Raw genomic sequence first — 103,624 nt, 5'->3', positions numbered from 1 at the left:
AGATGAAACCGGAGAGTATAATTGGTGAGAAAAACAAAGGACAATGTGCTGTAGTTTTGGCAGTCAGTTGTTGCTGTCAAACTCAAATCCAGTTATGTGCTCCTTATTTGTGGGAGAGAGAAAATGTGATTGCCTCAACAGGTTTTGAGATTCCACTGAAATAAAGCTGACCGCCATCGAAACCCTTTTGTACTAAACATGATCCTTCAGAGCAGGAACCAAAGCCGGAACTGCCAAACTGCACTTTCTGTCTTCATACTCACAGGAATCGCTGTGTCTCATACTACTGAGATGTGAGACGTGCCTATTCTAATATTTTGGACACATTTAGATAGACTAACATAGTGCTGTATTAATGGTTTCTGCTGCCTGTGTGAAAGGGTTAAGTGAAGGAACCAGAGTGTCACAAACAAATACAAACAGAAAGTAAAACAGGAAGTAAAGTCAGTCAAAGTCCAGAAGAAAAAACACATTAAATAAAACATATACTGTATCAGTACAGACCAAGGGATTAAGGCAAATAAACACCATGAACATGACAAAACAAAACCTTATAAAGCCAAACATCAGAACCTATAAACCATGAAAGTCACCAAAATCATTATTTGATGCATAAAGACTTTGTCTGGTATCCACAACATCAGTTTATGTGTTACACAATTTACTCAGTTAAGAGAAGAGCAGAAATGTTGATAATTCAGCACATGATGATGGAATGAGGAAACTCGTGTCTGAAAGAGGAACAATGATCATGGAAATATTAAAATACATATAGCTCACTGACACAACGTACCCTGAAGGACTGGAAACCTGTCCAGGATACATCCTGCCTCCTGCCGGATGAAAGATGGGAGAGATTATGGTCCTCACAGCCAGACATTACATGGAAAACTGATATAATAATATAAAAATTAATCAGAATCAGAAAGGGGTTTATTGCCAAGTTTGTTAACACACACAAGGAATTTGTTGTGGTGATTGGTGCAATATAGTAAAAATAAAAAATATAAAAACAAACAAATATATAGAGATAAAATAAGAGATAGAATAAAATAAAATGTATAAACAGAAATAAACAGAAATGTACAATATGAGTCTTTACAAAAAGTGACGTAGGATGACAGATGACAGATAAAATGTATAAACAGAAATGTACAATATGGGGTTCTTAAAGTGCAGGATGTAAGTCTGTACAAATGTCTGTACAAATGTTACGGGGTTGGAATATTTACGTTAATGTAACGTAGTTACATTATAAGGGGAAATGTAATAATCACCTTAATAAATAATGACCTAATAAAAATATTATGTGGCCAAACTAACATAAGTGCATTTTAACTTAAACCTATACAGAGTCACTGATCAATAAACCTTCAGAGGCACTTTAGGTCCACAAATGGGCCAGAATGCTAAAGGTAAGATCTTACGTGAAAGTGAATTATCTTTTAACTCTAAGATTTCGTGTATCAAGACATGTATTTTATGTGAATTTCAGGAAAACACATCTCTCAGCGACACAGGCATGTTGTAGTACTCTTTATTTATTATTTTGTGCATGGTAGTGCATAGTTTGACAATATTACAGTAGTCCATTTGAACACTTCAATCTACACACCCATGACCGAAAAGGAGCAGGATGAAGACAAGTCTTATTTTATCTGCCCCTTATTCAATACCAAAACAAAAAGAACAGTCAATGTAACCAATATTTACAATAAAATATACACTTAAATAGAAACCAACCACATATATCAATAGTACTGTTTAAGTCCCTGCCTATTCATGATCATATAACTTAAATATTTTATCTTCATACATTTTTTTGAACCTAAGTAAATTTGTACATTCCTTTAAATCATTCTGTAGAGAGTTCCACAGTTTTACTCCCACAACCGATATACACATCTGCTTGAGCGTGGTCCTTGCATACTGATGTTTGAAATTATATTTCCTTCTATGATCTATAACTTCTGGATTCGAAAAAACAAACAACTGCTGTAGATTACTTGGTTTTGGCTTTGCCATTATTAATCCAACTGATGCACAAGATAACACCACGTAGAAAGATTTTGAAGTTCATTTTTCAACAGTGCGAAAGGTTATTCTCAATTAGACAACATTCAAGATGCCAAACTTCCACGGATGTCCCAGCAAGTTCACCTCAAGGTCAATGTTCAGAGAAGCTGACACTGGAAACAAAAGAAGAAGAAGAAAAAGAAGAAGCAAGCAGGCAAGCATGACCCGATGACTTAGACTTCTTGCAAAGTTGCCTCTAAACAAAACCATATGACTTCAGGAAGAATGTTCTTTGGACCGACACGACCATAGCAGAAATATCTGGTCACAAAGCCAACCGCCATGTCTGGCTACAGCACGAGACTGAGACTGATATAATGCAGAGAGCAATTACTTAAAGTAACGTCTGCTAAAAGTGGTTCAACTTGCTACTGAATCCTGGTACTGATGGCTTAGTCGTCATGCATCCCAAAACACATTTAAAAACAGTACTCCAGTACCCAAAAAAGAATTTAAAGACGTGTACTTTTTTTAAGTTGTCATTAGCTCTCTGTTGCTTTTTACTCCAATGACATCATTCTTTTCTTCTTTCCCTGACTTGGTAGCACATGTTATCAAGTTCTGTAAATTTCACTGACTTTAAGCAAACGTGGCATTACGTTTTTCAAAAACAAACCAACCAGTTGTGCAACCCAGCGTTCTTGCCTAACCCCGATGGACTATGGCAACAACAAAGGACTGCAAACAAGCCCCCAGTTTTACGCAAATCTGTACTCTGTGAAAAAGGGAATTCCCGTTAATGGTGAGCACTGATGCAACCAGTCACAGATAAAAGCCCTGCCTCCAGAGAACTCTGCAGATTAACAGCACAGCTGGGGGGGAAGAAAGCTCGGAGAAGATGTGGACACTGCGCCTTCACATGGTTGCCATCTGTCTTGCTTTGCAGGTACGTAAGCGTGTTAAGTGTGGATTCAGCAGAGGTGTCAAAAGTATTCACATTCATTACTCAGGTAGAAGTATAGATACTAGAGTTTAAAATACTCCTGTAGAAGTTGAAGTATCAATTCAAGTTTTTTACTCAAGTAAAAGTATAAAAGTACTGGTTTCAAAACTACTTAAAGTATAAAAGTAAAAGTAATGTAAGGGGGAAAAAGCCATGAAGGACAAAAGCCATTGAAAATGAATGCATCTAGTTAGTATAATGATAATTTAGTATAATGTAAATATATTAAAGAACCATATATGTGTACTATTGAGCATTAACATGTGTTTCAGAGAGCAGGAGATATGATGACTAGTTGCCTATAAGTATTGTAATGGTGCAAAAAGTCAAACTTCAGAGGCATGTTATCATTTATCCTAACCTTTAATGTACATCCAAGTTTAGTTGCAGGAATCTGAGGGAACGGATATAAGAACAAAACTGGACAAGAACATCTGAAACAACCACAACCAAATTCACTCTATCCGGATGGAGCAATTTAACTGGATAGTTTTTTTAAAGGCCGAAATGAAATATAGTAACGAGGCTGTTTTTAAAATGTAAAGAGTAAAAAGTACAGATAATTGCGTGAAAATGTAAGGAGTAAAAGTAAAAAGTCGTCTGAAAAATAATTACTCCAGTGAAGTATAGATAACCAAAATTTCTACTTAAGTAAGGTAACAAAGTATTTGTACTTTGTTACTTGACACCTCTGGGATTCAGTTATTTTTATTAACGTGAAAGCAGAGCAGATTATGACACAACCCACTGAGTTATGAAACTTGTTTTTAATGACCATTCGCAGGTTACAGGCTGTTTCCCATCATGCCTCATTAAGGGCTCGGTGGCCCACTGTGCCCACAGGAAACTCCGATGGGTTCCTCCTCTCCCTCCCCACATCACCCGCCTGCACCTGGAGATGAACGACATCGGTGAGATCAACGCCACCTCCCTGTCAGGGCTGGGCCAGCTGCAGGAGCTGGACCTGGGCCTGCAGAAAGTGCCACTTGTGATCAGGAACAACGCCTTCAGCAGACAGAGTCGTCTGAGGAAGCTGGTGCTTCACTCAAACACCCGCCTTCAGCTCGAGCCGCTGGCTTTTGCCGGACTGTCAAGTTTGCAGAACCTCTACTTGGATTACTGCTTTCTCAACGAATCAATTCTCGAGGACAATTATCTGCAGCCGCTCTCGTCTTTGGAGACTCTGAACCTCTTTGGCAACCAGATAAGGAGACTTCAGCCCTCCATGTTCTTTGCAAACATGACCAAACTGACGGGGCTGAATCTAAAGCTCAATAAAATTGACAAAATCTGCGAGTCTGATGTTGTTGGTTTCGAAGGAAAACACTTCTCGGTCTTCAACCTGAACTCTGTCCCACTGAAAGCGATGTCCAGTAGCAACTTTGACTGGAAGAAATGTGGGAATCCTCTCAGAGGAATGTCCTTCCAGGTCCTCGACTTGTCCCACAACAGGCTCAGCGTGAACCACTTAAGGCTGTTTTTCAGAGCCATTGATGGAGCAAAGATCTCGCACCTTAAACTCTCAGGGCATATGGGGAGAGGGTTTTCATTCAGCAATCTCCCTGACCCGGACAACAGTACGTTTGAAGGATTGAAAAACAGTTCAGTCCTCTCCTTGGATCTGTCAAAAAACAGGATATTTGCATTGCAGCAGGGGCTTTTTAGTCCGCTGAAAGAAGTCACGGCTATTGATCTTTCACGAAACAGAGTGAATGAGATACACAGACAGGCCTTTCAAGGTCTTCAGAATAATCTACAAGTGCTCAACCTGTCGCACAACCTGCTGGGGGAAATCTACTCCCACACATTTGCCTCTCTGACAAGCCTGCGGTTGTTAGACTTGTCTCACAATCACATCGGGGGTCTAGGTTATGGCTCATTTAGCGCACTCCCCAACCTGAAAGTATTGTACCTAACAGGAAACTCTCTGAGAGACTTGGGTTTTCCTGCAGCTCTACCGAGTTTAGATTACCTGCTGTTAAATGACAACAAGCTGATACCCTCATCGGTGTACAGTCTCACCCAGTTTGCATCTAACGTCACATATTTGAGCATTGAAGACAACAAATTAACAAACCTGGAGGATGTTTCTACCTTTGTGAATCAGTTTAAGCACCTCCGGTCTTTACTCTACGGAGGGAACAGGGTCAGGTGGTGCAACACGTCCAGCTCGCAAGTTGGTCCAAATAATGTCACGGTTCTGGATCTTCACAGCGTCTCCTTACAGCATTTATGGACTCAGGGGAAATGCCTGAATCTGTTTGACAATTTTGGAAATGTGACCCTTCTCATCCTGAGCTTCAATGAGCTTCAGTCTCTTCCTGGAGGCGTCTTTAAAGGCCTCACCTCCGCGGTGGAGATGGACCTCTCGCACAACGCCTTGACGTATCTCCAGCCTGATGTATTACCCAAAACTCTGAGGAGACTGGACATCTCAAACAACTTCCTAGCTTCCCCTGACCCGGCAGCGCTCCGCTCTCTCAGCTACGTGGACCTGTCGGTGAACAGGTTTCATTGCAGCTCCAAGCTGGGCAGTTTCCTGACTTGGTTAAACCAGACCAACGTGACTTTTTCAACTCCTATTCAAGAGCTCAGGTGTGAATTTCCTTCCGCTTTTCACAATGTGCCACTATTAGATTACTTTGCTCAGGTAACACAACAGTGACCGCTTTTGAATGTGAATAAACACTGATTCTATTTCAAGATAAAAACCAAAAAAGGTTTAAAAATGATGCGTGGTGGGGTGTAAAGTGTAAAAAAAATGTGCCTTGTGTCTGGACAAATGCATTACTCTTCTGCAGAGACTAAAGGATGAGAATTTCTGGATTTAATCAGTGATCTCACTTGTATAAAGTCCTGCAGGAGTGAGACTTAGTATCAAAGTAAACTCAGTTCAGCTTGATGTGACATGGGCAGTCATGTCAAACAAATATACAACTGACTTCACCAGCATTTTCACAAACCTACGTCAGATTTACATATACGCGCAGTAGAAAAGACAGTTAAAATGCTCTTTAAACGTTTGAAAACCCAGTCTTTTTGTGGATAGACATGTTTAAAAAGCTTGAAAACGTAACTTTTAAGTAGAAAAACGTGGTGACCATCTGGACAAAGATTGTATGTGAATGCTAAAATGTTAGGGACATAATCTAAAACATGCTGCAGAAACAAATATTCATTGGCTCACTGGTAGAGCAGAACTGAGGACCATGTGAGGTCAGTGGTGCAGCGTTTGAGAGCATGTGTGTATGTCCGTCATATCACCAGCAGGTAGAGCTGCAGCACTGTTCGCTGCCTTCTGCTTACATATCTGACAGAAATCAGTGTGCATACTGGGAAAATACCCCAAATACACAGGAAATAAAAAAAGAACAAACTTTTAGTTACCCATAGTAGCTAAAAGCTGACAGAAAGGAGAAATGTGATAATTTTTGTTCCCAACATAAATATGAGGGGTCAACAGAAAATGAGAAGGATACATTGAATGAATGAATGAAAATGAATGAAAAACTTTACTTTATTTTTCGAACATGCTAAAAAAAAATTAATAAATAAATAAATATATATATATATATATACATATATATTTAAACCAAAGAACAGTAGTTAAATAATAATCATAATAAATACAGTATAATACAAATAATAACAATCATAAACAAAAACATGCCTCACCGGCTTTTTTTCTTTTTCCTTTTTTTGCATGCTCGAAATGGAGCAGGGAGAACTTATGTAGCATCGTACATAAGTAGCATATGTAACATTCAAAACAATGTTGTTCTATTTTGATTAAAAAAAAATGTAATAAAACAATTTCAGGAATAGTGGATGCACAATGATCATTTATATAATTTGCTTTTATCTTTATTTCCTTCCTCCGTCATTACTTCTTCTCTAGAGAAAAACTTCATAATGACTGAACCAGGCTTTGTTTTTATGGGCTAAAAAAGTTTAGGTTGCTGATCTCAAACGCTTTGTTGCTCTCATTAAGTGATTAAGTTAATGGAGTACTGACTTTATATTTAACTTGTGCAAAAGAAAAGAAAAAGAGGGCAAATGAATTCCGAGCATATAATCTTTCTGTCAAGCACTGCATCTGCCAAACCTGTGTACATCACATTGTGGGAGTTTGTTTGTTTGTTTTTATGGGAGAGGGTAAAGTAAAATGTAGAAAGCAAAAATGTCCAGTTTTACAGGGCTCTTTCTGAGCTCCCACTAAAGTAATGTGACAAAAGTGTTTATGAATTTTCCAAGTGTCTTTCATTAACAGAGGCCAAGAGCGGCCGGCCTGGCATTGCAGTGGTGGAACAATTTGATTTAAGAGTGCTAACGTGAAACGTCACTGGAATCACAAAAATTATAGGCGAGAGGTTGAGAGATGTATTTTATGTGTATTTTCTCAGCTTGAAAGCAGAATTGTGTATATTGCTCTTAACAATAAACTAGTACAAGAATCACTGTTGAAGGATCCGTTTTTAGGTCATCTGTAAAACAATATCAGCTAATACTTTATCCGATTACGAAAGTACAGCATTCTGATGGGCATTGTCTCACATTTTAGATGTTAACAGCAAACTTTCAGCAGGTTAAAATGATATATCACAGCAGTTCCTGGAATCCAGACTAATATAAGATCAGTTAAACTGGGTAAATAGGTCTGACCAGCAGGGACGAGCAGGGAGGGAGGGCGCCTCTGAAAAGCTCCGTTTGTTGTCAGTGTTTTGGGAAATAAAGACATTTCACACTGTACTACTACAGTCAGGATTCAATGTTTCAGTTTTATTTATTGCTTCTATTTTCTGTGGTTTAAGGTGTTATCATCCACTGATTTCTTTTAATCAGATGCTTCTGCAGTCCTCTGCAGCAGCACCATGTTCATTAAATATTAAAGATTGATAGGTGGGAGATGAGGAGGAGCTCTCTGTTATCCCTCCAAGTCGTCTGACTCAGATAACATCGCTGAGGTCATGCTCCTCACTTATTACTGAGTGTGTAACGCGTTACGAGACCTGATAATCTCGGAGTGTGTGACGTTGCTCATAGATCACTAACTTGGATCTGCAGCCCGGTGGTGTGAAGAGCGGCTTCAAACAGGCACTGCAAAAACTCAAAATCTTAACAAGAATATTTGTCTTATTTCTAGTTAAAATGTCTCATTTTTAGTTAAAAAAATCTCATTACACTTAAAACAAGACTCATCACTGGAAAAAACAACAATTTTCACCTGTTTCAAGTAGATTTTCACTTCATTTGCCAGTGGAACAAGATTTTTTTGCTTGTAATGAGAAGATAAATCTTGTCCCACTGGCAGATTTTTCTACTTATTTCAAGTGAAAATTTACTTGAAACAGGTGAATATTGTCAAATAACAAATTATTTTTCTGGTAATGACTCTTGTTTTAAGTGTAATGAGATTTTTTGACTAAAAATGAGACATTTTAACTAGAAATAAGACAAATATTCCTGGTAAGATTTTGAGTTTTTGCAGTGGACAAAAGATAAAAAACTGGAAGGGCAATTTTGATGAATGCTTGTGCTCGCTTAGTTGCGAATGTTGTCTAGGAGAGTCCTTGAACTGCTTTGAGTGTTGGATAGGTGAGGACCAAACCCAGGAGTCCACAGCGGAAATGAAGGAAGACCGAAAACAAGGATCAGGTTCCAGATAGCTCAGTTTAGTCGTGAGCGGTCGGCCGTGTCTGCCATGAAGCAGGTGGAAGTCTCCAACAGACAGAAAGCTGAGGGAAAGCAGGTGTGCCGAACCCAACATACATCACACAAACACACTCGACCAGACGTCAAGCATGAGAAGAAAGAAGAAGAAAGGCCAGATCACGTCCGTCTGTCTGTTTTAACCTTGATAAAGACACGTTGTGGTTTAAATGTGTTTTAACTAAACAGGTTTCCCTCCTCGGCCCACTCCAGGAGGCCCCGGGAATGCTTCTGTCCTCTTTAAGGGTTAATTAATGACATTGTTTGAGTCAGACTTTATTTATTATGACTTTAGAAATCTCTGTATTAAAGCTGGCAGATCGCACTATTTTTTAATAATTGTTTTGTTGTCACAACCTGGTTTGTAGCATCTGGATCCAAACGAATATCATCTGCTTTGTTTAGACGGGCAGGATCCAAATAAATCAGTTGAAATGAAACTATATTGCTCACACATGTCCAAATTGAACACACCCAGACACAAGAGGACCTGATAGGAACATCATCTCATTTATTGTTTATGAGGAGGGGGAAAGGAGCAGGACTGATCATCAGGAAACTGTTTCCAGCTCTTAATTAGATGCTTCAGCCTCCAGCCATTCGTGAGCTGAACCTGCCTGGCTCATCATGCCGCATACATGCATACTGACACACCAAACCCCCCATTAACCCAATCCATGTTTCAGCAATGGTCCGGTGGCAGGTTACCATGGCAACAGGCTCAGGCTCCAGCTCTCCTGCAGTCATTCCTCTCACTTCCTGACTGTCTCTGAATAAAGCGAGTCTGTACACCCCCCTCCCTCCCTCCCCCATCCATCAGCATCCCAGCCCCCACATCTGTGGAACAGCGTTCCACATCCCCGACACAGACGAGGAACGCACGTCGCCAAATGATTTGCAAATGAGCAGGTTTCGAATGCAAATGTTTAGATTCAGAACTGTTTTTCTCACTATGTGTTTGTCTCTAAATGATGCGACTGGGTCATGCTCCTCCTTCTACTGCCGCCTGCCCTGAAATGTAGATCATCATTTATGGATATGTTGAGGCAGAATACACGACTGATGCAGGAACAGGAAGGTTAAACATCAAAATGAATCGTATAATAAGCAATTTTCAGCACTGTAGATAACATTTTGTGTGATCTTTTCTTTTGAATCAAATGTAAATAGTTGTTATCTTGTCATCCCTAATTGAAGATTCATTAGTAAAACCTCCTTTTTCTACACTGATAAAATGCAAACACAGTAATAAGTATATGTGCTTGTGCTTTAATCACACTTATATGGCACAAATATGAACATTTTATGAGGCCTGGGAGCATTTCAAATCACAATTGTGCTTTTTTTTTCTTTTACTAACTGGGTTAATTATGCACCCAGATATGCACTAATGACTAAACACATCAAGTCCAGCAGGCGTGAGAAGTAGGTTAACACAGATTTGTGAAGTTTGCCGCATCTGGTGGTCTTTTTTTTTCTTCTTTATCATGGGATGTCCTTATTTTCTTTCTACCAAAACAATTTTTAAACCTTTTCATCTGCCACCTTCTCTAAGTCAAGGTTTAAAACCTTTATTTCTTGCATCTCTTTTGTTTTACTCTTTCCCAATGTATGTCTGCCTTGAATTTCTGCTTTAAGACTCTTACTTTCAAATGCATTTACAAATAGAATATTTTCATGTAAAGCACTTTAAATTGTCTTGTACAAGAAATGTACCATACAAATAAACTTGCCTTGCCTTCATTGGTTTACCTAAATCAGGGCTGATTTTAATGAGCTACATTTCTAAAAATTACCAAGAGTCCTTGCTGATTCATTAACGTAGTTTTTTCTTCGTTTCATTTTGTTCAATGCAACGATTTCTTTGCCTTATTAGGTTCCAGGAGATTTCCGGGTGACCGATGGCATAATGCACAAATACTACACGACTGTCTCTTGAAAACAGTTGAGTCCGTGGTTCTGGAAAACAGACAAACGCTTATGTACAATTACAATTGTGAAAGTAAGCAGCCTGCAGCATGCTGGTAAGACAGTGTGCTGTTTCACGCCGGTTAATGCCTGTCTTCCCCTCGGTGGGGGGTTGAGCTGCCACTGGATCTGCTGCATCAATAATACAGTGATGATTAGTCAGCATGACCTCCACAGTTTGCCCCCTAAAACCTCCTGGAGGTGAAGACTAAACTGTAACACACCTGCCGGCATGCTGGCACCTAAGCTTCAACCAGGGAGGCTTCAACAACAACTTGATGTTTTTGGTCATGTGAAGAGACATTTGCCCACCTCCTGTTGTGACACTACGCTACTTTGGTTGAATTTTAACGACAACAGATCCTCAAACCTCAAGCATTTGTCTTTGTCTTTTAGAAAAACAAACATCTGTCTCAGTTTCAGATTATTGTTTTGGACAAGACAAGGATATAGCCTTGTATTTGCTTCTCGTTGCCTAAAGACAAACATTCACTGCCTTGTAGTCGTCTCATGGTCCTCTGACTGAAATTAATATTGCATTATCATACTTATTTATTATAAGTTAATTCTTTTGAACATAGGAGACCACAGATTTTTCTTTAAAAAAAAAATAAAAAATTCTGTTTTGTTCTGTTTAGAAACCACTGATTATTGACTTTGCATTTATTTTACATACATATATTTCCTTATGCTGATATACCATTTTCCTATTAAAAAATTTGAAAACTTTCTAGGGAAAAATTAAGATTCAAAGTTAAATTTAAGGACAAAATTTGTGGGTTTTTTTTTCAAAAGGCCCTAGCACCATCAAATATAGTCCATTAAAAGTGTTAAATTATATAAGAGTGAGGGTATTATGACTAAAGAGCTGATGAATGATCAGCGTGGGGCAGCACCTTGACTGAAGAGAGGATGATTTTTCAACCTGTGCTTCAGTCTCTGAAGCAGAAACCCAATAACCTGTTCTCAAAGTAAAACTTTGACTTGCAAGCCAGAGAAAGGAGATTTGCATGCAGCAGACATCAAGAGAGTGTCCTTTTGATGCAAAGCCATAATGATTCCTTTGCTCGTAACAAGTACTACTTTCTAATGCCTAACCAAACAGCAACCAAAAGAAGTAGTAAACAACAGGAGAAAAGCCGTGTCTCAAAATAAATCCTGCTTTTGGGCACAAGACGACAGAGAAATTCAAGTCAATAGATAAAGTTGCCTAACAATTTCAAACAATTCTTGGAAACCGTGTTGAACTATGTTAAACTGGACTTTTGTTTCTCAACATTGTGTTTTTTGGGTAGAACTAAAGATTACGTGCTGTTGCTGATAATGTGAGTGGTGAATGTTGTAGAAAAGATGTCAATCAACTGATTATTAAAACAAAACAATTTCAAATAAAATATCAGTGAAGTTTTACCACTTTTTTTAAGTTCACGTATATTTTCATTACTTAGTTTTAAACCACAACTACTTACTTTAGACAGGCTAAGCCAGAGCCAGTGGTCTGTTAGTACATTTAACAGCATAACAAGTCATGTTATCTTTAAAATAAGAATTATTATACCACGGTCTGTGTGAATACTTGATTCTGATTGGCTGGCAGGTGTAGGTTAAAAGTGATAACCTACACCTAGAAAACAAGTTTGGTCAAATTGGTTGATAATTTTAATATCATTGTAATGGATCAACTGCCAGGTGGTAACCACGGCAACAGAGATTCAGAGAAGAAGAGCCGGCTACCGCAGGACGGCAACATGAGTGATTTTGTAATTTCTTTTAATTTATTTGGTGAATTTAACAATTTTGATGACTGGGATGCAGAAGAAGAGAGAAAAGAAAATAGCGGAGCTGAGCTGAGCGGACTAGAATATCTCCCGTTACCAAGGAAACTGAGTTATGGCTTGTTAAAAAACTTTGTAGTTTACCAGGTTACAACGGCTGCAGACGAGAGATTAAATAGTCCACTCAGCTGTGGCTTGTTATAAAACTAATGATTTCAACTGAAAACACATTAAAGCACGAATAACTGATTTAATATTTATGTTTTTTGGTAAGTGACCGTGGTATAAGCGGGATAATGCCCTTCGAGGTGTCGTCGGCCTCCGTCAGTCGTTTATCGACTATATACTTGCCAGTGCACTTCCTTGACCGTTTGTGGCTGTGTAGGCCTATTCGTGAAGCACAGATCCGTCCACACAGATCACACTTGTATTCTGCACTTTGACTTGGAGCGTGACGGTGTTGGCGCTTTGACGCTTGTTTCTGTGCAAGTCTGGTGTCATCCGCTACCATAGCCTCTTTCACTGTGTCTCTCCATGCCTCACGATTTACTGCCAGCCTCTGCCATTCACTGTGGTTCGGTACTACAGTCAGATCCTTCTTGCAGACATCTTTATACCGGAGATTTGGCCTACCCGACCTCCGCTTTCCGTTTTTTTTGGTAAGTGACCGTGGTATAAGCGGGATAATGCCCTTCGAGGTGTACATTAACATAAATATATGGATGACGAGGGGGCATATCACTTACCGGTACATATCACTACTGTTTAAATCAAATTACTTAACAATTTATTACTGTTTTCGTTAGTTAACCTCCATTTTAACAACCTTTAAGTTTTCAGTTCACCCACATCTTTATCATATGAGTTGGTTACTTCCAAATGATTAATAAATAATTGTTTAAGTCGGTAGACAAAACTGGGGAACACGTCAGCTATACCAGTAATGAAAATAAAATTTAAAAAAGACACAAAATAGGTACATTAAAAGAAGTGTGGTTTCCTGAAAATGTAATAATTCAGTGTATACTTTGTTTCCCTCTTGAATTGCAGTGCACGTCTGCAGATCACGAGGGTAAAAGAGGAGGGGAAGTGGTCGATCTGGTGATAACACATAATCTCCTGCATGTTTCCAATTACCAACGTATACACAAACAGCCCAGTAAATTAGTTTTAAAGTGGGACAAACTTCACATTGTTCATTTTATTGAGTTTATTTAAAGACATTGCAGTTAAATTAGATACGGTGAAAGGACAAGAAAGACGACTGGGGACAAACAGGTATGATAAAGGTCATCATTTAGGTTTTAAAGCACCTCATCTGACCAACATCTTCACACATCTTTTTCATTTTCTTTTTTAACTGTGCTCACATCCAAAAACCCAACACATCGGTAAACTCCTCCACTTTCTTTCTTTTACACAGAAAACTAACCGAACCTGACCTGAAAAAACCTGAACACATGGAATATTTACGCAGATATATTACACTTTTCAAGCCATTTGTGCGCTTTCAGATCTGTATTGGTCACTATTTGACACACAAACAGGGGTGTGATCACACACTCACACGCACACACACACACACACATAAAAACACATTAAGTCGGGGCAGTTCAGCACTGCAGTCAGTCCTTTAAAAGTACGATCTAAAGCTCTTGGTCTCAAACATGCAAGAGAGCAAAGGAAGGATGTGAGGTGGTTCTGTCCATCCGAACAACAGGAGGAAGTTATATTTTAGAGAGTTTTTGAGGTTTATGAGGTCATTTAGGGTCCACACAGCACTTCTTTCTCAGTGCTAGTATCTTTTATTTCCCCTTATTTGTTCCTGGTGAGGAGGGCACGTACAGGTATGTGCCCGCTTTGAGGAAAAGCACTCTTTCACTTCAGAGCACTCCGTCTCTCTTCAAGGTGTCGTTGCCTGTTGAAGAGCTGTCTGAAAGTTGCTCTTGTTGTCACTGTCCTTTATTTATTCTTTTATGGGTAACCAAGTAAAGTAAATAGAAGAGAAATGTTCTCTCTTCAGATCTGTCCCTCATGTGAGGAATGAGAGCAGCCAGACTCCTGATGATAATCATGATAATAACATTAATTATAATGATGTGGAAGCAAGAATGTAAAAGCACCGTGTTAAATTATAAACGACCCACATAGTCCGTCCCAGAGGTGACAGGTGCACACACGCTGGGGGTAATCATCTCCCTGGATGCTGTACTTTGAAGACGTCTGACTTAAAATAGTCCCATCGTTACCTAAGACAGGCGTGGAACAGGACTCCTTATAATAGCAGCTCTCGTACGAGATGATGATAGTCGGCATACCGGGGTCTCCAACGGGTTGAGGTGTGACGAGCTCATCCTTTGCCAGTTTGAAAGCAAGCACTCTCTGTTTGGTACTCATGGTGGAAAAACTATGTTAAATAAATAAAAGACGAAGAAATAAATAAAGTGGGTGATGCAGGCCAACGGAGAGTTCTCAGCAGGGTGGACCCACCGGCGGACACACACTCTCTGGTATCAGAATCAGAAGTGATGCGTTTGGGTTCTACCGGCAGACCTCAACGAAATGTCACGTAGAGGCTCACCGGCCAAACGGAAGCAGACGTGAAAGGATGAAATGAATTAAAATAATGATGAAAGAAAACAGTGGAACCAAAGCTTTACTGGGCCTGTGTGGCTGTTTCACCAGGATACGACCCCGGGGAATCATTAGAGGAGTAAGAGGTGCTGGATTTTTGCATCTGACACCTGCAAAAGAAAAACACAAAGTGGTAATTACTATTAAAAGCAGTAAAAGTATTGTTGCTGCACAATGACAACTTGTGAATAAGAGTAAAAGCATTTCCACGTATATTCCTTTTAAAAAGTGGCGGATTTTGGTTGATATTACTTTACATTACAGCATAGAAATACCACATCTTTAATGCAACATGAAAAATAAAGGTAATAAATTACACCCTATTATTTACTTAATCTTACATATTAGCTCTTGAGTGGGCAAAGCTAATAACTGTGGAGGTTAAGGATGAGTTTATTTAATTGTTTGGGTAGAAAAAAACATTCTTAGTTAATGAAGATTGTTCTTATTTACATTTTACACCAATTGTTTTGCAAACTTTACATTGATTTAAATGATATTATTAATAAAACAACACGATAAAAGAGATAATTTTATAATGTGGAAGTAATGGTTTGTAAAATGTAAATATTTATCTCATTCTAACTTTTAAATCAGAACAATTTAACAACAAAAATATATTAGTATTGAGCGCACGACAGAAAATCAGTCTGAAACATTATGTGCTATACGATTAAATGATGATAAGGGAAAAAATGTAAGAATATAATTAATAATACAAAAAACCCTCATCTGAATGGAAGCTTTACCGGGCCTCTGTGGGAGTGTCATCACGATACGACCCCAATGAATCACTTGAAGAGTAAAGCGTGCCGGACTTTTGCATCTGATACCTGCAAAGGAAAAAAAAAAGAAAGAAAAACACAAATTGGTAAGTAAGATAAAAACCAGTAAAATCTTTGTTTTACATAATGAACAACGCGATGCAACATCCCGGAGATAAGGATGTAGAAAAAAGAGCAAGAGATCCACCGCCAGATCCGGATGAGCGAGAGAACGTGTGGCTGATCCTGAATAATCAGATTCACTCATGCACTGACTCTAAACTGATTACATCTCCCTCTTCAGACGCAGGCTGAACACAGACCAGCATCTTATCTACACTCATCTTTCTACATTAGATAATGACTTTAAAGTATTGTTGCTGCACAATGACATTGGTATACAAGAAAACCTGAAAAGGTTAATGACAAGAAAAAAGTGAAAATATATATGTATATATTTCTAACATTTAGATTAAAACTATCTTATTAGAATTAAAATAAGTTGGATGTAAACTATTATTAATATTATTAGTGCTGTCAGGCGATTAAAACAATTAATCTAATTAATTACAGGATTTATAATCAATTAATCTAATTAATCACATTTTAATCTCATATGTGCTAAAGGTCCCCAAAAAGAATTTGAATTCTAGGACATTGCAAAATTGCAGTGCATGACTAATCAATTGAATATACTAAGAAGAGAAGATTTGAAATCCACATTTTTATTCAAAATTCAAAAGAAAAAGCTCAAGCACATCAGCAAACCCATTAGGCCAGGTGCATTATTCAAAAATGCAATGCAAATACAGTTAAATAAAATTCATAAAATAAGGCTGAGTCTCAAATCAAAAATAAAACTAAAGTTGACATAATACAGCGATTCAAGTACTAGTAGCTGTAACGTTTACAGTGGAACTTGTCCGGACATGTTTAGCGTTTAAATGATAATTCAGGCTGGAGCAGCTCCGGTGATAGGAACATTTTTTTTTTACAAAATGTACAAATCACTGCGTTCTTGTTGATAGTCCCGTCTTCTTTCTTTTTATACATAAACTTGCCGTTCAAAGGCCCTAGAAAAGATTTGCTGCCTCGCTCCCCTGAGTCGTCCAGGTCTGTCACTGCTTTGTTAGTTTGACCAGCAGCAGGAGGGAAGTGACCTGCCCAGTGGGCTACGGGTCCCTCAATGGGCCAAATTTAAAATGCGCCCGTATTTGGCCACTCATAATTAATTGCGTTCATTTTCATAACGCAGTGTAATTAATTAATCTAATTAACACGCTAAACTGACAGCCCTAATTATTATTGTTTTTAATATTAAGGCAAAATGTACATTTTGAAGTGAAAGCACATTTGAAAATGAGTCTGAAATTATTATTATTAAATTATATTATATATAAGTATATGTAATAATTATTCAGAGACATGTAAATCTGTGGAGCGTCACAGTGTGGTGTGTGTGTGAGGAAAGACGACGTTCCTGCTCACCAGGAGCGAGACTTGTGAATGTCCTTGGTGGGAGAGCTGTCCTGAGAGGGGCTTTGGTCCGGCTCCAGCGACGAGGCGTACGCAGGAGTCATCTCCAGGTTCAGCAGCATGATGTTTTCAGCCTGGACACAAAAAGTGGACAAAGTGAAGCTATGACTGGTGATTCTTCATTACACATCCATGTCACCAAATAAAACTGCCTTTCTCACATTTATACCTGTGTTTTTGACCATATTAACAAAGAAAACATAAGATGCCGAACCCTTAGGTCAGACAAAATGTCAACTGTAAGGTTACTAGATTTGATGCATTAAAGAGTCGTCCAGTCACAATTTGCCTGTGGTAATGAAATATTCTCACCATGGAGTCTTGGAAGTTGGTAAACCATTATTAATACATATTTGGTAAAAAATGTTTTAAAAAATCTGAAAAACCTTTCTAATTGTTCACAAAGGAAAAAAGAAATCCTGAATTAATCCTGTTTTAAATTATTACTTTTTACACATGCATGTAAATACATAAATAAATAAATAAATAACTAGCAGCTGATAATTATTGTCAGACATGTAAATTGTTGCAAAAAAATGAGAACATGACTACTGATTTTACAATTACTTATGAGAAGAAAAGCTACATTATGAAGACTTTTGATTGATTGCCGGGAAAGTTTAATGATGACATTTCCCTAAAGGTCAAGTCCCCACGACACGACTGCATGGAGAGAACATGATTCACATAAACACACACTCACCCTGTATCTGGAATGACATCCCTTTGCTAAGGCGTGATGGCTGATGGGCCGCTTGTATCCGACCGCAGATATTGGCCTTTTCTTCATCTGTGAGCTTTTACTGTAAAAACACAGAGGGATGATTCATAAGACGCACAGCAAATGATCAGAAAGGGGATAGGAGAAGATGATCCTGACCTCTCAGCAGGAACTAGAGGCTGGAACTTCCACTGATCCTCCTCCGGGTCGAACTTCAGCCTGTTCATGATCTTATTCTTCTCCTCTGGAGGGATAAAGTTCTCGATGATCAGGTACCTGCATGTAGACGACACACAGGTTAAGTGTGTTTTCAGCCTGTAAAACCGTGGCTAAAACCTTTTTTTTTAACTATTCATGATCATTTGGATGTTTTTACATGTTATTACGCAATCATATGGCAACAGGTATGTCCTGCTTCTTGGCATGTAGTACTGAATTTATTTTTATCAGATTTGAAAGGCAGGTGTAACAAGAGTTTTAAACGTTTGTATCCACTGCCACTGAGGCTGAGAAGTCTGTGCAATTGATGCTTTCGAGTTACTTGAATAAAACTAACTGCTGCTTTTCAAATTCTCCACCCCTATTACTAGTTTAATGTGTGTAAAACGTTTCGTTTGTCTCAAAAATATATCAATGCTGTTCAAAATGCTGCAGCAAGACTTCTAACAGGAGCCTCTAGAACAGCTCACATTACTCTGGTTTCATCTTAACGTCGCTAGTTAAACTCAGATTGTGAGTTTAAATCTTTTGTGTTAACATTTAGGGCGTTACATGGTCAGGCCCCTCAATAACGTACTGACCTTTGACCTCCTACTTATCTAGCTGCTCTCTACGGTCCTGAGGTCAAAACCTCTTCACGGTCCCTAAAACACATTTTAAAACTCAGAGGGGGGCACGATGTGATCATGGTTCCAGAGGTGGGTAGTAACGAGTTACATTTACTCTGTTACATTTACTTGAGTAAGTTTTGGGAAATGTTGTACTTTTAGGAGTAGTTTTGAATCACTATACTTTTTACTTTTACTTGAGTAGATTTGTGAAGAAGAAACTGTTCCTCTTACTCCGCTACATTAGGCTACGTTGAGCTATTACTTTTCTTTTATCCCTTTTATCCGCGTACCCATCAATCTCATGACATCACTGGGTGATTCTTTGGGAAAAAATTTTGTTTTTGCATTTTGTCACATTTACACAGACTCAAACATACATGAGTTCATGGGCTTGTTCTAGTTCTGCCTGGTTAAAACAGAAAAGTACAAAGGCTTGAAATGTTGTGCTACTTGTGCTTAATTAGTTTTTTTTATTCTGTTATTATTTTATTTATTGTATTATTTATTAAAGTACTTGAATTTACTTTAAGATTATTTTAATTTAAGCTATTTTTTATTATTTTTAATTTATTTTATTATTTTATTGATTTAATTTGCCTGAAGATGATTATTTTGTACTTTTGTCTGTTTGAATTGTTAAAATAAATCAGACGTTACTCAAAAGTTACTCAGTACTTACAGTAGTTTTTTCACCAAGTACTTTTTTACTCTTACTCAAGTAATTATTTGGATGACTACTTTTTACTTCTACTTGAGTCATATTATTCTGAAGTAACAGTACTTTTACTTGAGTACAATTTTTGGCTACTCTACCCACCTCTGCATGGTTCAACATGAAGTTTTCTTCTTTCTTCTTGACTTTTATTTGTACATTTCATCGATTATTTTAGCACTCTGTTGGATAACATTTCGATCCAGACCTATTTGCGTCTCCCGGTTTGCCCTTCGGGGGTGCTTTTGTGACTCACTTGAACTTGAGCTCCCTGGTGAGCTCATTCTGACTCTGCTCCAGCTCCTGCCGGGTCCTCACGTGCTCGTCGTTCATGTCCATGATGTCGCCCTTGATGCACTGGAGCTTGGCGAACAGCTACAGTGAGAGAGACACAGAGACGGACAAAAGAGGGTGAGACGAGGCTGAGGTTTCCCAGTGCTGTCTATTTTCTGATAAACTGGTCTCCAGATTTCTGCTGCTTGGTTGCCCATGGCAACAGCACTGGAGGCACTGGTTTCTGGCGACCAGGCCAGCCAATGGGAGCCCACCATCCATCAGGTCCCTCCTCCTCTAATTCCTCCGCTTTTCTCTGCTGCTTCAGAGCTTTCACACGGTTCAACCCTTTGATTTCAGCCTGCACTTTGAAAAAAGAGGCACATCCTTGACTTTACGACTAAACCACAACACTGCCGTGTGTTAAACTTACCTGCACATGTTTTCTGTTACAATTCTGTGATAAATATGGCTCGTCGTCTTTTTTATTTATTTTCTTTTAGAGTTTACATTAAAAAAAGGTCTATAACATGCAAAAAGATATTTCTTAAAGGCTCAAATCTTGTAATATATTCAGTTTCATCGTTTCTTCCGAATCATTTGCAGGCAAAGCAAATGCCTGAACAATGAAACCAAGGGACCTCGCTGAAAAGGCCTGTTTTTTTTTCTTGCATCAACAGCTCTTCTCACTGCATGTCAGAGCAGAAGCCAGACTTTTTGCCTGATTGAATTGTGACAAAACAGCGGACTCGAAACCCGACCATGAAATAAATTTCAGCTAAATTCCCAAATCACGCTTAAGCTGCTAAAAAAAATCTAAATTTGACAAATTTTTCCACCTTTCTTCCAATTTGGAAATGAAAACATTTGTAAAATGATCTATTTTTATGATATACCTGTAACTCGTAACTAATTAGTCCAAGTATACATCATAAGTCCTAATTGTACATCCAGTTTCATTTCCCGTTCAGTCATGTTTACGTTATGACTGTTTTTGAAAGACTGTGTTACTCTATGTTAAGTTCCTCAGTTGCTGTGTTATTTTGCATTATTTTACTCACTTTATAAAACAGTACAAGCGTAGGAAGTGCAATTTTCTTTCCTTCCTAAAAATAAGAGGAAAATAATGCATTTTCCTGGAAGTGCAAAGATATGATTGGTTATATATAGCTCCTTTTCTCTATAAAGGATAAAAAGACCATGTTTCACATCTACTAAACTGCCTGCAGTCTTGGAGTTGATTCCTCCCTATTTTCTGCAGCGTGATTGACAGTGGGAAAAGAGAAGATGGCATACGTCTGGGAATCAGGCCTGCAGAGATCAGCACTTAATCATTAGTCACATTGTCATCTGCACACACACACACACACACACACACACACACACACACACACACACACACACACACACACACACCGGGCTGTTTGATGTCAGTCCCGCTGCTTACGTCAGTGGAACGGACTGGGCAGCAAAAATCTGCACCGAAGGGTTTCAAGATCTGGTGAGTTTGCATTGGACAGGAAGGGAAAACATGCTAGTATGGAAAAAGCATTAAGGCAAAAGAAAGAGACGAAGGGAGGGAAAGGTCCCGGGACGGATGAGGGGAAGCTCGGGGTACTGAGATTTAAGTCCGATCGGATCATGTGTCCAAGGCAGGGGGCAGCGGGTCTCAGTCAATGTCAGGAGTCAAAGGGGAACGAGGGGTGAAGAGGGATATGCTCACATAAGTCCTTGAAGGTAAAAGCACATCATTTCACATTTCATGTGCTGATGGATAAATGCACATTTAAGTACATCTGTTTTAGATGAGGTACAGTCATGTTAAATAACATTAATTAACTAGTCTGAATCATTCGGGTTTGTGATCATAAAATGGCAAACAATAAAAGGCATCAGCAATGATCTGAATGAGGCAGCTGGTGCTGTCCATAAATCTGGAAAGAGCTATAAACCATCAAGTAAAAATAATAACACACAAGTGGAAAAACCTCCCCAGAAGTGGTAGGTTGCTCAGAGTGCTCAGAGAAATAACACAAAACCACAAGAGCACAAACTCAGACTTCTGTTAGATGTTCAAATTCATAAAAAAGGTTTTGTAAGTTTGAGTTGTGTGGAAGAATTGCAAGGATAAAGCCTCTTGGATCATGGTTCAGGTTTGCATCTGAAAAGAATCCCACGAGATTTCCCCCAAAAATGTCCTTTTAATAGAAGAGACAAAAGTAGAGATGTTTGGTCAGGACGTCCTCTGCCAGATATAAAAACAATAAACACGACATGTCAGTGAAAGCCCCTCATACCAACTGTGAGTGATCATTTCAGCTTATTCTGCAGCCTCAGGTCACCTTGAAGTCATTAAGTCGATCCCAAACTTCTCCGTACCAAAGTAGTCCAGAGCCAAACTGTCCGGTAGCTAAATCCCAGCTCAAACTGGGTCACGCAACAGGATAATGACCCCAAGCATCCCAGCAGGACGGTGCACATCATTCACCATGTCCTCATTTGTAAAGCCCCAGAACTGAAAGTACAGTAGATGTGCTTCCTTTTTAACTCACTACATCTGTGAACACGTTACCTTTTTGAGCTTTTTGGTCTTCGCTTCGACCTCTTGTTGCAGAGAAGAGAAAGTGTCCCTGAGCTCCACCGTCTCTTCGTCTTGGACCAGCATCTGCTGCTGCATCTCCCTCTCCGTACGCGTCTGACGGAACAAAGCAAACGTCACGCTCCTGTCTACTTCGTGCACAAGTGATGTGGCAACGAATTTTCTGCTTTTATACTCAGAACTTAAGTTTGAATGCAACCCAAACTCCCCAAAAAAATAATTGGAACATCATATATAGTGTAAATAGGAGCAAAAAGCAATGATTTACAAATCTCATAAAATTGTCACAAAAGAACATAGAAAGCAAAATGTATGCATAAACTGAGGAAATGTACCATTTTTAGAATATAAATATTCTTTTGAATATGATTGCAGTTACCCATCTTACAAAAAGCTGGGGCAGGGCGATGTTTGCCCGTGTGCAGCCTCCCTTCTTCTTTTAAAAACAGTCACTTTATATACACGTCTGGGAACTGAGGACACCAGCTGCTGGAGTTTTAGGAGAAGATTGTTGTCCCATTCTTGTTTGATGCAGGATATAAGCTGCTTAACGGTGCTGAGACACCTTTGTATTGTTTTATTTCACGATGGAGCAAATACTTTCAGCAGGTCTAAGATCTGGGCTACAGGCAGGCCAGAGTAGGGCAGGTACTCTACTAACATAAAGCATGGGTTTATAATGAAAACACCATGTTTTATAGAATAGCATTGTCTTGCTGAAATATTCAAAGCCTTCCCTGAAAGAGCTTGTCTGGACTGGAGCACATGTTGCTCTAAAACATGTATACACGTGCCCATACGCCCCCATACCATCAAAGATGCACTGATCACAACCTGGATGGCCCCTCTCTTCTTCAGTCTGACTTGTGGGCCTCTATGGTTCCCAAAATTATTTTTAACTTTTGATTCATCTAACCACGCAATCATTTTCCACTTTGTATCAGTGGATTTTAAGCAAACTTTGGCCAAGAGGAGCCAACAGCATTTCTGGTCCTGCTCACGTACGACTTCCTCTATGGATAATAGAGCTTTAAAGGGGACCTATTATGGCATCTACTGTAATACCTATTTGAAACAGGCCTTGAATGTCTTAAAAACAAGCTTTTGATTGTTTTTGCTAAATAAATTAGAAATTCAGCCTCTGAGCCATGTCTTTATCATCCCAGTCTCTAACCTCATTATCTATGCAGGATTCTGAGTGGGCGGGGCTATGATCATGAGGCTCTGTGCTGATTGGCTGCCTGAATGACACGATACACCGCTACGAAAAAATTATGGAAGCTCCGGCCGGCGGAGTTAGTTGTGGGCGTGGTTTCACGCAGCTGAGGCCAAACTATGTAAATCACTCCCGTCGTTACGTAACAACGGAAGCAGAATCTGAACGGCTTGTAGAAGTCACATCACACTGGACGGCTCATCCGGGCGGCTGTACAGACACTGCAGAATTTGGTTGCTTTCCTCCTTCTCTGAGTTGGCAGGCTGAGGGGAGACCACTTTATATATGTTAAAGCAAGAAAAAACCTGTTTTTCATAATAGGTCCCCTTTAAGCTCCGTTTGTAGATCCGTTTGGAGATGTTCTTAGTCAGTGATTTCCACAAGTGTCCCTGAGTCCATGCAATCCCCTCTATTACACAAATATGCCAGTTTTCAATGCAGTGCTGTGTTTTCTCCAGATTTAGTGAATCTTTTGATGACATAACATATTGTAGATGAAGATATAGTAAAATTATTAACACCTGTACCCTTAAAAACATTAGTCTTAAACTGTTTTTGGATTTGTATGCCGTCTTTTGAGGACTGGTGAACGTTTGCTGGTATTTTCTCCTGAGAGACTCAGCTTCCAGGGTGGTCTTTTTCTGCCCCGTCAGGCCACTGACTCGCTGCCAAATGATCTCATTAGTTGGAAGATGCTAACATGGTGTTACGTTTTAGTGCAACTGTTTTCAAGCTTTTTGTTTTGTTGGCAACATCCCAACACACTCAAAATGAGCTTATATTGTCATCAAGAGGTAAAACGTCCGGTTTTCAATATTTTAGATGTTTTCTATGATTTTTTGTGAGCAAAATATGGGTTTATGAGATTTGTATATCGCTGGCATTCTGTTTTGTAATTGGGGTTGTAAACACTTTTAATTGTGCACCATTTAGCTGATTAAGGAACTAAAGGTAAAGAAAAACAATAGAATCAAAGTCTTATCGCAAAATCAAACGTATTACAAAAGGTAACGACTGGTATACCTGATCAGCAATCTCCTGCTGTTTCATCTCGAGCATCTTCTGCTGCTCATTGGTGTGATCGATGATGTTCTTCCCCCCAACCAGCAGCTTGCTCTCCATCGCCTGAGGAAATGAAACATTTAGATTAATATTTATGAAGCCATCTTATTATGTTCTTATAGCCTCCTCACAAAAGCCAGATATGAACTAAATGGCCATCTCTCTGCAATTAATTTCACATCAGGAAGTCACTTTGCCCGTTCTCTTAACTATATCACCTAAACGTGATACAATACACGAGTTTAAGGTCAACTTTTTAATACATTTATTTCTACTGATTAAGAAATATAAAAGAGACAGAGATGGTGAGTTGATGACTGAGTTCGTGCAAAGCTGTGAAATGTAAGAAGACAGAGATTTTCAATTTAAAACAGGAATTACAGCTAAAAAACTCTGATATCCAGAGCGAAACAAAGAGCATAACAAAACTGAGGAAAACACATTTAACTGCAAGCTGTTGGTAATATTTTTCATTTGTTTATTATTTATTGCTCTTAAACTGCAAATTATCATTCAATGACAGAGTTACAGTCCATGCTGTTTATCCATGTCAACTGTCGGCCGTACGTTGTAAATCTGATTACTCCCGGTATTGCCAGGAGCATTAGAAAGTTTGTTTTGTGTCATCATTTAGGGGTCAATAATGCCAATAAACTCAGTGTAGCTGAAATCAAGCCCAAACACAAATTTGACAGATTTAAAAACCAAATTTGACTCTGAGATTGCCTTTGAAGCTGGTGGAGGTCAGACTAAGTTCTCGTGGACGTGAAACAGTTGAGTCTTTGTAAGTGTGGAAGCAGCAGCCCGGGCAGACTCCGTGCCGACGAGGCAGATGGGCGCCGCGAGCTGGCAGCTTGACATCCCCGTGATGACACCACACCACAACAAGCTGAGCTCTGCTCAAACTTTACAGCGCTTCAGGCACGAGTCAGGTTCAAAAGTAGGTCAGAAGCAAACAACACTTGTATTTTCATTTGGTAAAACATTATCGGGGCCGTTTGCAGAAACACATCTCATCATAAATTAGACTTTTTATTTCACACCACTAGTTTCAGCATCCTCCTGTTACCATGGAGACGGTTCATTGTGATGCAAAGTTGGAGTATTCAAGGTAAATCACACACATCCCGGGGCCAAAAATGTAAAAGAGTGAGAATTGAATAAAAGGACAGGCAGTGAGAGGCAAAAAACTGGAGTAGAAAAGAGAAAAGAGGGAGAAACTACAGGCCAAAGGCTGGTAAAACAGGGGGTGCTGACATTTTCTCCTGGCCGCATTCCAGGACTTTGTACAAAAAGACAGTGTGTGTTTGTCAACTGTGTGCAGCCTACACATGCTCTTACTTTTGCACATAAAATGCAGTCCAAATAAGAGCGAACACAGAAACCCAGATTTAAACTGCTGCAGAGTACAGTGGAGTCCTTCACAAAAGGATGCATCTGCAGAACAGAAAGCCTCTTTGTTTAAAGCTGTCTTTGTGTTCAGTGTGTATATGTGAGGATCTGTGTGTCTGTGTGTGTGTGAATCACTGTTTTGCTGCTCTTTATGTTTTGTCACATTGTTAAGCTTCATTAAAAGGCTGATTCATGTCAGGGGTTTTCCCTATCCTGAATCCCACATCCATCCTTAACCATTTGCTGGTTATGTGTCTTCAACGCAGACTTTTATGATGCAAGCCGTGATTGGGGAGGGTCCTAAGTGGGAGATCTGATGTGTTATAGTTAACTCGGTTCTTAAGAAGATACATTCTCATGATTTGACGTAATTTAAGGATGAAAGGAGCGAACGTGAGGTCAAACTGTGTCAAACATCCAGTTTAAGTGGAACAGTGATGCTGTATACTGAACATGCTGCATAGGTTGTAAGCTTTGAGGTTAAAGGAGGAAACAAGTGCTGAATTTTAGCATCACTAAATGTGAGAATAATGCTTTGATAAAAGACACTCTTCAATTGGTTCTGCATAAAATTCCCTCAAATGATAAACACATTAATACATTCCCTGAATTATTAATTATTAATATTGTTTAAAGCATTTAAGTCGGATTTTTTTTATTAGCACTGATACATTAGAAGCTTATACTACAGAAATCCTGCCAAAACAAGCAAACATGGACATGCACTAGTGAGTTGTACACATCTATACAGCTTTTACCTCTCCCCCAGCCCCCAACCCCCAATTCATCAGTCTGTTACAGGGGCGGGCAATTCCTGTCTTCAGGAACTGCTGTTATGTATGGATTAGATGTGGATTACATGTTTCCCTGTTTTAATACACCCTAATAAAAATGACTGCATCATTATCAGACTTGTGCAGACCTTGATGACGACCATTAGTTAGAAACATGTGGACAGGACAGCGGCCCTCAAGGACTGGAATTGTACGTCCCTCATCTGTAAGGTCCCAACTTAACAGGGCATGTATTAAAAAAACTAACAAAAAAGATAGAGGACTCTACGTCGAATCCTGCTGTCTTGTCGTAAGTCTGTACAAGTCATCTGTTGTGCTGTCAATAGATGCAAAAGGAGTAGATTTATGGCCTCTGTTGTGGGACAGAATAACTCTTCAAGGTGGACTTTAAGCTTTAACCACTTAGTTTTAACATGAGGAAAAATGTATGCAGCACACTAAGGAAAGAGCCCAAAAATACTGTACAAAAGTTAAATTAATTGAAAAGATCAATGCAACTCTGAAGTATCGTGATGACCAGCGTAGCTCATGCATTATGTCTTTTCTGTCTTTTCTGCCCTTTCACGTCTCACGCTCTCCTGGTTTTTCACGTCCCACCGTCGGTGATCTTAATCCTCTTTGGCAGAATTTCTGTTTTTTTTCCTTCTCCTTCTTCTTCTAGGGATCAATAAAATATGGCTAGACTGCCAAGAGGGCTGGTGAAGGAAACACACACACACACAAGACCCTCTGTTGCAAGATTAAAACGCATATATACGTTTATACATATGGCTTTTAGGTTTTGCAGACGAAAGGGGGAAAAAAATGCTTAGCTTATGCAAAAAGCCAAACAGAGCTACTGATCAAAAAATGCTGTTACTTATCAATGTGTATAATATGTGTTGCATATACACATAAATGTAGCTCCCTACAAAGACATCCATCCATTTTCTATACCCGCTTAATCCTATACCACAGGAGTCCGTCCTCATCAACACCCACCCATGTGTTTTTCCAAAGTGCTGACACATGTTAAGATCAAATGCCTGATGAGTAGGGTGATCAATAATGCTTTATCATCTGAATTAACTTATTTTAGTGCAGGCAAGGACACGTTATTGATTTCCAATCAGCATACGATTAAGAAGAATGGAAAGAAGGAATATGAGGAGGAGGGGAGACGATCATCCACTGTAGAGTCCAAATGACCTTCAGTCACATGGGAGACGACTGACCCGTCACCAGTGTCAATATCCGGTTTCCAGACGGATCAATCTACCGAAATGGTCGATGATGTACATGTATACGGCCAGTCAAAAGTTTGGACACACTTTCCCATTACTTTGAATGAACATGGGTGGAAAAAGCATCCATCACTGTTGTATTAACATCTCTATGTAATTTTGATTAAAGCATGCTACAGAGATTTCTTTAAGACCTCAGTAAATTGAGCGTCTTTAGACAAATTTCTTAAATAGTTTCTACACATTTAAAAGAAGACGGAAAAAGCCTCAGGGGTCTGGAGTCCTCAGGGGAAACGTTCTAAGAATCAAATTTGCACCCGTGCATATCACTTGGGGTTTTCCCCATAAGCACTTATTTTCTGTAGTTATGTTTAACTTGCAATAATAATAGAGCTCTGCAAGAAGTTTTAAAATTTCTGCAAAATGCTGTGCTCCTAACTACACAAAGCAATGAACTGAACCTCAGCTATAACAGGCTTGTCTGTTTTCAAAACAGCTTACTATACTCGAGTAAACACTGAATTAGCAAAAATTCAAAGACATCATCCACAGTAGATGTACAGAGTACAACAAAACATGTTAACAATCTGTAAGATGTGGAACAAATACCTGGATGGCATAATAGTTTGGGAAAATATGCAATTGATCAGTCTACCTCTACAGTGTCCCCTATGATGCATTCCACCACTATCAATGACAGCGACCGCTACAATGGTTAATGACGTCCCGATCCGATCACGGGATTTTAGATTGTTTGGGATCGGGGGGAAATGATCAGATTTTTATTTCACTAAATTAAATAATTTAATTAATAATTATACATCATTTATTTATTGTCTATCAATAAGTTTAACCTTTAACAATTACAGTTTATGTCAGGCATAATCTTAGGCCTAGAGTAGCAGTTGTAACGAGCGAGTTGACGTTAGTGTTGCCAATTGAAAGAATTTGTCGCTGTATTTAGCTAGTTTTCAGACCCCTTTAGCAACTTTTTTTTTTATAGAATGATTATAGACAATTCCGGGGGTCACTGAAAACGTTTGTAGACTCTAACTTGAAGGCTCGTATCGGTCTCACTCTTCTCCACCAGCAGCCTGTGCTGCTGTAGGCCCCTCCCCCATACCAAATAAAATAAAAGTATATAATAAATAAAAGTGCTCTCCGCTGCAGTCGCAGCAGGCGACGTTCACCTCTCTGCATACAAAAAAATACAACTTCCAGAATCCAACGCTGGCTGATCTTGCACTGGTCCAACAACATTGAATAATTATTAATAATTTGTATTTACGGTATATAAAGTTCTCATTAATGTAATAATGAGAATAAATATTCAGCGGGGCTGCACTGGCCTATAGTCAGGACAAAGTCCTTTTAATCTCTCTCCCAGCTTTATTATTCTTTCCTGCTGCATCCATTAAAGTTACACAAGTTACTGGCTGACATAAACGTAGAGACACGTTGGAATGGGATCCTCTGCATTTCAGAAATGTCTGCAATTTGGAAATATCTCAAATTGGACGGTACAGTAGATGCAGTGCTAGCAGCTTCTACTTCTTTCTTTCTTTCTTTCTTTCTTTCTTTCTTTCTTTCTTTCTTTCTTTCTTTCTTTCTTTCTTTCTCTCTCTCTCTTTCTTTCTTTCTCTTTCTTTCTTTCTTTCTTTAGATTGCCAAAGTATCGGATCAGGACTCGGTAATGGCTAATACTAAAAATCAACTTGGACTTGGGAGCAAAACAATGTGATCTGGACTCTGAACAATGGTCATGTTCAATGGTCAGTTCTCTCAGATGTTTGTAGTAAGTGAGTTAAGCGAGCTGCAACTATTTTCACCAATAAAGCAGGGCTGCCTGTTAAATACTGCACAAATTAAGAGTATGAGCATGACTGCAACTTCTCTCCTCTTCCACCCATTTTATTATTGCAACCACTTCCAATCTGTGATCTCAACACAAGTCAGTTAGTCCCAGCGAATAGCTGGATACTGAGCTGTTTACGGTACAGACACAAGATAAGTCCAGTGATGCATGTTTGTAACATGCGAGGACTGAGATGCTAAAAGAAAAAGGAAAAAAAAAACACTTTATCACAGTGCATTTACTGACACTGCATCAGCATGAGTGTACTTGTACAAGGACGTGTGAGCTGCCCATAAGCGCATGCTCAAATTCTTTCGGCCGTAACAGATCCATTTCCTAATGGGAAAGTGAAGAGAAGGGAGAGCGTTGCATACTGAGATGGCTCTTCTGAAGCAACCAGCCAATCACAGCAAGGCCAGAGCCTGCTGGGAGCAACTGTGCTATAAATATCACATGAGGACAACAGGTTTGGAGCATGCAGCACAGAGGCAGCAGGCTTGCTGTGGAGAGGCAGAGATGCTGAAGTAGAAATGCTATATGCATGAATGTACACATACATACATACTATATGAAAGTACAGGAAGGACATCTCAGAGCTCCCATTTCACCTTTGTCCGGATCGATGCAAAAAGCCACTTAAGCTGCCACAACTTGAAGCCTCAAATGTCATTATGGTTTACTCAGCGTCTACTGTACACCAGCTGACGAGCAAATACACAAAGGAAATCCAGTAAGTGAAATATAATCAGCAGAATCAGCCTCTTCCAGGGACACAAATGCTGCTCGGATTTGTGGCGGAAAATCTGTCCTCATTATGTTTTCAGATGAGTTTATGTGTCATGATAAAATGGACAGACCCATTTTCATCAATAGTTTAAGAGACATTAGATTTAACTAGCATAAAATTTCAAGATGTGAATATTCCTCAAATGCCAAAGTGAATTATTATATATTTTTGTATTGTTATTTTTTCACAACAGCTCTTTATTCTAGTCAGTGGACACATAATTATCATGTAAGTACTTGTTTTTCTGGCCTTTTCTTTTATAACTACAGACATGACATGATACTTGGTTGTAACTACTTAACTTCTTTGGTTTTACTTGCTTTTTAGTTACTTTGTGTGGGGCCACCGATGTCTGAGATCATGTTGCTCCCTGAAGCTCTGTTTATGCTTCAGCGTGCATCTCGAGTCGACTGGGACCACAACCAATGTGCTTGGTCTGCTGGGTACAGGTAGCAACTGTATTTCCTGCTACTGCTTATTAGGGCCCGAGCACTTACAGTGCGAAGGCCCTTTTTTTTCTCGTTTTTATTTTTACGACGAAATGAGGGCCTTTTTGCCCCCCTAAACGTGCCCCAAAATTCACCAAATTTTGCATGCAAGCCAGGCCTGGCGAAAAATGTGATATTTAATGGTTTGCATTAATTAATTAATTTATCAGCTCCAACTCACATAAGATAGGGTTTAGCTGCTTTGTTGCTATGTTTGAGTTACATATAGAAAATGAACAAAAGGAAACTCGGTGCTGAAAGCTACTGGGCCGCAGAAAAGCAGCCGCATTGCCACCTAGCATTTCATGATGTCATTACAGTGCGAAGAAGCTCCAACGCCGAAAACAAATCATGCTTGAGCCTCACAGACCCATATCAGTGTTGTATTTAGGGTCCCCAACTTTATTTACACCGTCTACTTTAAATCACACTACTTTCACTATAACTCAGAAATGGCAGCGCTAAGCTGTAGGAAAGAGCTAAAATAGTGCAAACCACAGAGGTGAGGGCGGTGTTGTAAAGAAACGGCTGAAGAAGGAGCTTTTGTTCTGTGTTTTTATGGTATTTGGATTTTTTTTTTAAATGTTAACTTTGGATAAAAAAAAGGTAGAATATACTGTACCCTCTTAATGAACATCTTAAAAGATGATACTTAAGAGGTAATATTCTTGACACAAGAAATTCATTGGGGATGTTTGCGGTAATATAAATCACTAAAAACTAGCCTAAGAAATGAAAAGAAGATGCTTTAAAATATTTTTCACTTCAAAAGTGTAAAAATGGTGACATTCATAATTCACATTTTGTAATTGATTTGTATTTTTTATGAGCTCTAAGATGACATCAGTAAAGCATGAAATCTGTCCCATGTAAGACATTTGTATCACATTTAGTTGTGCTGACATCCTTCTTTCCCTGTTTCTTTTCATTTATTATAAAAATATGTTTTTTTTTGTTTTTGTTTTTGTTTTTTAAGATGACCTTAAATTACGCACACGTAAAGTCCCCACAACACAGAAGGGCACACAGAGTTGATTCATCAATATTTTAGAGCTATGTGGCTCTGTACTGAAAGATGGAGGGCAGTGATGAGATCTGCACACACACATGCATGCATGCACTCGCACACACACACACACACGCCGAGGTCTCTCTCATTCTCTCCAGGCCATTTCCTCTTCTAATTTGACAGGAAGGCAGCCATATAAACAGGAAGCACCATTATTCTTTCTATACAGCTGCATGTACAGTAAGTGTGTGTGTGTGTGTGTGTGTGTGTGTGTGCGCGTGTGTGTGTGTGTGCGTGTGCGCATTTGTGCGTAATAACATTTTCATGCTTTTCATGCTTAAACAGACACGACGCTGATACATAGAGTGTAGTCATGTGTTATATGCTTATACGCTATTTCCCATGATTATTCTGGCTGGTTCTGCACTGATTCGCTTCGTTCACCAGGCAGGTTATAAGAAAGACCTTATCCACTCATCCATCCATCGACATGTACTTCCAACAGCAAAACAGACTGCAATATCCACCAAAGGCAAAAATCAGATGTCGATTTAGTTCATTTAGTTGCTTCAGGCCAAATTGCAAAACCCAACATCTACTTTAATTTACCAAGAAAAGGAATCAAACGAGCACAAACATTGGACAGGTCCCAGAGTTTATCTGGCTCATAAAACTCTTTTAGTGCTGAGAGCTATTTAGAAGACGGTACAAACGAAATCCCCATTAGCCATAAACTAAATCAAAATTCCACAATCTGCTCCAAATTTCCAAGCTGTGATATTTTTAAACCACAGCGTGACACATTTACTTGGAGACTCCAGAAGATCTTACTATATTTGCTCACCTGCTCTTCAGACTGATAACTAGCATGAATAAAAGAAGCTGCTGAAATAACTAAAGGAAGATCTTCCATTTTTTTAACTTCTGTAATAAAAAGGGGCTAAAGAGAAGATGCAAACTACATAAATAGATGACATAAAGAAAAGTGAGATTCTTGAAGTTACACCAGATGATGTTCATCAGAGATAACAAGAAAGAAAAAAAGAAAAGCTCCAAAGAATCTGCTAATGGCTTTGACTGTAATCTGAATGTGAATGACATTAAAATCTATCATAAAAGACATCTGCAGACATTTTAAGACTAAACATAAGGTAGAGAGATCCAGTGGTCTCTAAAGAGAGGTGCAGGAAGAAGCAGAGGGATGTTCTGGCCCTGAAAAGTGGGTCTAAGAATAGTCCACATTAGGATGGGACAGAAACAACATGAAGCTCTGAACGGCAGGGTTGGATGACGGAGGGGAAGTCACTGGTTCACAGCGAGGTAATAGGCGATTTTATTGTGAAGCGCTCTGTTAATTGTCTACAAAAATCTGTAAATGACCGCGTTCTACTTCCTGTTAACAACTAACGCACTAATTTGATGTGAAAGAAAAACATTTGTCCTCCTTTTCAGGAAACTAATGGACCAATGAAAAGGAGACGGGGCTTTTCATCCCACAACAAATGAAAGCAGAGGCTCTTCCGGGGGATGTCATGTCTGTGCCTGCTTCTGTGTGTTTTGTCCCGTCTCCGGCAGGACGGGCGTGTCCTTGGAGCTGGGCTGAGTACGCACACCTGTGGCTTTAAATACCAGGTCCACGCCGTTATCCTTCGCCAGCTGGTTCCGTCTGCTAAGAGGTTCAGTACCGGTGACCAACCGCGGTCGGTGAATGAGCTATTTTTGGTGATTAACTCTTTGTTTTTCTTCCCCCCTTTGTGTGGATTCAGTGGTCTCAACTGCTGGTCCTGCTGTCGCTAGACTCAGGCCACGTTTACACATAGCCGGGTATTTACAAAAACGGATATTTCCCCCCTCTACGTTTTGAAAAATACCATGATTTACACAAACCTGCATAAATACGCTGTTAAGGTGCTATGAGCTGCCAAACCTACAGGGGGCAGTGTAATGAGAAGCGTAAAGTCATGCTAGCCAATCAGAATCCTGGAAAAAAACATCAACAAATGACACGAGTAACTTCCAGCAAAGATCCTCTATACAGAAGATAGTGCATTACCGTTACTGCCAATGGTATGAAATGGTATACACTTCCTGTCTCCTAAGTGGGCGTGGTCGCCCACCCAGTACAAGATCATCGGATCAGTCTAATATTTTTTTTCCCTTCCAAAAAGACTTCAATAATAACAATAACAGTATTATTAAGCAAAGAAGCAAGTTTTATTTTAGTTTTGAAACTTCATTTTATCCGATGGGAAAACGACTTTGGCAGTTCTGCAGGGACCGACGACTCTGAGCAGAGCTATGTATTATTATTATATTATATTATTAGCTATGAGAGCCAAATCTCGCGAGAGTGTGTTGCTCAGACAGAGACAGGTCTCAAACAAAGTTCATTTTCTCCTAATCTGTCGGTCTGAAAATTGCCATTTTGGTGTCAGAATGTTCAGAAGGTTTGTGGCTTTTGAAAAATGGGTCCCATATTTACTTAGGTTACTATGGGGCGAAGGAATTGGTAATAATCTGTGCTCACGTTCACTTTTCCCATAGGACTCAATAGACTCAGGACCTACTTCCTGTCTCCTAAAGGGGCGGTGGGGAAACCCACGTGACACAGATACAGGAAACACAACCGTAGTGGGCTGTCTCGTTTATAGAACGTCTCTGCTTCCAGTTACTTCCAAGATGGAACGAGAGTCTTTCTTTGGAGTGACAGAGAAGTAGAGTTACTTTTAAGTGTGACGTTAGAATATAAAACAAGTTAAATACAAGAAAATATTGACGGTGGCCAAACAAATTGTAAACACAGGTCACACACATGACGCTGGTGACGTTTCTGATGAATAATGTGACGTTCTGAAGCCTAAATGTCCGTTTCTCTCCGTTTACAAGCAAACGTGAAGTCGGAGTTTTTGCAAATCTCCACTTTGGCCGAAGTTTTCAGAAATTATCGTTTTTGGTGACTTTGAGCTTCGTTTTCGCGTAAACGAACGGCCAAAACGCATGAAAACACCACCGTTTTTGCTACAGTACGTGTAAACGGGGCCTAACTCTTTGTTTTTCTTCCACCCTTTGTGTGGATTCAGTGGTCTCAACTGCCGGTCCTGCTGTCGCTAGACTCACTCTGTTTACCCAGCTCCTGGTTAAACACGGATGCCAGACATCAGGGTCACCGGGTCGGCCATCCAGGCCCTCCTCGTCCCGTTTTGCAGTCTGACCGACTACCCATCCTGCACCTCGGTGGATCGCTACTTAGATACCTACCCAGTGTTTGGATTCTGCTGCTTCAGTCCATCCTGCCACATCGGAAGACCTGCCAGCTCAAGTCTGCCTGTCGTCCAAGTACTTTTAAAACTGGAGTTCTCTCAGAAACATAGAAGGAACATCTTTCAGTCCAGAGGAAAATATTTGATAAGCTCACAGTACAGGAGGCGTTTTCTTGGCTCTCTGACCTGTGATAATGCAGCACATCTGTGCAGCTGTGCAGTCCAGCAGCTGCTGCCCCAAAGTCTTTTCATTTGACAAAGTGAAAGATGGCAACAGGACGAATAAATTAGATAATTTATTTCTGGAATAAGTCGGTTTATATATTTTCACACACTTTAAAGAGCTTTGGAGATGTACTCACAGAAAGCTGTATTCGGAAAAATGAATCGTGACAGTAAAGTCAGTGAGACGAAGAGTATGTACATCAGTAACTATAAAATGACCCAAAAAGGTAGAGTAGAAAGATTAAACCAATCTGAAGCTTTCATTCACGGGGGATTTCTGTAGTATTTACATGTTGGCTATATATACGTCATATGTTCAACCAGTCATCAATGCTGTGTGATCAACCATCAGACGCCATTACTGCTGAGTGGAAACCAAACAGGAACTTCAGTGGTTATAAGAGCTGAGGAAAGGTCCCTGCACTCTGAAACCAAGACTATTGGATGACTTGGGGACTTCTGTGTCACACCTACAACTTGAAATCACAGTAGATTTTTATTATTCATTAAAATAATTCAAAATGAGCGTAGTGGGCTATGATAACACTAGCAAAAATATTCAATGCACCAACAAAAATGAGAAGGAAACGAAAGAGACGCATATGCAACCTTGGTTAAAAATAAACTGGACAAATGGTTCAGATTTTTCGAGAAACTATCTCAAAGCACAAAAGACCCGAGCAGACACCAAATTAGATTTCCTAGATTCGCATGACTTCACAAAGTTGCTGTAAATTGCTTCCTATGGCTACATCCTTAAGATCATTACCACTGGGTCATGAGGAGCTGCATGTCTATGGAGCTAAGCCTGAGGCTTATGGGAAACGTAACAAAAAAAAAAAAAAACCTTTAAAGGGGATCTATTATGAAATACACGTTTTTTTCTTGCTTTAACATATATAAACTGGTCTCCCCTCACCCTGCCAACTCAGAGAAGGAGGAAAGCAACCAAATTCTGCAGGGTCTGTTTCACCCCGCCCGGCTGAATCTTCCAGTGTCATGTGACTTCTACGAGCCGTTCAGAATCTGCGCCTATGGTGACGTCACAATAGGCGCAGAGGTTCGGCCTCCGCTGCTGAAACCACGCCCACAACTCTCTCCGCCGGCTGGAGCTTCAGCCATTGTTTAGAAGCGGTGGCTGTTTCCACAGGGAGGAACAGTTTTTGCATCAACATTTACCCTCATAAAAGGATCAGTACCAACAGAACGGACCCGGCAACTGCACACGAGTCAGCGGTAAGTGACGTTATTTTTTTATGTTATTTGTTTACAAGTATGATCTTTGCATGGGCTAAGTATTTAGCTCAGCTCCGGAGCCACCGGGGCCCCTCACCGGACCGGATCGGTGAGGAGCCCCGATGGCTCCAGTGTTACCTAACGGAGCCTCTCACACGTTAGGTAACACCGGAGCTCTATTAGTAATACAGACTTAGTTTTTCTTCTGTTCATGGTTTCAGATCTTCCAAGCACCTGAAGCTTCAACGACACCTTCAGAAGACGCACAGCCCTTCCTTGAGCCAGCAATAGTGCATGAATGTTATTTATATACAACTTATGTTATTTAATTTTTTTTAACAATAAAGTTGTAATTTGTGAACATTCAGTGTTGTGATTTCTTTACAGTTAACATGATTCATTTGTCTTGTAACATCGGAGTAAATAACTGTGGTGTAACTGTTTAGAATTCAATTAAATCTTGCTGTGTGAATTAGTGTGAAGACGAGGTGACCCGGTCAGGGAACTAAAGGCTGATTTATGGTTCCGCGTTACACCAACGCAGAGCCTACGGCGTAGGGTACGCGTCGATTTAACGCAGAACCGTAATTCAGGCTTTAAGATCCCAGGGAGTCGTTTACAGCGTGTAACTGAATGAGAGCGTCCGACTATCACGTCGAGCTGCGTGACATTGGACGCCCTCTGTCCACACTGAAACCGTTAAACTCGCGACCAGTTAGGACAGTCCAATACAAAATAAAGCAATGGAATTTATTTTGTCCCCGAAGCTCGCTCGCATGGGACACGCTTTGTGTACGGAGCCGCTGCTCTTCTGGCCAGAGCAAGGCTTTGTTCCCTCCCCTGCTACACGTCATTCAAGCAGCCAATCAGCACAGAGCCTCATCATCATAGCCTCCCCTCCCTTCAGAATCCATCATAGAAAAGGAGGTTAGAAGCGGTAAAAATGAAGACATGGCCTAGAGGCTGAATATCTGATTTATGTAGAAAAAACAAGCTTTTGATTGTTTTTAAGACATTCAAGGCCTGTTTAAAATATACATTAAATGCCATAATAGGTCCCCTTTAAAGGTAGAAGAACATCATATTGAGTAATCAGAAAGCAAAAGGCAAAGTTAGCGTTAGAAACCATGGTAGCGACCAATATTTATCCCTGTCCACTATTCATTAGATTATCATCCCATTAAATAAACATTGTCACATCCTATCGTGACACACAGTAAATGCATTTTCCTCATCTTAGGCTTTTCACACATAAAAAAGGAGAAAGGCTTGAAATAAAAAGAGTGACATGGACACGAGGTCTGGTATAAACCTGCAATTCTGTGAATTTGTGTGCTTGTTTCGTGGCCCACAGAGAACACAGGATGCCAAGCTCTACATGGACCCTGATGGCACTACCAGCAACGGCGGTTGCACCAGCTCGGTGCACAGATGGAGCGCTGCACCTCGGAGGTCGATTGGCAAACAACACCCCACTGAAATACCAGCTGACCCAACACAGCTTCAGAAAGGCCCCTTCATACCAACGCTGGTAGTGTGTACCAGTATGTGTGACCGAGACACGAGCAGACTCAGTTGCATTAACATCTAACATTATTCTTCGGTGGATTTCCATTACACATTTTTGCATACAGAAGCTGCTGCAGGGGGTTGATGTTTCCATTAAACTGTATTTTTCTTTTTATGACTCTCCTAGTTCTCCGTAACCCTCCGTATCTCATCCCGTAACCGCCTCTACCGCTGTTGCTAAAATAGTCAACAGAAGAAGAAGACAGCTGATGATCATTTAGATGCAAAGCCCTTATGTAATGCAGTAATGCATACTGATTAAATAGTGTCATAGCACAACTACATCTTTAAGTGAGGCCAAAAACAGCTAGAAATTTTTGATGACTTTAGATTAATCGACTACGTCACATCCAGCGCTGCAAATGTGAAAAAAAGTGTTTTCATTACATTTTTGGACTAATTGGACCATCAAGACATTTTTCCAATTCAAGGCGTCTTTAATTTCAGGTTATTCTTCGTGATATTTAGGTTTTCCGCAAATCTATGGGTAATGGAAACACAACTTATAATCAGCAACCTCTTTATCATCAGTCAGAAAGGTCAGGATAAAACATTCAATGTTCAAGCAACATTCTGTGATTGGTGGTTTAATATCACTCAACATTTCAGCCAGCCTGAAGATACATTCTTGGTTTTAGTCAACACAAGGCTACTAAATCCATCCATCCATTATCTGTACCTGTTTATTCCTATTTTAGCTCGCTGTGGTCTGGTGGAGCCTATCCCAGCTCTCCTCTGGAGAAAAGCCAGGGGCCCACCAGTCCATCGCAAGGCCACACACACACACACACACACACACACACACACACACACACACACACACACACACACACACACACACACACACACACACACACACACACACACACACCACCAGTCAAGCTGGCACGCATGTTTTTGGACTGTGGGAGAAAGCTGCAGAACCTGAACAAAAAACCCACACAGGCAAAAGGAGAACATGCAACGTCCACACAGAGAGGCCCCCTGTAGTCTTCCAACTAATCAATAATAATCATTAATTAAAAACTAAGACATTAACAAAACTTAACTAATGTTCACCCTCTTTCATTTCATCTTACATTATGATCTGGCGTGGACCGCTTTTTTCTTCGTTTTTCCTTTTATATGGCATACATACATCTGCAGCACGGTAAACGTTCAGATGGATGCAACATCAGAGACTAAGACGTCAATATAATTTTCAATAATTGAGAAACAGTACAGGACTGTCTCAGAAAATTAGAATATTGTGATAAAGTTCTTTATTTTCTGTAATGCAATTAAAAAAACAAAAATGTCATACATTCTGGATTCATTACAAATCAACTGAAATATTGCAAGCCTTTTATTATTTTAATATTGCTGATTATGGTTTACAGTTTAAGATTAAGATTCCCAGAATATTCTAATTTTTTGAGATAGGATATTTGAGTTTTCTTAAGCTGTAAGCCATGATCAGCAATATTAAAATAATAAAAGGCTTGCAATATTTCAGTTGATTTGTAATGAATCCAGAATGTATGACATTTTTGCATTACAGAAAATAAAGGACTTTATCACAATATTCTAATTTTCTGAGACAGTCCTGTATATCAAGACTAAACCAGATTGTATTCCCTTTTTGTATGACGTATGTGTCCCATTTGTTTCCCCCCCAGGGAGCCACACATTTGTCCTTCTGCAGTTTTAGACTAAACGTCTTTTTTTCCAGAGGCAGGCTTTCTCCCTTTTCTCATGACATGAGCATATTACAACACGACTTTGCCACACTTCATCAGGCTCAAACTCGTCGTTCAGGTCGGATGAGACATCTTGACACCAATCAAAAGCTGTTGTGAACATGTGACTGAATACAACAGAGATGTCCCAATGTGTTTTGGACAAAAGCTGCTACTCTGACTGTAACAAGGAAAAATAAAATATATAAGCGCTGCAACTACCACACGCTTACTTAATGTTATGTATCTGCATCTCTGTATCACATTCATCTTGATGCTGCATGACAAACATTGCTCTGACATTCTGCCGGCTTCCCCTTGACCCAACAGAAGAGGTCTGATGAATCAAAGGCAGGAAATACTTCTTCCTCTTAATCATATTCCAGCCCGTGGGCAGTTGCTGACTCTCATCGCTCAGCAGCCACCCTGTCAAACATGCAGACTGAGCCAAAGAGTCACCCCAGATTTCCTAGATTAAAAGTATTAACTCAAGGCCCCTAAGGGAACAACGTGACAAGAAGAGTTGTGCGGAGCTTCTTATAGAAATGTTCACGAAAGCGCTCAGCCTGAAGGATGCAGGTTCGGGATTAACTCAGCGTCTGGGGACTTTTCCAAACCTCACGACTGTCAGTCGCAAGGAGAAAACGCTAGATCATCAAACGGAGGCTAAAATATTATCTATGTTGTTTTTCAAAGCTGTTAGTTCAAGTTTCATATTTCTTGTTTTGAGTAGGTGCAACCGAGTCCAAACGATAAAAAGAAAATCACTTACAGTATCAATTTCAAAACAAATCAGCCCCTCTAAGCCCCAGGCGGGTTCTTTTTATATTCCTGACAAATTCAATCGACAGCTCCACAACTGAGATCCAGACGTATAATTATGGGATTTGAAGTAAAAAAAAAAAAAGAAAAAGAAAAAAGACACTTGAGAGAATTTTGAAATACAATCTGAGAAGTCACCTTTTCCTTTTCCCATCAGCAGGCCAGAGTGATGATGAGAAACACCAGCTGGTCCTGAAACATCTCAGGGATGGAAAAGACTAACGTACACCAGCCTCAATGGAAAGCAGCAAAGCCAAGGAAACAGATCAAACACTGAACCTTCACAGTTAAAGACCAAACATATATACTATATATATATGTATTTTAAAGCAAACTAACAGCAGTAGACAGGGTTTAATTCAACAACAATACAGGATGTTTGCAGATGTGGGGATAACATCACCTTTTAAAGTCAGTAAAGACATCATTTGTGTGTTTTTGCACCTCCCTTGCTGCTTCCACACTTTCCGCCTACATGCAATGTTTTTCCCAAAGCTGAGTTCACACATCAGCTCTCAGAATAGTCAAAGACTCTTCAGTGAATTCAGAGGTAGTGGAAACAACAAAATTCAGCGAACACTATTTCATAAAAAAAAAAAACACAACAAAAAAACACTCAAACATCATCCAGTCCTACTAATGTCCCAATAGACTATGAGTGAAACAGTTTTCCCTCTGCCCTCTCTGGGGCCTCACATTGTTCAGTAAGCAGATCCAGCAGGGTCTCGTGCTGCAGCCACGGCATTATCGAGCGCAGTCACTCAGTCATTCTGCACCAATGACTGAGTGACTGGATGTGCCCATGAATCAGGGCAAGTATTAAACGTAGCTTTGATTCAGTCTGTGCATGCAGGCGCCCGGATGGGGAGCATGAAAATAGCAAAGAAAGGAGCGCCATTTAAAGTCACAATGATCACAGATCTGGTGTTTGGAGTAAAGAGATGCCTGAGCAGACGGGGGATAAAGGGCAGCAGGTGGGAAAACACAGCTTCTGGAGAACAGTATGTTGCTGCTCCACAACAAAGACGGGATGGGTTTGACAGTTTTACACATTGATCTCAGCTTACTTGTCAATTCTTTCTTTTATCCTGTCTGTAGAAAGACTTTTTTCCAAAATATGAGAACAGACGTGATGATGTCACGTGCCTGTTACAAATACGATGGGTGTTGTTTTTGTTTTTAATGGTTTGACTGTAAACTACTACAACTCCGCAATGATAATCAAAGTCATTAGGGCTGATTGATTTAGGGGAACATATCCTATTGTCACACTGCGACAGATATTGTGACTGCAAATGATGTCTGAGAGTCGAGCTTCAGCTCATTTTTCAGTATATAATAGCTCCAAACATGAAATATTACTTCTCGGGCTCCCACGTGCCTTTTTTGCAGCAGCACATTCACTGAATGGTTGCCTTTGTTCCTTTTATAGACGCTAACAGATCGTCTTTTGTTGTGTTTAATAAATAAATCAGCTTTGAGCTGTTTGAGTAACTTTGACCTTTGCAGTTTAAAATTTGGATGTAAGTATTAGGCCATAAACATGTGCTTCCTGTAAGATAAACAAACAAAAAGCACAAGCTTAAGACTTCAGAGATTTTATTAATGGTGGATCCAGTCATGTTACCGTAGCAGGTTATACAAGTTACAAATGGCCCATGATCATTAGGAAAATGTAATACTGATATGGATGTAACAGACTTTCACCCACAGAAAAAAGACAGACCGTTATCTGCCCATTATCTGTTTCTATTCATTGCCACATTGATCTGCTGGAGTCTATCCCAGCTCTCTCTGGGCAAATTGCGACGGCACATCCTGGATAGGTCACCAGTTCATCACGGGGCCACATACGGACAAAAACAACACACACTCACATTCACTTCGATGTGCAATTCAGTCACCAACCAACCTGACGTACATGTTTGTAGACCGTGGGAGGAAACTCATGCAAGCCCGCTGTGAGGCCACAGCTCTAACCACCAAGTCACCCTTCAAACCCGCTCGCAAAATGATCCCAGTTCCCAGGAGTAGTTTTGATGACTTGTTCAACATGGAAAGTATATTTAGGCCCTTTCTAAACAATGTGGAGTCCATCTTTTGGTCGATTATATGGGTTTGTTTTAAGATCTATGCAGCTTGTGATCATGAAGTCAGCCAGGAACTCCTCTTAATACCAAAGTACTCTACAGTCAAATGAGAGGTCATCTGTCGGACAGCTAAAACAGGGCAAAAACTGGGTCATCGAGAAGGAAAAAATATCTCAAGCACACCTATTTTTCATCTGACATCACGAGGTTGCTGGTGTTTCAATTCATGGTGATTGAGAATGAGGATTGTAACTGAGAGACAGTGACTACGTTTACATGCAGTCAAAATTCGGGTTATTGCTAATATTCCGGTTACTGAAACATTGGGAATATTCCGTTTCCATGCTTGAACAAACAGGGTTATCCCTGTTTACATGGTAATTAATCATTCGGGATATCCCGATCAAAAGAGCGACGCGCGGAGAACGTGATGACGCAATTAGCGTCATTTCCAATTCCTCTTCCTGTATCCAAATTCAAAACAAATGCTGCTTCGCGCAACTTTTCGCTCACCTTCTTGTAAATCTCGCTATCCCCGTACTTTCTACCGTCTACAAATGCCAAAATGTTCATATCCTTCATTACATTTATGAAGTGATTAGTCTCCTCCTGGTCTTGTGTTTCACCGTGTTTAGAAGAACTTCCTGGACTCAAAAGACCAGGATTCCTTGTGAACAGAGCATGTGCAGAAAACAAATTCATGTTCCGTTTGATCGGGATATTCCGTTTGGCGTTTATATGACCGAATATTCGGGTTTTAAAAGGAGTAACCCAGGGGTCGGGTTTTTAAAAACCGGAATATGAGCAAATTCGGGTTATTCAAAGGGGTTATTGGTGTTTACATGGCCGTGCAAATTCGGGTTATTGCCAATATTCGGGTTTTAAAAGGGTTATTGACTGCATGTAAACGCAGTAAGTGACTGGTATGCACATCACATGACAGCAGTAATAGATTATCTCATGTCAGATTAATCGATAATTTGCCGCGATTAGGTATCCCTTTAGTATTTTAGTTACAGCTCATCAGATTACCGTGTGTGATAATCCCATGGACCACCATTCTTAATTTGAGACCATGTAACTTGTCCAGGCTTCCTCATATAACTGTATGAGCACCAACTTGAGAACACTGGTGGAAAAAAGATCCTTTCAGTCAGCTCTCACTTTAGTATTTATTTTTCCAGATCATAATTTAAGGATCATGAGACACAGTTGGACCAAACAGTTCTGGAGATTATCTGAGGGTTACATTGGCGCCCGAGCGCCCCGACGATAGCCAACCCTTCCAGGGCGTTTTACCTTGTTAAAGTTGCACCACAGATATAAAAACGCTGAAGTGACGCTCTAGACAGCTGCTAAAGAGTGAATGAATCAAAATCACAGAAACTTTGATGCAATCTGTTGATTTCCTTAGATAAATAGTTATGATTTCTTTTATTTGGTTGGCTTTGTATTAATTGAAATGATTTGGAAAGAGTTGAACTGTATTGTCGAAGTGCTTTGAGATTACTTTTGTTGTGACTTAATAAATATCGCTGAATTGAATTAAATTAAATGAACGCTAGTGTTTGCCGTTTATAAGAGGGGATTTCCACTAAGCTTTGTCAATGTTTCAATAGTTTTTATTGTAATGGTCTGGTATGTATTGATTTCTTTTGTAACAGTAGCCACAAGGTTAGACCGCTGTAGTGTTATGGTTCCTCTCATTGTGGAAGAGCTCCTACTCTGAAACAGGGACAAAATAACGCTATTAAAGGATATATATTAACTGAAAATCAGCCCCAGCTCCAATAGTTACATGAAATTAGAAGAGGAAAGGCTTCTGATCTCAAATGCATATATGCTGAGCAATTGAGGCTGGACTTTTTGCTGCACTTAGTTATTCTGTTTGTCAGATACAAAGAATTGACATGTACGGGAGGGCTGACAACGCAGTGAAACATTATCATCTGACATCCCTCCTCTAAAGTAGGTGCTTTTATATTTTTGTGGTAAAAAACAAAACAAAAAAAACAATAGTTATCTGCAGGTAACAAACGCATCTAAGTCTAAAGATATAAGAGCTGTAATATTGTTTATTTGTTTTATTTTTAAGACAACAGAAGCTAAACGTGTAGACGTGGGTATTAAAGCCTCCAGAAGTTGCTTGCGGACGTTTTGATGAGACTGTGGAGCTTCTGGAGATACGTTTCTCAACTTTGTCCGTATCTTTCCAGTGATCTCTTAAGAATCGCATCACATGGAAAAGTGGAACCGTGCTATTTATTTATAACAGTATTTGAAACTTCCTTTGCAAATGGACCTTGTGATTTATTTAATGACGATACCAGCTGTGGAACCTGTCAATCAGCTACAGTAGCGCTTCCTGTAGACAAAGTGGATGGAACTATTATTTAGTTTCTTTGTGCTGTCAGAGTCTTTGATCTTAGTAATTGTGACTGAGTAATTGTCTGAAATGATGAATAAATTAAGAAAGATGAAAAAATATCTAGAGAAGCAGAGCCGAGTTGCTAGAACGCGTTTAGCTCCACCCTCCTGACGGGACTCACCTTGTACTTGGCGGTGAGTTGCTCTGTGGCCTCCTGCTCCTTCCTCAGATCTCCCATCATCCTCTCCTTCTCTCCCAGCAGCCTCTGCTTTTCCTCAGCCAGCAGGAATTGATCCTCTCTGATGGCCTCTTTCTCCCTCTCCAAGCGCTGTTCTTCCAGCTTCACGTACTCCTCTGCGTCCTTCTCCACCTCGTCCTCACCCTCCGTCTCATCATCCCCATATTGTTCCCAGCCCTCGCCATCCACCTGCTCGTTCTTCTGTTTGCTCCTCCACTTCCTGTGGTTGAGCTGCGCCCTGAGACGACCGATTTCTTTCTGAAACTCACGCAGCAGGGCGTCTTTGGGATCTTCGTTGACTTTGGGCCGATTCTGGATGTTCTTGGCACGGTTGGCGTACCGAAGCGTGGTGAGAGTCTCGTCATAGTGCACTTGGGCCGGGCCAAGCGTGGCAACCATGACGGTCTTTGCATTCCCACCTAAAGAGTCTTGCAACAACCGGGTCAGCTTGGAGTCCCGGTAGGGCACGTGGCTGCTGCGCCCGTCCGCCAAGGCCGAGATCACGTTCCCCAAGGCCGAAAGGGAAAGATTGATCTTGGCTGCTTCTTTAAGGCGCTCTCCCTGGACGCCAGTCTTGGTTTGGCGCTCGCTGCCCGCCAGATCCACCAAGTTAAGGCGCCCTACACGAATGTGTTTCCGACCATCTGGGCCGGGCTGGCTGCATTCCACTGTGATGAGAAACAAGGCATGGGACCTGGACGAGTGTTCGTTCATGTCCGTTGCCCCAACCGCCCTCGCCTGGTTACCAACATTCATAACCTCCTCAATCTCTTTAATGCTTTTACAGACGCATGATGTGAGATCCTGAACATACATCCCGGTCTCTGGACTCTCTCTGAGCTCCAGACCTTTGGCGTTGCCATGGTTGGGGTCAAGGAGATCGCGGACCTCCTCGCGATAGATCTCGAGGTAGGAGGCCCGGACGAGGTACTGCCTGTCAGACTGGGAGCGGGAGATGTGTGTAAAGATGTGGTCGAAGGCGTTGGGAATCACACCACGCTTCTCCGGGTCACGCCAGGCTCCCTGCATGGTGTACGTCTTTCCGGTGCCAGTCTGCCCATATGCAAAGATGGTGCCATTGAACCCAGCAAGCACCGAGTCGATGAGCGGCCTCACGCTCTCGTCATACAGGTCTCGCTGCTTGGAGTTGGCATCGTAGACAGCATCAAACGTGAATGTTTTCAGGGGCTCACTTGACGGTGCACGGGGGTTTCTGAGGATCACCTGTCCCAGACGGAGATCCATCTCCACTATTCTCCCCGCAGGCCCACTGGACTCCTCCTTCCGGTTGGAAGGACGGCATCGAACCACCACCTTCACGGACTCACTGCTCTTAATCTTTGACATGACTGGCTTCTCTTTCTTGTTGTAAAACACAGGTAGACAGTTTATATTAAGCAAATTAAAACTGATAACAAACCTTTATGGAGCCTTTAATTAGCCATTCAGTGATTTAAAAATAAATTGTTTATAAGACATTCAGATTTCCTCCTTGTCATAATAGAAACTAAAAATGCAGATAGAGGTGTCCGCTGGTACAAATCACAAGATGCCACTGTGTGTAATGGCTGGTTTCCTTCGCTTATTGTCTGTAACATTGGGCCACAAACAGACGGTCGACACCTCTTACGCTCTGGATCGACGCTCCATTACTGTTGTCCTACACATCCAGATTCACACGGGGATTGGGGGGAAAAAAAGAAAATAAAAGAAATCCAACAATGCCGGTAATGACACAAATCAATTGGCGTCTCGTCCGGCCGTCCTGCTGACAGTCCGCGCCGCGCCGCATCCCGCTGCCCGCATCTCCCCGTCTCTGCCCGTCTCTCCCCAGCTCCGCTCAGAGATGCTCCGGTGTGGATCTGCGGATCTGCAGCTCCGGTCTGTGCAGAGACGCAGCTCCACACACACGCGGGGAGACGCGCACACGCAGCCAGTCACCCACCACACCCCTCACCACTGCGGAGTCCCGCAAAGCATCACGGGAAATGGAGTCCGCTCTCACAGGAGAGTTTATTCTGGTCTCAGGCTGCCACCAACTAGTCAAATGGCCACGGTGTTGGTTCACATGCCAACTTAAAGTAGGCAGTTTAATGTGGAACAACACTTTTATACCCACCCTCCCAATAAAAAAAAAGGACTGTTGGGATTTTATTAAGAAAAAGATAAGTATTTTATCAGTTATGTCAGAGATACCAAATCCTGAAGAAACACTTCTTCAAATATTTGCAGTTAAACAGTTATTACACTGTCAGAACACACAATCATATTGAATAACTGCCAGATATTGAAAGTTGAAGTTATCTTGGGAAACGAATGGGCAGGAGCACTCATTCTTAGCACATTTGACAATTCTACAGCCATAAAATCAAAATAAATCCAGGCGGCCTGAATGTAATTACAGATATAGAAGGGTTAAAAAGCTATATGTCTTCAAAACACAAACATTTTATGTGTTTACCATCTTTATCTAAATTAGAGGAAATAACACTTGCAAATAGGAGGGAAGGGCCATGTATCTAAATATAACAATATACTAGTCGCACATAGTACTACTGAATCAGCAATAGATAAATTAAACGCTTGGAAAATTGATATAAAAGAAGATATTGATGAATTAGATTGGAATGATGCATGTTTAAAAGCTCAAAAACAAACAATAAGCTCAAGGTCTCGATTACTCCAATACAAGTGTTTAATGTGTGAAGATCCAAAACTTCTGGAAGGATGTTATAAATTGTTTGTCAGAGAAGTTTAATGCTAAAGTCCCCCTAAATGCCAAACTGTGTGTGCTTGGAATATACCCAAAGAACTTCCTACAAACGTCAAAGCAATATACAGTTCTGGACTTTGGACTTCTTCAGGCCAGAGAGAGCTGTTGCACTATGTTGGAAGAATATGGATGCTCCGACATTGAGAATGTGGATAAGGGAGATTTCTGGCTGTATTGGACTGGAAAGACTAACATACATTGCTAAGGGAAAACGAAAGGACTTTGTTGAACTCTGGGAACCATATATGAACATTATGACAGATGAAAGTGCAAGATTTACCTGAAAATAACTAACTAAATATTGTGGAAAATATCATATTTTTATTTATTTATTTTGTATTTATTTATTTTTGTTTAATTGATTTATTTTATTTTTCCTCCCTGATTGGTTAATTCAATATGATTATTTATATTTCAATTGAAAATGGTGCAAGCTAAGTGTATGTGTGTCTATGTAATGTATGCGTAAATGTATGTTTGAAAAACTAAAAAACGACAATAAACCTATTGTGAAAAAAAAGATAAGTGAGCCATAAGTAAAACTTTTACAAACATGGAGTTGTTTCTATCAAAGAAGAGCCTGAAATATTGAACATATACAGTAGGCTATATATTAGTAACTTTTAACCTCTAGCCTTCAGGCTAGTAATACATAAAAATAAAACCAAAGTTGTGCAAACAAAGTTTTGGACAATTTCTCCCTAAAACTCATTCACTATCCTAATAAAAAAACAATCACTCTAAAAGCCATTTAGATTTTTCTATTTGGATTTTATAACTTGTGTTTTTAAACATTTTACATTCCAAATGTAGTAAATTACCAAGTTATTATCCATTTTAGCACTTTATGTAATATGATGGTCTGCATTTAGACCACTTTTATCTGCTGCTTTTTATGTCTTTTTTATAAACTTTCTTTTAGTTATTTATTTTCATAAGTAGTATAATCTCTTTTTGATTGATACAGTCTTACTCTTATCTCTTTAAACATTATTGTGATGAGAATCTGCAATTTTGTTGTATCAAGAATGCAGTGACGGGCAGATTGTCTCCTCTGGACAAAAATGTTGGCTTGATAATAGGCCAAATCATGAAATATCCACTAAAACCCTGTCTGGGGGTAAAATAACTCATGTTATACAGCCTGTTAGACATTCAATCAGTTTATATCACGGTCAGTGTTGTTTTGCATTTTGTGCAGCAAAATAATTATTAACTTATAAGTACAACTAAACCTGAGCGGCATGCTGAAAGTCTCTTTCACGCTTAATCTTTTGAAATAATCGAGGAATCCCGGATATTTTCCAGTCATTACACAACTGGTCCTTCAAAAAGGCACATTTGAGGACACCAGTGGGAAAATACAAAATTAATCATTACAAGATTTACTTACAGTACCCGCTAAACTCATCCAAATGTGACGCAACATCCCCCCCTGGTGAGAGAAATCTGGTACAAACACTTCTTACCATTTGACCTACAGTTTGCGAATGTCACCAATGGAGGTCAGAAAACTTCAGCCATGAAGAGAAGCATTTCCAAACGTAACGGCAGGGTTCTGAGTGATTCTCTGAAACAGATGGGGAATTCGGCATGAATGTTGTTTGTCTGACTGTAGACACCTGACAGACATAGATGACTTTGTTCTCTTTAATGCATCACCACGTGTTTAACCAGCTTGCAGAGGAAGCTGTAATCAACTGCATGTGTTTGTAGGCTTGAAAATGTTTGGGGAAGTTTGATGGAGAACAAGGGGGAATTTACCTATAATGTGTACGTCATGTAAATCCCCATAGCTCACCTTCTATGACACATTGACCCCTCACTCCAGCATTGTAAATACAGTATAAGGTTCATGATGTAAGTATAATTGTTATAGGGAATATTCTAACAGGATTTGAATACTAATATTTTGATTAAACAAAGTTTTTAAGTAAAAGATATGTCAAGCTTGAAAATAAAGATGATGAAAAAGTAATGAACTGAAGATTGCTTATTAAGTACTGGTTTTGCGTGACATATTTTGCAGTAATACATTACTTGTTTCAGCTTAAAGAAAGAATAAAATGTTGAGAAATGGAAAGCTTTTTCCTTTTAGCTAAACATAAAGTTTGAGGTGGGGTATCCATTTATATGCATACCAAGTGCTTTTGCTAAGTCACACCTCTCCTTTGGGGACCAAACGCCTTTAAAAAGAGAAGGTTTTGTTGCCGAACATACATATAAGAATACATTTCTCCATAACGCTACTAGAGCAGAAATGTGAGAAGCAGTTGCAGGCTGGCTGTTTGAGAGTGGGATGAACCCTGGAGCCCCTTGCAGCAAAATCCAAGAATGCATCTGGAACGACTTCGGTGCTAATGCAAGATTTATCAGTGTTGCTCAACTGTGTATAAACAGTCCAGCAATAAACACCACTAGAAGTTAATGAATCTTACTTTAGCCGACTTGATAACATTAATACACTTCTTTTATGCACCAAAAAATGTTGCAAGACTTTTAAGTATTTTTAAATATTTTTGGCATCTAAAGAAAATCCTTGTAACCTCAGTTGTGTCGGCTACACACAAACCCATTTGTATACAGATGTTCTTGTGGTTGACATTTTGCCAGTAAATGAAAGATTGAGATTTCTCACATGATAAAGCCTTAATGATCAGTTTTTTCCTCCCAAACTATCATAGGTTTAACATTGCAGTCTGGTTCTAAACTTTGGTATTCAAGGCTTTCACTCGGGAGCACAATAAGGTCTCAACTGTGCATTACCATTGCATTTTATATGTTTTTTGGTTTCCCAGTGAGTTTTAGAGTTCCAAGAGTGGTAAAAAGACTTTTCAGCCTTGTTCAGCTCTTTGTTTTCGCTTTCGTCTTTTTCTCGCTGAGTCCTTCTTCCTTTGAGTCAAGTCTGTACTTGGAAGTAGAAAGCAGGGCATACTCAACATTCCTAAGGAGTGCCTGATAGTCAAACTACTTTGACAGGCGGAAGTAGGAAAGTTTTTCCCCCTCTCTCTCTCTCTCTCACACTCACACACACACACACACACACACACACACACACACACACACACACACACACACACACACACACACACACACACACACACACACACTAGTGTGTACATGCAGATCATCTCTCACTGTGAATATTCATCAAAAGACTTTGAAGGATTAATTATTGTGGTGTTCACAGAGCAGAGGATGTGGGAAACGCCCGTAACAAGCACAGAAGTGCTATGACATCACTTTGCCTGACTCACAGCTGGGATAGTCACAGCACCAAGTGCCTGCTTGTCGTGAAAAATGAAACACACCCCAGCTGCTGGAGATTCGCATGAAACTGGCCGCCATATTGGATCGGTACGTACATATCACACAGGGAAGCGAAAGGAGCTTTGCGCCAAAATGGCTGACCAACTCTCGCAGTAACACATGCCCTTTTTGTCCCGCTGAGTAACGCCCCTTTACCTCCAACGTTTGCCAGTTCAACCAATCGCATTTCAATAGCACCTTGATTGACAGCTCCACCGACCAATCAGAGGCGTGTACTTTAATACAGGGGGCGGGAGGAGGCGGGCCCACGGCTCTAGGGTGTCGCCGCGCTGGCTCCCATTCGAAGGCGACGGCGGTCGTCTGTATTTCGGTTCAAATCTCCTCAGAAAAAGCAATATAACTCCAAATAGACAGTGACTTAGATTCGGTTTCATGTTCGCTTTATTATTCACTCTTTTCGGCGGAGCTCCAGACAGGGCTCTGGGATGCTGCGGCGTGTGGAGAATTTGAATTAGCTCGCCTTTAGTTTGAAGAAAAGAGTGAGTCGGGCAGACGGAGAAGCCATTTTGTCCCGACTGAAGGGGGAAAAGAGGAATCACTCGGGAGGATCTATTCAGGCTCGCTTTCCTCTCATGCTGTAGGGGGGACACATTGGTCTGGGTCGGGAATCTGAACTGTTGCTCTCCACGTCCACGGGGCTTGTATCGGGTGGTATTAGGCCAGGTAGCCGGCCAGAGCTAATCAGCACCAGCAGACCCCGGGCTGAGACCGGTCGGGAGGAAGTGCTGATACTCCACGTAGCTCCGCTGCTCGGGTTTGGGTCAGGGTTTTGGTTCTCTGGTGAAAAACGAACTGGGTTTCAATGGCGAAGAAGACGTACGACCTGCTGTTCAAGTTGCTGCTGATCGGAGACTCGGGCGTGGGGAAGACCTGCGTGCTGTTCCGCTTCTCCGACGACGCCTTCAACACCACCTTCATCTCCACCATAGGTGAGCAGCCCACGGCCAGGTGGTTCTGTACAGGTGTTCCAGCTGTTTCAGGTGTTTGTGGAGCTGTGACAGCTGCAGGAGGCCGGGGTGTCTCCAGGCCCGGCCCTGGTGCAGGGCTGGGATCCTGCTACCTGACTTTTATGTTTATTCAATGATTGCAAGTTTAGTATCTGTCAAAATAGTCCCATTTTAGTTTGATATTGACGCTAAATGACCAGTGGCGCCACCAGGGGGGGAACAGGGGGTCTGGGGCAGGGGTGACCACGGCCCCCCCTACTAATTTGCTGGCCACCCCACTGGCCTCAATAAAAAACACTTGCCGGTCACATAGATTCTATCCTCAGTTATGCGTTTCAAACCAAAAAATTTGGGCAAGTATTTCTGAGCCTAATAATAAAATAAAATATAAATATATATACATATATATATATATATATATATATATATATATATATATATATATATATATATATATATATATATATATATATATATATATACATACATACATACATACATACATACATACATACACCACGGTATGTGTGAATACTTGATTCAGATTGGCTGGCAGGTGTAGGTTAAAAGTGATAGGTTATCACTTATAACCTACACCTAGAAAACAAGTTTGGTCAAATTGCCTGATAACTTTAATATCATTGCGCTAGATCAACTGCCAGGTGGCAACGGAGATTCAGAGAAGAAGAGCCGGCTACCGCAGGACCGCGACATGAGTGATTTTTATTTTATTTTTTTTTAACTATTTTTTTATCCCCGATTTTTTTTGTTTCCCATTATAACACCCAGTGCTCCTACCTAAGCTACAGTCCTGGGCATTGCCATCCTCTACCAAGGGCCCTGCTGAGTGATTTTTGTAACTTCTTTTAATTTATTTGGTGAATTTAACAATTTTGACGACTGGGATGCAGAAGAGGAGAGAAGAAAATAGTGGAGCGGACTAGAATATCTCCCGTTACCAAGGAAACCGAGTTATGGCTCGTTAAAAAACTTTGTAACTTACCAGGTTAGAACGGCTGCAGACGAGAAATTAAATAGTCCGCTCAGCTGTGGCTTGTTATAAAACTAATGATTTAAACTGAAAACACATTAAAGTATGAATAACTTTAATATTTATGTTTTTTGGTAAGTGACCGTGGTATAAGCGGCATAATGCCCTTTGAGGTGTAAATTATCATCAATATACTTCGCGGAGGCAAACCGTCAGACGCGAAGCGGAGGACGGTTCACGCCCCGCGTCGTCCATATATTTATGTTAATGTACACTTCGTCCGGTATTATCCCTTACATATGCCTTAGGTTTTTACCAACATGGTATTAACCATTAATATATATGCAGACAAGTTAGAAAGTTAAAAAAAGCCTGTATACTACAACAGTATAATAAAATCCTGTAATGATGGCTTTTAGTTTTGGTTCCACCCCAAGAATTGAAGTGGCCCCATCTGGCCCCCCCCTATGATGGCCTTCGGCAGGAGGGTCCCCCCTTATGAGCCTGGTCCTGCTCAAGGTTTCTTCCCTCCTAAAGGGGAGTTTTTTCTTGCCACTGTTTGGCTTAAGGCTTTTCTCCCACTATGGGAGTTTTTACCTGCCATTGTTTATATAATACGCTATATAAATAAAATTGAATTGAAACATTTTTGGAGGAGTAAATGTAAATGAACCCGGCTGTCACATCAGCTGAGCCAGTTGCTAACAGGCTAACTAGCACCACAGGGCCCGTGATGCTGACACTAAAATGCACCTCCATTTAAGAGGAAAACCACTTTTCTTCCAGTATCAGTATTTTTATGCACTTGTATTTGCCCTGGTGGGATGTTACACCTCTGAGGTATTAGATGTAATAATATCTGACAAAGTTGAAGCCCTCAAAAGCAGTAGTGAGACTTGAACTGGGAATGCCTCAACACATGAGTACTTTGTTACAAATATAACACTAGTTGTGAAACAAAAGTAAAATTAGATGATATATATTATCAAAAGATGCCTGCACAACAAAAACAAACGTTTAGATAAGTAAAAATTGTCAACCATCATAACTGCAGGTAACCTGCTGTACAATTCACACACAGCTGTAGATGTAAAGCTACTGTTTATTATTAATCTGATCTAGGGAAATCACCTACACGTGCAAGAGATCACATGCTTTGAGTGTAAAGTTTGAAGTTGCAGTGAATGCAGTATATAATTTAATGACTGTAACAGAGTAGAAAGTAAAACTTAAAGGAGCAATCACTTACTGAGAATATATGTCAAGTCAGCAGAGGTGCAAAGTCACCTGTACAACTTTTTTTTTTTTTCCTTTCCACTGTTTGATGGGATTACTATCCATTTAGTGAAAATTTGCTTCTTAAATTCTTTTGCACAGTTACGGCTGTAGTCTTATTGAACATCTTAGAAAATCTGGCTAGTTTTCAGTGTCTAAACCAGTTGAGAGATTTGTCTAATATATATTTTGTTTTTAAATTTTTATTAATAAAACAGTACATCGTAACAACAAGGGACATCCAGTTTTTGTTTGTACCGCAAAGAGTTAATAATAAAGGAGAATGAGGATAAGGGACGTGGCTTCCAAAAGAAAGAGAGGGAAAAAAAGTCTGTTTTATGGAAATATTTTGGCCACAGAAAGAGTAAAGCCAACCAAAAACAAGTACTTTGTCTTCAGTGTCCAACAGTTGTTTTCACAACACAGGCAACATGACTAATTTGTTTGAATATTTAAATCATGACTTAAAGCATTCTGTTTTAAGTGACAAGTGAGATCAGACTGCTGTCCAATGCACAAAAGAAAAAAAAAAAGAAAAAATGTTTGAATATAAAAGTATTGTGTGACAGGTATTATACAATACAATTGTCACTGTAGTCATCTAATTATGTGTTTGATGCATTTAAACATAACATATTAAGTTCCAGGCACAAGTTTGCACTCAAGCAGCCTTTATAGTAAATGACACACTTTGAGCTTAAAAAAAAAAAAAAATTGTATGCTGGTCTGCTCCATTTTGAAAATAATTGTACTTTCAAGAATTACTGGCATATTTTCAAATATATTTAAAGTCATTCTCAATGTATCCGGTAATGCCTGGAGACTTTGAATTCTCTCTGAAAAAAAAAAAAAAATCTTTATAACATGCTGTCTTACAACTGAGAAATAAGTGACGTAACCTTTATTCAATATATAATGCTATACCTGGTTACTTGATTAAGATGCTCCACTGAGAACCATAAACAATCAATCATGGTTGTGTCATTAGCGTTTTTTCCCCCTCTCTGTTCTTTACACATTAACATTATGCTTACAAGTCATAGTGTCAGACTATATCCAAGTGGAGGCTCCATTTACTCACGTTGCTTCAGACTGGTGCTGAGTAATAATGAAACATTAGTCATGCATTGCAGAAATACATGTAGCTTTCTGTTTGCAGTGCTCTGGCATTATGCCCCTGATCCTTGGACTGAGCTTTCATTTTTTTGGTAACTTGTGTGTCATCAACTTGTCATGACTGTATGGATGATAACACACAGCCATAGTAGGCGATAGTGTTCTCAGTGGCATCCAGTGAGATTAGATTTGTTATGGTATAGGCATAAAACTGTTGCAGGGCTTCGCAGCCTGCTGTCACATGTAGATTCTTGTTTTTGTTTAGTTTTTCATGTTATTTTGTTTTTTAATGTTTCAGATATTCTTTCACTTGAAATCATGTTAGTTGTACAACCCAACTTTTTATTCATAATGTAAAAACTGGACTGGATGAACTTATACCTTCCTATCAGATCCCAACCATTTTAGCAAAAAGGACCCGTGTTGTTGTTTAGATGTGGGGGGGGGGTGGCAGGATATGATGAGGTTCTTCAGCAGTCAAAGACCAAGAGTAACCTTTGTGCCTTCCAGGTGGTGCTTTCCCTGTAAAGTTAGCTGGTGAGTCAGTGCAAGCAAGTGTTGGCAGCAACATCCCGCTGCGGAAACTTTTACAGGGAAACTCTTGATGTTGTTTAAAGTAAAGAAGAAGTAGATATTTGTTCTGTTTGTCAAACTCTAGAAATGTATTAGCCTCTCAGTCAAGCATGAAGAATTACAACAATCGCCAACCACAAACAGTTAAGTTTAAAAGTCATGGCTAAATGAATAGTTTTCGCTGACGCTGAGGTTGTCCCCCAAGGATGGTGATTGACAGACCTCCAACCAGCTAAATGACTCACACAAACAGGACAAAGTGAGTTTAGCTTGTTGAAACTTAACCAGACTACTTTGATGTTGAATCACAAGGGCATGCTGCAGTTATTTTTAAGTTTTGCAAGTTACGGTTTCATGGTGTGGGCATGTTCTGCCAACGATGCAGCCGATCTGTTGGCATGTGAGCACGTCAGCAGAGGAGGGATTGAGTCAGTCTGAATATGATGAATAGTTCCAGTGGAGCAACTGTTAAACGAAGCGATGTCAGTTCCAAAGTTTTTAAAACTTTGGAGCTTGGGAGAGTGAGGCAGATGGTGGTAATCCAGATCTCTCTTTTCATAATGGCTCTGCACAAATCAGTCCAAGTGTTTGCTCACTATTAGTTTATCACAGGAAGCTTGACCCCCTCACTTTTGTGGTGCAGTGTTGGCTATTTGCAAAAATTAATATACAATGTGTAACTCCGATATGTGCACAAGTCAAGATATAACAATACTCTGAGATGGTTAACTTGTCCAGCATCTACAGAGCCACATTTCAAATTTGTCCTAAACAAATTTAATCAAATCTTTCCTTCTTTTTATTCTTCCTTTTTCAGTAGGAATCCAAATTGTGGCAAAGAGAAAAAATACATATTCTTGCCATAAAGACATAATATTGTTAGATACACAGCTAGATTGCATGGTTGGATTGTCTGAGGTTAAAGTTTCATATTTAGGTTTTCTAATTAAAGTACAGTCTTACAGTGCAGTTGTCAGTTTTTGGTCCCCTTAAATGCCTATTTATATCCTCCATAATACAAAATGAATGGGAAAACAGTAGTGATGCACGGAAATGAAAATTTGTGGCCGAAACCGAAACCGAAAATAATAATAAACACTTGGCCGAATACCGAACAATACCGAACATGGTTCTTCAGCAGTTTTTCATTTATTTTGCCAATTTTTTCACTATTGCATAAATCATATACATTTGATTTAGGCATGCTTTTCAAAGAAAAAAATCTTTTACAAAATTACAAGGTAGAAAATATTTATTGAACATAAAAAAATGAAAATTTTTTAATTTCCCAGCATTATGTTGTTTTGGTTCCACCTCCTGGTGAATGTTAGGTAAAATTCTTATGGGGTTAGTTTTTGGTTGGCCAACGATTTATGTAGTGCGCAACGGGACGGAGCGGCCAGTCTATTTCCTTATTTTACAACGCCGTTATTAATTGTTCGGTTTTTTTCCCCACTTATTCCACCGAACACCGAAAGTGTTTTTTTTTGCCATTTTTGGCCGAACAATTTCGGTTACCGAACAATCAGTGCATCACTAGAAAACGGTTAAATGGTCTATTAAGTTCATGATTTAAAAAAAAAAAAAAAAAAGTAAAATAATACAACAGGTTTCCATGCAAACCAGTGAATTTGTTTTACATGGACTAAACAGCATCAGTATGTCCACTGTGATTTAACACAAATTACCCACACTGTCGATGTTGTCAGTTTAGTGATTGCTCAGCTGTGTTTGTCTAGTTTTTTGTCTAAATTTCTGGAGATATTAGTTCAATATTGACCTTCAGAGTTACAAAACCAAAAACATTCCTCAGGATTAACTTTTTACTGATTCCCTCGTCGATCCTCCAATCATATATCAGATTCCCTCCTCTCTTCTTTGTTTTACATCTGTATTCAAAACAAAGCATCATGCCATGTGGTAAGCTGTAAAACCCCGAGTATATTTGGAGTAAAATAATTTTTTTTTCTTACTTTATTTGACTTTTATGTGGTAGCTTAATGGATTTTTTTTCTTTATCAGTGGGTGTCATTATATGAATTTTAACTTAATTTGTTGTTGTATTGCTAAATACTTCAAAGGATAGTGTGAAAAAATAAATAAGTTAGAAAAGTGCTAATGGAGTAAATTCAAAATAGGTCTGATTTTCACAAGAAGCCTTTTGCAAGATGAAAAATGACAACAATGGCATGAAAAGGTTTTGACAGGATTGTGCATTAACAGCAACAGACAAGGTGATACAATAAAACATTTAATAATTAGTTTTTAAGTTACGGAGAGAAACAAGTGGGAAAATTGGTTGGACATGATTTTACAGACTACTCAAAGTCTGTATTAGGGATGCAGGTGAAGGGTGGAAAAGTTATTCCCAGTTAACGTATGCAGGATAAGTTTGGAAACCTGTGACACAAGCTTCTTATCCACAATTGTCTTATGAATAATCATTTACCAGAGATGACAGTAAACCTTTATCTATAGACTACCCTCTATATGTAGAAAGCCTCCTCATTGAACTTTAATATACATACCTGTCCTAAAATCCTGAAGGGAACAAAACGTAGTAGAAACACGAGAAGCAAGACCTGACGCAGGGCTGTGTTCTTCCAGTGAGCCAGAGCTCATACCTTTGGAGACACAGATGCACAGCTGCTTCTCAAAATACCCCCACAGGAAAGCCCCCCTCTGTCATAATACTTTCCAGTCTGTAGTATCCTTCCCTCTTCCTTTATTGGAGGAAATGGATATGAAGAGTGGGTCACCATCTGAAAACTGTTTTGTAAAGAATAGAAATGAATTGATTACAGTTTTCCATGCTTACATTTTTCTGATTTTCAGTCTTTGTCAAGTTTGGAGTTCCTGATTTGGACTTGAGATCATTTGGGTTTTCTTTCCAAGACCTGTAATTGTCAGCAGACTGGATTTTTTTCATCTCTATTAAAATTAATTTTTAACTATTTTTATATTGAAATGCTGATTATAAACATTTTCTTTGAAACCGAAACTCATTACAGCGCTGACTCTTTGTTACTGGAACCCCTTGATGCTGTGATCTTTTTAAAAAGTAGTTAAAAATTAAATTTTAAACTTGGATTTTGTTTAGTTTGAATTTGTTTATATATTAAATGTTTTATTGCTTTTTTTAATCTTGAAAGGTGCTATATGAATACAATTTTGCTTACTTACTCTTTTACTGAAACTTCATCCCCTGTTTTAGTTCCTATTTTTTTCCCCTTTGTCTTATCCCACAACATCGCTCTTTTCTTCACGGGGTGTGCATAATATTTAGTGAGTCACACTCTGGCAGCTGCTTTCTTCATTATTCTGTAGCCCAGTTCCACCCAAAACACAGCTGTTTTTGGCATCTTTCAAACTGACCACAGTTGTGTCCAATTCAGACCTCGGTGTTACATGTGCAGAATACCAGTGATAAACGCTAGATCACAGCTGTAATTTCCCAAGGCCAAAGATTATGTATTGGCAACAAATTTTGTCTGAACAGCGCATCAAATTTCCAGAAATTTAAACCAGAAACAGCAAATCCTCTTAGGACCGGCTGCATATCTGACTGCAGCCCGTCCTAAGAGCAGCCTGCTGTAAGTTTCAAAAACTTAAGGTGAGGACATAAACTCTCCTCTAATGGTCACCCTCCAGATGAAAAGGTGACATTAACAAATATTGGACATTTGTTCTCATTCTTTTATGGGTGTGGTTGTTTTGTAGGTTTACATTATTTTGACAAATTATAGTTTTGCATTCTTTGTGTATTTTTAGGTGTTTAGTAAGTATGTGGACCACTTGAGGTGTTTGTCAGAATCATTAGCTTGTTTGAAAATACTTTATTTCAATTAGCCTTTAATGATTGCAATTTTATTTGTAAGCATAAAGTAACAGTTAAAAAAACATTGAAAGCTGCCAGCCTCCTTCATTAAAGCAAACATCAGTGCAATTAGCATCTGTGTATCTGCAACAATGAGTCTATAAGTCATAATCTTATTGCTCGCCACTTAATTTGTTGATAAATTTGCTCTGATTAAAAAAACCAAACAAAAAACCAAACAAGAACAAACTAACTCCTAAGGCTTCAACATCAGATATTGCTGAAATATCCACCAGTTTTTCAGCGCAGATTTGGTTACACTTCCCCCACACATCCCTTAACTCGATGTCACAATGTCTTTTTATTGGCTGGTTTGCGTATGCCCATTGTTGGCCACTTGCTGATCCCACAATCTGCTGAAAGGCTCAAGGCCTGGCCGTGACGCTGCAGAATCAGGAAGAGATAATGTTATTGTCTCTGATGGAAATACTTGCCACTCATTTTCCATTTCCCCCCTTGTAAATGTGCTTCTTTGCCCGTGTCTGACTCTTGTTGACATTTTACTTATGGAGTTTAAATGGCTCAATTAAGCTGCAGAAGTTCTTATTTGTGAACTGGTCTATTCAGCTCTTTCATTTTGGTATTTGCATACATCTTTGGGGATTTTTGTTTGTTCTGATCATGCACTTTTTTTTCTTTACAGGAATAGACTTCAAGATCAAAACTGTTGAATTGCAAGGAAAAAAGATCAAACTACAGATTTGGTGAGTTTTATGTGCCTCTTTTGTTTGTGTGAGCAGAAGTGAGCATTGTCCACCCTCCACTCCCCAAAAAACTCCACAAAAATCCCTGAAAACCTCAAAAAACAACAGCAAAACAAAAAAAAGGGGGGCTTTTGAGAATTTAGTTAGGTGTTTCCAGTTTCTATCTGGTTATGTCATAGTGAAACATCTGTTTGACGTATCTCCCTCAAGCACTGAAGTATACAAGGACAGGAAATGATCATCAGTCCATCAGGAGTTCTGCTGAGGGTTATCATTGTCGTAACAAACAGCTGGAACTGACAGTTAAACAGCCTGTTTATAAAGACCAGAGCAAAAACATTAAATTACTTGAATGTTAAACTTTGGTTCCATGTAGACTTGCAATTGATGCTTGTTTTCATTTATAAGATGTTCAAACCTTCATATGTGAAAAACTTTTTCACTGCCAGAATGATAATAAAAGGTTAATGTAAAATAGTGTGACATGGTCACGCTCATGTTAATACCCTTTTAAACCAATGCAACACAGTTGACTCGATTTTAAAGAAATATTTTTGATAAGCTTTTACATCTTAATTTGTAGTACTTGTTTATATATGGTTGTCAGTATATATTCTAATATGAACCCTTGCAAGGCTTTGAGGGACTGGTATGTAAGGTAATTTGGCGGGTGCACATGTAGTAGAAACCAGATAATCCAATTAAATTTGCTAGAGCAACTTGTAGAAATTAATCCTGTGTTTATGTTTAGTGGTGATTTTGTCATGGTCAGACGTCAGATTACAGTTCTTTTATCACTGCCTATCAGCCCGCTTCTGTTGCAGTGTCCCAATCGCATTATGCCTGGATTACATCCACTAAGTATTACCATTATGTTGGACCGTGGTCATGCTCACCAGGTCACAGTTTACTCAAATGTTTGCATGACTTTTGAGTATTTTTAGTTTTGTGAGGCTTTCCCAGACAGAAATATGTCATAATTGAGGTGCAGACCTGTGAGGACGGTGATCAATCTACTGTGGATGTGAATGCATTCATGTGTTAACGTCTATGAATAGATGGGAATCTCACATGGATAGGTTAAATTTAGATCAACATTAAATAACACCCTCAGATGTGTGGACTATGATCTGCTGTAGCAACCCCTCCAAGAGGGATTAGCTCTAAATAATTGCAGAACAACACCGTCCATTGAACCTTAAGAAAATTATTTAGGTCATTCTGGCCTTAAGTGACTTGACCTTTTAGTATATACTTGACACCTAAGAAAAAATTGTCAAAGCAAACAACACATTACAACAAAAGATGTAAGCTTTTGAGGCTGAATGCTTTGATTTCCCCTCACCACAAGAAAATCTCCGGCTTCTGATTAACTGGTGAAGATTCATCATTATGGTAGTCCTCCAGATTCAACTAGTTTTGTTGACCATTTATCCGGATCTTAAGCACATAATTTCAATTCTGCGCCAGATTTACATTCATGAGTGGCCGGATGTTTCACATGTGGCAGGGAAGGTTAACTTGGAAGCATGAAGTTCAATTTAGCTGCTTTCTATGATCAAACTAGTCAACTCAGTCACTTAAAAGTAACTTTAACATATTAACAATTCATCTTTCCAACCATAGAAAGGTAGTCACTAGGAATCAGCCTAGTCTTCATAAAAATGAGCCATTCTCTGATTTGTTTAGAAATGTTGGCTTCTGTGTGCTGCTGATTGAACATCAACAATGAAAAGAGCAGAAGCCTTGTCTCGATGAATAAAGTGAGATATAGTAGATATTATTTACAGTTGGACATGATGTATTTTACAGGAATGTCCTATGTAGTAACCTGGAATACCAGTTATTTGAAGGTCCTGCAGTGTAGTTTAAGTTGGTTTTATTTTGAAAAGAAACGTATATTTCCTTTTTCTTTTAAATTAATTTTATTTTTTTAAATGTAACAGAAATGTTTTGGCATACTATCAGTTGAAGTTCATAGATAGTGACTGGCCCATCTTCGTATACCCCCTTGAGAGGCAGAAGATTTAACATAGCTGCTGCCACTTGTCGTGGAGTAGTAGTAGTAGTAGTAGTAGTATGACAGGCTAGCATCTTCAAATTAAAAGATCAGGATCTGGGGATCTTTCTGGCCTGCTAAATAATCAGTGAACCGTGGTCATTAACCTCTGGCTAGAAGTAGTCTGTTATTTATGAGGATCAAATTAACAGTAAGTTAGAAGTTCTTTCCATTTTCTGTTCAGTTTTCTTCCCCACACATTCTAATTGATAGAGGTTAAAAATGTTCAGATGTCTTTTTAACCTCTGGCTGGGTGTGACATAAGTACTTCACTCATACTTAACTCAACTGACCACAGTCTTAATACCAGGTCAGACTTTAAAAATGTGGAAGTAAAAATGACACATGTCAAAGGTTTGGGACAGTTCATGGTCTGTTGCAGCAGCAGTGATGTGGGGACTTTTGCCAGTGCTCCAGTTATTGTTTGAGTTGGTGGCCGCAATCAACCCAAGTTAAAGTTGGTACATAGAAATAAAACATCCTTTGTTTGCAGGGACACAGCCGGCCAGGAACGGTTCCACACCATTACCACCTCCTACTACAGAGGAGCCATGGGCATCATGCTGGTCTACGACATCACCAACACCAAGAGCTTTGAAAACATCAGCAAATGGCTCCGCAACATTGATGAGGTAAAATACCACATGTAATACGACTGTTGTAACTGTGTGCATGAACTTGGTTTAGGAGTTTGAGGGAATTGCTTGAGCCAGATGTTTGCATCTGTACTGAAACAATAATTCACTCATCTGTTCTCCAGATGCAACAGATCTGGCTCGGCTCTTTCAAACTTTCACGTTATTGTAAAGCTGGAACAATAGCTACTACACTCAACGCATAAAAGGTCATCATCCGATTAGAGTAATTGTGCCAATCTTTGATGCAGCCATAATACTGTTATATTTTAGTTTGTTTTGCATATTTTAATTTGTCTGGATAGTTGTTGTGCTACACCCTCTGCTAATTTAGTTTTCCCAGTTTGCCTTGTGCATATGCTGTTAGTGTAGGTCTTTCTTATGCAGTTAAAAGAGCACTGATCAATCAGAGCTAACTCACAAACAATCCGAGTGGGTCCACGAGGTTGGTATTGGGTCTTAAGCAATATATTCATATAACTCTGGAGGTTGGGATCGTCATCAGATCCCATTAAACTCCAATCTGGAGCGTTATGAAGTAAGGCTGGGCGATATGGCCTTTTATTAATATCTCGATATTTTTAGGCCATGACACGATATATATATATATATATATATATATATCGATATTTTGCCTTAGCCTTGAATTAACACTTTGATGCTACAATCACACCAGTATGATAATTCTATATGTCTACATTAAAACATTCTTGTTCATACTACATGAATATATGCTAATTTTAAACTTTCATGCAAAAAGGGTGAATAAGTCAAATTTACCAAAACTGTATTTATTAAACAGTTACAAAGCAGTGAGGGGCACAAACATAAAAAGTGTCATTTCAAAATAGAAAGTGCACGTTGCATCTCTGACTCCCCGTCTGAAGAACATCTGGTAAGAACATGTTCTGGTCCTGGTTTTACCTGGTTTTACCAGGATGAGCTGCTCTGAGCAGGAGGGGCCTTTAGAGCACCTTTTATATGAAGACTATTGTAGGTGTAGGGACTGCAATGTTTCATCCTCTCCTCCTTTACTTTGCATCACTTTCACTTACTTATAGAAATATGACATAACATAGTCTTGTTTGACTTTGTTTCGATGATAGTGATTGATTTCATGTGGCCACATTTAAGCACATTTAAACACTCTGTGATGTTTCTCAGCTCTGGAAGAGAACGGTTCTGGCTGCGCGCGGACGCGTGTCGCACTGTGCGCCATAATAGTTGGAGCTGCATCAGCGCGTGCGAGGAGAAAACATCCCCTCCCGTCTTTACTAAACCGTCCCAGTTTGCTTTGAAAGAGTCCGTCGCGTGGATGAACTCACGGCGCAAACAGGCCGAGTTTGGGAAAGTTAGGTGGAACTCACCGGCGGACCGGACAGCAGCGCCGACACCAGCTGCTGGGCGGGGGGCGTATGATGATGCACGCACGTGACTGACGTATGTAACTAGGTGCGCTTGTTTTATGTCTCTGAGAAGGAGAGACGAGAGAGTGAGAAAAGCCTGTAATTTAATGCCCGCGGCTAAAAGCAAATGCGTGACAATGTATACTCGAATATTCACGATATAGTCATTTGTACATCACACAGAGTAGAAGCCGAGATACATCGAGTATACTGGATATATCGCCCAGCCCTATTATGAGGTCAGTTGAACACCTAGGACTCTAAAGTTTCTTATAAATATGCAGCGGTAACTGCAAGGCCTGTTGTCTTGTCTGAAGACTCCCTCTGGTGTTCTGTGACATTTTGTCGCATCAACTCGACACCTTCTGATCTAGTAATCTCTGCGTGTTACCTTCAGAACATAATAAGTCTGCAAATCTGGCGGTGTGTTTTTTTATTCAGGCTCTCAAGTTTCCACACTGATAATCAGCTGCAACATCAACTTGTTCTCAGCATCTGAACCAAACTCGGTGCAGCAAGCTTTTTACCCTGATATGAATTTTTATGGCCAAATGACTGCAGCTGCTCATCTGATAAATGTCTTAGTGGAGACTGTCGTCCAAGTTGATACAAATTATGGTTTCCCAATCACTGCACACTTGGCAGACTAATTTGAATTGTTATTATAATATGGCTGTTGTGAGAGAACCTTTTTGTTAAACATCCCTTGATTTACTGTCATGTCCGGTACAAATGGCAGATTTCGTGCGTCCTCTTGCTCCATCATTATAACATCCATCTCTGACGGGACGTGTGAGGAACCTTAGTAGACAAGTGATCATTGTTTGAATGAGCAAATTCTATCACAGTTGCAGACTGAACCCATGCATATTTCATGCCTGGGAAGGGTTTTTTATAATTTAGTTTGAGCTCTTCCTAAGCGGTCTTTATGGGACTAATGCTGTCCTGCAGGTGGGACGCTGCTCCTGTAGGGTAGTACTTTACTGCTGGAGGTGTTTGACTGTTCTGCAAAATGTTAGGTTGGTGACAAGTGTCAACGTTAAAGCGCACATGAATGCCAGGATGCATTTTTATTTTTCAGTAGAAAACTGCATTGTCACAAAACAAGAGTTTTTCACTTGTCAGTGGTTTTAATGTTGAGGCTAATCAGTATTTACTGCTGTTTTACTTTATATCAGGAACACAAACACTAGATTAGTGTATGAGATGGCTGAACATCCTGTGATCACATAGTGTTTAAGATCAAAGCACAAATACTGTGATATAATCACTATCCATCCAGTAAAATTGGTTGCCACCACCTTGGGCTGAAAGATTTCTGGTCGTTTTTTTCACCCTCGCTCCTAGAGGAAAGGAAACACAATGAATTTCCTGCAGAAAACTTGTCCTTGTCCTCCGAACCTTTGTCCTTGAGAGCTTGTCGCTGACTTCATGGAAACCTGATGCAGAAATTCTTGTCTTGTTGTTTGGGACCACTTGTTTGCAATTGTTTCAGGTTTTACATGTGTAAAAGTGAAAAAGCTTAAACAGCTTTTGTTAAATTAATTTATTAGTTATTTGGGGGACGAGTATTTGTACGTTAGTCAGATCTTATTGGTTTCTGATTGGTTCATCGGCTGTTTCTGGCTTTAAACTACCGGTAATTGTTTTCACAACACCTGTGGGTACGTCAACATGCTAAAAGTTTTGCGCAACAAAATGTATTTGTATAAGTTTAATGTCCTGTTTGAAGTTAAATACAAATCTTTTTGAAAATATTTGTTTTGTTGTCCGTTGAAATTGTATTTGAACAGGATTTTGAAGTGCAAATATAACTCAGAATTGTGCTGTTTGCAGCTGAACCTTCTATGGAAAAGGGTTGCATGGAGCTGACGGCATAGATTCACAGCTTTGGCGTGCATGCTAATCACAACCGGGCTTTATTGGACCAGGTCCAGAATAACTGTTAGCTAAAGTCGTTTGTCACCAATAAGTGCAGCTCCTCCATCCATTATTCACACCCGTTTGGGGTGTTGGTCTGCTGACGCTTCTCCCAGGGGTGAAAAGTGGGGGTACATCCTGAACAATCTCTGCTCCAGTGCAACAGTACAGATTAAAGTCCGTCTCATATTACCGACGAGGACTAATTTAGAATGTTGTGTACATGACGAAATAATCTGACAATTAGGGCTGGGCGATATATCGATATATTTTCAAACGCGATATGGTACGAGACAATATCGTTTATATCGATTAAAAAAAAAAATATGGTTTTGATATCGCTTATTGTGACAAATTGACTTGCATGTTTTATTTGAGATTTGCACAAATGTTATGTTATTTGCACAACTGTCAACCTCAGTGGAAAAGTCTGCCTGTTACTGTCTACATTGTATTAATTGCACAGTGTATTTTAATCTAATTGTTATGCAGGAAAGGGATATTTGTTTTATTTTATTCAAGAAGCATTTTTATTCTATATATGCAGGCAGTTTATTTTTATTTCATGTGTTTTATACATTTTGATATTGTGCAGACCTCTAAATGTACCTGTGTGACATTCGGCACGAGGCTTTGTATTAAAACTGACTGTTTTTTTAAGGGTTTACCTCAGAAAAAAATGAAGCTAACAGAGATGCTATGCTATAATGCTTTGGGGGAAACCCCAATTATGGCACAGAAAAAATATCGATATATATCGAGTATCGCCATTTAGCTAGAAAATATTGAGATATGACTTTTGGTTCATATCCCCCAGCCCTACTGACAATCTTTAAAAAAAATGTTTATTGTTTTTCAGCATGCAAATGAGGACGTTGAGAGAATGCTGCTAGGCAACAAGTGTGACATGGAGGACAAGAGGGTTGTACCAAAAGCCAAGGGAGAGCAGGTGAGACGGTCCAGCTGCATTTGGTAAATGGGGAAAATGTACAAACGGGTTGTATTTCAGTAAATTTCTGATGTCTGTAACTGACAGATGATGTGATTTGGAAACTTTTGACAATGTTTGGCCCACAGTTAATATTTAATCTTGTATTAAAAGAAATGGCAACATTTGCTGTTTTCCCCTTAGAAAGGACGTTTCTCTGTAATTGCTGCATCCCCTTGAAGTAATTTTATTTGAACATAGATTGTTGTTCAAAGTAGAGAGTTAAACTCTTAGTGACGACTTGCAGACGAAGCAGCATCAGATACAGATCTGCTTACTCAAATACATACCCGCCCAACTAGAATAGTGTGACACCTGATCTCTGTCCTGCACAAGGGATCAGCAACTTTAATTTTGGACTGGATCTTCTTCAGAACACATCCACGGGTTCCAGCTTGTGCTTATTCTTTTTCTTTTTTTTTCCTCTGCAGATTGCAAGGGAGCATGGCATTAGGTTTTTTGAGACGAGTGCTAAGGCCAACATCAACATCGAGAAGGCTTTCCTCACGTTAGCAGAAGACATACTCAGAAAGGTGTGTATACTTTTTCTTTTACAGAACCTACAAATGTGTTTAACTTCTATTATAGCTGGTGCTGGCTGGCTTTGAATCTCAGTAAAATGTTTTACAGAGAGATGTAATTGACAGTTGAATAATGACGCTTTTATACTAGTACCTACACAGCGCGACTCGACTCGTCTCGCCTCCACTCGCCTTGTCGTTTGTTTTTAGACACCCAGATGAGAAGTAGGAGGTTGGAGCGAAGCTGCTGTGACGTATTTGATTGTGTATCTAAACGAAGAAGACAACAACACTAAAGATGTAGAACCTGGAGGAGATGATAGATGTGCTGCTGGGTCTGTGGCTTGTGTTCGATATCAAGTTAAAAAATGAGTGAGAGGAACTTCAAGCGGCGACGCTTTTTTTTTTTAGTTTGTGTCGGCGCTGCTGAAAAGTCAGCTGGAGCCGTGAGCAGCTATGAAGTGACAGAGCTCCTGGTAGATCTGGTCGTTCCTTATCGCCCGTCTACATCCCTTTTTTAATTCTCTCCTCAGCCACCAGGTTTATGAACATCTGCACCTCAGAGTTGGATCTCCAAACAGACGTTTGCGCTGCCATTGCCTGTTGAATAAAATCTCCGCGAGCCGTTCCCGTGCTGATTCCCACTTCCTGACTCAAACGTCTGACGGCCCCCCGACCAATCGGTGGCCTGTATTGTGATGACGTCAGATCCAAGGGCGACTCAGCCGCTTAGAAGCTCGGCAGAATAGATACAGAAAAAGTATCTACTCGGCTCGCCTCCACCCGCCTCCACCCCTAGTGTAAAAGCACAAAACCGGGGCGAGGCGAGTCAAGTCGCGCTGAGAAGGTACTAGTGGAAAAGCGCCATAACAGAGTAGGCTGCTGTTTGTTTCTGTCTCCGCACCGTAATGATTATGTGGTATTTTTATTATTGCCAACCGTTGTGCTGCATGTCAGAAGGTCATTCATGCAGCTGGCACTAATGGCCTAGAAAGGCCAGGGATTTAGTCTTTCACTTTTTAACCAGCGCAACTAACATTTGATGAAATAGTAAAAGGCAAATTAACAGGCCGCCTATGACGTGTCCAAGGATTTCTCACAGTTAGCAACATGATTGAATGTCATGACAGTGACAGCAGTTTAAAACAACGTAAAACCTGGAAGCAGTTTCCATGCTATATAAACAGTTTTAAAGCTGGAAATGTAAAGTGGCTAAAATAAACCATTAGGGCCTGCAGATCAATCACAGTGATCTCAGTCTGCAGGGGGAGAGGATGTTGCTTCATCCTACTGCAAACTTTTTTTTTTTTTTTTTTAAACATTTGTTTATTGGATTTTCACAGAAGTATACAAAGCAGAGGTAGTTTTGTAGTTACATGTAAACTTCCAGTACAACCCAGTAAATAGAAACCTTATAAAAGAAAAGACTGCATTTTCTTTTTCACCCCAAAAATAAAAAACAAAACAAAAAAAACATCATCGGAGACAAAAACATAACATAACATGTAGGACATACTGTATGCCACATTAAAAAATAATTGTAATAACAAATACAAAAGCAAACATCAAACAAACATAAAACATCAGTCCAGAAGCATTGCCTATAAGATTTACTGTGACCCGTGCCGCAGCGCCCCACCCCTAGCACAAGTTTATAAAGCCACTATTCCACCGGACCTCACCTGTCCGCCACTAGAGTAGGATCTAGACTTTGTAAAAACGTGAAGAATGGACCCCAGGCCCTCCAAAATTTGTCTGCAGAGCCATTAAGGGAGAATCTGATCTTCTCCAGTTTAAGACTATATAAAATATCCCTTATCCAGTGGGTGTAGGAGGGGGGGGAGGGACTCTTCCAACTTATCACTATCAACCTCCTAGCCAATAATGTAACAAAAGCCAAAACATCCCTCTCCGATTTGGAAAGAGAGGGCAATGAGGGGAAAACCCCAAACAAGGCTCCTAAAGGAGTAGGTTCCACTCTCTGCCCCACTATCTTTGATAGGGAGTGGAAAATCTCTGTCCAAAAGTTGTTTAATGAGGGGCTGCAAACTTTGGTTATGTCCAAACTTCCAGTAGCAGGGTGAAGCTCTGAGAAGCTGCAGCGCCCTGCTGCGATGAGGAGGGCCGGAAAACTCTGCATCCAAATATACGATTAAGAACATTGAGGCCAGTAGTGCTATCTTTTAGTGTTTGGTACTTTCCTTGTTTATCCATCCCTGAGGCGGCAGCTGGGTTTCAGTGATTCACTATCAGTACCAATTCATCAGTCTGTCCTTATTTGCATATTGTCTCTGAAAATAACATTTCAAATAACTTTTTTCTTCTTTTTTTTTGCCGCTGTCGTGTCTGTGTTTTGTGACAGACGCCTGTAAAAGAGCCCAACAGTGAAAATGTCGACATCAGCAGTGGAAGCGGCGTCACAGGCTGGAAGAGCAAGTGCTGCAGTTGAACAGCTCCTGCGTCGGCCACACTAACGCACACGGACACACACTCTCACACACACCTTCTCTCTTTAACAGCTAACTAACTCTCTCGCCCTCTAACCTGTCTCATGAGTTTTCTTGCACACTGACACTCTCTTTATCAGAATAAAACCGTAAACCACTCATCTAACCCCCTCCACGCCACCATATTCCTCCACCCTGCATCTGATGATCATTTTTATTTCTGATAAAAAGAGAAATCCAGTCACGTTTCTTGTCATTTGTTTTAAAAGTTAAGAAAAAAAAGTGTGAACACAAGCTCATATTTTTAATATTACCTTTGCCTGAACTCACATGGTTGGACCCCCCCCCCCTCCCCTTTTGCCAACCAACCCCACCCACCCACGCACAGCACTCACTTTCAGTCAGAGGGATTTCAAGTGGTGAGAAAAATCAAAAAAGACAAATGTAGGATAAAGATTTTGTACACTTAGTAAGGTTTGTGTTGTCTAACTGTATTTGGTCATTACAATTTGTTACGAAGTGACGGAGGCGTGGCTAGCTCCTTTTGTATGTGGGGGTTTATTTTGTCCTGTGCCTTATAAGGAAGACAGGGGTGGGGCTGTGTGGTGGGTGGAGCCACATCCACCCAATGAAATTACAGTTTAATATTTTGTGGTTCAGGGTCATCACAAAGAAGCTGAACTGAAGCTAAAGTGTTTGAATTTCTTCTTCAGCCAAGAGAACGGCATTATACAGTATGATCTGTTTATTGATGTTTTATTTTTGTCTGTATGGTTTATTTGACCTTTTTTTTTCTCCCAGTTTTTTGAGGTTTTTTTTCTTTCCCCTATTTGGGTTGATTTTTTTTTTTTTTTTTTTCTCTCGTTCTTTCCTGCATGCAGATTTCTTTGGGATGGAAACGTTTCTGTACCATTGTGTAACGTTTGCCTCGGGGTTACTGTGGGCGGGAGGTACAGAAGTTCTCTTTGGAAATTCAAACAGTTTTGCAGATCCATTAAAAGAAAAAGCTTGTTTAAGTTAACTTGTTTGTCTTCAGTCATGTGCAGTGTGTAATTTTATGTCTAAATGATTGTTCCCCCCCACCCTTTGTTTTCTTTGGATTTCCATCAGCGCGTCCCTGAAGATCTGGGAACTTTTGACTTTAAGAGGTTACCGAGAATACAAGAAAAACCTTAAAAGTGATGCTGATGTTGATCCTGTTAACTTCTTCTTTGGACATAAAGACTAAACTAGACTAGTGGTCCACATTAGTCCGTTTTGTGACCATCCTAGGAAGGTGGTCACACTTGATTAGGCAAAAAATCTTTTTTCAAGTATTTACTAAACATCTTGTGGAGCTGATGTATTAAATAGCCTTTTGACTTCTCGCTTGTTTGGCTGTTTTCTGGTCAGACTGGTCCCAGTTGGCCTGGCTTGCATATTGGACTTTTTTTTTTCTTTTTCTTTCTTTCAGGTGGGGACATTTTGATGTGCTACAAAGAGTATTAATAATGCACCATATTAAAAAGACAGGTTGCAGCTTTCAACAGCTTAGACCATGACTTGTCATGAACCTGAAATGTACAACAATACACACCTGTGTGTCTGCCTCCGGTGTTTAAGGAGATTAAAAGAAGATTTCTGAAGTGCTTCGCATGGTTGTATAAAGGAATAAAGTTAAATGACTGAAATACTTCCTTATCAAATGATCCAAAGAGATGGCATGATTTAGATTTGTTCACCCAGTGACCAGATTTATCACTTTCTAGTTAATTCCAGATTTAAAAAAGTGTAATTACTGATACTGACCACATTACTCTCAGGAGTCTAGTGTATCAGGTCTCACTGTTGAGCTCTCGATGTTAATGGTGTTTAATATAGTTTCCTTGTCTGGCGCCCCCCAGTGGTCACAGCTGGAACACTTCAAATTGATCACCGTGTTTATTAGGTAAAACTTAAACTTCTGGTTTATCCATGACTTTGGACGATATTAATTGTCCTGGAACTCGCAAAACACATTTGTAATTACTAGAAAACTAAAAAATAATTTTAATTCTGCACCATTAAATGATATACTTGCAGAATAAAGTCAGTATTGTGTTACTTTAAAGAGTCATAAGGTTATAACGGAGTGGGAACAATTGCACCGTTTCCTGACATTCTGCTATTTAATCACCAGGTTGTGTTCAGGATGGGCAGTGCTTCCCTCTTTAAATTCAACGGCAATGTAAGAAATTTTGTTTTCCACTTGAAATATTATAGACACAGCTTGTTAACATAATCTTTGAAATCATTCCAAATAGCCATTTAAGTTAAATGTATACCTGTTATTCTCAAATAGGCTAAAAAAGTATAAAGAAAAATTAAAAAAAAATTTAAATTTCAAATGACCAGTCTTGACTTTGGCATATAAATAATTTGATGTAACTCAAACCGGATCTGTAGCTCGACTAATTGGAATTTGTGGTTTTCATATTTGAGAGCTTGACAGCCAGTTATTGAGAAACGACTCAACTGGCAACTAAAATCTCACCAGTAAACAAGGCCCAAGCAACAAAAATGTGACACCTCATGTGCATGTAAACATACTTTGTTCTTTACATTTTTATTCACCCTCTTTCCAAACCTCCCAGAAGAACAATGTACACAAAAATAAAATTTTATCACAATGAAAACAAAACCAGTGCAGAATAACAGTGGTCGCCATCAAGTCCATAACTACATTCAGAGCTTTCCTACGGAGAAACGTACAGCGGGTAACAAAGTCATGTGACAGGTTGTTTTTATTTTTTCTTTTCTCCTCCAAATGATGACACAACAGCTGTCAGCTTTAGTGTTACACAACGTTGAGTCTTGAAGGTGAACAGATCAGATGTCAAAATACGAGCCGGTGTGTCTGATAGTGTAATCATCGCTTTCTAAATGTGGGTTATTGGGAAGAGCGAGAGTCCAAACCCACATCGTTTAGTGCTTTGGTTGAGAGATGAACATGAAGGCTGAACGACAACAAGAGACTGATTTTAACTAGAATTTGCAGATTGGTGACAATGATTGACAGAAGGCAGTGGCGGTGGACACTGACAAGGGCCTGCCCGGGGAAAACACAGATCAGCTGATGGGACAGAGAAAAATATTTACATCCACTGTATACAACTTCATATAAATACATTTTAAGTATAAATTAGAAAAATAAAACAAAAAAGCTAATGTGGTAAAATCATCTTCTGCTACTCTCATTTTAAAATGCCAGTCTGATTATTAACCCTCTTAATATTTGGTGAAACAGATCAAAAAGGCACAGCAATAATTAGAGCAATTTATCCCTGCAAATTTCTATTAACCACAACACTAAATTCCCATTGCAACAGACATTAAAATATAAATTAACTTTTTTTTTTGAATGTTACCAATAAATGCAATTCCAACAAATATTCTCACTCAAGCAGCATCTAAACTAAAGTCACCAGTTTACTTAAATAAATTAAGGCTATACGGGGGTCCGTTGTCAAGAAGGGCACCCTGATTTAAAAAAAAATAAAACAAAATTTTCAACTGGACATTTTCTGACAGCACACCTCTAAACAGTGCACCTTTAGCACATTTAAATACATTTCTGGAAACGAAGCTTGAGCAAACTGAGAAGCAGCAACAGCTGCAGCATTAAGGTGGGAACGGATCTGGTTCTGCACAGATTGAACAGGAACTAAATAAAGCTTACTAGCACATCTAGAGTTGCATAAAACAGACCATTAGTGGAACTTACTTGTATGAATGGCAGATAAAACTGTGTCAAACAATAAGCTGCTGTTGTAGATGTAATTCTGTTGGATGGAGACCGCATATCAACGGATTCACTTATTGAATTAACTCCAGTAGAAATTAAAAAAAGAAAAAGAAGAAAAAGGCAGCTGTGCTGTCAGGATCCAACACTTATTTTTTGCAGAGTCCAGAAGCTTTGAGCTTTGACATGAGGTTCAACGGACTGGCACCAAATACGCTAACAGTATTTGAAAATCAACATTTAAATTAGAAAACCAGCTGTAAAGAATAGAAAAAAGGGGAAGAACTAATTACTGGTTCCACTTCTATGAACGTGAGAATTTGACCTTGTTTTTTGCCCTCGTGACCCGTGAATACACGAGTCTTATAGGCGCGGCTGTTATCTTTGTACAGAGGTGGAGTAGCAGTTTCCCATCTTCAGGCTTTATTAAGCTAACCGACTCCAGGCCAGTTGCATTTTTGGAGAGTATGTACAACAAACTGAGCTAAAAAAGAGAGTGTTTTTAAAACATTAACTATCACTTTAATTTGTAGTGTGCATTGGTTGTAAATGAGTCTGTTAATGTGATTTTGTGCTGCAGTGTTCTGACTGCTCCTACAAGTATACTCTCCTATGTTTAAGGTTTTAAACCTCCCTCCACAGCTCGGTATGTACAAGCAGCTGAGCCGCCTGGCCGGCTACACGTACACCAGGTCTCGGCCCTGCGTGGCCGAGCCGCCGCCGGCCTCCTGCGCCGCGCCCTCCGAGTCTGCCTCGTCTTCATTGTACTCCTCGTACTCGATGGGTTTGGGGCAGCTGTACGGGTGGCCGTTGTCGTCGAAGAAGCGCCTGAAGGTGAACTCGTAGAAGGCGTGCTCGGGGTGCTTCCCGTTGCGGAACCAGCCGTTCAGCGTGTCGTTGAGGTTGTTCTCGCTGTCGCTGCTGCGCAGTTTGTCCGGATCCACGGGGTCGAAGTTGGAGGTGTCTGTGGAGTGGGCGATGGTGGGGATGTACGGCGCCACCTGCTGCCTCAGGTCGCTGGAGAAGTCGATGCTCATGAAGAAAGCGTGGGCTTTGATTTCGTCGGCGCCGTTCTTACCGACGCGGTCCTCGGGGCCGCGGCACAACTTGACGATGAGATCCGACGCCTCGGGGCTGAGTTTGGCTGGCGGGGGGATCTGCAGCGTGTTCTTCCAGTTTATTACCTTTGTAAGACAAGAGCAGCATGAAGAAAAGAAAGATCTCTGTGTGGATACCTAACATTTCACGGCAGGAGCTTCACATACCTTCATCTGCGTTTCCAGAGGCGTGCTTGCAAAGAAAGGAGGCTGTCCAACCACCATCTCATACAGGATGACACCGACACTCCACCAGTCACACAGCTGGGTGTATCCTAAATAAAACCAACATTCATTACTCACAAAGACGCAGAAGATATGTAAGGGATAATGCCCTTTGAGGTGTACATTATCAGAAATATATGGACGACATGGGGGCGTGAACCGGCGAAGTCCATATATTTATGATAATGTACACAAGGAAGGGCATTATCCCGCTTATACCACGGTCACTTACCGAAAAACATAAATATTAAATCAGTTATTCATGCTTTAATGTGTTTTCAGTTGAAATCATTAGTTTTATAACAAGCCACAGCTGAGTGGACTATTTAATCTCTCGTCTGCAGCCGTTGGAACCTGGTAAATTACAAAGTTTTTTAACAAGCAATAACTCATTTTCCTTTGTAACACCTGAGGGTCTGACTAATACCTGGAACAATCACTACCGTCCCATAAGGTCCTGATGCAATGGACACAGTGTTGACTTCTCCAGTAACGAGGACGGACCTGAGATACGACTTAGCAACGGGGGATATTCTAGTCCGCTCAGCTCCGCTCGGCTATTTTCTTTTCTCTCCTCTTCTGCATCCCAGTCATCAAAATTGTTAAATTCCCCAAATAAATTTAAATAAATGACAAAATCACTCATGTCGTCGTCCTGCGGTAGCCGTCTCTTTTTCTCTGAATCTCTGTTGCCGTGGTTACCACCTGGCAGTTGATCCAGCGCAATGATATTAAAGTTATCAGGCAATTTGACCAAACTTGTTTTCTAGGTGTCGGTTATAAGTTATAACCTACACCTGCCAGCCAATCAGAATCGAGTATTCACACAGACTGTGGTATAATAACCATTAATGTAAAAAGTAGTTTGCAGAGTATACATTTTTTGAAGAGGACTATCTATATGGAAAAAGGAAAATTATTTTAAAATCTGCTCCAAATACAGTAAAAGCTGCAAATACAGAAGGATGGATATTCATGTTAACCCCATTTGCTCAGATTCCTGCTCAAATCCTCCTTATGCCAACAGACAAACCTGAAACTCTGGCCCACCTGTTCTGAGCAGCACTTCTGGTGCGATGTAGTTGGGCGTTCCCACCAGGGAGTGGGCCAGACAGCGCTGGTGCTGCCGGGCTTTTCTCCTCTCCAGCGGCTTCAGCCGGTCTGTACAGCGACAGTTGGCCGCATCTTCCCATTCCTTACTGAAGTCCATGCTGTCCTGCCTCACGTGGTCCCCTGCAGACACGCACAACAAAACACATTACAGGATTCATTTGACTGTCCAGGGGGTTGGATGTCTGAGAACTATTAATGTGGTTGCTCCACAGGCAGCTTTTATATGTATTTTCAGTAACTGTACTGTAGCTTTTACTGTGGATTGATACAGATGATCTGGTTGATCTTGTCTCTAAACCTTTTCCTTGAAGACATAAAATATGCTGAGAGAAAAAAGAAAACTAAGCGCTTTTAAAAAAAAAATCCCATTTGTAACATTTGTGCATCCGACCTAGAAACCTATGACAATGAAACGAAAGTGATGCAACAGTTTCTTGGCAGACAAATCCAACCCTGCCTAGCGACTCCTCGCATATTGAACTGCTAAGAGAGAATTAGGAGAGAATATTTATGCAAGTTTGTTGAACTAAATAATGTTGGAGGAAGACAAAATAAATAATAAAGTGCATCACAACTACAGGTTGCCAACAAGAAATAGTCACTTCAGTAAAGATAACATTTTCTTAACCAACTATGGTTTTACATATAACTGCTAAGAAAAGGGTTTTTGCTTTTGCTTGAGCCATTCAGATGTAATTCAACATTTATGAGATCAGGTCTGCTGCAACATTTCAATTCCTGATGCCATTTTATAGTCAGGGTTCATACACATTTTAACCAACACATTTCCATGAATTTCCCATGACTTGGCAAGTTTCCATGACTATACATGACCTCTAAAACATCAATGTATGAATGAAATATAGGAATAAAACTATGTAAAAAGTCACCACAGTGGAGATCTAATGACAATTATGGTTTTATACAAAATAAACATTTGTTTAAACTAACACTGATATACCAGCACTATGTTGTAGTATATGTTGTATAGTAATCTAATATAACTGTAATAATAACCGATCTGCATGATGTGCAAGATGCCAGACACGTCACGCGTGAGAACGCACGAGACTTTTCTATACTAAATATTTATTGATCAATTTTAAATCTACCATATAGGCTGTTATTACTAAATGTTATCATTAAGTGAGAAAAATAAATTCCATGACTTTTCCAAAACTTTTAGGGCGAACTTATGTTTCCAAAACTTTTCCAGGCCTTGAAAATTACATTTTCAAATTCCATGACTTTAACGTATGAATCCTGTATAGTACAATTATTCATTATTAAACAGAGGAATGGACCAACAATGAAGCCTGAGTGTGTAGAGCTGATATGCATGAGAAGCATTAAAACACTGGTGCATTTCAGGCCGGCGAACTTTACGTTACTTCAGCATTACCGTCTGCACTGCAGTGTTTAAACAACCAATGCTGGGTTCAGTGATGAGATCATGGCTAAATAGTAAAGGAGGTTTAAGTAAAAGGAATAAAAACACTGGTATGTTTCCATCACTTGGCTCTGTGTTGGTGAGGATTTGCTTTGCTGAGCAGCTGAATGAGGTCTCAGACTGAACACACGCAGCAGAGCTGCAGAGCTGCACATGACGCATGTCCACCAATGCCCCAAACCATGTCATGTGGCGTCCTGGTCCTGCGCATGCTCTCGATGCCAGACGTCCAACATTTAGTAGGATTTAACATGAACGTCACCTATGAAACGGATAATTACTTTTAATACTTAAATTAATGTTTATACAACAGCATGGCCAGGACAGAATTGTTCTGAGCAGCATTAAGACACTGGTTTGAAGTTCAAGGTTGATACACATACACAAACTTGATTTCTAGACAGAGGAAAATAAATAAATAAAATCTCCCACGTAATGCACCTCCAGGTAATGTCTTTTTTGCTTCTGTTTCTGTGATGAGAGGATTCTTGACATCAGTAATCAATATTGCCTGAGCAGTGAGGAGGAAATGAGAAGGAGGGCACGGACACGTGACCAGCAAGGGCCAATATACATAATGGGGCTGTTTTGTTTTGCACCATAGTAGCTCAAGACTATGAACTGTGTCCCATCTTTTACTGTAGTAAAAAATAAGGATATTGGTCTCGGTGAGTATTTGCATCTATCTGTTGCCATGTAAGTTTTTCTTCAAAACTGAATTCCAATTCTTTTTTATTGTTTTAAAATCCAGAACAGGACATTTCTCCACGCGGTGGAAATTCTTGCTTTGAGTCCCATGAGGCAGAAGCACAAGTTAGACTCGTTAGACTGAGCTGACCATCAGAGTTACTGTTATATTACCAATATCGCTTTATTTTAGCCTGGAAAATCCAACAGGGAAAACCGTGACACGATCAAGGCTGCACCAGAAAAAATGATGGACAAACCTGTAAACCTGTCCTGGATGATCAGCCTCTATTGGCGTTTGAAAATGTTTAAATTTTACTGCGTAACTAAATATCTGGATATGTGGTAAAATTTCTCAGGTAATGCAGCTCTGACTGGTCTTTGTTTGATACATAATTCATAGATAGAATATTTCCTTTTCCCCTTTTTTTCTTCAAAAAGTTTAATTTCTTATTTAAACTACCGTAATAAGACCAGAATTGGCCGATACCCAAAGCCCAGGTATTGGAAAGAAAACATTGGTTTTGTAATAGCTCTGCCCTAATCATTAACTATAATTTTCTATTAGCCAATTTTATTTGGTATTTTATTCTATATTCTGTTGAGTACAGCACAGTTAACATTATGAATGGATTGTCAGAAAATGAAAGTGGATACCCACCACTCTGGTAATACTTGGAGTCGTGCGTCCAGCGGAAACCGGTGCAGAGACCAAAGTCCGTCAGCTTTATGTGTCCATCGCGATCTATGAGGATGTTGTCAGGCTTGATGTCTCTGTGGATGAAGCCCATTTTGTGGACACTCTCCACAGCACAGGTGAGCTCTGCGATGTAAAACTGGGCCAGCTCTTCCTTAAAAATACCCAGTCGAATGAGGAGACTCATCATATCCCCTCCAGGAATGTACTCCATGACAAAGTACAAGTTGTCTTTGTCTTGGAAAGAGTAGTAGAGCCGCACCACCCACTCGTTGTCGGCCTCGGCGAGGATGTCTCTCTCGGCCTTCACGTGAGCCACCTGGTTTCTCAGGAGCACGTCCTTCTTGCGGAGCGTCTTCATGGCGTACAGAGCTCCCGTGTCCTCTTTTCTTGCCAAGCACACCTCACCGAAGGCTCCTATACCCAGCGTCTTGATTCGTTTGAACATGGACTTATCCATCTTTGCACGCTTTAACCGAATGTAGTTGGATTCCTTCTGGCAGAGCATCATTCGCATCTGCTCTTGGGCTTCTGAAGACAAACCCACCTTGGAAAACAGAAAAAGCAAAAACCAAATCATACACAACAGAAAGCCAAAACTAATAACTGTACACTTGAGTTTAGGTTAGATATAAATGAACATACAGGAACCAAATGAAGACACCAATGGAAATTCAACAAACCACTCCAAAATTCATTTAGAAAGGAACTCTGACATCTGAAGCGTTAATCATTTTATTTCAAAAAGAAAATGCTGAAGCGGTGTCACAGAAAGTGAGATGGAAGTCATGAGGTGTCATGCATTTTTCTCAGCCACAGAAGCAGGCATACTTTCATCTGATGCAGTACATTCAAAATTACAAACGCCCGACTCCTGACAAGACCTTACTTGAAAAACGAATGTGTGCAGGCTGTTTTATGTGACATGGCAGAAGATATCTTTACCTTTCAGATCAGCTGTTCATGACAGCGGAGAGAGAATGAAAGAGAAAGAAAAAAAGCTAAGAAAAAAATAAGAAACCATGAAAAAGATCAGAGATAATTGAGAACTGACAAGATAAGGCAGGAAAAAGGTCAGAAAAATAGTTAAGAGTGAAAAATATTAATGTAGAACTGGTTAGAGGAGGATTTCACTCATATACTCACCCTCTGCATTTCGCACTCCAGCTGCTTTCTCCTTCGAATCCTCGTCTGATGGTTCTTGAGAATATTTTCTACATGTTGCTCCATGAAAAACTTAAAGGCCTGAGGAGAATACAAAGGAAGTCTTCCAGACTCCCCCCTAGGCTCTTCATCTTTCTTGTTACGGCGGACAGGAACGGGCGATGTGGTGATTTGCTTCCTCTCCTTCTCCGTTCCTGCGGTGCTTTCAGGGCTCTCCGACACCTTCTCTCTGGAGTTGTCACTGCTGCTCTCTTCCTCAGCTAGTTCCTCTCTGCCAGCGAGCTTGTTGACACCTGCGTCGTAGGCCGGGGGGCCGGATGCAGCCTGCTGCTGGAGAAGGTGTTTAGGGTAGGGTGGAGGCGGGCCTTGGTAGCTGGGGGCTTCTGCTACTACAGGAATCTGAGGTGCAGGTTCTGGGTAGGCGGGTGCAGCTGGAGGAGATGTAACCTGCTGCATCCACGGAGGGTGTGTGGGAGCCACCGCGGTGTGCAGTTCGGGTTTCTGGACGCGCATGCTCTTCACCGGCTGCAGGATGGGAGCCTGCGTGATGGCCGTGACGGTGGTGGCGGAGGGCTGAGAGCTGGCCGGGTGAGCGGCTCTGCCGTTGAGCTGGTGGTTATTGAAAGAGTTTGAGCGCACCGGCATGTTGTGCTGCCATGAGGGGGACAAGTCTTGGTTAGTGCTGTTGCCGGAGGAAGACTGTGGCTGATTGGGGGCCAGAGCAGCCTGGGACCAGGACTGAGGACCCAGACTGTACATGTCAAGGTTGTGGCTGTTGCGGTTCGGTACCATCATGGACTGAGGGATGTTTCCACCGTTGACATAAGATGGGGAGGATGCAGGTGCTCCTGCCTGCTGGTCGGTGGGACTGTGACGGCTGCTCTGATTGACGGGGTAAGGAGGAGGGGGCTGTCTGGTCCCCCCCATGTAGTCCGACTGAGGGGAGCCGTTCTGAGTCCAGCCGGAGGGAAAGGTGAACTTATTCCCCCCAGAGTTTTGCATAATGATGGGCTGGTGGCTCACAGGTACTGGACTGATCCCACGCTGATTATGAGGAGCTGCCGTCGGGTACCCATCGGGCCAGGCTCCCTGTGGCACCGGAGAAATGCGAGGCGCAAGGTAATCCATATTCCCAGAGTAACGCTTGGTGGAAGGGTTGTTATCCCAGGAGGATGCAGGAGGCATGGCACCCCTGTTAGGAGGAGGCGTGACGCTGCGCATCTGAGGGGGCATTGGAGGGTTGACCCTCTGGCTGTTGGCAGGGTGACCCTGGGGGAATGCAGGCGGCGGTCCAGGGCTGTCCGAGCGATACATCATTCCGTCCACCATGAGAGGACCGTGTCGCGGTGCCAGAGACTCTTTAGATCCTTTCCAGCTCGGCCTCCTCAGCACAGGCTGCTGCATGTGAGAAACTCCTACAGACAAAAACAGTGAAAAAACAATCAGGTGGAAGAGCGAAGAGGCAGGAAAACAAGACAGTAAACTGAAGATGAAAAACTGTTATATCATATTATTATATTTTGTAAAACTCATGCATAACACTGTATGCTATATAAATCAGGAACATGTTCCTAATACCAAGTTAGTAATTTGGTATGCTATTCCAGTCTGTCATATGATAGATATGAAATAATTATGTTTTCATTTTGTAATGATAAATTAATAAAAAAAGATGAAAAATAAACAACAGTAATCAGAGCAAAAAGGCCATTAATACTAAACAGGAGCATCATTTTCTCCATGCATGTAGCATTATTGCCAATGTGAATGAGCCAAGAACATTTCAGTTTTAGTTAATCTTACAATAAAGTAGCACTAATTAACTTTTATTTTAATTCTTATCTCAAACCTCTATAGGTGTGGAGGTTAAGTTGTTTTAATGATGCTGTTGAAAATTTACTAATTTGCTCCATTTCTCAGCCAGTCTCTGATTTTGTGGTTTGTCATTACTTTCTTTAGTCTCTTATTCTTATTCTCTCGCCTGCGTCATGATGCCCGCTGTAGCTCTGTGAGCTACTTTTATTATTGTTGGTGTGTAACATGGTGCCATGAAGCAATAAGCAGATGTTGCAAGAGACAACTGGGACAGGAATCCTAAATTACTTGGGCTGGTTGATGCCAATACAAGAGAAAATAGAGGGGGAAAGGTCTAGGTGTCCCATTTATGTAAATAATTATTCCTTCTAATCAAATTCAAACTGATATTTTATCATAAAAAAGTATTTTGTAAGTGATAGAGACATTCATACTCTCCATCAGCTCATAGTGTCCTTTCTTCCAAGATGTTCAAAACATTTTTTGCTGCACGAAGGCTGAACGTACAGACCAAAAAACAGCCATGCATTCATGTGAGTGGACGTACCTTGAGCTTTCAGACCACTAGAGCTGGGGTTGCCACCCGTTATCTGCTCCCTCATTGAATCTTGGTAGTTCACCTTCACCATGTAGTCTGGAGCAACCCTCACACAGCGGCCGCCACTTTGCTAGAGAAGCACAAATAACAATTACTAAGTCCCAGCAATCTGTGGTTAATAAAAGTCTTATGACTTGTAAACAGATGCAAGAAATGATAATCTCTAATGATTAATTTAATGCACAAACAATCATGTAAACATTCAAGAGCCTAAGATGACAGCTTTTGTTCTTATTTGAATGAATGAATGCTTTATTTCCAACAAATCATATTATAATAATAAATATAATAATAACAACAACAATAGATAAATCAATACAAAATAAAATTAGGTTATATTCAATAATTCATTTGATTGTACCGGTAATAGGTTAAAAAAAACCCATGTTTTAAAACAAATAATACAGAATATCATCACAATTAAAATTAGATAGATTTTACCGAAAAGATAAAACTATTTTCCGTCCCTTTTTCTGTAAACGCAACTGCAACAAATACAGCGCACCTTCGTCCCAGGACCGAATGCGCTCATTGAGACGAATAGTGAACAAGACAACATTAGTCAGGATCAAACAGCTTTTAGTTGTCAATAGCGAGACTATTAATGCTTTGTTAGTTATACAAACCTGTCACTCCACACAGCATACCTGACATTTTCCAAATAATTCCAATCCAAACAAAGTGCACCAAGTGATTATCCTCAAGTACACAGGTATGAACAGAACGAGAGCCTGTCACAATTTCTCAAAGCATAAAAAGGAGAGAGAAAAACACTCATCTTACCTCTTCAAACACAGCACATTGGGGCTCCTGTAACATCTGCTTGTTAAGGTCCTGGGCTGAAGTGCTGGACTCATTGTTCGCTGAACCACTCACTTCAAAAGGTACCAGGGATTTGCGGATCTCCTGCAAGGCCTTGTGGTAGGGATGTTTGGGGTTACTGCTGCGTCCTTGTTGCCTTGAATCTTCAGGGAGCATTTTTCCTTGTCCACTAATGTCCACTTTGGGTGGATCAGAAGGTTTGGTCAAGTTGCGTAAACTATTGCGGATTTCCTGCAGCATTTGTTGGCTGTTGCCGCTGTAGTTGCTGGCAGGGAAGGTTTTGGGTCTCATCTGTCTGTGTCCTTCGGGTTTCTCCCCTCTCCTCATGTACGAGCATGTGTGATGACGACGGAGAGAATGAAGAATGTCACCAATCCAGGACTTTAAATTACAGCAAGGGTGTCTGATGTCTGCCCTCACACCTGCATGCTGCTGGGGGGAAATAGTCAAGGCCAATGTAAGATAAAACATCTATCCAGAATTCATGTAATGTCACCAAACTGGTTCAGCAAATGAAACTGAGACGAGACTAAACTACCATTAACACAGTAGAACACTCTTTTGTGCATATTAAAGTTTAAAGGATTTTGATTTCAAAGATTTATTAAAACAAATAAAAGAATGTCTCGGAGGAAGAAAAACAAGACTTTTCGATGAGATTTAGGGACTAAATTGTGGAATGATTTTTCCCACCTGGCAAAGAGTTCTTCCTCTTTGAAATGTTATAAAAGACGTTTGAAGGAACTTGACTGCTGTTTTGTAACTGTTTTCGTAATGTATTGTTGTACATGTATCCATTTTTATTATTTACTCATAGTGACATGATAATTTCTTCCATTAGTCTTATTTGCTCAGGAGTCAATACAAGTTGTAAAAACAATATCCCATGCACACTCACTTATTTTTTTTGTCTTATTCTTTATTATCATCTATATATTGCATTATTAGTTTGCCATCACTTTTGTGTAGTTATACTTTTTGTTTTTGTATGTTAATCTTGTGTTCTTTATAACATAAGACATTTTAATAACTTCGGTGGAGGCTTCAAATAAGCCCATTGCGTTTTTTTTTGCCTCTTCCTTCACCGTACAGGACTGTCTCAGAAAATTAGAATATTGTGAAGTTCTTTATTTTCTGTAATGCAATTAAAAAAAACAAAAATGTTATACATTCTGGATTCATTACAAATCAACTGAAATATTGCAAGCCTTTTATTATTTTAATATTGCCGATTATGGTTTACAGTTTAAGATTAAGATTCCCAGAATATTCAAATTTTTTGAGATAGGATATTTGAGTTTTCTTAAGCTGTAAGACATGATCAGCAATATTAAAATAATAAAAGGCTTGCAATATTTCAGTTGATTTGTAATGAATCCAGAATGTATGACATTTTTGCATTACAGAAAATAAAGGACTTTATCACAATATTCTAATTTTCTGAGACAGTCCTGCATAGTATTTATGTTTGATATTTTATACCTTTTAAACTGTGTAAAACAATAGTACTTGTAGCTGTTAGCTCTGTGCTAACAGCGCTGCACCACAGCAACTCTCCTGCCAGGCAGGTTCACTCTCAACATCACAAATACCTGTCATCGGCACAGAAAATACCCCAATTTCGTTAGCAACCCCTCGGTCGGAGTCCTGTCATCATTATAACCCCGATCTGTCCAGCTTTAACCGGCCCACCAGAGCCTGACCGGCCTGTTGACGGCTGGTCAACAACAGCTTAGCCTGCTAGCCTGCTAGCTCGGGACACAACTACTAACTACCAACCCGGTCAGAACCTACCCGAGTCTGGAGCGGCGGAGTTCTGGCTTTAACAACGAAATATGGTCGCTTGACCTTCCTCGGCACCAAGGACGTGGTTTTAGGTTAAATAAATGTCGCTGCTGCTGAATTCCTGGGATGTCTGAATGACAAGTGAAGCAGCTGGCAAGTTACACTCACAGCGACCGCACTGCCCTTCCGGCTCTGCTTCACAATAAAGCTCACCTTCCGGTTCTGCTGCTGCTTTCACAATAAAGGTCACTTAGCGCCATTTCTTATAATCCACATACAGGACTGTCTCAGAAAAATAGAATATTGTGATAAAGTCCTTTATTTTCTGTAATGCAAAAATGTCGAAATTCTGGATTCATTACAAATCAACTGAAATATTGCAAGCCTTTTATTATTTTGATATTGCTGATCATGGCTTACAGTTTAAGAAAACTCAAATATCCTATCTTAAAAAATTAGAATATTCTGGAATCTTAATCTTAAACTGTAAACCATAATCAGCAATATTAAAATAATAAAAGGCTTGCAATATTTCAGTTGATTTGTAATGAATCCAGAATGTATAACATTTGTTTTTTTATTTTTTAAATTGCATTGCAGAAAATAAAGATCTTTATCACAATATTCTAATTTTCTGAGACAGTCCTGTACACTTGACCACAATAATCTTTTTTTTTTAACAACACCGTGTTTAATTCTTGCTATAACAGAAATTTAATGTATTTAGCCGTAATAATTCAATTCAGCTAAAAGAACCGGATTTCGTTGTAGACCTTTACTTTTCAATGAAAGACCGGAAGTGCTTCTGGGGATTCAATGGATTGAATATGATAAACTTTATACAAGTTACCCGGATGTTTTTCTATGTTTTCAGTTTTTACTTAATCCATCGCAGTTCATTTAGTATTCGTGTTGATGTTTGTAATGGTGTTTAAAAAAGCCGAAATATGCTGCAACATTTGTAAAAAATTTATTCATTTTTTAAATTTTATATTGTTTAATTTGAATCTATACAAAACAATTTTAACTTGATAAACTGCTTGAAATTAAAGTACAAATCACTGGAATTTATACTAAAACATTAAGCACTTTACTAGATATTTACACAAGTAAAGCCAGATTTCTTATCCTATAGTTAGTATATTGGGCACATTGAATGATAAAAAAGAAAAAAAAGACAACATTCTGTTCAGCCTGAAATGCAGTGTAAATGAGTTTGTTATCCACAACTTGTCATGTCCATGAACAGCTCTTTTAAACTGGGACCTGTCTGTTGACAAAAATAGCTTCTCCATCAGTCCCACAGACAAGACACTGTCCCAGCACATCCAAGCTGTTGACAGACAGCGTCTGGCTGGGCAGCATGTGCGTGGTCTCCAGCCGGCCTTTACTGGTGTCTCCACTGAGCCAGGTGTTGATGAGGGACTGGTTCCCCCCGGCCGGGGCCATCGCACTGCGGGAGATCATGCTGTTGTTCCTGCCACCTAGTAAAGGGAAATGTTTTTATTTAGTACTATTTCACTTTAACATGTAGTTACGTGCCAGTTTGTTAAACCCCAAACCATGCGTAATTTTCAACTCCGTGAAGCTCTTGCTGACAACCTTTAATCACTGGTTTAGGTTTTAGAAAAAAAACTGACTACCAATGATAAATATACTAAAAAGTGTTCTGCACAGTAAATATACAAAATAAGGAAATGCATCCTAGGAATATTATTTTGTGTTAAATACAGAGAAAAATCTATCTTTATTTTAACTCACTGTATCAACATTGTTGGTACGATACCAACCAAAACTCTACTTAACATTATGGTTAAACAAGTTCTGTACTTCAGCTTAGACATTCAATTTACCTTTGTTTTGGTCACAATCTGGAGTGAAATGACTACAACCCCTACTGAGGTAAATAAAAAAAAAAATCATAAAATGACTTTGACCTGCCAGCAACTTATTAATTGGCCTTGATTTTATAGAAATACAATCTCTTGATCATCTTAGTGGAACGTCATCATCCTCTAGAACATTTTCTGGAGTATTGAGGGAATTTATGAAATATCCCCAAATGGGTAGATTTTAAATGAATGAGTGTGAGAGAGAGTGAGTGTGTGAGTGCCTATCTGATTGCCCATATACACTCACTGGCACCTTTTTTTGGTGCACCTGCTATACTGAATAAAGTAGCCGTTGAGTGAACATTATATGCACAATAATAGTCTGATTATTGCCTTTAATCTAATTAAGACAATATTCAGATTAAAGAATTTACATAAATTGTTTTAAGAATAATGACTTCATAATCTGGGTTGACTGAAGTTTGATTAATGCAGCGTAGCTTACGTACTACCAGTGTTGTTGCCAAATATAGGCGACTTTGGATGTTATTTTGTGAAATTACTTTAAAATATCAGAAGTCATGGGTTGCAGGTTTTTGGACTTTTTCTGAGCTGTGGTTGGTTTGGCCCGGGGTAGAATTACTATGTGTGGCATCAACCCAACATGACAGCGCTGGAAATGTAACCAGTGTACGGGAACCCCATACAAATCATAGCAGCGCATTACGGCTTATTAAGTAGGGACATTTATATCTCCACTTTGTACCTACTTTGTACACATGACACATGCTAAACATCCTCCTTTTTAATAAAACCTGACATTGAATTCTGTCCGTCTCTGTTGTCCATGAAATAAGGTTTTTACTCTCAACTACCAATGCACACATTTAGAAATGAATTCCCTAATTGTAATGGCCAGCAAGTTGAATTCAGTTTTATGTACTAAGTGAAAGACTTTTAAGCTGCTTGCCATTGTAATTCATTAACAGTTGCTAAAATAACGCAAATGAACATCAGGTTTTTTCTTGAATTATTATTTTTCTCGAGATCTGGCAATCCGAGTCACTATACCTTCGTTCGCCATTCCCTCGAGAAAACTAAATAACACAGAGTTCCCTGGTGTAATGATGCCTTATATACCATTCTGGGTGTTTAGCTTCAGATCGTGTTAAAGCTTCGAGTGCAACTTGTTATGTACAATGCTCTTCTTGTTAGCAGACGCCAACAGTTTTTTACAGCAACAGGTTGCTTGGGTAAATTTTCTGTACCCCCGCAAAGATCTTGGTAGTACTGGATGGGGAAAAGGTGTAAAGACTGGTGGGAACCCGTTTTCTCAGTGGAATTTACTGATGCAAAATTCAGCGAAAACGCCAATATATTTCAATTAAAGTGCTTACATGTCTTCATAATTACTATTTACTCCACCTGCCTTATTGTGATTATTGCTTTCTCTGATTATGACTGTAATCAGATTACGGTTGCTTTTTACATGGCCCTTTCTTAATCATAGTAATCTGATTATAATTAGATTATTGTGATCCATGTAAACATAGTGATAGATATTCAAAGCATGAATGCATGAGCACATGGCACTCATATTCCACATATTGACAATGCAATGACAATATATTTTCAATATATTGAATTCCATATCACTGAGGATAAAGGTTCATATAGCTACTGAAAGAACCAAAGAATAAATCACTACAGTTAGTAAACACTGTTATCCAATTTTATCCAGATCCACGTTACGGAGAGGATCACAACCAAGAACTGCATCATTTCTAAATGGCAGTTTCAAACTTTCACCAAAGAAAGCTGGGATTGACAAATGCACTATTACCAGAGACGGTGAATCCACTGCAGACTGACTGATTCAATCTTTCTCCCACTTAAGTGCTACAGCACACTGGCCGAGACATTTAGCAACTGGCAGTTGTTTTAATCAGTTATGTTTGGCTGGGATACCACCAACTTGAAATGTGCATCAATTTCTTCTTTACTCTAACTTTAAAATCTTATTCCTGAATAACCATAAAGACTTCAGCCAATCCTACAATACACGTCTGATATTTTAATGATTATGGCACTTGCTTGTACATTGGATCTTTATAGCATGAAAATAATAAAATCATGCATTTTTTTTACTGTACAAACCATTGCTTTTAAAATGTCTAAAACTGTCCAACAACAGGGACAGAATAATCTTAAATAAAACATGATATATTCATTATAAATGTGACTTGCCTTGCAAGAAAGACGGCATTTCTGACTGGGAGGAAGTCTCCCAGTGCAGCAGCGAGCCGTCCTCTGAGCAGGTGAACAGGTGATCTGGGTTGGTTGGGTGGAAGTGGACCTCCCACACTATCCAAAGGCAAAAGAAAAAAGGAAAACACTGTATATGTTCTTCACAGCCATGGCTTTTTAAAAATAAATAAAAAAAAGATAAGAAGTTAATTAGCAAAAGACTACATTACTTCACAAAATGTCTTACTTTCAGCTGAATGTGCCTCCATAAGTGAGAAGGGCGTGTTGCCTTGTCTCACATCCCAGACACAGAGCATGCCGTCCTGGCCACCCGTGGCCACAATGTGCTGTTGATTCGGGTGTCTGTCAACGCAATGCAAAGGAACTCTATCTCCTGACCTGTGGGGATTCAAAAAATGTGATTAATAGAATCACGTCAGCCAGATGAGAAGATACCGTACACTAAAAGCAGTGCAGAAGAAAGAAAATATGTCAGTGCTCTTACAGGGATAAAATCTGCGACGGTGTGTTGCTTTGTTGTCTCAAATCCCACAGCTTCAGTTGGCCGATAGAGTTGACTGTCAAAACCTCTGTGGTCCTCAGGTATGTCGCAGCATGAATTGTACTGCTGTCGGCATTCTCTAGCAAAGGTTGAATCATCCAATAGACATGTCAATTTTCCTTATTTCACTTTATATTAAATATATGGCTGTCTGGATGAAGGTGATTAATCTTCATCTCACCTATGACTCTGATCACTCCTTCCTGGTCGGCTCTGAAGATGATGATCCTACCATCCTCTCCGACAGAAACAATGTCAGGACTGCTGCAGACGACACCCGTGCAAGGAGCATTGTCACAAGGGTAACGGTGTGCTCTTTCCCAGCTGTGGGAAACGGAGATAGTCTGCAGTCAGGAGAAAAAAGGATTATCAAATTAAGCAGAGCAGCTCCTCTTCATCAGGTTTTGTTCCTTGAACTGAAGCATATTTGTGTGCCATTTGTACCACTTTCTATCATAACTTTCATTAGAAATGTTGATATAAGCTACGTTCAGGACAGAACAACATTTTTAATTGATATTGTTATATCTTTCACTCTAAGCAGGTAGCCTTATAAAAAAAATAAACTAAAAAAGCTTGAAGTAGTTAAATTAGTCCATGAATACAGGTTGACCTGCAGTGACATCTTCCCGCTGTAACCTGTGTTTTGCTCCATCATCAGTACTTAAACTGAGCATGACAGCAGAGAAATCCCAGTGGTACCATGTCTCTCTCTCTGTTAAATGTTTTTACTTTTCTCGCCTCTGCTTCAATAACTGTGGTTTGGAGTTCAATTTCACTCCTGTTCCTCTGAGTCTGCACTCATTTTAGAAGTTAGATTAAGGGCCAATCCCAATACACCCCCTACTTTCTACCACTAGCCCTAAAAATCAAGCCACACATTTTAGGGCCCTTGAAATCTTCCCAGGGCCCAGTCCCAATAATCCCACTACCCCCTACTTTTCAACACCACCCCTAAATTTTGCTTGCTACGTCACTGCGTGGTTTACGTTCGGGTACGTAAGCGACTGCGTAGTTACGTTTGCACATACGTCACACCATATTAGGAAGACGAGAGCCAAAAGCAAGCTTGTTAAGAAATTTGCTCCGAAAATTTCGGGATGAGAAGAGCCGCCGGCTCGGGAGCTGATTTATGGTTCCGCGTTAAATCGACGCAGAGCCTACGGTGTAGGTTACGGCGTAGGGTACGGCGTAGGGTACGGCGCCGCGTAACCTACGCCGTAGGCTCTGCGTTGGTGTAACGCGGAACAATAAATCAGTCTTTAGTCTGGCGAGGTTTGAAAAAGACTTTGCAACAACGGGCAAGCGAGTGATTATGTACATCCACTGAGTGAATATTATGAAAGTAAAATATATATTTCTCGCTAGAAATGTAATCAAAACGCATTTTTATGCAGAAACTAACTCAAAATATTGATTTTATTCACTAAAAATAAGAAATGTCCGCCATGTTTTTTTTTTTGATTCAGTCTGCAAATGATGACGTAAAGCATTCTGGGAAGTTTTTCTAGCCCTCGGTCAGCTAGTGAGCATCTGAAATCCCTCGCTCTGTAGGGCTAGATTAATACTAACTAGCCCTTGTTTTCCCCACTCCCCCTAGATGAAAAGAGGAATTGGGACACCACTACCCTCATGGGAACGCGCACAATTTAGGGGTAGTGGGTGTCAGGTGACCTATAACTTCAACCAAGCAGCATGTCTGGCTGTACCTGGCTGTTTTGGTGATAGCGGAACACAGTGACTGCTCCTGTAGACGATGCCGTGACGATTCTGTCTTGGTCCAAAAACTATAAGAAAACAATAACAGTAACCAATACAATAATAATAATTATCCATTTATGAAACAAAAAAAAAAACTGAACTGAATCGACCATAAGTGGCTCCAAATGACTTCACAACCTATTGGGTGTCTTACTTGGAGGTCAAGCACATCCCCATTATGCTTGTATTCACATAAAAGTTGCGGGTCTCCTTCAAATCCATCTTCCAGACTGGGACTGCCATTATTCCCAATGGACCAAATGGAAATCTTGTTGTCCTGAAAGTGACACACTGAAGTTTGTTATATTTGATCACGTGTGAAATACTGCAGTTATAAACATGGGCCAATGACTTTATTAAATATCAGTTACAACTATCCAACCTCTTGCAGAATAAAGGAAACAGTGCTGGAAACCAGATTTAGATACATTCATGGTTTTAGTATTGATCCCTGATCATGCAGCAAAAACATAAAGAAAGACGTCTCTTGACGTGTCTAAACCACACTCCAAGAACTGCAACGTGTGTACGTGAACTATTTAGAAAAAGATTAGATTATCCTTTATTTCTCCCTCAATGGGGAAACTCACTTTGTGCAGCAGCAGTAACTTAACACACACATGCAGGGGAGGGGTAGAAAAGTAAAACATATTTAAACAAATATATACATATATAATTACGAAATATAAACAGTATACAGATACAAGTGAACATGTCTAAGTTGGTTCTGGGTCCAACTATCCCCCATGTAAATGCAGCTGTGCTAACCTCGTTGTCCCACGAGCCAGTAGCAAATATATCTGGTTGTTGTAAAGAAGAATGCGACACTGGGCTCCATCTCGTTTTGCTGATTTTCTGGGAGACGTATTTAGCAGTTGTACTTTCCATCTCCTCCTTCTGAATTAAAATGAATGAAATATGACTGGTATTAGCTTAGCGTTCATTGACAAACAGAGATGTACGCGCCGAGTAAATCATACGTGCCTACGGCGGCCCGGTGAGACCAAAGAAGCGAAGCGGCTTTTCTCCCGTCGACGCTCACCGCGCTGGCTGGCGGGCGCCTCACGCCCCCTAGCGGCCGCTATTCATCACTGCGACAACTCTGATAAAGCTCAAGCACGGAGAGACTAAGGAATGTGACATTTTTTCACTTTTTCACTTTAAATGAACAGTGACCTAGACGGGTATCTAAATAATCTAAATAATCTAAATAAACATCAGAATAAAAACATAATTAACGCCAGATTTGAATGTTATTTTCTGTTTCATGTGGTCATTACCTTTTCCACATTAACTGACCTGTTTAGAGGTACTTAAATGCAATTCATTATTAGCATAATTTAAGCAGGTCACACGCAGAATGCATGCTAATTCAGGACTGTCTCTGTCCTGCTCAGAGCTCAGAACTGGCCAACTCAAGCAGTACTAGCCCTCCCCAATGTTTTATCCCCCTTTATTTTCTTTACTTTTTGTAACGTTTTGTAATCTTTATCCAACATCCAATTATATACTCCAGGAAATTATGGCTTTAAACTTTGTACTTAAGTCTGGAGGGGACAAATGGATACTGTGTTGTTCATTTTAGATAAAGAAAGATTCAAATTGTGAGAATGCTGGCGGGCGCCTCACGCCCCCTAGCGGCCGCTATTCGTCACTGCACCAACTCTGATAAAGCTCAAGCACGGAGAGACCGAGGAATGTGGCATTTTTTTCACTTTAAATGAACAGTGACCTAGACAGGCATCTAAATAATTAAATTATTTGTCTGTTTCCCGTCAGGGTGCGGGTGTGAAGCCGCTCGGATGCCTGCTGACGTCGCCCCCCCGTCTGCTCTCGAGGTCGTCGTCTTCCTCGGTAAAACCTTCGGCGCATGCGCGGCACTGACAGCTGCTGTCTACTCACTCCGCAAAGTCTGTTCAATAATGGCCTGGAAATCCGGAGGAGCCAGCCACGCTGAGCTGGTCAACAACCTCCGCAGTAAGTTTACAATGCAGTTTTCTTTTTTCTTTCACCGCGGCAGCACTTGCGTCTTTTGTCGACGCTGCAGGGGGAAAACTCCCGTTTTGAGGGGCTGGGGTTAGCGGGTTGCTAAGCTATGTGGTGTGTTGTTGATGACCCAGCGTTACCCGGCTCTCCACCCCTTTCCCCAACCACGTTCACGCCCTGGGGCAGATGCATGCTTTTGTCCTTTTTCGGGGCAATAAATTAACAAACAAAGGCAAACAATATTTCCTCTCTGTGCGCAGTCCCAGGACATTAATACGTATGTTGTTAGCCTAGCCCGCTAGCTGCATGTGCGTCATTTAGGGCGATGCTGCCGCTGGAGCAGTAGCTGTAGGAGCTGCTGCCCCGCCCACACCACTGATGATCTGGACCAGATACCACCTGCAACACAGTTTATGGACAGCTTTGGGTCGGAAATCATGTCCATTGTGTGTATAAAAACGGGTGGCCAGGGTTTGTTAATTGCATGAAAACGGGGGACCCGGTATCCACCTTGATGGATGATTGTTAGGTGGTGCAAGGTCCACTATAGGCAGTACTCGAGGTGTAAAAAAGATCAGGGGGGATGGTGGATTTTATCATATGGGGACAGATAATTTGTGCTGATTACAAATATTATTATATATTACAAATAATAGCGTGACCAAAACAGCTGCAGAAATACTGCAGGAATGACATAGCAGCAGTTAAATGCAGCCTTCTGTAAGATTTAAATATCCACTGGGCTTACATCAAATACATCAAAACACAACAATAAAAAACACTTTTCTGAACTTATCAATATGACTCTATCCTTCACAGGATAAGTAAAATGGATCACTGCAAAAAATCAAAATCTTAACAAGAATATTTGTCTTATTTCTAGTTAAAATGTCTCATTTTAGTAAAAAAATCTCATTACACTTAAAACAAGACTCATCACTGGAAAAAACAAAAATTTTCACCTTTTTCAAGTAGATTTTCACTTAAAATAAGTAGAAAAATCTGCCAGTGGAACAAGATTTTTTTGCTTGTAATGAGAAGATAAATCTTCTTGTTCCACTGGCAGATTTTTCTACTTATTTCAAGTGAAAATTTACTTGAAACAGGTGAAAATTGTTAAATACCAGTAAGTTATTTTTCTGGTGATGACTCTAAATGTTGAAATAGCAGTAATGCCAGATTCATTGATGAAATGACATAAGGAATGTAAAGGGGGGATGGCAGTTTTACAGGGGGGATGATTTGGACCGTTTTTATTTCAGGAGGGATGCCATCCCCCCTCATCCCCCCTCAACTTGAGTACTGACTATATCCCATCTGCAATCTTATATTTAATGACGTTTCCTGCGTGGTTATCATAAATTAAAGTCGCTGGGATGATATTTGCAGACTGTAGGGTGTGGTCCACTGTCACTGTTAAGTATCTACCAGATCTATTTATACTACGTGCAGTCAAGGATATAATTGCAAGCTGTAACAATATTGTCAATAGCTGTAGGCTAGAAATCAAAGAGATCTGATTCTGTAGCCCAGTTTAATACTGGTCATATGATGCATTTGTACAAGAGGAAATAAGAAATTCAATTACGTTTAAACTAATTCATAAATATTTAAAACTCCATAGAAATAAAAAAAATGTTATGCTGTAAATCAACAATGTAAGCAAAATAGTCAACTGCCTCTTAAAATAAATTCACTGACCATTTCTGATGCAGTTTGTCATCATCTTTGACATCAGAATAAAAACATAATTAACGCCAGATTTGAATGTTATTTTCTGTTTTATGTGGTCATTAGCTTTTCCACATTATTAGTAACTGACCTGTTTAGAGATACTTCAATGTAATTCAGTATTAGCATAATTTAAGCAGGTCACACGCAGAATGAATGCTAATTCAGGACCGTCTCATTGTCTCTGTCCTGCTCAGAACTGGCCAACTCAAGCAGTACTAGCCCCCCCAATGTTTAATCCCCCTTCATTTCCTTTACTTTTTGTAATCTTTATCCAACGTTCAATTATATACTCCAGGAAATTATGGCTTTAAACTTTGTACTTAATTCTGGAGGGGACAAATTGATACTGTGTTGTTCATTTAGGTAAAGACAGATTCAAGTTTTGAGAATGATTTAAGGAAAGGTATAAATATCGTGTATGTTTATTGGTAATTTTGATTCCAGAAATCTGTTGGAACTGTAGTTGTCCATCTGGCACCTTGTGTGGTTTATTCGTAATGCATCCTAAAGCAGCGCATAGCTCTGAGGGCAGTGAGTAATGGGAGCCGGCTGTCATTGGCTTTTCTTTTCCTTGGCACAAAATATTGCAGGAACTAATAGGAGGGATTAGCATTTAAGGACATTAATATTTCTTGAGGAATGTCTTGAAAATGTCATTCTTCTTTTTTGCTTCTCTAACGACTTGTGCTTAGGCATTTTTTTGTGGTCATAACAAGTACAGTATACATGGTTACTGCAAGTGTGGCCAGGCCTGTTTTTATGCCTCTGTCTTTATTTGGTATTGCATTTTTCTGTAAGGTTGTAATGTTTTCTTATGGGACTAACATGTGATATTAAAATTATTCTTCATGCTGCAACAATTTTCATACCTTTCTTGCCTTTTTTTGTCAGTATTTTTCAGCATTTAGTCTATGGATTCACATTTTAGCATACCTTCCTTTTTAGTTTTAAACATTATGTATCCTCTGTCATGCACCATGATACAGATACAATAATCTTTCACACTGTATGACTGATAATGTAAATGTTTGAATAGTGTACATCTATCACAAACACTCAAATATACAATGTGTGTGGCTTTTTATAGACTATTTCATGCCAGTGACACACAGATGCAGATTAGATCGTATCTGGAAGTTCATTTTTATCCTTCATGAATGTTAATATTTCTATATTAACAGGTAATGCCTGATGACGTGACCCGTTGATGCTTGTAACGTCATCCTCTCAGTTGTTGCCAGGCTATAAATAAAACACCCCAGTGTATTAATGTCATTCTTTGGAGACTGATGCCATGTTTCTGTCTGCCTTTCTATTCAAGTATTCAGAAGTTTTCCAATGGATTTTTAGTTTATTTATCTTGTCTGGTGCTGCAACGATGGGGATTAGTAGTATTATTCAGTTAATCTGATGGAATGTAACATGCCCACACGTGTGTTTTGAGGACAGTCAATGTTGTTAATGGATAAAATATTCTGGGTTTTCTGTTTTTGTGTGCGAAACATTACCAGAGTAATGCCGCATTCTCACCGTGCATGTCGTTGTCTTACACATCAGAAGACCTTTCTTTTGAAATGTCGAATATATTTGAATTAACTTTGTTCTGACTTGTTGGTTATTCTGCTGCAAGGTTACATAATATTCCACTGCCTGCTTTTCTACCTGTATTATCATAACGCGTTGTGACACAAACTCTTTTTTTTTTTTTTTTCCATCCTCAGAAAATGGCATTATTAAATCCGACAAGGTGTATGAAGTCATGTTGACCACAGACCGAGCACATTTCTCCAGATGTAACCCTTACATGGACTCACCGCAGTCGATAGGTACGTCCGCTCATGTTCATTCATGCTCGTTCGTTCATTCACTGCAGTGAGGTATCAGAGCAATGAACTTACCTAACCTATGCTCTACTTTTAACCAAAAGGCTATCAAGCGACCATCAGCGCCCCACATATGGTATGACTTTCTAGACTGTTCTGCATCCTCTGAATTGTAACTTTGAAAAGATTTTGCAGAGCTTGTTCCCACTCAATTAATCCTAACAGTCTATTTTTATATATATGTATATTTATATATTTTTTACTAAACAATAGTTGCTTCATGCAGGATATTTGCACGTACTGTTGGCATGTTAAAATATTTGTTTATATTTATAATCAAAGTTTTTAAGCAAATGGGGTGGAAAAAAATACTTGCATTCTTTTTAATACAGATAGAGATGGAGGCAGGATGTTAGTTAGCTGCACGTTTCTTGTGGATATTCTGGGTGGGATCAACCTCGTTTTTACAGTGTGTATTGCTGAGTGCTGACTGATGGTTATGATGCGGTTTTCTTGTTGATGGCTCGTCCAACCAGCACGCCTATGCACTGGAGCTTTTACACGATCAACTGTATGAAGGAGCTAAAGCTCTGGACGTCGGCTCTGGCAGTGGAATCCTGTCTGTTTGCTTCGCACGAATGGTGAGCCACACACATGACGGGTAAACGTCTACTATTTCTCTTTGATAACATTGTGATTCAGTATTTAGAAGAAAAAAAATCAGTAATATACCAATTACTGTAGATAAAATGTATTTCATAATGAGATATGTCTGTTTGACCCGAACACTGTACCCTTTATGTTTTCCAGGTAGGTCCAAAAGGGAAAGTTATAGGAATTGATCACATTAAGGAGCTGGTAGATGATTCTATAAACAATGTGACGAAGGATGATCCCAGTTTGATAACATCGGGCCGAATCCACCTAATAGGTAAGATGTCATCAATGAAGATTGTGATATTAGTTTTTTTTTTTCTTTTGAAACTGTGCAAAAATCAGACATTTTGGATTCCTAAACCATTCAAAACAAATTAAACTGCAATACTGTTTATTGGTTTAAGAATGAAACGAAACAGAGTTGCTTAATAGACAGTGTGCAGCGTGACAGGTCTGTAAATTTCAGATTTGTAAATCTTTTTTTCCCTCATTGATCTAAGTTTATCTGGCTTCAGCTTGGGAAGCAATGAGGGTTAAACATATAATTCCATACGATTTTAATTGATTGGTTGAAATGTTGAATGCGATTAAAGATCAGTCTTTGGTTTGGATGATGTTAGATGGCACAAAATATTAAAGACCTTCCAGCCTTTGATACTGGGCTGTTACTAATCGTCAGGGAGGGAGAGATGGATTGATTTGAAGAATAAAGAAAGGATTGGAAATTTGCATCCACTCCCTGCCCCTTGTAGGTTATTTTGTGTAGTGGCAAGTTGTTGGTTGTTTTTGCTTTTACCCTACAGGCCAGTGATGGGTATATAAAAATAAGCAATAACCAAAGAAATTATTGAAATCTCTCAATGAATTTTGGTTCCCGAATCCACTTTCTGTGCCCGGACATGTTACGTGGGACAAAATAGCTTGCCACAGGGTTACATGGCAATGCAGTGATGGTCCAGCAAAACGTTAAACTAAGAAACATTCAAAGAGTTTTTTTTTTCCTCTCTTCTTTATATCAAAATAATGTGGTTACACCACAGAAGTATAAAGATGTGTGGAGTCAGAGACAAACCCAGGAGAAGATGCATGGCAAGAAAGCTAAAATTGTGTTTTTTTTGTTAATCTTTTTATGAAAAAGTTGAAAGTATCTGACAGTAAGGCAGTTAGGAGTCTGGGTGAGGACACTGATGGTGAGGATGGCCACTGCTCTTGACGTCCTAATATTTGAAGGAATGAGCAAGGAAATGCAAAGATGGCACAAAATACATTTTTTTGGTATAGATTGAAATGGTTGAAGCTTTAACTTTTTGCACTTTGTCCAGTGTAATATGTGAAAAACAGTAGTTTTGAAATAGTTCAATTAGTAGATGAGCGTGAGAATTAGGAATGGGCGATATTTTACCGTTCACGATATACCGTCAAAAAAATTCCCCACGGTAAGAATTTATCATCTCGCGGTAAAAACAATAAACTCCTGTTGATGATGTTTTTGTGTAACAAACATGGCGGAAGGCGGATCTGAGAGCGAGGAGCTCGTTAAACGAGGCTCCAGCTCCGTTATCTGGAACTGGTTTGGATTTAAGAAGAGTGACGAGGAGCAAACATCATCTATTATATGCAGAGTCTGCAAAAACAGAAGGAAATGGTTGTTACATTTTGATATAACGTTTGACTATTAGGAAAAAAAATTGCAATAGTATCTAATTTGTGGCATGTTCCAACCACAGGTTAATTTGCACATTTTATTTATATTAGAAGAGGTCATCACTGATTGGATTTTATTTTCAGTGAACTTTTATTTATTTGTCCTGTTTCTTTATTTATCAAATTGTATTTTTTTCTACTTTGTGATTTTATAAGCTAAGAAAACTTGTTTTGGGGGCTCCAAAGACTGAATGTGGTGATAGATTTATAGTTAAAAAGGTGGAGTTGAATTGGTATTTTTTTTAATCATCATTTTTATCGTTATCGGGATAAATGCCAGAAATTATCTTGATACATTTTTTTAGTCCATACCGCCCATCCCTAGTGAGAATGATTCAAAGATTTGTTCCTGGTGAGGATATTCACCAGAGGAGCGCTGTGTCTGGCAGCATGTACCGTATAACCTGGTTGGTGTGTTTCAGTGGGAGATGGGCGACTGGGCTTCCCAGAGGAGGCACCGTATGACGCCATCCATGTTGGTGCTGCTGCGCCCAACGTTCCTCAAGCTGTGAGTCTCTCAATACTTTCACTTTTGTTGAATTCAAGGCTCCATTGGCTTATTTCACTTTTTTACATTTTTTAAATGTCTTCTTTGGTGCTGTCCTTTATCGCCACGCTATTAAATAATACATCTGGTACCTCTCCTAGCTTTTGGACCAGCTTAAGCCCGGTGGCCGACTGATCCTGCCCGTTGGCCCGGCGGGAGGAAATCAGATGCTGGAGCAGTACGATAAAATGGAGGATGGCAGCACCAAAATGAAGCCCTTGATGGGGGTGATTTATGTGCCTTTAACAGACAGAGAGAAGCAGTGGTCCAGGTGGAAGTGACTTCTTTCTCCCCCTCCTCCCCCTCTCTCCTTCTCACAGTGGCAAAGGTGAAATGGTGTGGCTTGGAGCAGGCGATGGATCACAGAGCGCTGCATTATGCTGCTTGTTGACATTTTTTTGCTTCTTCCATACCATACCAACTAACTGCACATTTCTTTCATCTTTTTAACACCTCCTTACAAACTACCGCAATGAAAACTCCTAGCCAATGCACTTTTAATCTTTTTGGATACCAAATGAAAAAGAATGTGCTAAAATGCAACATAGTGGGAAAGTGTGGCTGCTTATGCTTGGTTTGAAGAAGCATGGTTGGCTTGCCAATTTGGATCCTCACAGCACTAATAATAGTTTGATTCGCTTTTCTGTAAAAAGTAGAAACACAGCACCCCCCATTTGACTTTTATCTTGACAATGTGTTAAAAATGTTTGCATGTGATTCCAACTCCACTGTCTGCATGCCAGGATGGTGGTGGCTTTTCTTTTTGTTTGTCTGACATTTTTTTTGTTTTTTTCCTTTTCTCCAGGGATGAACTTTGAAGAAGAAGACAGTCCATAATCCACCTTTTAAGTTTCAACCTGGAGAACACTTGGATGGAGTCAGACAGCTCTTGACATTTTGTTTAAGGCATAGTCAAACATGCTCTTTTTGTTTAAGTCTAATGGACTAGAGTATTACACTGATGATGGCCCTGGCAGGGCTGCAAAGAAAGACTGTTTGAAGCTCCACAGAAATATTTGAGATGGATTTTTTTTTTTTTTTCAGGCCTGCATCTTTTTGGTTGTGTTCTTTATAACCTCCAGATTTTAGTTTTTTTTTTTTTTTTTTTTGGCTTTTGTGGTTTTACCATTTGAATTGCAGTTAGACATTTTACAGCGTTGCATTTCAGCAGGATCAAAGCTGAATGTAGGAGGAATGCAGAGCAACAAAGAACAATGCCTGAGCCTTTAGACAATTCACTTAGCTACAGTGTGTGTGTGTGTGGATCATCTAACTGTAGACTTTTCTGCTAGAATATGAGCTTTTTCCCCCTCCCTGACATCAGTTTTAGGAAAACACAACACAAAGACAGGGCAACACAATGGCTTATGTAAACCACAACCTGTTTGATGTGCAGCACTCATAAGTCACACATTAAATACATGTTTGATCATATGGAAAATTTTCTAAAGACCGCAGAGCACTTAATACCACTGGCACTGATGCACATGCAAGGCTGTGCTTTCCACCGGGTGATGTGTTGCTTTCTGCCGCTGGTTTCCATTTAAAACTTGTGCAGGCTGCTCTGGTGACTGACACTACATGGGACAGTCACTGCTTTGCCAAAATAAACTCCAACAATATAAAGGAAACGAATGTCTCTTTTCTCGAGGTGGGTAAATTACGTAATGTGATGAAATTGTATTTTTTGGGTGATCTGAATGATGGCTGAAATCTAGCTTTCACAGAATCTGGAACGGCATATAAAAATAAAGAGATGCTTATGTTTGTGTCTGCCTTTTGTTACTTTATTTTATTTATTTTTTGGCAGTGTTTTTCCTATATAGCTTGTGAAACCTTTTTAATGTAATTTGCATTTATTTAAGTCTGTACATAGTAATCTAAATTTACCAATATTGTACTAAAGAATATGGATAATTGAAAAATATTATTTAACCTTTAAGAAGAGTAAAAATTTGATATACCTTTATTTAAAATGATGTTGATTAGGCCTGAGTAAAAGTTTTATGTCTAAGTTTGACTGTCCAGTGTTGCACAAAATGAGTACAAACTCGAGAATGACGTCAGTCCTTGCTAGTGCTAGTTTAACAACGTAAAGGTGAAG

At 39.8% G+C, this 103,624-nt stretch overlaps 6 protein-coding genes across 10 annotated transcripts; 3 read left to right on the top strand and 3 right to left on the bottom strand.

The window, feature by feature from the left end:
• The first annotated feature begins 2,899 nt into the window (after positions 1–2,899).
• Positions 2,900–5,740, top strand: LOC133464576 (toll-like receptor 5). Its single transcript, XM_061746641.1, has 2 exons — positions 2,900–2,962; positions 3,804–5,740. The coding sequence occupies exons 1-2, from the start codon at positions 2,915–2,917 to the stop codon at positions 5,682–5,684; spliced, it is 1,929 nt and encodes a 642-aa protein (XP_061602625.1). The 5' UTR covers positions 2,900–2,914; the 3' UTR covers positions 5,685–5,740.
• Positions 5,741–13,663: 7,923 nt separating this feature from the next.
• LOC133464660 (kinesin-like protein KIF3B) lies at positions 13,664–47,802 on the bottom strand. The gene is made up of 9 exons (XM_061746772.1): positions 45,836–47,802; positions 24,780–24,881; positions 22,514–22,636; positions 19,925–20,043; positions 18,286–18,402; positions 18,109–18,208; positions 17,358–17,479; positions 15,855–15,938; positions 13,664–15,215 (listed from the first exon to the last, which is right to left on the bottom strand). Exons 1-9 carry the CDS (start codon positions 47,237–47,239, stop codon positions 15,128–15,130), a joined length of 2,259 nt encoding a protein of 752 aa, XP_061602756.1. The 5' UTR covers positions 47,240–47,802; the 3' UTR covers positions 13,664–15,127.
• A 4,454-nt stretch (positions 47,803–52,256) lies between these two features.
• On the top strand, positions 52,257–73,042 carry rab10 (RAB10, member RAS oncogene family). Its single transcript, XM_061707474.1, has 6 exons — positions 52,257–52,924; positions 61,418–61,478; positions 64,031–64,169; positions 68,358–68,447; positions 68,918–69,019; positions 71,370–73,042. Exons 1-6 carry the CDS (start codon positions 52,798–52,800, stop codon positions 71,454–71,456), a joined length of 606 nt encoding a protein of 201 aa, XP_061563458.1. The 5' UTR covers positions 52,257–52,797; the 3' UTR covers positions 71,457–73,042.
• Positions 73,043–74,003: 961 nt separating this feature from the next.
• Positions 74,004–86,868, bottom strand: lats1 (large tumor suppressor kinase 1). 2 transcript variants are annotated; one of them, XM_061707540.1, is made up of 8 exons: positions 86,677–86,868; positions 84,844–85,314; positions 84,010–84,130; positions 81,630–83,062; positions 80,448–81,030; positions 77,587–77,769; positions 76,480–76,586; positions 74,004–76,398 (listed from the first exon to the last, which is right to left on the bottom strand). In XM_061707540.1, the coding sequence occupies exons 2-8, from the start codon at positions 85,207–85,209 to the stop codon at positions 75,892–75,894; spliced, it is 3,300 nt and encodes a 1,099-aa protein (XP_061563524.1). In that variant the 5' UTR covers positions 85,210–85,314; positions 86,677–86,868; the 3' UTR covers positions 74,004–75,891. The 2 variants fall into 2 exon arrangements, with proteins under 2 accessions (XP_061563524.1, XP_061563525.1); XM_061707541.1 differs by having other exon boundaries at positions 84,844–85,311.
• A 773-nt stretch (positions 86,869–87,641) lies between these two features.
• Positions 87,642–95,284, bottom strand: nup43 (nucleoporin 43). 2 transcript variants are annotated; one of them, XM_061707442.1, is made up of 9 exons: positions 94,054–95,284; positions 93,838–93,966; positions 93,224–93,346; positions 93,018–93,095; positions 91,490–91,652; positions 91,252–91,387; positions 90,994–91,145; positions 90,747–90,863; positions 87,642–88,151 (listed from the first exon to the last, which is right to left on the bottom strand). In XM_061707442.1, exons 2-9 carry the CDS (start codon positions 93,955–93,957, stop codon positions 87,922–87,924), a joined length of 1,119 nt encoding a protein of 372 aa, XP_061563426.1. In that variant the 5' UTR covers positions 93,958–93,966; positions 94,054–95,284; the 3' UTR covers positions 87,642–87,921. The 2 variants fall into 2 exon arrangements, with proteins under 2 accessions (XP_061563426.1, XP_061563425.1); XM_061707441.1 differs by lacking the exon at positions 94,054–95,284 and having other exon boundaries at positions 87,643–88,151; positions 93,838–94,047.
• Positions 94,834–103,289, top strand: pcmt (protein-L-isoaspartate (D-aspartate) O-methyltransferase). Of its 3 annotated transcripts, none has more exons than XM_061707445.1 (8): positions 94,834–95,046; positions 98,511–98,615; positions 98,717–98,748; positions 99,149–99,253; positions 99,423–99,543; positions 101,396–101,481; positions 101,622–101,747; positions 102,326–103,289. In XM_061707445.1, the coding sequence occupies exons 1-8, from the start codon at positions 94,872–94,874 to the stop codon at positions 102,329–102,331; spliced, it is 756 nt and encodes a 251-aa protein (XP_061563429.1). In that variant the 5' UTR covers positions 94,834–94,871; the 3' UTR covers positions 102,332–103,289. The 3 variants fall into 3 exon arrangements, with proteins under 3 accessions (XP_061563429.1, XP_061563427.1, XP_061563428.1); XM_061707443.1 differs by having other exon boundaries at positions 94,838–95,046; positions 101,622–101,791; XM_061707444.1 differs by having other exon boundaries at positions 94,839–95,046; positions 101,622–101,848.
• Positions 103,290–103,624: the final 335 nt, after the last annotated feature.

Source organism: Cololabis saira, chromosome 18 (assembly GCF_033807715.1).
Source record: "Cololabis saira isolate AMF1-May2022 chromosome 18, fColSai1.1, whole genome shotgun sequence".
In the NCBI taxonomy this organism is placed as follows: Eukaryota; Metazoa; Chordata; class Actinopteri; order Beloniformes; family Belonidae; genus Cololabis; species Cololabis saira.
The sequence above is the reverse complement of the archived record's forward strand: the minus strand, read 5'-3'. Positions and strand labels throughout refer to the sequence as shown.

What these genes read in the sequence shown, in the direction of transcription:
- pcmt (XM_061707443.1), top strand. Translation starts at nt 94,872, where the DNA reads ATGCCTGCTGACGTCGCCCCCCCGTCTGCTCTCGAGGTCGTCGTCTTC. An exon ending in CCATCAGCGCCCCACATATG is followed by an intron (nt 98,749 to 99,148) that starts GTATGACTTTCT and finishes TCGTCCAACCAG; the next exon opens with CACGCCTATGCACTGGAGCT. An exon ending in CTGTTTGCTTCGCACGAATG is followed by an intron (nt 99,254 to 99,422) that starts GTGAGCCACACA and finishes TATGTTTTCCAG; the next exon opens with GTAGGTCCAAAAGGGAAAGT.
- rab10 (XM_061707474.1), top strand. Translation starts at nt 52,798, where the DNA reads ATGGCGAAGAAGACGTACGACCTGCTGTTCAAGTTGCTGCTGATCGGA. An exon ending in AAGATCAAACTACAGATTTG is followed by an intron (nt 61,479 to 64,030) that starts GTGAGTTTTATG and finishes CTTTGTTTGCAG; the next exon opens with GGACACAGCCGGCCAGGAAC. An exon ending in CAAAAGCCAAGGGAGAGCAG is followed by an intron (nt 68,448 to 68,917) that starts GTGAGACGGTCC and finishes TTTCCTCTGCAG; the next exon opens with ATTGCAAGGGAGCATGGCAT.
- nup43 (XM_061707442.1), bottom strand. Translation starts at nt 93,957, where the DNA reads ATGGAAAGTACAACTGCTAAATACGTCTCCCAGAAAATCAGCAAAACG. An exon ending in CTGGCTCGTGGGACAACGAG is followed by an intron (nt 93,347 to 93,837) that starts GTTAGCACAGCT and finishes TGTCACTTTCAG; the next exon opens with GACAACAAGATTTCCATTTG. An exon ending in GGGATGTGCTTGACCTCCAA is followed by an intron (nt 93,096 to 93,223) that starts GTAAGACACCCA and finishes GTTTTCTTATAG; the next exon opens with TTTTTGGACCAAGACAGAAT.
- lats1 (XM_061707540.1), bottom strand. Translation starts at nt 85,209, where the DNA reads ATGAGGAGAGGGGAGAAACCCGAAGGACACAGACAGATGAGACCCAAA. An exon ending in AATGTGCTGTGTTTGAAGAG is followed by an intron (nt 84,131 to 84,843) that starts GTAAGATGAGTG and finishes GTGCTTCTCTAG; the next exon opens with CAAAGTGGCGGCCGCTGTGT. An exon ending in CTCTGGAAACGCAGATGAAG is followed by an intron (nt 76,399 to 76,479) that starts GTATGTGAAGCT and finishes TGTCTTACAAAG; the next exon opens with GTAATAAACTGGAAGAACAC.
- LOC133464660 (XM_061746772.1), bottom strand. Translation starts at nt 47,239, where the DNA reads ATGTCAAAGATTAAGAGCAGTGAGTCCGTGAAGGTGGTGGTTCGATGC. An exon ending in ATTCACAAGTCTCGCTCCTG is followed by an intron (nt 15,939 to 17,357) that starts GTGAGCAGGAAC and finishes TTTCCTTTGCAG; the next exon opens with GTATCAGATGCAAAAGTCCG. An exon ending in GACACTCCCACAGAGGCCCG is followed by an intron (nt 15,216 to 15,854) that starts GTAAAGCTTCCA and finishes TTTCTTTTGCAG; the next exon opens with GTGTCAGATGCAAAAATCCA.
- LOC133464576 (XM_061746641.1), top strand. Translation starts at nt 2,915, where the DNA reads ATGTGGACACTGCGCCTTCACATGGTTGCCATCTGTCTTGCTTTGCAG. An exon ending in CCATCTGTCTTGCTTTGCAG is followed by an intron (nt 2,963 to 3,803) that starts GTACGTAAGCGT and finishes GACCATTCGCAG; the next exon opens with GTTACAGGCTGTTTCCCATC.